Below are 124,402 nucleotides of genomic sequence, written 5' to 3'. Positions count from 1 at the left end.
CCATCTCAGACTTGCAACCATCTGAATGAAGCTCTCTTCCCACTTACATTCTCTGGCTTCAGTCTTTTATTCCTTGCTCTGGCTGCAGCAGGAAGGAAAGTGCTAGTAGAAGTGCCTCAGGTTGACTTTGTTAGCCTAAACAGCTATCCCTACTTTGTAGTAAGTTTTGTTTTGCAGTTAGTTTTTACTTAGTAGTAAGTTTTGCTGAGGTGATTCCTGTATTTTAAAATATAAATATGCTGGTCCAACTTGCCACCATGAAGCATGAAATACTTCAATAGTAGTGTATTATTAATGAGCTGTGGGAAAGAAATTATTTTTGAAGCTCCTTACTTGAAAAAGACATGATGGTTCTTTGAAAATAACTGACATATTTAAAACATTATTAATGGAAGATATTAATTAATATTAACATTATTAATTGGAAGATAAATTGCTGGGTGAAGTGAAGATGAAACTGTACAGAAAGCAAGTAAACAACATTTATAATTTCAGTTATACCTTCTTACCAGTAAGCCGAAGGCTTCACTTAAGATATTCTCCCACATCTTTTCTCTTTTATTTGTTTATTTATTTTTGGACATCTTGTGATTTAGAAACCATCTGATCCTGTTTGTTGCATTAACTGTTGTATGTAGCTGATAATCACTATTTTATTGCATTACTGTTTTAAACATGCAGTTGTGACTGTTCAGAATGCAGCTGCTCTTTTGATTACACCTCAGCAGTGCTCCACAACACCTTCAAACAATGCAAAATAGGTCGCTTTTCTAGTAAAGTTGACTTTTGTTTTCAAAATTAACTAATTAAATAAACTGGCAAATGTATTGAGAAATGTGATGAGGGTTTGTGTCATGACTTTTAAAAATGCATACGTGTAATGATTTAATTAAGGTCTTTAGCATATACTGAATCTTTCAAGCTGCAGAAAACATTACCTTACTGGACTTCAGTTGGTGGTAGGTTATTTGCAATCAGTATTTCCTCTAATCACCTTGTTCAGGGTTTAAGTGGTCATTCTGTGGTATTCTAGGCAGGATGGGAGCCCACCTGAGAGAGCGCAATAAATCATCTCCCTTCATTTTCAGGCTTTGGATTTATGTCCCAGCAGAGATTCCCTGGAGAGCAACGATAGCTTTGGTCGCAGGGAGCCATCAGATTTGCGTTCTTGAGAAATCCCCAGGGAACTTCTTTAATAATAGAGTAGTTGCTTTAGTGTTTAGTGTTTTTCATACACAGGTCCTCTGAGAGTCTCCCAGATTCCTCCTGGGGCTCTAGACACTTTTCTATGATTATATTTGCTCTTCTTTTATGCCCTTTAAGAAGAAAATGCTCATGAGGCTTTTAAGATTTATGTCAGAATGGTTCTTCTCTTTTTCTTCTGAGAGGGCAAATGACTTGTCAGTATTCTCTGTTTTGCTCCCCATTGCCTATCTCACTGACCTGACCTGTGCAGTGCAGCTCCTGAGCAAAGCAGAGCTGCAGTTCAGAGTCTGTGCAAGTGCTCTTTCCACTCAGGCATGTCAAATTGAAAGTCATTTTTGGAGTGGTGAACTTAGGAACTACGGCATTCTCTTTCTCTCTTGTTTTTTCTTTCTTTTCTTTCTTTCTTTTTTTTTTTTTTTTCCTAATCCCAGGGAATCACCTTTTGCCATCCTGTCCCTTGGCAATCACAAAGATTTAAGAAGGTTGTTTTCTTTTAGGGAGCTCTAGTATAGTATGATAATGTGAAAAACATCGTGAACTGAGAGATGGCTTTCAGACTAAAAGCATAGCACTATGCTTAGAAAAATGGTTTTTGCCTGTGGCTGATTGCTGGGGGATTGTGTTACTTTGAAAAGTACAAGAAAGTATCTAAAAGAGTAGATTTACTGTCAATAGGCTTTGCCACATGCAGCAGCATGTGCATCTAGCAGAAACTTTTTAGGAGCCTGTAAATAGAAAAATATTGACAGCTCTGGACCTAGAAGCTTTTATCTGTGTTTTCCTGCTCCATACGTGAAAGGATGTAATCAGGAAGTTTTGCATAACACTTACGTGAGACCCAGTAGTGCTGTGCACAAGCATTGTCACCCAAAAGAGGGGAAACGTGACCTATTAGCTGCACTAACTCATCAGAGTGCTCTGCAGGAAGAAATGACAGAGAAATGAAAAACTGCTTATTCGCAATGGTTGGGAGCTTGCCCCACCTGCCTGGCTCTGCCTGGGGGACACTCCAGTGATGTCTGGTTGGCATGAGGCAAGGCTTAACTCAGGATGTTTTCTGTAATTTAACACTGCTCACAACAGGGTCTCAGCAGCCTCACAACCTGCAGGCACGGAAAAGCAGCAGGTTTCCTGGTACCTCTGATAACAGGTTTCCACTAGACATCAGCTGGTCTTATTGAAGCCCATTAAAATTTCAGTTGCAAAACAAATTCTGGCAGTGCAATAAGATACCCTTGAGTGTGAATTAAGCAAAGAGTTATATAGGGCTGGAGTGACGAGCTTCATGAGCCTTGGACTTCAGAAGAGAGTCTAAGAAATATCAACTCACTGAAGAGTAAATAGTAATTAAAAGCTTTTCCAAAGAGAGGGATAAGGAGATGGTGTCCTCCAGATTTTAATATATCTTGCAACTCTGCTGGAGTGAAAATAGAGATATGCAATAAGGAGACATTTATCTTGTCTGCTGGCAGAACAGACTCATATTTTCTCTATAGCTAGTTTCATATTCACAATAAACTTAGTTTTGGCTTATTTTAATAGAAGTCTTGGGCCAGAGTGCAGCATTCACTATCTTTTACACAGTTCTTCTGAAGTATATGCAGAATGTACTAAGAATGAATTTTACTCTAAAGGACAGAAGAGTGATCCCGGAAATGAGTTGTGTGACATTACACAGTAATAGGATGTGCTTTGGGAATTGAAATCAAGAATTTGTAGGTAAGAAATTGTGGAACTTAACTGATTGCATATTGTAGAACGTCTTTGAAACCGATAGAAAAATATGCTTTTCTCTGACAGCATTAATACATAATACCACAGACTTGGTTCCAGAACCTAGGGTGTTATACCTGGAGCTCCTGAAGCAAATGGAAGGATGTCAGTTTATTCTGGGTGAGGGTGGGCTCGGGGCCTGTGTGTACAGGAGAGCTCTTCGACCCCAAGCGTCCTTAAAAAACTCCAGCCCTGGCACGCTGAGTGCTGGCTTTCCGGGAGTGCGGCACCGCTGTCAGGAGCAGACCCCGGAGTTATGCGTAGTGCCATGCCGATGTCGATGGGCAGGACTTGTGTTGACTTTGTCTCTAGAAAATCAATCAATCAGACGAGCGTCTTCTGCTGCCTCTCTCCTGCCTGAGCTAAGCTGCTTACAAATAGTGCAGCCAGCCCTCCATAGATGGAGCGGGGACGTGATCAATGGCTGGAAGCGCTTGCAGTAACAGAGTTTCAGAATGACCAAATTCATCTTCTGCAGCTATGCACCATTTTTTCTTATCAGCTTGCTATTTTAAAACAGTTTAAAGATATTTCTTTCTCCAACTTTGGGAAGATGATCGGACAAGACTTATATATAATTTCCTGTGGTGATACAAGATGGCAGGGAAATGGTTTCTAAAAAACTTGTTTGTCCAAATACATGTTTATAGGTCTCAATGCCACAAATTCTGACTCCACTAGCTAAAAACATGTCCACACATTCTAACCTACTAGGATAAATATTTTACTTACTTTATTCTTATCTATTTATCATTGTTTTCTCAAATTTATAACAACAATAGAAAATAGATTCTGATAACCTTGAAAGCAATACTAATTTTTCCATTGTCAAATTACTTTGAAAGCTCACCTCTAAGATTATTTATATTTAAAATCAAAACTTGTGTACTGAACAGTTTGATTATCTGCGCTTTTAATGGAAGCAATTAATATCACACTTTAGTGTCCTGTTTTATGTTATGAATCAACATAAAGATCCATGAATAAAAAAATTGAGCCTAAGCAAAGTCTATACTTAATTGAAGAAATCAACCTATGAAAACAATAATTTATATTTATGTTATCTTTTGGGACTAGAAGGATCTGCAAGCATTGCGCAAATTGAGCCAAATGATCTTCAAAGCACGAGACATGCTATTTGTATGTCACCATCAGAGGAAACTATATATGTAGATTGAACATGTGCTATGAATAGCAGTAATAACATCTACACAGCATTTCCAGCCATAGAATAATTACTGATTAAAGCAAATTGAAAAGATTTTAAGAAAAGAGTTTAAAAATTTTTTTTTTTTAGGATTTTAATACCATTTTAGTGAAAAATAAAACTGGGACTAACATATGCAGAGTTACATAGGCACAATAATGGTCAGAGGCTCAACAGAATTTGGAAGATTAATACTATTTTCACCTTCTTGATCTAAAATTTATATATGTAGTCTTGGAAATAAAGCCCTGGTTACATCTGGGACAGTACCTTTGGGTGCGAAAGCGACATAATCCTATCATTCACTTATCTCCATGGTATCCAGGTATTGTTTTTTCTCAGTCTTCCTGCAAACTGTATGCATTTTTTCAGCTGTGCAGTCTGATATTTCTGACACAATGTGATTAAAAGCTTTGGTTCCAGCAACCTTGATCCCTCTGACAAAAGAGACAATGTCAGGAAAGACATTGGGAAAAAGTAATTTAGGTAATTCATGTTATCTTCCCTTTCTCCCCCATATATCATATATTTCTTTTTTTCTTTTTCTTTTTTTTTTTTTTTTTTTTTACATTTAAAGCAGGAAGGTGATCATTAGAGTACAGAGAGTCTAGAGAACAGTTGTACAGGAATTCGGCTGAGGAAGTTTTGGTCGCTGCATGATTGCTGTTGCAAAAAAGCTGCTGCTCGAGTTAACTCATGCTCTTTAAAATCCAGGTGAAACCAAAATATTTTTAATTATTTTGAATAATTTGAAAGAGCTTGCAGATCTGAGGCCAGAACTTTTCTAGCAGTCAGCTTTACCTCAGCTACTTATCGAAGAGCCAGTTTTCAAAAGATGCTAATGGCCCATGCTCACCTCATTGCTTAGCTCATTCCATTTCAAAATCTAACCATTTCTTTTATTGCTCAAATGAATTTCAGGCTCCCTTGAAAAAACTCTTCTTTACTACTATATGAAAAAGGGGAAAAAACACAAAACAAAACAAGAAAATAAGCACTGCAAAATACTTGTGCTAATCTGTGAGCAGCAAAATGAGCACAGTAATTGTGTGCCCAGCATGACAGAGGCACTGGGGAACTGGAGAACTAGAAGAAAACTTTAGATTCCATATAATAATGTAAAAAAAAAGGTATATATTTTTTATTATACATAATATGATTCAGGGTCTGTCCCTAATTTTAGGGATCATTCAGACATTGTAGCAGACAGCAAAGTGCTGTCAGAGTGAAGATTAAATATTCAGCAGCAACTTGGTGAATATGGGCATGAGGGCTTTTTCACCATCCTTTCATATGTGAGGGAGAGTCCTAGGGGCAAAATAATTTTGCTGGCTGGTAGGACCACGCGTAAGGTGCTGGTGTTGCTAGTGCTGCACTGTAGGTGCTACTAGGTCAGCCAGGAGCTTGGGTGCCAGGCACAGCGATGTCTCCTCTGCACCCAGCCATGAGCACTGCTACCGACACTTAAACCTCAGTTAAATTCTCTGCGGCAGGAGTCACTAGCTCTCCTGACCCAAGTGACACTGTACACGCTTTTAAACGGTCCAGGCTACAGCTATAAACCATGTACTACAAGAAGAGGAGCCCTGGCAATGTTTGAGAAGCAGGAGATGACAGCAGCCACCCCAGGCTCATGCAGCTGATGTGGAGAATGAGTTTGATGTGTGAGCCAGCTGGCTGTAGGAAAATCCAAACTGAAGACCCTCAAGAGGAGCTGCCTGAGATGTTTCCTCACCTGCCAGGAATTGGGAGTATTCACTAGTCTTGGAGTCTTATTGAGGTTGTGGCTTAGCTTGAGGATGAGGGAGAGATTTTAAATGGCTGGGAGTGAGGTGTGGGCAATGAACCATGAGCTGGACAGATCTATGCTGCAAGCTGCCCTTTATAATGGTAATAATGGGAAATGATGACAGCACAGAGAGAGAAGGCCCCTTCCATGCCCAGGGTATCCTGCACTGAAGTGGGTACCAGCCCCGACCAGAAGTAACGATTAAATGCGTCAAAAACTTAATTGTTTATCTTCATTAGCTGAGCTGTTCAGAGGGTGTCATGCATTTCATGTGCCACAGGTCACCCTGATACATGCATTCTAAATATTAGAAAGTTGATAGAAATATGCTCTTGAGGGTGATCTTTAAAATGTGCTTTATAGGGTATCTTTCTTCTAAAGTATAAATATTTACAGTGAAGCATTATGTAACTATTGGAAGTAGATGGAGAGCTCTTCCAACTACCTTTGCTAATGAAAGCAACTTTGCAGCAACTATGCAGCATATTCTTATCATGGAGCAGATGTGACATATATTGAAGAGAGTCCAGATTTTCTCTATTTTCAGCATGATATTTGTTGCTTAAGTCTATATTATCATGAATCATTTCAGAAACTTAAACTTGTGCCTATCAAATTGCCAGCAGGCAGCAAGATGCTTTGAAAATTTGTGGTGGGTGGTTGATGATGGAGTTCACACCCTCCTTTACCATATTGCCACTACCATATAAAAGGAGAGCTCACCTGCGGTACCCGATGGTGCAGCCCATGGGACATGGATTGTGCTGTCCCACTAGAGAATATCAACAAAAACTGCTGTTGAGCCAAGAGAATAAAATCATTCAGCGGAAACTTTTTCGTCACCTGGCTTTAAAATATGATGCAGTTGAAATGTGTCTTTAAAATGCTGTAAAGTCTCAGATGTAATTAGACTGTCCAGATTGATATGTTCAGCATTTTAAACCTCAGATTAACATGTTTTCTTGTTTTCTGTAATTTCCAACAATTTCTCCTCCTCACAGTCCAGAGGGGAAGCTGGTGTCTATGGAAAGAGTGTTGCAGTCCAGCGGTTAGCCACACTGGAGGCAGAGCTACCTGGAAGTAATGCTGGAAGAATTGGTGTGGCTATGACTAACTTTTTCCCTGCTGAACTTTAAAATAAATATCAAGGTTAAATAAGCTCTGAACAAGTGAAAAAAAAATGATCACTGCTGCAGCTTGCTCCTGTAAATTAGCAGGAGAGAGGATTTTTCCATGTGAAGTCATGCAAAAAACTCAACAATTATCTGTTGCGTCCTGTCAGTCAGCGAAATTACACTGAGAGGCCTTGATGATAGCGTGAAAGAGGAGAAAGTGATGGGAGGTTCAAGCAGCAGAACACAGGTGATCCCACAGGGAGCACGAAGCAGATGTGTCCGATCCATGGCTCCCGAGCTCCCTGTTGTCTGCTCTCTCCTCACTGGGGCCGTGGGGATTCAGGGACACTACAAAGGAGCAAGGGAGATGGTTTTTGCATCCATGGCTTGCTATGTGCCCTCTGGTTTTTGTGGTGCGATGCTGTCAGCTTTATGCTGCCTTTTAACTTCCTGCCAGCAATGTGCTCCAGAAGTCGAGGCCTGCGAGGCCTGGGCAGTGTCGCACAAGGTAGTCATAGGCCATGGACTTGAAGGAGCTTCACAGCAGCCTTCTAGGGCTGTATCGAAGAAGGATTAGCTCTATCTAAACCACCTGTGTACACATTATTCCTTAGACTAAACCAGAGAGGAACTTTCCCCAGCGTATTCCAGTATTTAGTGCTATAAAGATTTTGAAATTGCTGGCTCTTGTTCTATCCACCATGGACAGAAGCAATAGTTAATTTCCTTTGTGCAGCAATATTTTATGTATCTGGGCCTCCTTAATGTTTTTCTTTCTAAAATATTTTCCCCTTTGAATCCCAGTTCTTTCATTCCTTCCTCCGAGACTGATGTCTGCCACCATCACAAAACCATGTTTTTAAAATATATTTTTGGGGTATGTGATTTGCTTTAACTTTTACCAGTCAGATTGAATGGCATCTCATTATGGATCCTGAGGAGCGATTTACACATGCTGTGGGCCTACAGGCTGATTGAAAAATGTGAAACTTGCGAGTCTCGTAAAGAACATGTGAAACCAAAATATACTGTCTGTATCAATGATGCCTAAGCCAACGGATGAGATCCAAAACAGCGTACTAGTTACTATTGCAAATCTCTCCTTGTGCTTCTGATGAAGAAAGAAGGCACCATGGAAACCTTGCTTAACGTAAGACGCTGCAACTAAAGAAGGGTATGTTCTCAATACATTGGTGTCTTCTCAAAACAGACCTAACTAAGAATATATAACTTCTCCCTCTATATGCATAGTGGTGTCACGGTGTCTCCAAAATGCCCCTGCAGCGCAGGGTGCTACATGTCCTTACATCTTGGGAGCAACAGACTGGACCTATGTTCTTGCCTTCATCATATATTTTTTTTTCCTATGAATGAACATCGTTTTTGAGTATATGTAAAGATATGGGCCTTACTAGATTGATATGGCTCTCTTTCTATTGCCAGTATAAATGGAGCAATACAGAAGAGTGTCACTATTTCAGCATTAACGAGAACATATAAATTTGTGCTTATTCAGGGCTGCTAGTTAAGCTGTGTGAGGATTTCTGATTATGTTTTATATAGGATCGCATTGAAAATAGCTCATGAGGACTCATTTGCAATGTTTTTGAGTTTCTCTAAACTCAACAAGAGCTATGTTTTGAAGCTTATTGCTATTTGGCCCTAATTTTTAACAGCATGGAAGGACATGGACATTGAGTAAGCATGATGATAGTTATTACAAAACCCTTTGCATCAATAACTGGGAACGAATGTGGAAAAATCAAAATCAACAGGGAACTAGAATCCTCTTTGCCTGTTGTGTGCTGTTGCATTTACAGTTCAAGGAATATAACTATTTCAGTGACCAGTTATATAACATTGCCTTTCTAACTAAGGAAAGAAAATCACTCAACTCTCCACAGATATATAAATAGTTTAAATTAAAAAATCTAAGGGCTGATCTAGAAAAGCAAATGAGTTTGTTCAGTTTAATAAAGCTACATTTAATCAAACATGTGCCAGGAGATGAAGATTACTATATTTTATGGGTTACTACAATCTGAGTACAGATTGCCTTTCTTTGCAACCTATATATATGTGTGTGTGTGTATATATAAAGAACAGTGTACTTGATAATACATATTCAATTATGCCCCTGGTTTTCGTACAGTTTCCATGATTGCCTGATTGGCTCTGGCAACTGCACGCATTTATTAGCCTGTCAGACCATTTTTGTGTGCATGCTCTGTTCTGCACACAGGGATCTCTGCCCTTGTAAATTGTCTGGCAGACTAATCACATTGCTGCACTGTTAACTCTGGAGCAAGCCTCTCTGCAAATCTGGCAGGTACAGTCCTTTGTGCAGATCTATTGCTTGAACATATTGTAGAAGCAACATCTGAGAACAGCAGTTATTCTAAAATAACTATTAAAAACAATCTTGCATTCCTGACCACCATCATAACTATGAAAGGCTTTTAAAACTGATGAACATTCATCATGCTGAACTGAATACATATAAGGAAAAACTGCCCAAAATATAAGTCAGTGTTACAGTTTTCACAGTGCAATACATCTGACGCTGCAGAGCTATTAGTCACTATGGTGGCAGAACTGTACTTGCTTCACTAAATAAAAGCAAAGTCTAGCTAGCATTGCACAATAGCAGAGTGGTTGTCAATGCACTATCACACCTGAAGCTAAGTAAACTTTTGACCATTACACATCATGTCTTTTCAAGCAGTAATTTCTCCCGGTGGTAGAAAGGTTTGTGGCTGTTCGTGCTAGCTGCGAAGTTGCTTGGTTTTATAGGTATTGAGGCTACACTCGAGCTCACAGGGCAGCTAGTGGGCCAGAGATGGGCAAGTGAGTAGTGCTATTTCTGTTTCTCCCATTCCCATCACAGTCCTGTTTCTGTCTGTGATGGTGTGGGGTCTGTGCAGCTGAGTGCTGAGCTGCTCTATCCATGATGAGTGTGAGAACGAAGCAACTCTTGAAGTTCATTGATATGAAATTCAAAAGCCATGGAGCCGATGAAGCATTTATCATGTATCATCACCACTGTAAGCTGCAAAGTTTTACCTAACTTCAAGTAGGCGTTAAAGGACTGAACTAAATGTTTGGTTCTTCTGTTAGGCTGGAGATAATGAATGAGTAGCGATGAAGCAGCATCATGACAACATGGAGCAGCTCATGCAACCCAGTCAGTTGTAAGGAGGGCACAGCGAGCATCCAGTTGGGTATGTAGGTCAGGCAAAATATTACAGATAACTGCCCTAGGCAAATCCATTAATTCTACTAATTCCTGTAGAGTCATATCTCAAAATACAAAGTAAATTGTAGTTCTGGTTTTAATGTCACTCTTGGGTATCAATAGTATTGTGATTAGCTGCATATTAAATTTAGAAGACCTCAAAATAGGGGCTGGTGGTGATATCTGCTGTATTGGCTGTTTGCTGAAGAGGACAAATCTGTTGATCGGAATCCTGAAAACTTTTCACCTTCTGACCAGTGCTTATTTACATTGGTAATCAATCATTTTGACACTGCTGGGAACATTTATGTGAATATTCAGTGTTGCATAAAGCTTCTGAGTGAAACCCTGACCTGCAATGGGAGCAAAGGGTCAAATGCCAGCTAGCCTTCTTCAGGATTAATGCCCACATTTATTTCCCCAGTTATTTCAGTTCACATCTACAATACTTAATATTAAAACCGGGAACTCCAGGAACTATAGCCTGGAAGTCCAGCACTGCATCTATTTCATATGGGGCTACTGGCAGTATCTTCTTTCTTTCTTTCTTTTTTTTTTTTTAATCATGAATCATGAAACAGAAACAACTTAAAGAAAGTCTTCCAGCTGCCATCATCCGGGGCTGGAATGAACTTATTACTGGTGGTCTTTTGAATGTGTGTATGGTATAACTGATTCAAAGTGGTATTAAAAAGCAGCCCATAGTCAAATATTGTGTACATGAGAAAGTAATTTAATTTGAAAGAAAAAAAAGGCTTTACTTTCAAAACTCATATTTTAAAAGTAGCCCTGAGTAGCTTAGTGACAGTGAAAGCCAGCATCTATGATGTGTTACAATCTTCTGTTGCTTCTAAATTAAAAAAGAAAAATCTTAAAAAAAAATCGTCTTAGAAGTGTGAGAGATTTTGCATTCCAAAGTGATCATCTCTTCATCACCACCTACGCTCTGCGTGGCAGCATCACCCACTTTATTTGGATTCTGTTGCAAAACTCCATTATTTTTCATTGCAAAGCTGACCCCACTTGGCAACACTTAGTTCTTTTTAAAAGAACCTAATAAAAAGTCCTTAAATTTTCAATAAGCCAAATCAGCTGTCCCCGTTCACAGAAACCACACAAACTTGTCAGATATGCTGAGTCTCCTCCTACTATAACTGTAGAGTTAGCTTTTTTTTCCCCTAACTTATTAACACTCATTTATAATACTTATGAGACAAGGCTATGAACAATGAAAATAGGCTGAAACTTGTATCATTTAATAGCTTTGCAAAATGGGGTCATTAAAATGTAGGAATTCTCTTAAAACAGAACAAAAAAAAAAACAGTACACAGCTTTGTGGTGATAATCACTATGCATCATTTCCAATTTAGATTTGAAAAGCTCCCTTGTAAGGAAAACTTTTTTTTTTTTTGGATACATTAATTGTGAGAATGACTCTTTTTTTTTTAATAGTGCTGGGATTTCTTTGCTTCCACAGAATTCTAGGTCAGCTTGTGGTTCATTGCAACTTGTAAAAAAGACAGCGTATCTGAGCACAGAGCTCACATAGAACAAAATCCTGTCCGATAATTATCTGTACACCTTAGAAGAAGGTGAAAGAATGATGGAATGGCCAATTACAGTCTGCTCAGCTCCTCAGAGAAATTATGTTACTTGTAGCCTTTCTCTTATTTATTTCTCTTGCCTAATTTAAATGTGACTCATCATAAATTTAAACATCTAATCCTATAAAAATTCGTTAATTCCAATTTGTGCCAATGAATTTTTGCTATTAGTTTTAAATTTATTTTGATTGCTCATTGAATAAGACCTGAATCACGTACTGTAAAAACAAGCATCCATCTGTCCTGCATTCTGGTTTGTTTTCCCCTGCCATGTTTCTTCGTACTCTTTTTTTTTTTTTTTTTAACTCTCCCTTGCTGTTAGAAATCTTCAGATAATTGTTCTCCCCTACTTTCTCCTTTGTCCCTTTTCAGAGACGATGCCCAGCCCTTTGTGTCTGCTTAGCATGAATTTAACATGCTACATTAGTATTAGTGATTTGGCCTTTGTGGCCTAAGCAGCAGGTTCGTCATTAGCACAGGGTGATACCTGAGTCTCCTTCCTAAAAGTTTCCTGCTAATTAAATCATCCGCTGCAGGGCCTAAGCCGCTTAGATCATTTGTCTCAGCTATGCACTTGATCTTTCAAACCCAGATTTCACCAGATATTTGGCTTACCTCAGGCTAAACACTAAACTAATATGTCCTGCTCCTTGAGATACTTGTAGGGAAATCCGAAGGTTGTACTCTGCTTGGATAAAAAGTTTGAATGCATCTTTTGATATCTCAAAAGAAAACCCCAAAGTTACCAGGAAGGATCACTTTCCTATTCATAAATTCCTCTCTGAAGCATATATGAGAAGAGGAAAATGCTTTTCTTATTACACCTTTGTAATTATTTTAGCATCAATGTTCAAAAACGGAGCTATTATGAGAAATATTTCTTCTAGGTTTGGGTCAAACTGATTCCTGTTTCTTGCAACAAAAATCTGAAAACTTCTTCTTCCCTGTTATCCAATTAAAAAGATAAGGCCTTCTAGTAGCCAGTGCAGACTATTAATTGCCCAAACTTGGTTTATTAGGGTTTTGCACTAAAGCAGCATATAATTTCTTATACTGACATTTGTCCCACATTTGTTTACAACATATAGGTCCCTGGAATTCGGACCTAAATTTTTTTTCCTTTGAAAAAAGTAAATTATAGTGCTATATATATAATAATAATACAGGAATGCAACCCTCATAGCTAAGCTTGTTAGTGTAGACACTGCAGCACCATAGACACCTAGTTGGCAACTTGGCATAAGATCCAAATGTTCTTCCTTCCTTCCTTTCCTTTCTTTCCTATCCCTCTCTTAATCCCTCCCTCCCTCCCTCCCTTCTTTCCTTTTTTTTTTCTTTTCAAGTACGAGAATTAAAACACCCAAAACTCTTACCATGAGATAATGTAAAAGGAGAAAGAGAGTGTAATATATATATATATACACACATACATATATGTCGTTTGCGGAGTCTGATTCATCGGGAAAGAAAATATATCAAAAGTGAATTTTAGAGAAAAATTCTTCTCTGAACTCATCTTTGCAAATGACAATCTCTATGGAAATTTGTATTTATCACTTTTATAATTTTGGTTTGTGTGCCTTTCCTCTTAGGTAACTTAATTTCCCAATTTCAATTCTGAAGTATAAAAAATACTTATATAATTGGGTAGAATGAATTTGAAACAAAAGATGGAATACATTTCAAGAGGTCAGGATAGCATTTAGCTTGGCTTACTTGTGAACTGAGGTAAACAAGAGAAAATAATAATAATAAAAAAATGTATCTGTGTTGCAACTTCCATAGCAGCAGACAAATTATTCCTTAGTCTTACAAGAGCACACTCTTAATTACTTTGTTTCGGAGGCCTGGCAGAGTTATCCTCTGCTTTTTACCTCTGGGAATTATCTCAGACTCAATCTCATGCTTTGCAATTTTCCCTTCTACTCCCACTTAAAAAAAATAGAGACAGAGAGACAAAGGGGAAAAAAACCCAACACAAATACAGAATAAAAACATCAGATCAGTTCTTTTGCGCCATCTGAATTATTATTTCTTTCTCCTAGGTGGAGAAAGCAAGCCAAGTTTACCATCTAAGAAGGCAAAAATGTGTAGGGCTTCCCAAACCAAGAACAGTCTTTCCTGTGTACAATGCTGCGCTTGGGCTATGTTTGCAGCCAAGCATCTGTACTAATCAATGTACTTTAGAGAAACTCAGACTAGAAAACAGAATAAACTCTTCAGAGCTCAGCAGATGATATTGAGAGAGCTCACAATCCACAGATTTTGTTCTTCCTGCCTATCTCCAAAGAAGACTTCCCACTTCAGTTGGTAAAAGATGCAGGGACTTAAGCTATCTGTATGCAAACATTGTTACACAATTTTTTTTTCCTTGGGTTTTTACCTAATGCAGTTGAAGCCACTGGAGGAGACTTCTGTTGATTGCAATAAGCACTGGATAAGAGACTCCTGGATGCTTTCTTTTCTATTCTTTTTAAAAAGAGAAAGCCACTTTTGAAAGGAGTTTGACTGGAGCACAGGTTTCACAGAAACATCTCAAGAAGGAGCTGAGTCATAACTCATAACTCATGATGGTCGTAAGTCATAAATTCATGGCCATCTACATCCTTTGCTGCTCTCAGATGATGGCAAAGTGAGGTAACAGAGCTGAGCTCGGGTGGAGGAGGCCTGTGGTTGCTCGGGTTGTGTATGATTGCTTAGTGAGCTGTGAGAACCTGGTCGAGTCCAAGCTCTAAGTCTTTGCCATGAAACCTGCCTCTTGGGAAGGCGGCTTGAGTGCTTGGGCCTGCACAGGGTTCACTTAGACACACCATCTTCTGCAGAGAGAATTAAGCATGGACCCAGACTGAGCCTTTTCAATACTTTCCTTAGCAAACCTACTTCATAGTTTGGATCGATATAGTCTGAATTTTTAGATTGTATCCAAAGCCTGTTTCTAGGAGCCAGGCTGACAAAAAAAGGTGGCAAGCATCTCACAAGAATGTTTTATTCAGATTTGTTTTTTCTGCTATGCAAGGTGATGGGAGCTGTAATAGCTTTTTATGACAACTTCTGTAAGGAAAAGCACATAAAAATAATCAAATAAAGGAAACAAAAGAAATTTCAAAGAGATTACTTTTTTATGCTTTTTTTTTCACTTTAAAAATGAAAATTGTCCCACATGTCCCACTTGCATTGACTACCACTAAAAACAGAACCTTTTGGAATGAAAATTGGCTTCAGGATGTGAAGTATGAAATTCAATTTTTTATATATATGTTTCACATCTCAGGCTTTGCATATCTTTGAGGCAAAAATATTCATTTGACTGAATGCATCAGAAAGAAGCATCAGAAAGAAAAGTTTTAGCAACACGAAAGTAGCAAATGGCAACTTTCTACAAACCAGATTCAACAGTTCCCATGCACACTTATTACTACTTTATTGCTGCTACTAGCTATTTTTAATCATTTACCTTGCACTGGCATCTAGATTTTTATTCCTAAAATGCAATATAAGAAAGAAAGAAAGAAGGGTGGAATCTGAGTTGAGGAGCATAATTGAACTAATGCTTCACCAAATATAGAGGTTCAGAAAAGATTTTCTTCCCAAGAACTCCTAAGCAGCCAGACAGCTTGCTACGAAGTTTGAAATGATTTAGGGTTTGTAGAAGGCCATACAAAAACAAAACAAAACAGGAAAATGTTCAGTGAAACTTGGACAGCGGTGTAGATCCATATTTATACAGAACAGATTCTACACCTTTTAAATTTATTTTTAAAGTTTTATTTTGTAATCACTGTGCGTGGTCATAACTAATCAAACACGTTACCCACTTGTGGTACTCATGTACAAAGAAACCCAGTCAAGTCAGGTCTCGTTCTCGGTCACAGAGAGGAAAACCGAATGTGGTACCACGGAAAGTATTCCCACTTTCAAGGGCAGAGGCTGCAGACAACCTGATACATTCAACAAGGAAAGCAAATAATAAATGCTTCATATTTTCCATTTTGTCCTCTCATTGTTGGAGAAGATATAGCAACATAACAATGGGGAAAAAAAGAAATGAAAAAAGAAACAACCAAAAAAAAAAAAAAACCATGTTGCTGGACAAACTTAAGAACACAAAACTCTTTAGGATCAGAGATGAGAAAGTTGTACAATTCCTGCCCATCTGAAATTTCCTCAGAAACTCACAAAACCCAAGGCAGAAGAGTCTGTAGCACCTTCCTCAGACAGTGAGCAAAGCACCTACGCAGATGCACATTCGGAGTCTGGAATTATTTTTCTTCTGTACCGCACAGTCGAGCAAACGGCAGCAGAGGCAGGTGACAGTTTCCCAGGTGGGCTCGGCCTGCAGCGGCTCTCCCGTAGCAGCTCGGAAAGGGAGGATGTGGCGTGTGCCTGTGTCGGGTCTGGCAGGAGCTGGGCAGACAGGGCTGCCGAAAAGAACAACGCAGAGCCCCCGGTCCAGACTGCCCCGGCTGTGATGGGAGGACCTGCTGAACCGCCCCTGTATTAACCTCTTCAGATCTGGCCTCCAAATGCAACTGTTTGAATAACTATAAGATGATTTCATGTTGTTTGTAAGATTCAATATGACTGCCATATGAGGCTGTTAGCAAAGTTATCCAGTGGCAAGATTGCCAATAACTCATGCCTATAACATGCACTGAAGAACAGCACTAAGTATTAAATCATACTAATTGTAGTGATCACAACTGATTCCAGCCCTGCCCCTTGCCTCATGTGGGGTCATATCACATCCCATTAGTGACACCAAATGCAAAGTAAGATGCTTCTCGCTTGGAATGAGGAGGTTTTGCCCAATCATAAATGTCTTAAAGGCAGAAGGGAAAGCCTTCTTTCCTAAAACTGAGTGAAGGGGTGGCATTCAAGCAGATTTTCACACAGACCCCCACTTGGCAAGCCTCTCAAAATCCCAAAGGGTACCTGGAATAGGCAACTAAAGTTACTGAAAGAGGACATTCCCTTTGCTGTGTAGTTCTGCAAGTGGTTACTAGAAGACATTGCTTCCTTTTTCTCTGTAGTATTTGATTAGCTTCTAAATATGATCAACAGTTGGAATAATTCTGATTCACTCAATTTCTTAATAGCACCAATATTATAAATCTGATTCCTCATTCTTAATTCTCTTATTCATATCTTTAGTCATTTTCTTAGTACTGTGCCTCTATCCCAGTAAAAGAGCATAATTCCTGGTTTACAAGATCAGACCACTTTTCTGCTATTATCCAATAGTAGAATTGCCCTATTAGATTATCTACATTGTCAGTTTACAATGTGTGCAGTAAATATGCCACAAATAAATAAATCACAGTATACTGTACACATCATTCAGCAGTAACAGATGAACATTAGGTTCTCTGATTTTAACTTACAATGTAAAACAAAACAATAAACATCTTAAATACAGGAAAATCTGAAAAAAGAAGCATTGGAAAGTTGTTCTCCACTACATGCATACACACACACACACACACACATATGTACAAACACACACACACACACATATATAGGGGTGTATATATGTGTACATATATATTTCTATATACACATATTCAGAACACCCCAAATCTATGGTTTTCTGCATTAGTAGATATGCCTTGTGGAAGCAGTTGGCTCTCCACAAATGCTGCACTTGCTTATTAGACCTTGCTCCTAACAGAGACCAGCCCCAAGACTACTGACTTTTCATTTAAAATAATAGCTATTTAATTTAAAAGTACCTAAAGGATGCTGACCTTCTCAGCATCCAGGTACTTAAAAGGGTCGAGAAATACTATTGCCATTACAAACTAGAAAGATGATCTGCCTAAAGAAGTGGAAGAAAATGGATCATGTAACCCCAGACAGTTCACACAACCCCAGAGAGTCTATATCTTTCTACCATGAAATTAAGCAGATTCTGAAAAAAGTTTTCCAATACATTAAGTAGCTTAGAAACTAAGAAAAATAAATTAGACACAGTGCTTCAGAATCTAATGCCCGAAGGAAAATAAGTGCTTAAATAAATGTTAGGATCTTAATTGAAGATTAAGATCTTCAAATTAATTTGAAGGTCTTTTTGTTAAGAAATGGCATTTCATTGGGTTACAGGGAAATTTTGGCTCATAGGTCTTGTTTCAAGAAGAGCTTGAAAAAAAAGGTAAAAAACCCACTTTCTCCCTTCCCTCTCCCCCAGAAATGTTTTAGCTGCTGTTACAGGCTGGGAAATTTGGTGTTTGATTTTTTTTTTTTTGAATGCTGCACTCTGTTCCCTATTATTACAGTTCTTGCACTTCACCATGAAGTTTAGTTTTCCTTTCACATCAAGGCTTCTATAACTAGTCTTACAAAAATAAGCAAGAAATGCAGTCTCATCAATCCAGGCCAGCCTACTTAAGAGCCAGATGAGGAAAACATTTGGGATTTGGGATCTTCCATTTATAAGAAGCTGGGCAACAAAAAAAAGCAACAAAAATGTCAGAAGAGCTGGAAAAAGAATGGGGGGCAGGGGAGTGCCACAAGTGGTCCTTCAAGTCCTCTAATTTCATGTGCAACTCAAATTACTATTGGGAAACATGGAAAAATGCAAGCTGACATCATTTCAGGTTTGTTTGAATTGATTTTTGGCATCCCTGGTTCCTGCTGCCTCCTCCTTGACAACCACACACACATCCAATCATTGCTGCACTGACGTTGCAGTTTACCTCCCATTCCCTTCCCTGAGTCCAGATTCCCACCTCACTGACTGCAGCATCTGCCTTTCAGGTACCCCAAAAAACTCGGGCTCCAATTTAATTAATTGGCTGCTGCTGTTCCAGCCTCGCGTTTCCTCTAGCATCGCCCTAGCTGCTAGCAAATTCACTCACACTCACTTTAAACATACAGCATGCTCAAGGAGGAAACAGCTTACGCTGTAATGTTAAAAATATAAGTTGTGCACTGCCATAAACATACTGAATTAGAGGAATATGCTTCTCTCCCCCTCCCCAAAGCACATTCACATTTTATACAATTCCGGTCTTGGTCTCCACTTTGTCCACAGCAGAAGTGAAGTTTGATTCCTGTTCTGCACTTGATTTCCTTTCTTCTGGATAGTGGTTCATTTCTTGCATTTCTAAAGATACTTTATTCCTTTTGGCAAATGCCTGGCTGATCTCATTAAATGTCTTGTTTTTGGTTTCAGGCAGGACGAAGAAGAGGTAGGTGGCTCCTGCCAAGCAGATGGCAGCGAACACCAGGAAGCAGTAGGTCTGTAAACCACTCTGTGAATAGAAAACAAAGGACAAAAGTCAGAAAAAAAGGAAACATCAAGAGCTGCTTGAAAGAAAAAAGAGTGTTATGGAGCAATTTTTAAATAAGTACAGTAAGTGCTGTCAATGACTGCAAGCTTGGAGTGTCTAAGAAGGACATAAAAACGCACAAATCCTTGGTTCTTCCAGCAGCCTCTGTGGCCCAGCTGTGCAGACCAAGCTCCTGGCAGGGGAGCACAGATCCACAGTCTGGATGATGCTGGGAGGCTTCAGACTGCAGGTCCCAACTGCAGGAGTGAAAAGAGCAGGTGGAAGGACCATGGTGTCTTCAACGCACAAGACTTAACCGCCTCTTGCAGCTGTTTGGTATTTCTGGAAACGAGGCAGACTTTTTTTTACTGAAATATTCTGAGAAGTAGCTCTCAAAATCTAGGGACAAAAACGTGGCAGTCTGGTAATATTGTGCACCTGTCTTTAACAAATGAGAAAACTGTCATAGCCAGAGGCAACTGCATCACACTAGTTACAAGCTCTGTGATTTACAGATTAAACAATAAACAAGGAAAAAAAATGCCAAAAATCTGAATCATTTCTAAGTTTACAAGGGCTTACAGCAGAAACAAAACTATAAAATATACTTCGTTTATGCTAAAGACAAGCATAAAAAACAACTGAAAACAAAATACAGGCCATATTTGAATGTTTCTGATTTTACTGAGCTGTAAAAACAGAAGAGAGACGGGAAAGACATTAATTTAGAAATTTGTTATAAATGCTCCAGCCAACTTGAAAGAGTTGCACTTCATGAAAACATAAGTACTTCTTTCCTGGTGATTATTAGCTCATTTAAAAGCATTCAGTAACATTTTAATAACAAAATTTTGAAAAAATATTTGATAATTACTTTATTGCCATCTATGCTTTGTTGAACTGAGAAGAGATGTTGTATCTTGGTTCCAGCAAAGAACTGCCAAGCTTTCATTAGGGACACAGGGACCAGCCTCCCTATAAGAGGTTTTGAACACCTCTCTTCTTCTCTGCTTGTTGCCTCAATCTATGCCTATGTCCTTGAAACACATATCCAGAGAACATGCTTTTGACTTGTTCTTATTGAGGAGGCTAAACTGAATAGGAATTAGTATCTCCAGTTGGATACAGCAGGCACCTTTCCATGCTGAAAGCTGAAGGTCTTGCTGAAGAAAATGGAATACGTGGAAAAGTGGACACATCTTACATGCAATCTCAGGTGTCCTAAGACAGGTTATACTAGGGCAAATCACTCAAGACAGAGGAAGCTAAATCTGGAGAAGAGTGAGTGAGCGCTGTGAACCTGAAGCATTGAAACTGCTTTACCGAGTACTTCAATGGAGACACCAGCCTTGGCCCCATCCCACAGACCTGCCTGGCTCATCCACCACGCGGCAATGAAGCAAACCCCAGATCTCTGTGTGACACCCTTCAGCTCCTAGTTAAAAACTCTTAAAACTTACTCTTTCTGTCAGTCTCTGGGAGAAATAGCTTTCTGTATGTGAGTATTTATGATTTCCATTAAAAGTATGTATCTGAAACAATTAAGGCAGTGGCAAATGATGATGCAACCTGACTTTCCACAACTTGAAGAGCATATTCGCATTCTCGTTTGTTCCCAGGTCTAAATGTGAGCTGGTTCAGCTATCTATTTTGGGGGCAGAATAACTCCTAGGAATATTTTTGTGTTTCACTTGCTTAATATTTCCTCATGGCTGGTATAGAAGAACATGATTGCTTTTATGGAAAAAGAAAAAAAAAAACTTTTCTGCAGTCACTTTTTAATATTATGGCTGATTGATAATCTGTATAGTCACAGTGTTTTCCATAGATAACTCGTTAGTTCAGATTTTTGATTCATTCTGTAATAGGAAAAACTGGAAATGTATGCTCTGAAATATTGACTATGGATTCTTGAAATCGCCAACACCTGTTTTGTTAAACTCTAGCAGCCCAAACTCCTGAACAACCTGATAATCACAAGCCAAAGAGCATGAGTGACAAGTAGGAAAAATATTCTGGGAAGGAAATGCATATTATCCAGAGGCAGAAGCAAAGAGATTTAGTAAACAGGAAAAGAGATAGCTTTAACGCGTCTCATAAATCATCCTGCCACATTCAAAAATTGCATCTGGGTTCTCTATATTTGAAATTGTTTCTCAGTCAAATGGCAGGGCTCCAATTTGGAATCATGCACCTGACATGTTACTTTCCCTTTCGATTTGTCATTGAGCTGAATCTTCTCCATGATAATGAAGAACCATTAATGCCTTTTGTGAGTGGGCCTGACAGCCAAATGCCAGAACTTATCTACACCTCTTGGTACAGCTACAACTTCCCACTACTTCTCTTACTCCTGCTTATTTCCTTGCTATGTGTTATGTTAATGAGTGCTTATTGCCTTCTTTGAATAACTTTATGAGTACATAGTTTATTTGCATATATTTTACATAGTATATTTACTTTTATTGGCAACAAACTTTCTTTCTTTTTTTGCAGATCTCTCTCAAAGAAGCCCTCAATTAAGCTCTACAGAGAATAGGCTAAAAGTTAAAATTTGATATAAAACCTACAAATGAATCCTGCAGGAAAGAGACCAAGATTTTGACCTACTTGCATAACATGGTGGAGCCCTGACTCCTGGGCAGGAATAGTCCAGGGCAATCTCCAGACATGCTTTTCTCACCTGCTATTGTTTAGTCACAGTATTTTTTTAACACTAGTTATCATTTGTGAGACACAAAAAAGACCAGCACTTATGAATATCCTTAGAATTCTCTGACTCATTCAGAGTTCAACTATTACCACCTGCACTTGTATTTGCCATAGAAGAATACCACGTGAATTAAATTATCTGTAAGTCTGCCTACATTGCACATCTTGATAAAGGATATAGAACAGAACTACTAGATAAAACAGGTAAAGGAAATGTAAAAACCTGAAACCGTAGTCAATAAAAGCTCTTACATGGCTGGGATATTACTCAGCCTAGACTTTTGTTCAAATCAGTTTTATCTGTTTCTGATGTATTATGAACAGGCTGGTGCCAGAGGGAAGATACTGGGATGGATCAATTAATAGATTGGCCTCTGCATATCTAATGTGACAGCATATCAAGTAAACGTCAGATTATGTCCCAGGAAAAGGGTGAGTTATTGAAAGACAGTTACTGTAAGAACAGTACCAATAGGCAGATCTGTCAGGAAAATGAAGCTGGGACTTTGTTCTGTGAAATTGTTACACTTTTATCCATAATATGAATATGATAGTATTATTATTATCATGCTGATGAAGTCCATACCTATAACTTGGCCTGGTGTCTGTAACCTCCAAAGGTTACACTTTGTGCACTTTGTGACATTGCTTCACTAATTACATGGGACAGAAGAATCAGTCTTCAAAAACTGAATAGCTATAACCATCCAAAGAGTAATTTAACTCTTAGTGAAAGAAACAGAAACAAAACCAAGAACACATCCAAACAGCTGGAGGAAAGGGCAAAAGGAGAAAAGGGGAAAACAAGAGAAGAATCAAAAACAAGCTAGTTCTGAACGAAGATTCTAACTACCTGTGAAACAAAGCCACTGAAAATACACAATTTCCATTACTTCCCAGATATCACACATAAACATGGGATCCTACAGCAGTCTATGCTGCTTAGCTGTTTCCCCAAGGTTTCTTTGGTCCTTCCTGTTGCACGAGCACCCATCGATCAAGAGTTTCAGATACAACCACGAGTGCCTCGGGACGGCCAGCCTTCCTGTGGGCAGCCAAAGGTTCATTAAAGGCAGCAGAGAGAATAAGACGAGAAGGGTACGTGTGCCTACTGGTGCATTCCCTGGGGAAAGCGCTAGGACACTCGCAGCCTGTTCCTAGACAGCCCCCTAACACATCCCTGCCCGGGCAGAGCTCACACTGTTGCTCTCAAGACCTGCAAGGGCTTGAGCATGAGTTTTTTATAAGCTAAGCATAAAGTTTAAACTCATCCCCTCTATTTGACATCGGCTTTCTACAGAGGTTATTTAAAACGTACTATATTTGAATATTTGTATATTTGAATACTGAATTATTCATTTTTCATTTTCCCTTCACTCTTACAGCTGATCAAGGCTGTAACTGCAGAAAAAAAAGGTGGGAAACAGGAAACAATTCACTATAAACAGTTTACACTGATACAACCTTAAGACCTGCATTGAATTGCCACAAATATAGAGTTGAAGACATAAGCAGCTCCCCCCAGATGACATAAGCAGCTCCCCCCACATCTGATCCCAAGTTTGGCAAGCAAGCAGTGCTGATTTGTTCCTGCGTAATTGGGATTTATGAAGGAGGAGGTGCATAAACTTTACAAACATACTCTCATACTCCTGCACACATAATGCACATGGAATAGGCATTTCCCCTTTCTCTCTTTAAAATAGGAATTAAACATTCTTTAAAATTTTAACCATTTTAGACAGACTTCAGAAAGAGCAATGCCAAAACAGATTAGCATGAAAGCCCATTTTTTGAAGTAAACTGAAGCAAACAAAAAAAAATCTGGCATTAAATAGGCAATAATCTTTTTTTTTTTTTTTGATCAAAATTGTTAACGATTTGCCACTTACGAAGTCTGCTAGTAGAGGACAGTTTTATGGCTAACAGCTTGTACTCTGTGAATAACAGAGTCTGTAAAACATAAAAATAGCTGAGTAGAAGATCATCATGTGCTATTTAATACCAGATCAGTTGATCATTGGTTTAATTCATTTTGTAGCTAAGTCTAATTACTAAGTAGAACTGTTGTAACTGACAAGAGAAAGACAGATATTCCAAGGTAGACATGGGAGAATGAACAAGCAAATGAACAAACTCTGAAGCAGATGTAGCAAGTTTAACAAATTAGCATTTTTAAAACAGAACTTTTGGCTCTTTCTAGGAAATAATAAAACAGCATTTCTCATTCTATGCCAAGCTGATGCTTTCTTGTTGAACAGCAGGGCTCTGTGGGCTTTCACTGCTCTCATGGAAATGCAATCCACAAACAAACAAAAGCATATTTATTCCATTTATTTTCATTTCCACTTGATTTGTCATTTAGAGAGCAGCAACATTTTATGAATTCTCTCTGATTTGTCCAGTATTTCTCCCTCAATTCCTGCATGGGGACTTGCTGCTCTTTGCTTTGTTTTCTTATTTGCTTTCAGATTTCTTAGTAGCGAAGTCACTGACACGACCATTTTGAATGGGGGTGAAGGAAATCTAAGCAAACAGACAAAAACAAACCTGCGGCCACGTTTCACAGCAAGACTGAGATAAAGCAGCGTACAGCCCTGCAGCGGATTCTAAGCAGATATCCATCTGCTAAGTGAATCCCTCTTCCTTCCCAACTTCTCATTTCTCAGCTTTCAGCACCACATGCCTTTGGCACAGCCAATGCCTCCTTGCAGTTAGAAGGTTCCATAAAAATTAGAACTATGGATCTTTGAAGTGGTGAGGTCAGATCACAATAGTTAGATGATTTATAAAAAAGATTAGCAACAATATAAATTATTCATGCATTCAGACATGCGATTTTCCTTTTTTTTTTTTTTTTAATTCACACAACTTGCTGAACTGAATGGAATCTCTCTGTGTGTCCTTCCCTCCTCATCCTTCTAGAGTTTTCGCACAATTTTTGGTTCTACAGAGGGCACGGAATGAGGAAGGAAGGAAGGATAAAATACAATGTAAGAAATATATTTCTTAAGTAAAAGCATAGAGAGGAATCTTCAAAAGGATAAATTACAATTTCAGCTTCAACACTCACTCCCTCATAAAAGTTGATTTTTGCATTTTACAACATATTTGTAAAAGCTTAAAATACCTTGCCTGAGGGAATCAAGTTGCATGCTTCTGTGCATACTTTTGTTATTCAAGTTCCTGTATTGCATAGTAGAAAAAGTCAACAGGTGTTACTACTCATTAAGGAAAGAAGTGGGAAAACCAAACACAATCAGGCTGGGTAAATGAAGCTCAGGGAATAACAAGGAAAATCACGAGCCCAGAAATACGGAGGAAGAGAAGTACAAGAGAGCCTCCAATGAGATTTGTAACAGCTCAGAAAAAACCCTTTCAAGGGGTAAAATAAATTAGGATCTGACAGGGCGAAACTAAACACATATGTATGCCTGTGCATTTTGCTAGTATGCAAAAAATAATTGCTAGTCTGCTTCGCTGTCATCTCAGCACCTGCCTCTTGCAAGTGGAAACGGCTGCTGCCAGAGGGCCAACCATAACCCTCTGTGCCAAGACACAGGAGTTAGAGCATCACCCACCACCTGGGAGCAGGGCCTGAAATACTAAACACACATCTACACACCAGCATCTACCGCCATGCGCTCCTTGCAGAGAGGTTCGCTAAACATCAGCACTCTACCCCAGGGATCTCTTCACTGGAAAGGTATTGGGAAGGTGCAAATACAGCAGAGCCCTTCATAATATATATTTGAAATTATTCTTTTGTAATACATTTCCTATTTTCTATAACATCCTTTTAACAGGCTTCTTCATTCATGCCCTTAAACCATTCTTTTTTTTTTTTTTTAATTTTCTGAACTATGGGTCAAAATACTTTTTCTCTGAGTCTCCCTATGAAAAAGTACACCACTGTCAGGCAGAAGTGAGGGGATGGGGAAGAAAAGCCCCAAAATGTTCCATCAATTTCTCAAATATAATTAAAGTCTGTCCCACAGCTATTGATCCATTTGTTCATAGTTAGAAATATATAATTTTCTATTGCCAGTGGACCAGAAAGGTATGAGGCTCTTCTCCGTGGTGGCAAGTGACAGGACGAGGGGTAACGGGTGTAAGTTGAAACACAGGAAGTTCCACCTCCACGTGAGGAAGAACTTTACTGTGAGGGTGACAGAGCCCTGGAACAGGCTGCCCAGAGAGGTTGTGGAGTCTCCTTCTCTGGAGATCTTCCAAACCTGCCTGGATGCCACCCTGTGCCACGTGCTCTAGGTGTCCCTGCTGGAGCAGGGGGGTTGGACTAGATGATCTCTAGAGGTCCCTTCCAACCTCACCCATTCTGTGATTCTGTGATTCAATGAGGGAGGTCAGTTCTGTCAGCCGTTTTGGTTCCCCAGCCATAGGAGTCAGACACCTCTACATAACTAGGACACTAGAAGCAAAAATATAGATGGTGGTTACATGAATGCATGTAACTTATAACACTGCAAAAATCAAGCTGTTTTTTCCATAACTGGCAAAAATGCTTTCAAACTGCACAGTGACATTTAATAGTTCTTGTAAAATTGATATATACCATGCTATTTTTCTCTCAGAGAGCTGGAAAATATCATGTTGTTTATTACTATCACTGTCTCAGTCTTGTTGCAGAAGTGCTGCAAGAGAATGATGCCTGTGACTTCTGCTTAACATGATGCAAGCTCCTATGGCAGAAGAAGAAGGAAAAAAACCCACTGCAGTCCTTGAGGACTGTACACGTGCCTAGCAAGATGCAAAAGAGCTTTTTCACACTTCTGAATGCACCTCATTTAAGTCTCCTTTTTTGTCCAGCTAAGGAATTCTAGTAACTATTCAGTTCTTTGGCATTTAGATGAACATCGTGTTCTAGTACAATCATGGGGAGAAATCTGAAGACCTCCACTAACCACTTCCCCAGCATGACTACTGCTTTCAAAGCTGGGGCAACATTGTGTTCAGAGAGAAAAATTATTATAACAGAAAACTTCTGGAGAAATCTGTTATGTCAGTTGTTTTGCAGTGTAATATTAGTTCACTGTGCAATCTTTAAATGCTCCATAAAAATTTAAGGGAACAAACTGAAATACAAAATAAGAACGCATTAGCACATAATGAAAATAACTAACACATCATGCCATGAAATGAATTGTTAATCATTCATACTTACAAATAGTTTGTATTTACATGATGTAATACAAAATAAACATCATCTTTTTTTAGCTAAAATGCAATTCAAGCTCCAGCTGTTGCATGTGATTACAAGAGCATGCCTTGCAGACTTCATTGAAGAGGAACAGCTTAACGTGCCTATTCTATTGCACCAGTGCTTTTCAAGCCTTCTAGACTGTACTTTTCTGCTCTTGCAGTTTGTTGTGCCCTCCGCCTGCTTCATCTCATCACAACAATTTCCATGTACACAAACACTCTGGTTTCTGATTTACTGAGTGTCCCAGCCTTCCACACTCCAGCCCCTCTGAAGCAGCATGGTTGGGCTATCACCTGCTCTTAAAAATAGATTGCTGAGCAGCAAAGTTCCAGCAAAGTCAGGTAAGGCCCCAAATTTTATTTCCAGCAGCATAAAATGGAGCAGAGAACAGAGCAGATGTGATGCCAAAAAATATCTGCAAGCAATAATTTAGTATGGTCACATTGTGTTTGTACACATTTATAAGATTTGCATTTGGTTCATCTGGCTGGGAAACAGTTTGTGTTTATACACATGCCTGTGAGAACGAGGAAGCATGATGTTGATGGACAAGCAAGTATATTTGTTACATATATTAGGAGGCCATTCATTATTCTTCTATTCAAAAAATTATTCTTTAAATCAAGAGCTGGAAGCAGCATCATGGGCAATGATGAACTTATTATAGTTTTCAAGTGATTTACAAAAACTCCACTGTTTGAAATATTCACATGAGTTCTTCAGCCAAAAATTAAAAATTATAGAAAAAAAAAAGACCGTTCTGTTCAACAGAAAGTTTAAATAAACAAAAATTGGCAACAACTAAGGTATCTGATGGAAGGAAATCAGTGAAATTCAAGCCAGAAATAGATACATATTTTAATCCATCACTGAATACTCTATTGTGCAGCATGAAATCCACTGGAAGTGATGAGACTGTACCTAAGAGTTATACTCAAGTAAAACTAAAGAATTCTGACATAGAAGTATGTACGTTGTATCCGACAGTTTGTACCATAGAGAAGGCAGGAATATATGCATTTCTCTGGTCAGATTTGGTTTTGGACTTTTTTTTTTTTTTTTTCCTCTAGTGAGTCAGTATTGCCAGAGGGGAAATGATGTGTTTCCTCTCATTATCCATAAAAAGATGACTTATAGAAAGATGACTAATATAACCTTGAATGCCTCCAGGTTAAAGATTCCTCCAGTTTTCTTGGCTGTTTGGTTCTTGCCCAAGTTTTTCTTGGGCAAAATTCACCAAGTTTACTCTGACATGTAGAAGAAATTCAACACTTTTTGTTCCTTTGGAACTAAAGAAAATAAGTGCCTTCTGCCTCTTCAGTTATTCAAAGTTATCCTCTCCTTTCTCAGAACTTTTCTCTAGGTGGAATACTTTTAGATTTGCTTTTCTTTCACTTCTAGCTCCTTGTAATTTTTGCTGTCTAAATTCTCAGCATTTCTCAAGATTATTTGGCCCAAGACATCATTACATCATTCCTACTATGACTTTGCTGTTTCTAAAGAGAAGAGTAGTTACAGTAACTAACTGTTGCCATTTTTTTTTTAGACTTTGGATTCTCCTGCTACCCCAGCCAGCTGCAGCCTTTCCTGCGGTGCATATTGAATGTATCACACTAACACAAAGAAACTTAAACCCTGGTGAGCCACATGCTGTGTCTGCAGTTAATGAGAGACACTAGCTGTTCTGAAGGCTTTAAAATGTCAATAAAATCATTGAAAACCAGGAACACAGATGTCACCCATCTATTTGCTCTACTAAGATGCTCTTGGCCCCAGACAGATGCCAGCCTGTCACTCATAGGTCTCCTGTGATAGACACACCACAATTTCTCCTGCACTACTCAGCTACACTATTCCCATGATTAAAAGGTTTGCCTGGCAGACTTCCTGATGCAGTTATCAGGAAATATAAAACGTCTTTTCTCTACATCATCATCCTTCTAGCTACTGAAGGCAGCTGACACACCAGACCTGGACTGAAGATGAATTGAAGATGGAGCAAGGACTGCACATGGGTCTGGTGCGTGTCTCAAAACTCTTTCAGCCAAGCTGGGCATCAAAGTGTCTCTCTGCAAGAGCCATCCAGCAGAGCCTCTCCTCTGTCACTGCAGAGAGCCTTGGCCTGGACCTTGTTGAATGCTTGCTCCACACTGACTGTAGCAATCAATAAAAGAATCAATGGGATTGGATCAGGAAGGATTTATTACGCTTGCTAAGGGTTGTAGAAGCACTAAAAAGCAAGACAGCACTCGTATCTGACAGTAAAGCTGCTCAAGAATGGGCACACTTGCAGCCTGGAGACTTTGATCACCATGACTGTGGTGACTCCATTTTCTTCAACACCACCAGACACTTGTACAGAGCTGAGGGCTTTGGGTTTCATCAGCTGCACGAGAGCTGTACCAATGAATGTATCTGTCAGGCAGAACTTTGTGTTCAGTCTTGCAGGTTTAGGCAGGTTTGCAAGCATCTGGCAGTTCTGTCCTCAATAACATTAACAATATCATGAAGCACTTGCTCGTGGACCACTAAACACCCTGCAGTTGAGTCTAAAAACACTGTTAAAAGGTACACGATGCTTACAAATGAACAGGGAAGCCTACCTGATTTTCTTTCACCTTAGGATTCTCTTTTCAGAATAAACTGAGGTGCAGAGGCAACCCCAATCTAGTTTGGGGCAGAGAGAAATGGGGAAAAATAAAGCATCATCACTTAATATTGTGTAGGGCTAATACTGGAGAACTACCAGCTCTACTATCTTTGGTAACATATCCATACTTAGTAACCAAAGAGTCCTATGCAAGAAAATAGCTTTGGACTAACATTCTTCTCACTGAAAGTAACGAGTATGCTGTTAATTGAGCTTAAGAAATAATTAATCTAATATCTACTATACAAAACAAAAGCAAATGAACAACAACAACAAAAAAAAAGAAAACAACAACAACAACAACAAAAATAACCCCATTCATATTCAGGAAAGAAAGACACACTTGATCACACTGATGACACTGACAGACTGTACATATTGCAACAACAGTCAGCAAACGTAAACCACTAAACTACTATCTATAAAAACAAGCAACCACATAACCACTGCTGTAATTAGTGTGATTTGAAACAGCCTGCAAGTGCTGATTAAAAAGCATATTGGCAAGAAGAAAGCACAGAGAACATAAAGAGACTTTAGGCATTCTCTTTCATTCTGTCTATAAGAAGGCACACTTTTGCTCCCCATGCAAATAGTTTGCTTCTCATTTAAAATCTCTTTGAGAATTCTCATCAAAGACTAATTGATGTCATGCATTAAGCTTTTAAGAAACCTGGAGGGTTCATAAAATACCTACAGTGTAATTACTGAAAAGAACGCTTCAATCTAACAGCACAGATGAACATTTTGCGTACGTTCAAATCCCTGGAAGCATTTGGTAAAATGTACACCCTCACCAAAAAATCTAAAAGTAAATATAAAAAATGCGTGCATTCTTCTTCCCCCTACATGTTCAATTAGCTAAAACAAATTATGGTACTAATTACTCTGCTTATGTTATCCATTCTAGTAGAGGATTGAAACTGAAAATCTGACATATTTGGGAATGTTGTCCTGATCTGCTTTCTAGTAATAAAACATCATTCAATGAGAGGATTACTGAGACATTTAAAGTGGAAACTCCTCACGAAGAAGGTATGTCTGTAGGAATACCTCTGTGAAAGAAAGTTTTTTTGTTCATCCTGTTGAGGGGGGTGTAAGTTCTACTCTTAACATGAAAGGATCTTTACAATAACTTATTTCTACCTGAAATGTCCTTATGTGTACTCATCAAAACACGATGAGAAAAATGACATCTCAACAAGAAACTGAAAAAAAGAAAATCACACTGGTTGCCTCACACTGGTTCCTGCAGGCCATTATTGTCACTGTGTAGAATGTATCAAGGCAGCTTCTTAGAAGAGGGGCTACCAAGGTCCCTACCAAGTGGCAGGGTCTGCCACTAATGCCAAAAATACCCCAGGTCACAGCTGAAGATTTGTGCATTAGGAAGAAGTATTTGGATGCTCCCTTCTTATTCTGAAACATGGAAGAACTTGAAGGCAAACTTTTTGTTCATTATTACAAATATTTGCACTCATCTTGTGCATTCATAAAGTTCACAAAATTCATGATGTACAGGAATTAAAATGATCCTATTTTGATTTCATTTTTCCCCTTATCTAAAAATGCTTCTTGTTCCATAAACTATTTGTGATTAATTTCCTAAATTTAGTTTCATGGAGGGAGACTAGAACAGATGCACCTGTTAACACCAAGAAAGTATCTCTCTACTACTAAGAAAGAGTGGACCACTGTAATGATTTACTCCATAAAATATGCTGATTAGCAGTAGAAATCAATTTCTCTTCTAATTTGTTTAGTCAGTTTTACTCCAAGTCAGGAATGATACTGAATATAATAGGAATTCAGTTCTAAAATCTGAGATGAAAACTATTCTCAGAAATTGCCAAACTCTGGTTGTATTTTAGCCACTGTCAGTTTTGATTACTGAAGCTTTTAAATTTAAAAACAAATTAACATGAGAGTACAAAAAGGAGGGTTTTAAGAGTGTCTCTTAAGACACATCTGGAAAAAGCACCCCCCCAAATTGGTGCAATCCCACTACTTTACCCTTTGAGCAGGAGTTTGGGGTCCCTTCTAGCCTGAACAATTCTATGATTATATTCACAGCTGCCTCAAATGTTTGCTCTAAAAACTGTGTGGTTTTGTTTTGACTCATCACTTAAGAGAAAAGATACGGTCTCTATTCCCAAAAGGTGATGTGAATAAACAATGGCATGGTTTGTTGCCAGTGACTATACCAGTCCATTTTCAGTACGCTTTCTGTGCAAAAAAAAATTAAAGTTGATTACACACTGGTTTGCATAACAAGCATAAACTCAGCAGGAGCACACACTTGATGTTTGCTTTTTGATATTCATTTTGCTCTAGGTATTTCCAGCTAGAAGCATTTACTCAGAAGGAAGCCACAAAGAAAATTTGTCTTATATTTGCAGAACCTGAGTCCTTAAGAAATAGAAGTCACGCTAGGTACACACAGAGATGGAAACTCTGAATTTAAGGTGCCGCTCATACATTTTTAATCAGTTACTCTGTTCATATAGGAAATCTCCTAGAAACCTACTTCTGTCATCATATGCTCTTAAAATGAGTAAGTGAATTTTATTTGTAGAGACAACACCTATCATCCTTTCTCAAGAACACTGACTGTCTATGGACAATCTCAAACGAAAGTCATGCTACCAATGCAAGCTCAACAGTGACATAATTCATGTGCCAGAGAAGTATAACTTGCCCGGTTGATCTGTATGCAAAAAATCTGTGATTTAAATGCTATTTTAGATCTCAAGATACTGTATTATCTGGAAGTCCCAGGAGAAATACTGGTCTTTAGAAGACTTGGTGTGGTCTCCTTTTTTTTTTTTTTTTTTTTTTTTTTTTTTTGTAAAATTATTCCCTATATGAAAGGGTGAGATTTTTAATGACTGATTTGTTATGAGCACATCAAAAAGTACAGTTATGCTCTAAGGTGGCCTCTGTGTGAAAAAGTGCTTAAAAATATTTTTCATAGGACATTGTTCACAAAGGAAATAATGGATCATTTCTATCCTTGAATACCAAAGCTGTAACACAGGGTAGAAGTGAAAATCAATTTTATTTATTATGAATGTGAGCCAAATCCTCATGTTGGCCTGAATTATCTGTAGTGTCTGAATCATCACAAACCAGAAGTTAGAAAGCAATATTTGTTTTTTAAGGCAATTGTGCTAAATTGGGCTTGCCAGATATTAAATAGACTTTTACTGAGCTGCTGACCCCTGCATGTTTCTGCTGACTCCTCAGTGCAGCTGAAAATCAGATGTTTTTTAAAATCTGGATTTAAGTGTTTACTTAAAAAAATCTGTCTTTAAAAATATTTCCCAGGCAGATGGTGTGGGGTCTATTGTAGCAATTCCATTTACACTAAAGACTACATTGCTTGGTTTTGAACTTGGGTCATTTACAGAACCTTTTCTTTTCCTTTTTTTTTTTTTTTTTTTTTTTTTTTTTTTTAAATAAAGGCTTACACAGTCTTTAGGAGTGTGAAATAATTAGACATGCACAAGGAAAAACACTTTCAGTTTTATCTCTACGTATTGAAACTATTAATAACGTAAAGAAAAAAAAAGAAATACAGAAAGGAACTGAATAACAGCTACTGGATATTTTAGGTTCAGATCTTTCATAAGCAGATAAATGTACCTTACTAGCGTTCTGCCAAAAGACAGAATTAAGAGTTTGTATAAGTCTTTACAAGATCAAGAACACAGTTTATCTTCTTGAAGAATACATTCAATAAGATTTTCATCAATCCACACAAATTTTGTATCTTTCTAGTTCATTTTTGGCTGGCTAATAAAATTTGAGATTCAAATCCAATTACAATGCATTTATAGTACATGCATAAAGGCAAAATGCAAGACTGATTGAATTGTAATTATTTCAGGCAAAATATTTCCATATTATTAAGCTTACAAAAGCACTATTATAACTTCAGGCATTTTCTGCAAAATGGACAAATTACTTTTTGCTCTGATGTGTTCAATTCAATGAACATGGTTCACCCCATGGCTACATTTTGAAGAGGAATTTGTGAAGCTCCCACTCCAGGGTATCCAGCAGCACCTCACTTAGGGACCACTGTCACGTTCTGCCATGTATGTTCCACATGGGAAAGGGAAATATGTAAGTCAGAGGAGATAGCAAAAGGATAAAGCGTTTACCAGCTCCTAACCTAAACTAATGGCCATCTGGGGCAAATAAAAATGCAGAGATCTGGCTTCCAAGGTATTAGGATTCTGTTCTATTGCATGGAAGAGCACTGAAGTGCTTTGAAAGGATGGGTCACCATGTCTTCATCAAGTGTTTCATACATCTCCAGTCTACTGGCTTGCTTCCCTTTCCAAAGCTGTTTTTGTCTTTTTGGAGCTCACTGGCTGAGAACACCTCACACTTTCATTCTTCAGTGAAAATGGTGGGAAAGGGATATTGCAGAGCATCACTCAGTGCCCATATTTAGCATTTTATAAGATCAAGCTGGGTTAAACCCGAGTATGAAATGCCTTTAGACATTTTGTAATTTCTGTGCCTAAGATGCCATGAAAGAATGATTCTGAATCATGTTATACTAATAAAACAATTCAATAATTCTACGCTGTTAAAGCCTAGTAGTTACTCAGTATCAAATGCACTTGTTAATACAATATAATTTTGAATGCCACTTAAATTCTATTTAGACTCTCGGCACAAACACACAATATGCAAAATTAAAAAATTATTCAGATATGCTGTGACAAGAACTAGAAAGGCAGTCATGTTTTAAATTTCTTGAAATTTGTCAAAAATGGATTTGTACGCTAGCTTTTCAATGTCATCCATACATTTTAATGCATGAGTCAAGCCAATATTTTATTCTATTACATTTATCTACAGATGGCTGGGGGGAGAAAATCTATATTCACACTAATTAATTGACGACATTTGGAAAACTAACTCATGGTTGATTTTTTGAATAACTCTAGTATTAACATACTTGTTTCCCCTACCCCTATGGTAAGTTTTGTTGAGGTACGTCAATAACACTTCATTCTAAAGACCTTTTAAAGCATTTTAAAGATCTTTTTCTGTTTTAAAAATATATTAAAAAAATGAATTAAGCAAAGGCTATTGCCTTTCTGTAAAGGAACAGGTGACTCATAACTCTAATTTGGAGAATAAGGTTGACTAAAATAGGAAAAAGTAATCTTGTGAAAAAGCTCTGAAAAAACAAAACCTGATGAACTGGCACTGCTTTCATCTTTATGTGCAAACTCCAAGCTTTTTTCTTTGTCTTTTTTTTTAAGAAGAGAAAACCAAAACCCCTGCAATGTGGAAATATAATTATCCTTCACAAAGACTAAGCGGATAATCTTGTAACCACATAATGTGAAATTTTTATGATGAAAAATGAAAAATTCCCCAAGGCAATGCCAAACTTCATACAGTTGCATTCTGAAACACTCAAAAAGCCTTAATATGCACGTAAAAAATGCAGTTTTGCTATTTATTTGTTTGTGGAAATTTATGCCATAGCCTTTTCAAACAGTTCCCAGCAGGTGACTGATCGAGGGGACTCACAGAACAGGAAGGACCATACGTGGTATACTTGTAAAGATAAAAATTAAAGGTTACATTGAAGAGAGAGCCATGAGCTGCATAAATTCAGGCCTGACTGGCAGCTAAAGCACAAGCAACTCCTTGGTTTTGTCCAGGAGTAGAAAATGAAATCTTACCTTACCTCTAAGCTTGGAAGTCCTTAGCTATGAGCTCTATGAGCCATAGCTCATATCAGTCCCTATGCAGTCCCCATAGCTCATAGCAGTCCCTATGAGCTACAAAAATGGTGAAAAACACTCATTGATTTCACTAATTATTAAAACTAGTTTCCAAAATGCATAGCTCTGAGCAAGCTAGTTGATATTAATGTCAGTAGTAGCAGAGTCTGGAAGGATGACAGCCTTTATATTGATGTTATCTCTAGAAGGCGATCCAAGTAATCAAACTGACTAAATACTTTTATCTTATAATGGAAATTTTAGATCAAATGTCAAACTTAGACCAACCGTCAGACCTTTGTAATACTTTTCAGTTCTCCCATAAATTATCTCATAAAGATAATTTTAAACACTGCTACTTGGTAAAAGCAGTTCTATGTGTCAACTGAAAATTACTGCCCAAAGTTTTATAGTACGACATTTTTAGTAGCATATAATTTTCAATTTTAAGAAGGCACAAACAGGGTAATCTGAATTTCTCTCCAACTGAACCATTTGGGAAATAAGATTTGTGAGCACCAGAAATGAAATGCTCCAAAAACATGGGCAGGAACTTAATTCACCTCATTTAAAAGACATTTATTATGATCTGGAAATGACTATTCAAATATGTAAGTTATACCATATCGACTCTATAATGCAATATCAAAAACCAAGCACACCGAGTACCTGAATGAAAGGGAAAAGAAGTCCGACTGCGAAGTTGGAGAGCCAGTTGACTGTCCCAGCTATCATGAAGGCAGCCGGCCTTTGAGACTGCTGAAAAAACTCTCCAGTCAGGACAAAAGGAATCCCACCTGCAGGAGTGACCAGAAAGTTGATGGTTTTGATATGCTTCCTCTGCCAAAAGCTCTTGCAATTACGGGGGTCGTCACACTGAGAATTCATAAGCACCTGCCCTGCATGCCAGCTCTTGGTGATGAGGGCTGCCTCTCTTCGACATCTCTCTTCCCGGCTGCACCCAGGGCAATTTGAACCATAAAATATTTTTTGTCGAAATTGTATTTTATAGAAGTGCTACATTTTGCTATTTGGCAGTGGTGTGACAACTATGTTGCATCTTTTCCGTAGTGGTAAGCAGGTAACAGAACACTTAACTCATGGAACTCCCAGGTTACCACATAATGAGTTGCTTATTAAAAATACAAGTTATTATTTCTGTTAAAATGTTTGATTTTCTGACAATTGAATAACATTCCATAATAATGTTAGGCATTAACATACAGAAGGCTCCAAAGAAGTTAAGCAGTATTTCTGGATAATTATTACCCCTTTTAATTTGCTAATAAAAAGGCAGAACTCTAACAAGCTTGGTTTTTGTTGTTCCTTATTTATTGATTCCCTTCCAGTTTATGCTGTCGACACTTTTTCCCCAGTTTATGCTGTCTCTTTCTCCCACCAGCCAGGGACTACAACCTCCAAAATAACAAACTGGGCTGAACACCACAACTGTCGCCCACGTTTCCTTCCATTCAGACAATAAATTGTTTTGCACAGCACTGTCATATTTCTGGCCAGACAATAACCCTTTGGGAAAAGGTGCCTGGTAGCTGAAAGCCTCAATTTGTGAACTGCGCTTTCTTCAAATTGACAGAGTATTTCAAAAGAAGTATACCTGTTTTATTTTGATAGAATAAAACATAGATTTGCATTTGATTGGCTATATACTTTAGCTAATGTTGCACATTAGATGTTCATCTACTTGCATGACTATTTCACCATTTTCTGGGAACTGCAAGTCTAGCAACATCGGTTAAGTTTTCAGTATTCTGGTACCACCACTTTCTACTTCTAGTACTTTACACGTCTGCCAGCATGATCATGGTCACTCTCTTTCACTTAGCTTCACATGCAAGACCCGTGTCTGCCATGCACTATGTCCTTTCTCTGTTTTAAGTATTTAAACAAGTTAGCCTGAACAACCAAGAATGTATTAATCATCTTCCTCTCAAAACTCTCTGTAACAATCCTACCTGCCCTCATTAAGTAAAAGTACCACTAAACACTTATCCATCCATTGGGTCTTCTCCCTGCGTGTTTCACTTGATCTATGTTCTTATCTTTTGCACTACTCTTTGAATGAGTACTGCTTATTCTCTTACTACTGGATGGTTGTGAACACAGGATAGTGACACAGGCACTTGCATTCAGTGACACTACACTTAAAAACACACGGTCCAGTGTCTGCTCTGCGATAATACTCTACAAACACCTAGCAGGGCATGCAAATGATATACAGCATCAGATACACCTCCATCTCTGATCTTGCACCTGCAGAAAGAGCTTATGTGTAAGCCGGGATGTGTATCAGTAAGTAACAGGACTTCTAGTGAGGGATATCTACAACGGTAGCAAAGGCTTCAGCTGAGCTTTCTGCAGCAAAGACTCCCAGTATAATTTATACAGCACTCCCTACAGTGCAAATAAATTTACTTACTACTATTTTATATATCGGAACATAAAAAGCACTGAAGTCACACACGTTCCAACTCTGTCTTTCCATCTGAATTCTGTGACCTAAAAAAGCATTTATCTGTATGAGCTCAACAACCCTTTGAATGTATAATGAACAGCGGAACAGGTAGAACTGTTACTGAAATTCTTATCAATCCTTGATAGCTTCCTGAGCTGTTTTTTAAATTTTTTTTCTTCGTACACTTGGGATTTGGATTCATATCTTAAGATCTGTCAGGCAAAACAGGAATCACATCTGCTCTGTCAGTATCTGTTTTAGGTCTCACACACCATGTGAGCAAGCTGTTTGCCAGAGCACTTGGTCCTTGGAGAGAGGAACTGAGGGACTGGAAACACAAAAATTGTGCAAGATGATTTATTTATGATCATTTATTCTGTCATGCCTTTGCTGAAGGACGATCTACAGAGGTGTTGCTGCTCTTGTCAGTGTAATAAAAAATGTTTTTCCAGTCCCATACACATTGTACAAGAGAGAAAAGCCAGAGGCAGAAAAGGAAAAAAAGTGCAGAAGAATAGAAACATATCAGAAAGCATAAATGTTATGGAAATAAAAATGCAAGGGCACTTCTTTGAGAAAAGTTCCTTGAAATTCAAATGTAATTTCTAGATATATATTATTCATTGCTAAAACTTAAAAATAGTCACACTCATCACAAAAGCTCTTCAATCTAATTTGAAAAATAATCAATTAATTTAGTGATGATAAAAATAGTGCTTTGCCAAGTCAAAAATAAAAGGCAGCAGCTCCCCTGGGCTTTTTCGGGTGTTTTGCAGGGGAATTAGCAAGGTGGCAGGGAGAGACCTCCAGACTTTCAGGTGGCACAAAGAAGCTTTTCCATAACATCGCAGGAGCACCTGTAGGGGGACAATGCAGGAGATCAAATGGAAGGGCCAAGGTGCCCGAGCAGCAAGGGGAGAGGGTAGATGAAGGACAGGACAGGCTTAGAAACACATGGGAAGCTGAACGAGAGCAGGTTAGACACTGCTGTGCACCCAGAGGAGTGCACACGGGACCTCGCTTGGACCTGGGGCAGAAGGTGCAAATGCCACCATGAGGGACCATCCTCTGAGCAACATCAGAATAATCCACGGTCAAGTAAAGTGAAACCACAACAAAATCAAGCTGAAAGAAAAACTTATAAAAGCCTTAAGACACAGACACTTTTATTTATTTATTTGGGGCAGTGCCTGGGACTGAAGAAAGATGCAGTTTGCCTTGACTAGCTCAGTTTGGACCAGGGCACCCAGGACTGCACAGGTGCTGCTACTCCATCTGCAGACTGCAGGCTCAGTCCTCCCTCAGCATCTCCTCAAAAAGCCTAGGATTTTCTGTTCTGCTTTCTGAGTAGTTAAGTCATTAAAACAGAATGGCGTATCGTCAACCACAGTCCTATCCCAAGGTGTCCCACTAGGGGAAACAGGATCATTCTGGTGTATGTTCATATACAGATACTTGGAAAAAACAGCCAAAAGCAATCTGGCCAATCCACAGTAAATTGTGGAAATGCTCTTCAAGCTCTTTTTCAGGGTTTTGCAGGCTTAATATGTGTTTGAATGTGAGCGACTGCTGTGGTTGCACCAAGCAGTTAATTGATGTTCTTTCTCACGGGGGATGAGTCTAGCATTAGCAGTCCCCATGGAAGGCTATCCACACTTTTTTTCTTCTTCTTCTTCAGTGAAATAGTTTTCTTTTAGCTCTGATCATGAAAAAGAAAATTTATATTAGGAGTTCTTGTAGGAGGTTTCAACGAGGCACTTTCTGAACATGAAATTAAAGAAGTAATACATTGACCACAATTACTGTGATTCATGTCTAATACTTTGTTCTTTTCAGCACTGCAGTGAACATAATAGGAGAAAGAGCTTTTAACATAGTGCAGAGCCATTAAAGAAATGCTTTTATACCTGTTAGCATGCTGCTTCTACTTGAAATTACAAATCTCTATTATAAGGCTTGTATATCCAGTGTATTTAATGAAACTACATTAAGCCCACACAACACAATCTGACAGGCACCAATACTTACATACCTGTTTTGTGAATTTCCTTCCATAATTAGTGCAGCTAAACTTAGAATCAGTATCTTTTGCTGGTAAGCATCCAGAATCTCAACCCCAATTTTTTTATGCAAGACATTGGAATGATGGAAGATAAATTATGTATATAAGTTTATATAAATATGTATTTTATATATACATATATACACACTCAATGTTGGTACAAATTATATAAATTTTCAAATATATGTAATTTTGCACAAATATCAACATGTTGTGTACACATTTACTGTTTTATTCAATGAGCAGTTGCATATAAATGCTGTGCAGCAGAAGTTACACATGGCAGCATAAAAAACTGAATACTGAGAGCATAAAAAATGAGAGGAAATACTGAGATCTCACTCTGCTTTTACCCAGTCCTTAATTGGGTGTTGAAATCATGTGGATATGTATGATTTAAGAGACTGTTAAGAAAAACAAAAGCCTCATATCACCTCATGAAGACTTATCACATAGGTAAAGCACCTCTAAAGGTGACAGAAACTGTCTCCTAGGAATCAACAAGGCAACTCTCCGAGCCAGTTGCTAATACTGCAGCTACTGCCGCCCGAGCTGTGGCTAAGGGCCCAGGGGCTGGCGTGAACATGGGCAGGTCCCAGACAGCTTCCTACTGGTCCTGCACCAGGTTCAGGGCTCCAAATCCTGCCCTTTTCACCAGGCTTCTGGAAACCCTGAAAACCCTGATTACAGCCCCGTAGCTTTGAGAGCTTCCCGGCCCCGTGCTTTGAGAGAATGAGTCTTCAGACTGAGATGTTTTGACAGAACAGGCAAGGACTTTGCAACAGCTAAAATATCTGTGAAGTTTGAGATGATTAAGCAAATCAGCACTCGACCGCAAGACAAGGTATGCAGGGAAAAGTGCTGCATCCCAGTCCTAATAGGACTGGGCAATAAAGCATTAGCTCAATGAAAGGCCTTAGGATTTGCAGTGCAGGTGGCTGTGGGTGAAAGCAATCACACGGAGATAAAGCTCCTGCAAGAAAGCAGCTCATGAAGCCATTCAATATTCTTCAAAATAGACTATTGGTTAGTTCCTAGTTCTTAACCCATATAGTGAAGACATGGTGAAAGTAAAACCAAACTTAAACACGCACACAAAAAAACAGTTAAACTAGGGAGTTTTTACATCTCTGTGGGCCTATAGGTAGAGTTTGAACATTACAAAACATTCAGTTCAATCTTTAAGCAGATATCCTGTAACCAGCCAGATTATTTTCAATTGCACATTCTATTTGGTAGATTAAAACCCAACCAAATAACAGTGTGACACACTGCCCCGTGCCTGTCGGAAGGCTGCGGAGCGCCGCGTGCGATACGGGTGTAGTGAGTCATAGCTTCATGCTACCAGCTCCGTCTCCAGCTCCTTTCTGCAGGAGAACTGTAAACCTCATCTATCACAGAATTAACCTAAACAGGCACTTGGCTTGTACAAAGCACTATGGCTGATTAACCACATTAATTTGTATCCGCTGAAGAGCTGGTCTCTCTGCCTTTGATAAAATGCCATTTGAATAAAAGACATTTAAAGCTAAGTCAGTCTGTGGCAAACCATAGAAACAGATTATAAAACAAACACACACAGATAAGCCTTGAAAAAAAATAGTATATTGGTAGTTTTACTTATTAACTGTCTGTTTTTTAATATGAGCTTGTATGACAAATGCCCTTTGGTTTAGCACCTATAAAACCTGTTATTATAACAGCATATAGGAAAGCCAGTCCTGGGGTTATTCTGAAATCCTTTGGTACAAAGTCACCCATCTCACTTCAGAACTGATGAATATTGATATACTCTGTAGTAACTTCATTAGTTAAAATGTTATTCTTAATTCTCATGCAATTTACTCTAAAATGGTTTAAATATAACAGTAAGGCTATTAGCTGATGAGAAAACCATGGAATATGTCTTTTATATCCTTTTAGGTAACTATGTTTAAAGTAAGTATGCCAATTAACTTTAAAATGCAAAAGATGTAATACCTCTGAGCCACTTGATCCTTTCTTCTCCACTGAAATTCTCTCCCTATTGCACGATAATTAGTGCATTCTCCTGTATTTCCAGTTCCACAAGGCTGTGCTCTGAAGCAGAAATCTAGGAGAAGTCTTTTTCCTGACCAAATCATTTCTCTCTGAAATTTTCCTTAATAAAGGCAAACACCTCACTACATAACAAAAGAATCCCAACAAGTTCAGTACTTGTACATATCATTCTTTCTCTCTTAAATACTTTTAAATACAACTGTTTTCTTGGAAGACTGAATATCTTCTATTTTTCATAGCTCTTCCTTTCCCTCTCCCCAAAATCCTGTGCATCCTTTGAATTCAGTCAGCTCTGACAGCACAAGCTTTCTCATTGCATTTGAGACATGAAACCCAAGAGGGGAATAAAAGAGTCTTCATTTCAATCTCTACCTCATGTTATACTTCAGAGTCACCTCCGAGCTTCGCTGGCTCTTCCAGTGCAAGGTGTCAACCCAAAAATGATTTAGTTGCATGCAAGTTATTATCACACCTTGTTTCAATTATCCTTATTCCTTTCTGCCTGCTGTGCCTTCTTATTGTAGAGAGTAGTAAGTACTCTTGACTACTACCAGCTAACTAACAGTATTTAAGGAGCTCAAATATGACTCCTTTGATCACCTTTCTTGTCAATCACTTGATTTTATCATCTCTTTTTATCGCAGTCCACTAACTCCATCCTCTTGCTTGATCTTGCATTAAGCCTCTCTCTGTCTTCTCATTCTAAGTCTTTTCTTTTCTGTTTTTTTTTTCTGCCCTGTGGTCACCCAGAACCAGAACTAGGTATAGTAGAGTTCAGTAAATCACCATTAAAAACCTGAACTGAACATTAATATTAAATTTCTACTATAGCACTAATAATTAGAGAGGGGTATATTTTTTTCTTCAGCCCTGCCACTCTTATTTTGTATTTTTACTAGGGAACAAAATGCAATTCAAAAATAGCTATGTGTAGCTATATATATTAACCATATCTAGTATATCTTCAGGCTCTCTTTACTATATCAGAAAGCTAATTAAAGCTTGGATTTTCATTTTTCTGTTTGAAAGTGCAGAAAATAATTTCTTTATTGAACTGTGACTAAAAGTCATCATGGTATAATTCATTTTACAATGATTCTCAGTATCATTAAAATAATTATGAGACACTGACTAAAATTATTTCTATTAATATTACCTTATTAAAAATAGCAATCTTAAAAAGAGTGTGTTTACATTAGTAAGAGTACAGAATTGTCACTTACATGTTCAGCCACTATACAGATGACAGTACTATGGAATACCTGAATTAAATATTCACAGGTTAGAATAGAACTGGGGTAAGTGAAAATATTCCTACAGTCACATCAATATGACAGGACTAAGGGGAAAAAAACCTAGCTAACTTAGTCTTATTACTTCTACAATAATGTACTTAAACAAAATATAAAGTCATCAGACATGATTTCCCTGTCACGAATTCAAGATGACAGTCCATTAGCACAAAATGCTGCTGGTTGTGATCTCTATGCAAGCTGAAAAGTCTTGAAAACTCAGTGTGACATGTCAGGCTTTCCTCATGAAATATTTTAACAAACAAATTAATCACCATAGCAGTGCACAATTATGTCATTCTATAGCTGCATTCATCCTGAAGGATCCCAACTGTAAAAATAGTGTGGATCAAGTTTTCGGGGAACTTGGAGTAGATGAGTCTTTCTCCCTGTCCTTTTTCCCTTGATTTTTGGAAAGTATCCAGGGGGCCCAGGGTCTCAAATTCTAGTCACTAAAAATACATCTGCTGCCCCAGCATGATAGATGTTTTATGGTAAGCAGTAGAAATACAGCTACACTGGCCAATAACAAAAATGGGTATAGCAAAAAAGCTATCTATTTGCCACCAAACACAGAGGAATGGAGAAGAATGCGCAGAGAGTCTGCAGGTGCCCTTCACTGAAAATCACTTTTTTTTTTTTTTTTAAAGGGAGTAACAACCTTGCTGCATTGAAAGATTTAAAACTTTCTGATGTAGTAGAAGTAGTTCAGAAAAAAAAAAGACAGTCTAAAGAGTCAAAAACATATGAGAGAACGCAGAGGTTGCGCAAAAACTTCACTGCTAACAACCAATGGCTTGTACTTTCAATCTGTGCATAATATTCATAGAACATTTTAAACTATTGTTTGGAAATTACCTAACAATTAACCGCAGCTTTATAATCGTGACATTAGCAGCACCTTAAAAAGTGAGAAGAGCAACAAAGAGTGCATAGTAAAACAACATAGACAACTTAAACTGTTCTACTATTCACAATGCAGAATAAAAGGAATTAATAAATGCAGAAAAATCCAGATGTTTCCAGATGTAATAAAATAACTAAGCTATAAGTAATACGTGCCTAAACCACGTGGTAAGCATGCAACTGTTTCATTATTCTGTTGAAGCCTTTCCAACAGATGATTCCTATAAAATGCCAATCTATCATTTTTGCCTTGCAGCTTAATTACATCCTTCCTGTCCTTAGTAAACCAAATTTGAACTCTATATTCACCCAAAAGTGAATACCAAGATGGTTACAATATAAGGCAAAGCAATTGCTGACTCCTAAATGAGGTGGCCCAAATTCAAACTCCATTTCAAAAACTCCCCAAGCTGAAGCTGCCTGGGACATGCTCTGGGGAAAGCATGGCCTGTTCTCACGGTTCTCTTGAAACTTCTGCTACTGGTCCTATAAGACAGTAACCCAGGCAGCGCCGTGGTACAAGCCTCCCATAGCAGTTCTTACGAACCGAGGAGTTTTATTGAATTCCCATACTAAGAGCATGACTGATGAGCAGTAGCACAGATGCACTAAAAGCTTTCTCATTAAGCCCTCCACAGGAAAACATAACTTACAGGCAAAATCAAGTTTGGAGCTGGGATTATATAGACAAATAATGCAATATAATTTAATACTACCATATATGCTGAATATTTAGAACACGGTTTGGTGACTGGGTAGAGCGTGTTAGCCAGACACCAAAGCCAGTACAGCTATTTCAGTGAAACAGAGTGTTCCCCCCAAAAAGTGAAGTTTCCAGCAGAGAACAGAGAGCATCTGGAGATTCAAAGGAACCAAATGCTGGCTCTGTCAAACACTTACTGCCATACTCTCCTTGCTCATGCACTTGTACTGCTGACCTATTTTTTCCCCTATGAACTCCTACTGCTGTTAATTTGGCCTTCCATGTAGTAGGAGGCTGCCTCCCAAGAAACACCGTCTAGTCCCTAAAGCAATTATTCGCTGTACATAAACATTAAACATTAGCATTTAAATACTGTCCAACTGGATTAGTCAAAAAGAGATGAGATGATCTTTGAACTTTTATTTGGTGTGTGGTATGCCTACACAAAAGGAAAATTAATTTTTATTGTTCTACAATTATTGCATCTATGGTTCTACATATTTATTAGTTTGAATTTTCTAAGTATGAATATTTTATACTAACTCACAGAAGAAATAGCCTTTTATGATATGTATACAGTCCTCATAAGAACATTTAAAAACACCCAAAATAGCTTTTTACTAGGATCTCTGTACTTCGTCTCCAATAATCTGATCAAAGTATCTAAAACTTTTGAGTGACATTTTAATATATCTCTTTTTTATGGGTACATGATGCTTTAAAACACAGATGCATTTTTTTCCAAGCAGTCAATTTCTTAAGTCTTGGTGTTCTGAACAATTAGCAATTAATTAACTGCCCATCATGAATACAGGTTAGTTCAGGTAAGAGTGCTCTCAAGTGTTACAGTGTTCATATTTTGGAAGGTTCAGTTAGGATAATTTATAAAAATCTATTGTTAGAGGGAGGAAATTCATAAATTTTCCTGCTGCACTTCCAAGGGAAAACTTCCAGGAATTCCTTTATCCCACGGACACCATTATCTTTACAATTCTTTAACATTCTCCCTTCCCTTTGGAACATCCATTCAGAAGTTTGGAAGCTCCATTCAGAAGCTTTGAACCTCCGTTCAGAATTGAAATCTATTCTATAGCAGAACTATTAAAAGCTATTTATTTCCTCTGTACTGCTCTTTAGAGACAGAGGAATTCAAACAAACATAAAACATGCTCATCCCATATATGTATGTGCTGACTGACAGAGTATTTAGTATTTTAGGGATATTTTACCTCACCCCCTCACACCAATTGTGATGAAGATTCACTCACACTGAAAGCAAATCTAGTTTTATTTCTTAAAACAGCCCCAAACTCAGTTTGTTCACTGAAAGGCAACGAAAAGAGAAACTCTCATATGAAGCTTTTAAACTTCCTTTTCTTCTATCCTCTTGATTTAGTAAAAGTAGTTGAAAATACTTCTGTCCCCAAGCATAGGCTGCAGCTTTTCCCATTGCTGGAGATGAATGGAGCAGGAATGGTAAATCAGATCCCCTGCTGCCGGGGCTCATGGCACACTCTATAACATAACTTAAAGAAATGGCTTGCTGCATTAGCATGGCAGGCTGTGATTGCTGGCAGCTGGAGGCCGCAACGCCAGCCCAAACGCTGCCCCTGCTCTACGGATGATGCTCTGCTGAAGACAGACTTCCCCAAGAAATCCTCACCGAGACAAATTTATGGCTTGTCTTGCATAGTAATTATGTATCTTCTGGTTATTATGAACCCTCCCAGATCTGAATTATAACTCACATGCTTGGAATATTTTATCCTTAACTGCTTTTAGGGCAGCATGTTTTTAATCTATTGGTCTGTCTACAAAAGCCTAGCAACTGTTAACCAACCTAACTTTTCTGATTTTTAATAGCAAGGAAAACTAAAGGTTACTTCTGCACAGATACCCTTCTCCTCTGATGCAGGAGCTATTTAACATTGTGAAAGGCTGCTGACCTGCAGGAGAGATTTAAAAGCCCTCTAGCTTGCGGGATAAAAGGCACCACTAGAAAACTGATGTAAGCTTTCAAATGTGTGGCTCTAATTAAATACACAACAGCATGGGTTTGTTTGCTTGCTTAATAAATTTCATACTTTTTGGTTAAAAGGACTAGGTCTCGTATTCTCACCCGTTGCAAGACTCTTGCAAGCACCTTCTCCAAGCAAAGCGGGGAATGCCCATGCGACGGGGTCAGGACGGTGACAAACACTGACACCCCACTCCAAGGGAAGGCATAAAACTGCTTCGACGGAGCTTCTAAGTGCCCGTTTCAAACCCCAGCACTGACACGGGTGCATCTACATGGGCCCTATCACACCCCGGTTTGTGTTTCAGATCCAGGAAAAGATGGATATTATTTATTTTTTTTTCCTGCCCCAGCGGCATTTCAGATTGAGCAAACCTCATGACTTCAAGAGTGACCCTTTTCTCCCAGCTGCTCTGCTGTCAATACTACTGTACATTGGCATCCAAGATAAGAGCACAGCCTGATTTAAACTTTAAATACCAAAATTTCTTTGATGCACCTCATCCTACAGCAGTGGTTTCCTCAGAGTTTTCTGTTATTTACTTCGGGATGCCAATTGAACACGTGCTGAATACAGCACTACTGCATTTCTATTGCATCCATATACAGCTGTACCAGGGAAGAGTTCTCATGTACCTAAGTTGGTCTAGCACTAAATTTTCAAGGAGTCGCACCTTATTTACTCAGGAAAGGCATTCCAAATAATACATTTGCCCATGGCACAGAACCCGAACAGTATGCATGCTTTGCAGAGATATTAAAAATATTTTTCCTAGCTTTTTCTTTGATTTGTTTCCTGTATTGATTTTTTTTTCACTTGTTGTTTCTTTATGAACCAGGACCATCAGTCCTCTCTGCTTACTCTTTTATTAGCTAACATTTTTTTTCTTTTGAAAGTGTCATATATTTCAGGTCCAAGGTATGGTCAAGAAAAACATTCACCTGAAGCTTCTGCTTTTGCCTTTAGGGTGAAAATTCTAAAATTACTTGCTAAATCATTTCCATAATCAAAAATAATATTGGAAAGCAGTAAGCTTCTCTGCAACCAAATTCCTTTATTTGTGTAAAGCCAACCAAACAAGCACAATGAAACAAATATCTGGAACGCACAGGTTCCTCATCTGACAGAGCGATAAGTTATTTTTGAAGGATATTTTTCTTATTCAGGTCATAGATTGCTGTTGAGCCCATGTATATGACTATTTTGAAGATGAGGGTCACTAACTTTTAGTAAATACAGGAAAGCTTTCTGCTGCATGTCTTTTGATACTCATGAGGAAATAACAGATCATATACATGCCTGGGCTGCTACTAAAATTGTTGTTTCAATGCTTAGCAATATGACTGGAAAAACTTCTCCAAGCTGATAATCTTAGTTCAGAAAAAAGAAACAAATTTAAAAAACCTTGGTATATATTAACATCTGATCCTAAATGTCGGGAACAGATGGAGCTAACCCATATGCTATTCTCAAAGTGGTAGACAGCACAATATTGAAGTTATCTGACATATTTCTACAGCATCTTTAATAGAAAAAAAATGCATTTTAAAGGAAAATTTATTAATCTATTATTTATATTTTATAGCAGTATGAGACAACTTCTCCACATTATTTTCTCTTTTCAGATGGTATAATTCTCTTATACCAATAACTGAATTAACGTAAACTGAATTAATTCTAGATGAAGATCTGTATTTGCCGAATCATTACAAACCATGTGGGATTTACTCTGAAAGGATGCTCAAAAGCTTCAAACAACTACAAGAGGAACCTGATGAGATTCTAAGCTCTGGTAATACCATGACAATATTACCCATTTAACCAATATAAACAAGTGACCCACAACCTTCTACAAAATGCTAAAAAAAGGTTGCACCTTGCTGATAACAAACATTGGTTATTTTCACTGGGGAAAAAAAAGCATTTCCTGACCAAAACAGTTGGAAAGTTATCTCAAAGCTTCAGTCTTGTCAGAGTAGAGTACCAGAGTGTTTGCTACAAGAGAATCCTATATCTTTTTAGTGTGAAATTTTCCTGCTGTAAGATTTTGTTTTGTAATAACAAAATAAGTCTGAAAAAAAACAAACAAACCAAAAACATAAGAAACAGCCATTCATTCTGGTAAAATCTGGGCATGATACAGTGAAAGTCTACACAATGACGAGGAACTTGAGAAGGGAGGATCAATTCTTTCAATTTAAGACCAAAGGGCATCGTACCAAGCAAAACGAAGGATGTGGTTATTCAGATGACAGGTACTGGTCATGCACATATCTTGCCCCAAGGATGTCACAGATGCAGAACCATCTGGAGGTCTCTCGCCTAGCTTATACACAAAGCAGGGTCAAGGGTGAGGTAAGGCCAAGCTGCTCAGTGTTTGATTCAGTTGAGTTTTGAAAAACTCCATGGTTGGAGATCACACAGGTCTGTTTGGCAGCCTGCTTGACTGTCTATATACCCATATAGTCACTCTGAAGCTCCCTTGTTTGAGCCTGTTGTCCCTCAAATTCTCACCATGCAACACCAATAAGAGCCCAGTTGTCTCAGACTTTCAGCCTGAAAAGTTTCAGACTCAGAGAAGTTTCAGCATTTCCATTAAAACCAGCTGAAATACTGCTGTTGAGTTACTGTAGAACCAGAATATGATTATTTGCAACTTCTTCACAACCATAGGCAGTATCAATTGCCAAGTTTTCACAAAAAAAGAAATCAGCATTGAGTGCTTCTGAGCTATTTCTACTATCATCGTGTACTGAGAACATCTGAACATACATTGGGAAGGTCGAGAATTCAGCTAGGTACCTAATACAATTTAATGTTTGCCTTTAAAAGTAACGGCCACAGTGAAAAAACACACAAGATGATATAATCTTAAGTTTTTTGTAGAAAACAATTAAGTAAAATTGAGAAACAGCTGTTCCAATCTTGCATATATGTGTGGACACACTGTTTCAAAACAAGAGCAAAATACAATAGAAATCCTGAACAGTGTCAGTAAATGGAATAAAGCTAAGCAAAGAAAATCAGAATCCATTTGGAGGAATAGTGAGACAGAGGGAAAATACAGAGCACTTATTTTTAAATGCTGGTGACGTATTGTAGGAAATATCAAGCTCCAGGTTGTAAAAATTGTGGAACATATTGGAAATACGGAACAAAGTATGGTGCAAATTTATTTCAACAGAGCTTTGTGAAAGAAACAGGTAGGTGCTGAAAGTTCCTGTGCTTGCTTACATTGTTTAGACTACTTATAACATTGAAAGCAGAGCTTGCAAGAGGAATAGAACTGCTTGTGCTTTCTGAATGCATCCTTCTGAAAAAAAACCCCAGTCTAAATGACACATATTGCCAATGCAGAAAACTCAACAAAATTTGTCTTTACAAAGAGAAGGAGGTAAGGAAAAAGAACAGTTTTCATAAGCCATATATGGTCCAAAATTAAGTGCATTAATAATCAAGAATGTGGAGGTTGCATGTCTCTAGTCAAGTCTGTCTGATTCCTTTCATATTCCAGTCAGTTAGCACACACATGCAAAGGAATAGGGATAACAGCTTGTTTTCCCAGGAGCAAGGAGAAATGCTAATATTTTGGTCTTTTCCAGGTCTCTCTAAAGCAGCATAATTTGTAGTCATCAAAAGACGATTCACAGCATTACAGCTATGTTTAGACTTGCACAAAATACCAGCAACTCTTTATTTCTATTAATAAACCACAATCAATTAATTAGATCCCTTCAGTGGTGAAGTTGTATAAAGAGATGATTAATGATCAGTGTCAAACTCATTATAAAGGAAAGAGACAACAAATGGCATGTGATAAATCTGAGAACTCAGGGAAACATAAGTCTAGTTTTCGGGTTTACTGTAGAACACGTGAAAAATCTGCTATAAAAATGCTGATTTTGCTGCTTCTTTTAGGCTTGTAAGGGAATCTTTGAATATTTAGGCACTGTTTGGACATTTTATTCTATACAATTAATTGAATTCAGCTTAAATTTCCCTTTTTACCCAACTGCAAATAATTTCTGTTAACACTTCATCACTTGATAACTGCATGTTCTGAACCTGATCTCAGAAGTATCTGAATGCAAAGCCAATATTGTTTAGGGTAATGCTATATTCAGGTAACCTTTACACATATTATGCAGTATTTATTAATAGGTATTATCCAAAGACATAATTCCAAATCAGAATCATAGGATAATATGGGCAGGAATGGACCTCTGGAGTTCAGCTGATCTAATCCCTGCTCAAAGTGGGGCCAACTTTGAAGTTTAATGAGGCTGCTCATGGACCACTAGGTTTTGAATACCTCCTAGGATGGAGGTTTCATAACCTCTCAGAGCAACATCTTACAGTGCTTAACCATATGCAATGTGATTTTTTTTTTTCTTTTCTATCCACTCCGAATGGCTCTTGCGGAAACTTGTGACTGACACTCTTGTCCTTTCATTGCATGCCTCTAACAAAGGTCTGGCTTTACACACCAATAACACCAATAAATTCCTGACAGCTAAGTGGCAAAGTGCGTTCATGAAGGTTTTAAAGAGAAGGTTACTTTGTGGATAAGCCTTTGTGGTCTTAAAGCCCACATGGTCTTGGGTCGTGTGTAAAATAACATTCCCTCTTGCAAGTTGTTAACATATTGCCAGTGCAAAATTACATGCTTTGATGTACAGAGAAACATGAAAAAAACATAGACATACCTGGTCCAATGCAGAATGATGCAATAATTGCAAGAATGCAAGCTATGCTGAGGTAAGGAAGCCAGTGCACCTTATTCTGGATAGAAAAAAGATGCTCGTTAGATGGGTCATACGTAACACTAGCAGTAAGATGCAACCCTCTGCATAATTCATATAATGAAACACCTGACAACTTCCTGTACCACAAAAGGCACAACACTAAAAGCTTCTGAGATTGTGTGCTAAAATTCAATCCAATCTGTAAAGACTTTTTATTCCCGTTGTGCCAATTTTATGCCTCCATCTTCCTCTTATTTCTGCTATATTTAAAAAACAGCCCTTTAGGGCTTCAGAGGTAACCAGTTAAAGGACAGGCTGAAGACCAAACATTTCTTTCAGTACGATAAATGTATCCAAATGTTAGCATGACATACAGAAGCCACCATTCAGTATTTTGCAGCTATAAACTACTTTTGCAGAAAAGAACAACCATATGTGCAAATAATGGGAATAAGGAAAAGGAGAACAAATTGCAAAGAGTTTAAAAGTTCTCTAAAGGAATTGCAAATGGAACCACCTGTTTCCCTCATGAGGCAAAGTATTCATCCACTTCACAGGAGATTTTCTTTGAATGATGAGAACTTTACTTCAAACACTGCAAATAATTTCTATTGAATTTATAGGATACTGTTTCTTAACTGTGTATGTAAATATTCAATAAGTATAGATTAAGGGAAAAAAAAGTTCCTTTCCCATCATTTCTTTTTATTTTTATCAGGAAAGCATGAATATCACTTTTATGAGTATTTGACTAGGTTTCCAAGTCTGTTAAGATGCATATAACCACATATATCACAAAATAGCATCTTGTGTTACACTTTACATTATATTTGCCAATGCAGGTAATAATATTTCAGTTTAAATAACAATCCACACTTTCTATTTTATTTTCCCCCACAGTCTGGGTGTTCCCTTAGTTATCCCAAAATGTGTCAACGGTCTTCTAGGCATTAACAATTACTAGGAGACTTGCAAATCAGTCATGCACTAAACTGTTACCTGCAAAGTCAGAGACGTCGTCAGTACTGCAAAGAAGACAACCATCAACCCAAAGCCTCCGATGAGTAGAGGTCTACGTCCAAGCCGTTCAATAACTAAGCCCTGAAAAACAAAAAGCGGTACATGAATTTTATTGATAAAGAATTGAAGAACAGTTTGATATATTCTTCTTGTAAATATAAAGACCAAAAATAAAATCAACAGGATTCATTGCATTATTTCTCAGCTATGAGATCATAATGAAACTTCTTGGAGGAAGGACGTTAATTTTGGGACATTGGTCCTGCACCCTTGGTCCTTGTGAGCTTCTAGAAGTGTGTTATAAGGAAAAAAAATTCATTTGGGATAGACTGGAAAAAAAATGCCTTGTATGGCTAGCTCTTCTCCCAAAAAAGCCATTTTATCAGCAGTTGCAAAAAAGGGTTTCTAAACATGCCAACTCCCTCACTTGAGGGAGGGTGGACTTCCAAACCAGCGAGCCCTGTGACACCATAGAAGAGAAGATAGCTACTCTGAAGATAACTTTAGTATTATTTTTTTCTTTAAATGAGAAAATATACTCATTTTGACAGTTTCCCCAGATTCTACAATAGAATTTAAGAGCCATGAATAAATAGAACTGCACTGATATTATTAATATTTCATATCATGCCCACATAGCTCAAATGCTCTAAAACAGCTGCACTGTCAAAAACCTACAAAGTGCCAACTATGATAAATGAATCCATCTTGCATATGCATGTGAACCCAAATAAACTTAATCAAGTGACTTTTGTTTATGATTCAGAGGGACAAAAACTTATCTGACGGGTCCATAGAAAGACTGAGATTCTGCAAAAATGTTCAGCAATAGATGCTGCACAAGTAATTTGACATATCAGTGAATTTATTTTTTGCAGTTTGGACTTGTTGGCTCTGATTAAAAAATCTTGGTATTACACTAGCTGGAGGATTTTGTATTCTAGCAGGGCAATGTATGACTGTTTCAGAGGAGAAAAGGCCTACATGGAGGGCTCATGTGCAGAGTAAAAACTGAGAGAAAAAAAGCATTACACAGTTTCTGCCTATAAAGTTCATAAAATGCAAATTCCTTTAAGGAAGGATAGTTCGGACCAAGTCCTTCAAGGAGATTCAGATATATGCTTGTGCATACGCAGATTGAGAGCAATAGTGTAGACATATTTAGGCAAATCCAGAATAAGTGGTGAGGAAACAACTTAAGAGCAGCTCAAACAATCGAAATTGGTTTGGTGTTTGTTTTACAGATCAGAATAAGAGTTTCTAATCTAATTATTATTATTATTATTATTTTAAGCAGAAACAAATAGGGAAGACAGTAAAACAAATGCACATAAAATCATGAGGTTCATCGTGCTACAGAGACATATACCAGCATTGCAAGCTCCTGGGCAAGCATCTCCTGGGCAAGCTCCAGAAGTGTGGGATAAATGAGTGGACAGTGAGGTGGATTAGGAACTGGCTGGATGGCAGGGCCCAGAGAGTGGTGATCAGCGGTGCAGAGTCTAGTTGGAGGCCTGTAGCTAGCGGGGTCCCCCAGGGGTCAGTCCTTGGTCCAGTCCTGTTCAATTTATTCATCAATGACTTGGATGAAGGCACAGAGTGCTCCCTCAGCAAGTTTGCTGATGACACGAAACTGGGAGGAGTAGCCGATACCCCAGAGGGCTGCGCTGCCATCCAGAGGAATGGGAACAGGCTGGGGACTGACCTTCTGGAGAGCAGCTCTGCGGAGAAAGACCTGGGTGTCATGGTGGATGATGTTGACCAGGAGGCAGCAGTGTGCCCTCGTGGCCAAGAAGACCAATGGGATCCTGGGGTGCATTAAGAAGAGCATCTCCAGCAGGTCGAGGGAGGTGATCCTGCCCCTCTACTCAGCCCTGGTGAGACTGCATCTGGAGTATTGTGTCCAGTTCTGGGCCCCACAGTACAAGAGGGATGTGGAGCTGCTGGAGAGAGTCCAGCGCAGGGCTACAAGGATGATCAGGGGCCTGGAACATCTGCCCTATGAGGAGAGGCTGAGGGAGCTGGGCCTGTTCAGCCTGGAGAAGAGAAGGCTGAGAGGGGATCTGATCAGTGTATATAAATACCTCAAGGGAGGGAGCGCAGAGGATGGTTCTGGTCTCTTTTCAGTAGTGACCACTGACAGAACTAGAGGTAATGGCCACAAACTGAAGCACCAAAAGTTCCACAGGAACTTAAGGAAAAAATTTTTAACAGTGACAATGACAGAGCACTGGAACAGGCTGCCCAGAGAGGTTGTGGAGTCTCCTTCTCTGGAGATCTTCAAAACCCGCTTGGATGCCACCCTGTGCCAGGTGCTCTAGGTGACCCTGCGTGTGCAGGGGGGTTGGACTAGATGACCTCTAGAGGTCCCTTCCAACCTTAAGCATTCTATGATTCTATGATTCTATGATTCTATGATTCTATGATTGCAAGGAATCATTTAATCATTTTCCAAAGTCAACATCAAAGAGAGACCACTGACAACACAAACGAAGCTAGGAAATGCTGACTCAAAAGGCTGCTCAATTAGACACAATTTGCTTGCAGAGCTGTGGTGAGAAAACATTCTATTTCTATTTTAAAGCCATAGACACTTCTAAGCTGGTAAAACACACCTGGTTTCATGTTAACACCTTTACAAAACTCAAGATGTTTATGATTCACAAAAAGTGGAAAATGTTTCAACAATTTTTAATTATTTCAGTTCTGTATACACTCATGTGTACCGGTAAAGGTTATTAAAGACCCATAACAAGTAAAAATATGGTAAAGTAATAGAATAACAAGACTCAACTATAAAGAGAAATAGAATCTTAAAACTGTTTTCTGAGATAGGACATTATTGCCAAATTGCATAGGCTGATACTTGTTTATGTGGGATCATAAATATGCATTCGCAGAAACCTATATCCAGAGTCATGGCAATGAACACAGCTGAAATTACTGAAAATGTGCAAAAAGTTGCAACCGATATTCCCTCACCACAAATGTTCGCTGGTAATGAGGCAACTGATATGCAAACTAAGTGCAACAGATCACACAACTTTCTTTTGTCTGGCAGGAAACACTTGTGAATAAAGATAAAAAAGCACTTGTGAATTAAGTTAAAAAGCTCTCTTCATGAGTCAGCTGCAGTATCTGCAGCTGATATAATGAAAGTCTCAAAAGAGGGCTTGAAAAGAGACCAGACATGCACTCATGCAAAAAAAAGAAACCACAAGCATGTCCTATAGCCCAAAGTGAAGGTCACTGAATATTCTTTCTTACTTATTTCCTGACCCCAAATTATATCAAGAAAACTCAATTCCATTTTCTTGATATCTTTAGTTCTGCAGAGAAGTCTTATCTGTACTTTAACGCTAAGGATAGTTATACCAACTTTTTTCTCATGTATTTTGCATGTGAACCTGAATAGGAACATACATCTAGATCCAGACTTAATGTGACAAGCCAGCTCTGTCTTATTTCCATTTTAAATCTCAGGTTTAAAATTCATTTATACTGCTCTCATGTTTATTCATGCCACAGTGTGCACTGCATCCAGGGAGAGGAGAGTAACAGAAGACTGAGGGTTAGAAATTTACAAATTTTGAGGTTAGAAAGTTGCAAAACAAATATTTAAGCAAGTCAATTTGAATTTAGAAGCCCAACACCAAGTTGAGACACGTATACACAAGCTTTAAATAAATCTGTGTCTTTCCAGCCTCCTCTTTATCAGTCTCTAAGGGTCTCTGCTAGTGGAATGACAGGACTAGACATCATACATCACCTATAGCTAGCAGTCTAAAGACTATTACCAGCAGCTGGTGGAACCGATTTCTAGGTTCACTCTGAACTATCTTGCAGCAAAGCACCCTGAGACAACCTTACGTGGCAGTGAAATCTCCTGTTTGCAAGAGACTGCCCTTACTGAGGGCAATCCCTAATGAGTGATTTGCTCTCACTGCCATTTGCTCAGAAGAAACTCAAGACAGTCATATTTTAGGACACAGTCTGATACTTACTGCTGGGAGCCGACAGTACCACACTATGCACAGGGGCTGTTACTGCCCAGGACAGAGATCCGTATTTCCCTCTCTAGAGCCCAGACCTCCCTAACTAGGAGATGTAGGGGACATTTATGCATCTAACCTATTTTGGGGCATGATCATAGGATCATAGAATCGCTAAGGCTGGAAGGGACCTCTAGAGGTCATCTAGTCCAACCCCCCTGCACACGCAGGGTCACCTAGAGCACCTGGCACAGGACTGTGACCAGGCAGGTTTTGAAGATCTCCAGAGAAGGAGACTCCACAACCTCTCTGGGCAGCCTGTTCCAGTGCTCTGACACCCTCACTGTCGAGAAAGTTTTCCTTAAGTTCCTGTGGAACTTTTGGTGCTTCAGTTTGTGGCCATTACCTCTACCCCTATTGCTGGCCTCCACTGAAAAGAGGCTGGCCTCATCCTCCTCACTGCCTCCCTTGAGGTACTTAGAGACACTGATCAGGTCTCCTCTCAGCCTTCTCTTCTTCAGGCTGAACAGGCCCAGTTCCCTCAGCTTTTCCTCATAGTACAGGCCCCTGATCATCCTCATAGCCCTGCGCTGGATTCTCTCCAGAAGATCCACTTCCCTCTTGTACTGTGGAGCCCAAAACTGGACACAATACTCCAGATGCGGCCTCGCTAGGGCTGAGTAGAGGGGGAGGATCACCTCTCTTGATCTGCTGGAGATGCTCTTCATAATGCATCCCAGGATCCCATTGGCCTTCTTGGCCACGAGGGCACACTGCTGCCTCATGGTCAACTTGTCGTCCACCATGACACCCAGGTCCTTCTCTGCAGAGCTAATGATGCAGCTGTTTGCTTTGGGTTTTGACCTTGATTGAAAAGGCAAAGTATGTGAAAGGCCTGTGGATCACAGAACACAGAAATGGAGCAAGACTATGCTTGTAAAGTTGTAATTCTTGGACTCTCAGTTTTATACTGCTTTCTCTTGCCGACTCTTTCAGACTTTGTATCTTCCAACAGAGACATAAATCTGAGTATTTTTCCAGCCACAAATTTGCTCCATAAAAATAACACAAATTTACATCTGCAGTTGCGAAATGAGGAATTTGTGATTAGAAACTAATTAGTGACTCCCTGCATCCAAACAAATTCAGTATTTTATATTCTAAATGAATCGCTGAATATTTCTTTGGCTTTCACTTATTAGATGTACTTAGCAGTGCTTTCTTAGGATGAAGAAAAGTGTATGTAAATCATCTGAAAACTCATGCCTTTAAAATTTTATATAGGCAAAACAAATTAGGAAGCCAACTGTTTGCTCATGTAAGGCAACTGTTTATGGCTTCTTAAAATTATAGACTAATATAGAATAAATATTGCTCTTGGATAAAATGAACAGGTTCCAGTGCCCCATATGAATGGAGGGAAAACATTTTTTTAAATCTGATTTTTTTTTCCAGATACTTGCTAAATAAATTAATGAATACCAAGTATCTTTGAGTGTTAACACATTGATTAAAGAATATTTTTTCACTTCATAATTTACTGGTGAAAAGATGCTTTGATAATCATCATTAATGAAAATCTCAGAAATCTTCTGAGGCAATTGCAAGTTCTGATAGTCCTGGATCTGGGCAAATACCTCTGTTTTACACAGAGAGAAGGAAGATGCAGTAGGACTTTAATCTTTCCCCACAAAATATGAGGGCAAATTACTTAAAAAAAAAAAAATCAAATAGTCTGACAGCAACTAAAAGATGATAAGGTGATGAGAAACAGTCAAAACAGATTTGTTCAGGGCAGATCATGTCAAAGCATTCCGACTCGCTTCACTGACAGGGAGGAAACTGAATGGATAGAAAGAAAATGAAAAACATGATAGATTTTGACTTCAGTAAGCCTTTTGACATAGGTCCACATGACATTTTGTATTTGTGCATATGATTTTTTCCTTGCAAATGTGCAGTACTTAGCAATATTCAGTGTTGAACTTTATCTTACTGATTTTAAAGCAGACGTCCTATTTGATAAAACATTCCATATTTATTGCAAAAACTTTTGAATTTTGCATTTTGGTGAGTTTGGGTGACACAAGCAATTCCCTCACCCATATAGTTAAAGAATATTTTGAGGTTTAACTGTTCCAGTGCAAACTGCCACATAACTTCATATGAAGAAATATCAAGTGGCATTAAGTGTTGATAAGTGCTTCTGTGAGCAGTTTTTCAAGTTAGCTGAGAATCCACACTGTTATAATTTCATTTGACCTGTGCTTCACTGTATCTTCTCTTCTCTGTTCTCAAAATAGGGACTTTTTCATGCAATATGTTGTTAAACTGTGAAATGCACTACTTGAGGATGTTGCAACTTCTAATAATATACACAAGATACAAATAACTAGACAAATTAAAAGACAAAATATCCATTAAGGCTATTAAAGACCAAGATTTTACCTGGGACGCCCTCAAGGCCAAGCTTGTCAAGGCCAGGGAAGCTCAGAGGAAGGAATAGGGTAAATGCCCTATCTGCATCATTCTTTGCGCCTACCACCCCTGCATGTTGGAAGTGGAATGCTTAATCTGAACAGCACACTTCTTTACTGTCTTTCCTCCACACTGGTATAGTTGGAGGAAAAAATCTTTTCATCCATTTACTTCTGTCTCCTTAACTATCCAATTTATTACTTCACCAAAGACAGACATTGGCAAATTGTTTTTTTTTCCCCATCCGTTAAGAGTAAGACAAGAATAAAAAAAAACAACCACCACCTCTGAAAATTATAGAAAAGCCACAAAAAAAAACCCTCCAAGTTAACTATGCTTTTGAACTCCCCCTTACTGAAAAATTGAAAGAAGAGACTGCATAGACTGCATCCTGCTTCAAAGTGCAGGGTCAAGCTAGGAAACATTCCACTGCAACACATCTGCAAGTTCAAAATCTAAAATATTTTCTTTGCAAAGGCCTCCACACTTCTTCAGAAGCAAACTAAAATTAAGGGACTTCTCATCGAAGCGTAGCTTGTCTAACTGTTTCTCTGAACTGGATCCAGTACAACGGTTCAGTACAAGGGATGGAGAATACTACACACAACCAAGAAAAATGAGGAAAGTTTATATCGGATGAAAATGAAAATAAAATTTTATGCATCTACAGACATCATTTCTACCATTTCATGAAAAATATGTTTTGAGCTTCAATTAGAGGAAACTGCCTACAATGGTAATTACAGTGCATCGATAGACTAAACCGCCTTCCAGCCGTGTTCATTGACGTTGTACCAGCTCAGCAGCATGCTGGTGACCCATGCTGGCACATGACACATGTTAGATACTACTGATACCATGTCTGGTGGCCTGTACAAATTCCTCCTGAACTGACCAGACATCTCCCCTCTACGGGGAAACCAGGAAGCTGAGCACACAACTCTACAGCACAGGTATTTTGTGAAGTCTACTAGAAAGTGATGTTATGAGCAGGAGTTCCAATCAGGGATGTGAATAAAAGAAAAATGGTGATGTGTGTGGTTCATTTTTCAATGTCTTTTATGCAGCCATTGGGATACATAAGGGATTTTTGCTTGAGAGGAAGAATGATGGAGCTGTATGCAAAGCATGCTCTTAGCAGGCCTATCAAGTGAGATGAGGCAACATAATGCTATAAAAAAGATGATATATTATTTGCCTTTCCTCAAGTATTGCATCAGTATTATTACTATTGTTTTCATAAGCCTTTTTCTCCCACAAGACACATTAAAAGGAGATTTTCAAAGTTTTCACAGTTTTAATGACATTTTCTCTCCTAAACATTATTCAGATTCCATATGAAATAAAAATATTTCAATCTTTTCCTTTAGCCTTTACACCAGGCTCATCAGCAGAGGAGGTCCAACTGTTCTTACTGAGATTGAGAGCTGGGGCACAACAACCAAACATGTATAATGATACAAGATGATCCATGAGCACATTGTTGACTTCCCACAGCTATTCCATTTACAAGAAAAAAAAATCTAATATCGATATGTGTATTTACTAAGAACCTGGGATTTATTGTGAGAAAATGCCAGGTTTCTGGTAGCAAGCATGCTAAAAATATCAGGAAAATGATGTTGCCCCATGCTTTCTGCCTGCTTCTTTCTGTCTTCCTGCTGAGTGCAGGAAGACATGCATCTGACTCAATATTTAATGCTGTCAAATACATTAAAAATAAAGGAAAGCAAAAAATGCAGCTGAGAGCTTGGAAGTGGGAGAAAATCTACTATAAGTAGATCTAGGCATTAAAAGAAAACTCAGAAAATGTATTCTAGAAATAAGAAGCTACAAAGTTTTCAACAGAAATGCTGTGTGGTCTTTTTCCGAATAGCAGCAAAAAAAACATTTTTGAAGATTACTGTTAAGGCTACAAAGCAGCATTTCAGCAGAACAGAAACAGCAAGTTTGAAGAGATAGAAATTTCATTACATTAGCATTTCCAGAGGCACATTAAGTAGATTGAATATAGAAAATATTAAAAATACACCTCTCAGTCATAAAAAAGTTACCACTCACAGCAGGAACCAAAGGAGACACAACTACCTCATTATGTATGAGCAATGTGTTCTGTATAAGTCCCACAAACTGATGGCACAGAAGGAACTGAAAAGATGACAGACCCTATTTATAGAATGGTTTAGTGCCATAGAATCTTCTCCATGTAATTGTGTTCTGTTTCCACACACTCACAAAATGTGCATTCTTCACTTAAATTACCAGTTGAATTACCATTATTATTTTTACGTTTATCTTAAAGAAGCATTTCTGGAGCATCACAGAAGATTATAAGAGGTTGGGATTTGACTATGTAGGAATTCACAAAGATCAGCAAATCATCTTCGTGACCTTTAAGATTCCTTATGTCCCACACTATGAGAAAACACACTTGACAGCTAGATTTAGTTTCACATTTCATAGGTCATAAGCAGTTGCTCTGCAACTGGAAAGAATTTTGCCAAATCATTGTTCAGACCTTTAAAATTGCTTGTGTGGTGTGATTGGTACTTTGTAAACACCATTGGTATTGAAAATAGGAAGATGACCAAAAAAAATTGTAGCAAAGTAATAATAATAAAAAAACATTCACAACCTTTCATTCCAGTAACATCTATGCTATTTCTTATTTATGACAGTGCAGACAGAAAGGTATTTCAGCAGCAAATAATATATTAATCTGCTGAACTATTGGTTTTAATTTCTTCAGAAAACCTTTTTTTTTTTTTTCTAATCAACTTTTCCACATTAAAATGCAAAAGAAAAAATATGTGCATGGATGATTTCTTTTTCTTGTTAGCAACTTGCTCTACCCAGAGTGCACAGAGTAAAGGTACTTCATCTATGCAGGAACTCAATACTGTGAAGCTACCTCTGCTCACTGCCCATGAACAGCAGCAACCCTGCCTGATTTCCAACAGGAGCAGAAGAAGATGCTGACATAGAGTAAACTGCTATAACGGCCACTCTAGCAGGTAAAGTCACTTAGGAATTATCATTTGCAGTACTCTGGGCCTTTCTGTTCCTTTCTGTTCCTCCTCTTTATTCATAGAAATAGCTTCAGGACATACCAACCTTTGAAGCAACTGAAATCAGAGAGCAGTTTCTTAAGAATAAATAAATAAATTACAGGCCAAAAAAATGGGTCTAGGATTAATTCGACATTAATATTTTCAATTGTATTATAAACCATTACACTTAATCCTCAGAAAACTATTTTGATTATATAAAATCCTCCCTAAGGAAACAATCAGTAATTTAAATATTAAGTACTTTAATGAACTTTTACAATCATACTTACTGAAAAAACAGCAGCCACAGTCTCAGTAGCACCAGTGCTTAGAGTAACATACGGGATTGTTTCTTGGTTAATCCCCGATTCACTGAAGATGCTGTTTGTGTAGTACCAGATCTGTAACAGTAAGAAGTGAATGTTTTATTAACCATTAGGGTTTAAACCACAAAACACCAGCATTCAGCTTAAGCATCTAGTCTGCAAAGACCAGACTCATTCAAATACTGAATGACTAAGGGCAGGAAGACAAATGAAGGTATGAATTTGGGGGGGATTTGTCCCGACACTAAGTTATACCTCTGCTTGCTCAGAATTACAAGCAGCTTTAACTTTGTTTAGCTTAATTCACTTTGGAAGGAAACTGAAGAAACTCACTTTAAGCTTGAACAACAGGATACAAACACAATTTTCAGGTGGCTTAGCCACACTACTTAAAAGCATGTTTGGGTGGCTTTATGAAATATTTCACTGACAAGTAAGAGTAGATACAAAAGCTGAAGGGAAATGCACATTCTTAGAGGCATTGCAGAAATCATACCTATTGAATCACAAAGTGAGAGATTTATCTCACTTGATGGACATTACATCCAAGTCATCGCCCTAATCTCTCCATTTTCAACAGTGAGAAAAGATCATTTTAGAGCAACAGTGTTTTCATCAAAAGGAAATGAATGTTTTAGGATGCACTGAATCACAGGCAAGAGAACCTGCCAAAGAGCTAGCCAAAAACTTCAGCTGCTAATAGCATGCAACTAGAAGAGGGAGATCTGAAAAGAGAAAAAGATGGTTGATTTTATTGAGAAGGTGCAAAACAATTGGAATAACTAATTATCAGAGAAAAATACAGTACTAAAACACAGCAGATTACTTTTGACAACAAAAATGAAAGTCAGAGATAACACATGACCCTAAACAGGTAAGTAGCAGTGATTTTTTTTCCCTGTATACTGTCCGCACAACAAATCCTAAAAGGACAAGCACTGCTCAAGAAAAGGCTCCTCTGATGACAGAGGGTGTTTTGAACGCGACAGCAAAACCCTGCTATCTGCCAGCAGATTAGGTACTTGCTACATCTGTTCATCAAGCTACTAACACAAGGGCTTTCTTAAAAAACAAACAAACAAAAAAACCCATAAAACCTATTTATCCCAGACCAAAGGAGAAAATCTTACATGAAACAAAAGTAACAAAATACCAAGAATTATAAAGCTACCTATTTCACTTTACAACTAGGGAGAAACTGACTTACGAGTTTTGCACCTATGGCTCACAGTTCAGCACTTGCCTGAAGAGATGCAGAGACAATAAGTGGTAACAGCAATTTTCTCTGTATGAAGCAAATTGTATTTGTGTAATGTGTGGTGGTATTGACTGTGCATTTTATTGGTGTCCTGGCACAGAGTGGAGTGAAAATCAAGAGTCAATTCACTTGGAAATATTTATGAGCAATAATCATATTTTTGGGTCCCAATACTCTGTCATCCTACTCACCAGCCTCCTTCATCCCCAGTAAAGAAAATCAAGGTAACAAAACCACAACAAAAGATTTTTTTCTTTTTCTTTTTAAATTGTACAACTAATTTTCACAAAGACTTTGGAAAAAAAGTCATGTGTTAGAATTTGGAAACCATGCAGCTTTGACATTTCACTCTTGATAATCAGTATTGCATAGCAGGTAGAGATTCTAAAAAATGGGGGGGATATTGTAAATATACTAATCCTGAAAAAGAACAAAATTAAAGAAGCTAAGCAGTCACCCAAGCAGACAACACCTGCTTGAATACATTTGCCAAACCATAGCAACTAGGCCATAAAAAGTGATTTTACAGAAGAGAATGAGGGACCATTAGCATAAGAGCAGTGAAAAAACAGCTAGATTAATAAAAATGTCATATCAAAGGCAGGATGAGATTCAGTGAGTTATTAACCTCTATAACATCATAAAAATAAATTATGGTAAAAATTAACATGCAGGCACACATTTTAAAAGCAATAAAGGTAAAAGTTTTTCAATCTATGCATCCTTTGCCATGGAAATACATTGCACTAGCATATTACTGAGAGAAGCACTACTCACTAGGTTAATAATGACTACTCCATTTTCATTCAAGCAACTTTTCTAACAAGTCCCTTGTTAGGGCCTGGGCTAAAAATTCATGAACTGGAAAAGGAGGGAATATGGGGCAGAAGGTTCAAACCCTCAGAAACAGCCATCGTTTTATCCAAAGCATTATAGGGCCATCAATTTTTTTTCATCCATGGTGGGTTTCTGCGTCTCTACTACAGAAGGAAACAAAATTTTATATCATCATGTTACTCATTTAAGCAGCTGCCAAAGGCAAAGGCTATATCAGCTTGATACAACTCCGATACCATTTTGAACTTTATGAGCTTGAAGACAACATTTTAGCATTTGGGTCCCTAGCTAACTGCATCAAATTTAAGCTTTCTTATCATAAGCTTTTACTTTTATAATCTTTTAACTTAAACTGGCATGTGCTAAATGCCATCAGTCATGTTTCCAAACTTTTCACATCAGGTACACCTCAGAAAATTGGCTCAGTTTTCTGGTCTTTTTATTTCTAATTCAGCTTTTATACACATTCTTTCCCAAAATTTTCAACTTTTTTCCCTTCAGTGGGGAAAGAAGGAAGGCAAGAAAAGAAAAAAAAAGAAAAAAGAAAGATCGAAACCAACACAAATTTACACTGCTGCCCCTTCTGTCCTCATCCGTTCCCATGCAATCTGGGGCCAAGCAAGCCTGAGGAGCACTCTGTGGTAGCACTACCATTCTCTGCTCTACACAGAGCGTACTGCTCTGTGCTTTCCCCTTCCCTAGGGTAATTTCCTTCTATTTGAAATATAGCTCCCTGGCTTAAGCCTACATCCCACAGAAATCAAGGGATCCCACTTTGGAAAGGGCTGTGTTAAAGCAGTGTGCAGTACAGCACATTTCTTTGTATGAACAACATAAAGTGCAACAATAAGGGCTTTGTGCCCTTTCTAGAACTGAAGGTAAATAGAAATAGTGGTGAAAGTAAATCCATCTATTTTGGATAACAGGCATCACAAAAAAAATCTTAGTCTGATACATATTCATTTATGTTAATTAAAGTCAGAATGCTGGGATTTCATCATAATTGAGTATATTAGTGCGTTTTGAAACTTGATGATTTTTATTATAAAGTAAAATCTTAAAAGGAAATAAGTATTCTGAGATACCAGCAGGTTGATTACAGAAGTCCACCATTTGGTGGTTTTCCCTGGGAGTCATTTGAGACTCTTGCCTGACAGAAGTCCAACTTTCCCATATGCCTAGCCCAGATGGCAGCTGTTGAAAAGACCAGACTGACTAACAGGGCACCACAGACAAAGTAAGTAAGAGTTATGAGATATAAATTTGCTGCTAGTTGATGGATGCTTTCTCACACCCAGCAGGTTACCGCAGGTGCAGCCACCAAACCAAGAACTGGATTTGGCACTATCTGAAATATCTGTATTGGCATTGATAGCTTCAGGTAACTTCATCAAGATCAATCAGGGAAGCCAAGGGCAAGAGACAAGCAAGGGACACCTGATCTCTTAAGTGGTCCAGCTATTTCTCTTAACCTCTATAATCGTTTGTTTTTCTGGCTTAAACTATTTAAACTCTCCATTCCATTTATTTTGTGTGAAAATTATTTTCGTATTTAGTATAGTACATAAAAAGTTATAACAATAAAAATTGCATAAAGTAGCAATAATAACAACAATTATTAAGGTAAGGCTTGAAACAGCTAGCACTATTCCTGTGCACTGATGAAGATAGCTTTTCTGAGGTGTGTTTTCAGAGAAGGAATCTCCTAATTGTTCCTTAAAACAGCTTTTGCTTTCAGGTTAGATACATCTGGACATGTCCAAGTACCCCCAGCTATACATGCCCTCAAGTTGTGAGAATGTTTTTACTCTGCCATGGACAATCTCTGCCATTTGTTAAATACCCTGAAAGCTACAATTCTCTTCTTTTACCCCTGAAAATGTACCTGTGTTGTTGTTTTATTTTTCTTTAGGAAATGTACTTCATAATCTTAACAGCCTGTTTCTTGCTATTAGTGTCATTTTATTTCACATATGCATTAATAAATTGTTAGAAAGACTGGATGACAAGATAATTCCATTTCTTTTCTTGAAAAAGTATCCTTAGTGAGGAACAAAATAGCCTATTATTAGCATCAAAATCCTACAATTAGGAGAAAACACTCTACAAGTGTTTTTATAGTTCAACCTACAGTGTGAAAATTCTTTTAGCTCTCTCCTAGTGTGTCAGTTAAAACTTTTTCATACTTGAGTTCTCATCATTTAACCTCTCATGGGGTCTGGGAGCAATTACTCCGCATTGAGTTCTCACACTATATCCACAGATACCCAAGACACATAAGCTAGCTAGTCCCAAGGTATCAGGAACATTTTCACTCATCAGTGCTGATTAGCACTGTGGGAATAAACTGCTTCAAGTATGTGGTAATGCACAAAGCCACTGTGAGAAGCAGCATTGGCCAACATCCTTTCAGCAGCTGTAATAGTGTCCTTTCATATGTCCCAGATATTAACTGGTCTGATACATCAGTAAAAGAGAAATACTGGAAATTATGCCTAGATATTGAACAGAAGAGTCACACTTGAATCCATCACTTCTGGAGTCCATAATTTGTCATGGACTTCAAACTGAAGCTAAACAAATAAATAAAGAGGAAAGTTCTCCATCCTCTCCCGGCTCTTCCTGTGGTCCCTCAGGAACATTGATTGGTCACATCATGAGCCAACTGCAAGTGACCCCCAGTCCAAGCCATCTCTGTCTCACTGCAACTCTCCTTTTCCTACCAATTTATTTAAGCCGAAGACCGAAAAAGGGAAAATAACAGATGCCTTATCCCAGAGTATGCCACGACGTGAAGAGGCACTTACAGCATTTAGCCCGCAGAGCTGGTAGCAGCCCATGGTGACGACCACAGTAAGGACCTGCCAGCGCACGGCCCGGGTTCTCAGCAGCTGAAGCACCGACACCAACTTGGTGTTTCTTTGGACTCGACTCTCTGACAAAACTTCTTCTACTTCACGAGACACGTCCTCTTTCCCAAGGAAGGTCTGAAATGCTGCAAACAGAGGACATGGACTTTAGGTCAGTCACCTATCACTATGTGCATTAATAAGAGGTTTCTATAAAGAAATTGGACTGCGCAAAAATCAGAAATTAGGCCTGGGTTATAACTTAATCATACTGTTGATGTAGAGAAAGAAGAATAATTATAGTCTGAGCATGATCTGGCTTATCCCTGTATTCAATCTCAGAAACTGCAAAAAAAACCCAAATTCTTTAGCACCCCACCAGTCCCTCTCCTTATATTAATTCACATTTAATATAGTCTAGGGTATAGTGTAAGGTTAAAGCACTGTATAAACTGGAAAGAAAAAAAAAAGCAGTTTCTGAACATCACTTGACTTTGGTTGCTACTTTTGCAACCAAATCAATGTATCTGGATTTGTTGCTGAAGAGAGATTGGACAGAAAAGTAAATATATATACATATATATATATATAAAATATACAAGTCTGATAAACATTGGTTTACATTGTTAAGCAGGCATTTGAAAGGGATAGTTATTACTTTTCAAAATATCTCCTGTTTTCACAAGCATAAAATCCAGAACTCACTTCAATATATTTAAACATTATGAAGAATTATATAGAGCAGTTCAAGCCTTCCTACTCGTCAACACTGGAGACATGGTAGTTTCTTTACCTGGCAAAGATCAGCAAACAAACAAAACACTCCACAAAAAACGTAATGTTAGGGATTATGTCATTGCGTGCCAGTGATTTACTGTCCTAGCTTTCCACTGTGAATAATAAATCTTTCCAGCTCACACACTACCCCAAAGGTATCCTAATGGAGGTGGTCTATTCCCATCTACTTCCAGCCTTACAAACTTGTTTTATAGCTGTGGTTAAGCTGAAGATATTTTCATCACAAACTTGTGAACATACCTTGGGAGTTGCTTTTTTCAAGAGATATTTAAAGTGTTCATCTTCTTGGAGTGATTGCAGAGAAACAATTACATTACCCATGCCCCTGCAGCCAGGCTCTCTAACCCAGTAGGATGCTAACTCCAAAAATGATCCCTTACATGGCAGGCTACTTAAAATTACTCCTCATGCTTATTTTTTAAAAAGTGATTAAGCTGATTTAGTTCTTCTAAAACCCACATCCACTTTTAATCTATCTGCAGCTTTACCTAGTACTGCCTATAAATACTTCATATTAATATTTTAGAATACAATAATCACTCTTCTGGATCACAGAAAAGACCTGGATGATAACAAAGCCAGAGACACTGACCAGTCATGATTAAAATGCCAAGACTTCATTTAAGTTTTGAAGTTACTGAATTTTAACTTTACCCAGTATCTAAAAAGGCCAAGTGGTGGCATTTCAATGTCCTGAGGGAGAGGTCACACAAATCAAACGGACGGACTCGCAGGAGCATCTCAATCCTTTCCTCTCGTGAACGTGCAATACGGCACCGTCTGCCTGGCTTCCAGCTCAGGAGCCAGCAAACCTGAGCTCCCAGCCAAGACTTTCAGACACAGTTAGCACCTCTACTGCATTTTAATAATCTTTACATGATCCTCTCTAAAAAGAGGAATGGTTTTTAGGGAAGAACACTCATCACCTCTGGATACTGGAGTCAGTTAATAATATTAATTTCTTCTGAAATTCAGTTTATACCATGCTAGAAGACAGGTCAGAATTTTTAAATCCCTCTGGAAAACATATGAGATCTATCTTTTCCTCTAGGCCTTATAATCAGGAATGGATTAAAAAAATCTAACATTGCAATCCAGAATTTAACCTGCTGAGTTTTGTCCTTGTGCTACAGTCCACTTATTATTAAATAACATACCAAATGCTTGCTAAAATTAGTATGATGTATTTAAAGGCCACGTGATGTAAAATGAGAATCATATAGCTATACAGTGTGTTACAGTATGTCTCACACTTATAATACACTCATTAGTATTATTAGAACATTAATAATGAAAAAATCTCATAAAGATAAGAACATATACTAAAATATTCTACTTTAAAAAGGCTCTCATAGATATTTAAGCATCTGTTTATCAGTGTAAATTAGGTCAGTGCACAATTTTCTTTATTTCCCCTGCCCTTAGAATCCTCAGCAGTCCTGTAGGGCACGCAAGCCAAAAATATAGGTGCAGTCAAGTAAAAAGAAAGCAATCTGTCTTTTCTGCACAAGGGAGCTTGCTACATTTCTAGAGGGACTGGGAAGTGAAAAACAAAACAAAAAAAGAAAACCACACCACACAGAAAAATACAAAAATTTAGCAAGTACAAGGCAAAAAAAAAAGTATCTCTTTTATTCTTTTACTTACCTTCCTTGTATTAGAATCTTGGGTGTAAGTGTCAATATAAAAAATTTGACAGATACTTGAATTATCAACAGGTCAAGAAATGCTATCATGATGTTATGCTATGCATGCATAGTTTTGAGTAGGCAACACTAAGTCTGTTGGAAGTATTTTCCTGCTATTCAACATATCCTCTATGTTTCTTTTACTAACAGTTTTTCCAATGCAGTAAGAACTATAACCTTATACATAACTAATGTGGAAATAAATTCTGCATTAGCAAGGAGATGGAAAAACTAAAATGTGTTTTTAATTTGTGATGTTCGATTCTATTCATTTTAGATTTTAACGTCTGCGTTATTGGCACCCAGCATCACAGAAGTCCTTGCTATCTGTATTGCAATGTCTCTTTTCCCTCTGCAATCAGTTGCCTCTCTTTATAGGAAGGTCTTATTTTCATGCCTCTGTCCTGATGACACATAAAACCAACCAGAGTCCCCATTCTGGCAACTTTTAGATCTTTTCCCAGGTTTCCCTTTGATTCGCTTCAAGCAGAAGGTCCTAGATACTCCACTTTCAAAGGCTCAGATGCTGCCTTTATATAAAGCAAAAGAAGTGGACAGTTTCAGTCAAGGGGAAAGCAGAGAGAGAACCTTTCCATTTAGACTGCTGGCTTTTCCTCATCTTGGCTAAGCGGAGGTGAAACATTTCAAAGTAGTTCAGAGCTCTGGATGAAATCTATCCGTCCTGTCTCTAAAACCAGCCAGGCCTTTAAATTAACTTCAGTTGGACGCAAAACTCAACCATGCGTGGAATTACTAATTCTTTTTATACTGTAGTGCTTCCAGGGCTGTCTAAGAAAGCTTTTTATTTATTTTATTTATTATTTTATTAAAGATTGAATTAGCACGTAAATTTGGAGAAGACATTTAAGGAGACTGTCACTGTGTGGTTTACAGGATAGGATCAGGCCCAGATAAGAAGAGTCAGGTGCAGGAGAACAGTCACAAACAATAGTTTGGATAATGTGATTATGCCTTTAAGCATAAAAATAAAAAAGGGGATATGAGTAGCACTGCTGTCTGCTTCCCATGGATCTGTTGGCTTTCAGTTCACTGATACCAATATATATTCAGCCCAGTGTCTTTAGCAATAAACTTTTTTTAAGTTCTCCCTAAACACTCTTTGGCCGTGAGGAGAATGGTGGTGGCCTCTTTTCACTGGTGGCTACCGACAGAACTAGAGGTAATGACCACAAACTGAAGCACCAAAAGTTCCACAGGAACTTAAGGAAAAATTTCTTTACTGTGAGGGTGACAGAGCACTGGAACAGGCTGCCCAGAGAGGTTGTGGAGTCTCCTTCTCTGGAGATCTTCAAAACCCGCTTGGACGCAGCCTTGTGCCACGTGCTCTAGGTGACCCTGCATGTGCAGGGGGTTGGACTAGATGACCTCTAGAGGTCCCTTCCAACCTTAAGCATTCTACGGTGCTATGATTCCCAAAGACAGACCTCTGGGCCAGATGAACCACTGGTGTGAGGCCGTGCAGCCTCCTTCCTCATTAATGCTGGTTTCTACAGCACACAGGGTGCCTCGCTCTTTGCTTCATCAATTGCAAAATGCTATCCAGCTTCACTGTGTTTTAATCAGATGCATGATAAGTTGTCTGTAATAGATATATCTCTGCATAAGAATATTTGGAAAAAAAAATCCACTGTATCAGTGAATAGCCAGAAGAATAATTTGGCTGAATCTTGACAGAAGAGATTTACAGAGTCATTAAAATATAGCAAAATAAACCTCAAAATTATTGTCATTGAGTAAATACAACAGCAGTTAGCTAAACGAACCATTTAGTCTTTTCCCAAGCTTCAGTCCCTTGGTCCTTATAAAATACACAGATCTGTGAGTGATCATTCAATTTAGGATTGTATCTTTACTTATTTTTATCTCTGATCTCTCAGACCATAAATACAAAAGAAGTCTGTTCAGCCTACTTGAGAATAGATATATTTGTAAAATAAAGTATCCACATCACCCTAGGTTAACCATAATTTAACCCTAAATATTGGTAAACCAAATTAGATCAAGCATCAAGTGGATCAAGCTTCCTTTTGGAAGAAGAGGAGGCTTAGGAAAAGCTTATAAAAAAGGCAAATATCATCATACCGTCATTGCAGCTTCTGGCAGGCAGGAACCATCTGAGCTGGAGGCTCTGCCATAAGCTGGCAGGTTTAGTAGCCATGACTGCACTTCCACTCCACTAACTCTAGCTTATCACACTTACAGACACACAAAAGGCACAAATAAAAAGTGATATACACTCTTGGTATCCACAAGAGCAACTCTATTTACAACAATTGTTCCTGCAGTAAATCTGGTTTAATCTCTCTCCTGTTCACACAGGCCCCATGCAGGATTTCTCTATAATTTAAAAAAAAAAAGAAAAGCAAACACAGAAATGTTTTTTTCTCTAGAAAACTTCTGTATCGTATCAAATGGTAGCAATTGAAATCCATCTTTCTAAAATTAAAAAAACTACACTTCATGCTGTAACTGATGAACTGCTTCTTTCATAGCCACAGGAATTTTAATGAATGGCTGAACACACTAGTTGATAAGATTTTGCACATTAACAGCAGATTCAATTCGGACAATCCAAGTTACTTAACCCTTAAAATCCTTTATTAGTTAAAGCCATTGTGCTCTATGACACCAATGCCAAAAATGAGAATGAGGGCACTTGTTTGTAGGTTGCTAGAGTCTGGTTTACTGATGGGGACAAAGAAAGGGATGAAAGCAAGAGCCGAGCTTTGTGAAAACTCAATGACCTACATTATCCTATTGGATTTTCCTTACTCTAAAATAATTAGGAAGATTACCTTCATCCTCCCCATTTTAAAAGGTTTGAGATACAAGCACATTTCAGAGTAATTTATAAAGACTAATGCAGTCATCTGCCTTAAATGCAGCAGACCTTTTACAGATAACGGTTTTAAACTTCTCCAGCAAGATATAATCCACAGTGAAATGTATGACATTTGCATGAATAGCCTTGATCTCTTTGGGGAAAGAAAAAGCATTTAATCACAAGACTTACATATTTCTGACATTAATATGCAGATCTAACCTAAAGAGGCAAATAATTCAAGACCATTACTGTTGTCATCATTAAAATGGGGAATTGTCAGTGCTGGTTTATGAGCAGTAGGTTTTCTAATAATCCACAAATTCCCCTGGTCTCCCTAATACTCTTGCTTTTCCTGATCCACCTCCCCACATAATATGGGCATTTTTTTAAATTTATTTATTGTTGATCCACAGTTGGCCACTCTCTTCTTGCTTGCTTTCTCTATGTCATGACATTAAATCCCAACCACCTGAGACTTGACTCTTGTATAAGCCTGAATTTCACCATTTGCCCTGACATGCCAGTGCAGGGTTCTGAACTCCCATGACTGGGTTAACGGCACAGTTCTCCTCTCTCTATTTTCTCTCCAGCAGAACACCTACTTCACCAATCACCTCAATTCTTTCTTCAGTTCTTTTCCATGCTGAACAGAGACACAAAGATACTCTCATTTGTAATCTGCTTTTGTAGTCCACTTGCTCATATCTACGTGTAGCAGTAAGAGAATTCCTATACCCTTTGGAATAAGGCATGTAGATAATAATACAGAATATATCAGAATATATAAATTTTTAAGGCAGGTCATGTTTATCACTTGTTTCAAGAAAGATATCAGTAACCTAGTTGCCAGAGCCCCCCCTTTTTTTTTTTTTCAACTATTAAACCACTGGCAGAAGGCGTAAGCACTTTTGCTCTCCTGATATCTAACTATACCAAAATCCACCTCCAATGCTTCCAGATAAGCTTTCAAATCATTTTCAGAACGAGTACACTAAAAACATACCCAACCACTATTGGAGCAGCACCAGATAAAGCAAACAGCATTATAGTCACATTGAGTTATTTAAATGAATCATTTTTACACTAGATTTTAAACTTTTGCTACTCTACCATGTGACTCACTTTTTTTTTTTTTAAACGACTACTTTTCCTTTTAGAAGATTAGATGGATCAAGTTCAAACTACCCGAGAGGCCCAGTTTCACTGTCCTGACACTGAGGTTTCCAGCTAGCATCGCAGTATTTTCAAACAGATCCCTGTCAGTGCTGATGGGTCACCATTCCAGGCACAGGCTCACAGCCAGGCATAGCCCAGGAAACGCAACATCCACAATTCCATCAGGTAGAGCTCAGCCAGTCTAAATGTGGCACCAAAAGGCATTTCTCCCAGCTGTGGTGCTCCAGCTGCTAATGGCTCATCAGGCTGCCTCCAGCTTCTCCAGTCCTTTCCCTTGAGGCCCCTGGAAAGGCTACTTGCTGCTTCACCAAATCTCTGCTGCCTCCGTGAAGCTGAAGAACTTTTCCTTAAGCCTTCATGTTTTTCCTGGCTTCTGATTTATTTGTTTTTAAACATTGAAATGGAATCAATTAAAACATTTGTGGCCAACATATTTACGAAACTTTTCACTCAATGCCAAACTCAGACAGCGCTGGAGACTTTTCATTCAGATTCCATTTCTATTTCAGAGTGTTGACCAATACAAAATGCCAGTTTTTCATATTATTGTAATAGAAACAAGACAGAGTAAATTGGATTAACTTAATGATAAATGAAAATTGCTAATATTATGTTTTGGGGGCTGATCCACACTTTGCAAGTAAATTTGAAAGCAACTCATTAGAGACTGAAAATGTGGAGAATAATTTTTAAAGTTTACACGTGTTGTGCAAACATTTTGGTAAGATAATCAGGCTTTTTCCTTCTCTCTACATTGTTTTTAATGGATGTCTATAATAAGCAAAAGAAGATTTTTAGCATTCTCTCTGTTGTAACGTAGTCATATATTTGAGTTTGTAGTAATTTCACTGAGGCAGGCTACAGCTATGTGCTGTGATCACATGATGTGTGCATAGCACATGTATATGTCCTATGGATAGATCACCCTCATCTTTTAAGCTTATGCCTGTAAAACCTGAGGAAAACAATACAGAAGCACTGAAAATGCCACGGCTGGCAAAACCCAGGAGGCACAACCTGGGTCCACATCAGCCAGACTGCCAAGGCTCCGGCAAGGGACAGCCACAATGGCTGAAAACACTGCTCACCCCCAGGGAAGCCTGCATGGAGTGGCTGAAACGCAACTGCAGAAAGATTTGAGTAGGTTTCTGTCACTATGCATAATGCTACTTTAGATAGTTGAAGAATTTCATAAAATAAAACAGAAAAAAATAATAATAAAAAAATCAAGACAAGTAGAAAAGGTGATGGAAAAAAAATATCAAGAGAATATTTCCTGTTGGAATAGCCTGCTTTCACTGTGATGTCAGAACAACTTTCCAGTCTGTGTTTCTACAAGACAAATCCTTTGCTACAAGAAACCAAGTAACACACCGTACCTTTCTCTGCCCTGTGTGTGTCATGCTTTTCAAGTAGGAGGTAACGGGGACTTTCAGGAAGGAATGGCAAAATCACGACTTGAATCAGCGAAGGAACAATAATCATTCCAAATAAGTACGGCCATCGAGATTCCTACAAAACAGATGCAAACGTGGCATTTAGTAATACTCTCCATAAGGAAATTGAAAAGAAAAATATCTGTGATGGGAAACATTAGCTTTTCCTCATTCAATACACTGCATCTGTGAGAAAAACAATATTTTGTTTCGCAGCTTAGTGAACAGTTTGAAAGTTTCTTCCTCAGACCTCTTCACTCGAGGGCTGAGGAAGGGACAATTTAGGTCATCAGTTGGCTGAGCATCATGAAAGAAAGAAGCAGGAGAACTGAAATCAGCATTGAATTGCACGCTTTCCCTTTCCTTCAGTACCTACATGGAAATCACCCATGAACAGTCAATGCATTTCATGTATATACATCCCACAAGCCATCTCCAAAATTTGTATACAGTTAACTATAGTTCTTAGTCTAAGCTAATAGGGATGAGAATGTTCTAGCTGCTCGTAGGAACAAGTGGCCACAAAACTTAAGGACCAAGCAACACTCAAAAGCGGCGCCAGTCCACACAGCAGCCACTACCTGTGGTGAGCCCAGATAACATTTTTAAGGGATATCAGGCTTCACCCTTTAGTTCCAAAACCAATTTCTATCTTCTTTAGAAACTGGACTGAAAACAGAGATCATCCCACACATACCCATCTCCTCTGGCAGGACTCATGGCTGGCCATGTATTGGGCTGTCCCTGCTCTTTCTGTCTACCCCTCTATAAGGGAAGAAGCGGTTTAGGGTTGTGTGGTAAGTGTGGACACACAATTGAATAAAAGGATAATGTAAGTCAGCAAATGCAGAGAAAAAAGTCTTAAGAACGTAACTTATTAAAACCAGGTTATAGTTAGCAGAACCATGTCTCACAGTATAATCTTTTGAAACAAATATTTTTATTGCTCAGCCACTCTCCATCATCTTTGAGAGGTCATGGAGGGCAGAGGAGGTACTGGAGGACTGGAAGAAAGCTAACGTCACTCCAGTCCTCAAAAAAGGCAAGAGAGAGGACCAGGAAACTATAGGCTGGTCAGCCTCACCTCCATCCCTGGAAAGGTGATGGAGCAGCTTGTCCTAGAGACCATCTCTAGATATGTCAAGGAAAAGATGGTGATCAGGAGTAGTCAGCATGGATTTACCAAGGGGAAGTTGTGTTTGACGAGCCTGATAGCCTTCTACAATGAGGTGACTGGCTGGATGGACGATGAGAGAGCCGTGGATGTTGTCTACCTTGACTTCAGCAAGGCTTTTGACTCCGTCTCCCATAACATCCTCATAGGGAAGCTCAGGAAGCGTGGACTGGACGAGTGGACAGTGAGGTGGATTGAGGACTGGCCGAATGGCAGAGCCCAGAGCGTGGTGATAAATGGGGCCAAGTCTAGTTGGAGGCCTGTGGCAGTGGTGTCCCGCAAGGGTCAGCACTGGGCCCGGTGCTCTTCAACTTGTTCATCAGTGACTTGGACGAGGGCACAGAGTACATCCTCTGCAAGTCTGCAGATGACAGCAAACTGGGAAGAATGGCCAACACTCCCGAGGGCTGTGCTGCCATTCAGAGAGACCTAGACAGGATGGAGAGTTGGGCAGAGAGGAACCTCATGAGGTTCAACAAGGACAAGTGCAGGGTTCTGCACCTGGGGAGGAATAATCCCAGGAACCAGTACAGATTAGGGGTTGACCTGCTGGAAAGCAGCTCCGCAGAGAGCAATTTGGGAGTCCTGGTTGACAAGCTAACCATGAGGCAGCAATGTGCCCTCATGGCCAAGACCACCAATGGGATCCTGGCCTGCATCAGGAGGAGCGTTGCCAGCAGGTTGAGGGAGGTGATCCTGTCCCCCTGCTCAGCTCTTGTAAGGCCGCACCTGGAGTATTCTGGGCTCCCCAGTAAAAGAAGGACATTGAACTTCTAGAGAGGGTGCGGAGCCACAATGATGATTAAGGGACTGCAGGATCTATCTTATGAGGAAAGACTAAGTGAGCTGGGCCTGTTTAGTCTGGAGAAGAGAAGGCTGAGAGGATACTTGATCAACACGTTCACGTACCTGAGGCGTGATTGTAGGGAGGATGGGGCCAGCCTCTTATCCGTGGTGGCTGGTGACAGGATGAGGGGTAACGGGAGTAAGTTGAAACATAGGAAGTTTAATCTCCATATGAGGAAGAACTTCTATACTGTGAGGATGACAGATCCTCTGGAGATCTTCCAAACCCGCCTGGATGCAACCCTGTGCCATGTGCTCTAGGTGTCCCTGCTGGAGCATGGCGGGTTGGACTAGCTGATCTCTAGAGCTCCCTTCCACCCTCAACTGTTCTGTGATTTTGTGAAATACAAAAAATTACCTGAGAGAACAGGGTCTAAAGTGCAGAGAAGGGCTATATTGCCTAGGAAGCACACCAGGTTACCGAGAAACAGGACAGGCCTTGCTCATGCTGCAACCCACTCCAAACCCAGGGAGAGGTCAGGCCTCAGAGAAGTCCTTTGGTTTTATGTCAGTGTAACCATGAAAGGTGTGGTCTCCTCACAGGCTTAGCCAACCTCACCATGAGTTCAAACCACACACTGGCTCCCAAGTCCGAGACATTGAAAGCATTTTCCTAATTTTCCTAAAATGTACTCCCCAAAAAAGGGCCTAAAATATGACAATAAGTTACTATATCCCAAGCAACACAACACACACCATCTTGACAAACCTGTGAACAAAAGCCTGTCTTACACGGACAAAAACCCCACTTCAGTTTACTGAGAAGCATACAGGGCTGAACTCCTCAAGACCCATGATAGGATTCCAAGTGACCACTATCAGTTTTCAGACAGAATCTGCCTTTCACTATTTCCTCTGAATCAACTGAAGCTAAATTGTTAACATCCTCAAATATATTAATTATTTAAAACTAGCAACAGATGAAAACCTGAGGAAAACTATTTCAGGAAAAGACTGGGAAAGACAGTAGAGAGATTTCAGCTGCCACACTAGATTTACTCCGAAAGCAAAATACTTACTGCTGAAAGGGAAAGGAGTCAGCGGTATTATTTGCTCAAGCAAAACAGACCTTGATCTCTCTGGGTCCTTAAGATCCCTTCTGCTCCGATTCCTTAATGCCAGGAAGAACTTCTTCAGTAATTCTGTCCTTCCGTTCATCATTCATCTATTTAATTTAAGACTTCATTCTTAATTGAAAAGCTTGCTGAGACTTCAGTGGCTCTGCCGCTCAGCCACAGCGTCTAGCACATTTTCAGAAGCTTGGCTAGATCAAAAGCAGATTGAAATCTGAAAGGCACAGGGGATTTGGCTCCAATCTCTCCAGCAGAATACATCACTCTCTTTAGATCACATATTTCCCTAAACAAGGCTGGATAATTTTCCATAGTAAATCAATATCAGAACCCTTCAGGACTGCTTCTTGTCAATGGCTTTTATTTTACATGCTCCCACTTTAGTGACGGAATACTTAGAACATACCGCACAATTACATAAGCCAAGCCCAGAATTAGAAGTGGGACCTAAGGTAAGTTAATTCACAGGCAGAATACAAGAGCTATGTTCTAAACAAAACTTTCAGTTGTCCTTTAAGTAATGGGAAAGGGGAAACAGGGAAACGGGAAAGGGGAAAGGGTTTTTTTTTGAGTACTGTTAAAGCAGATGTTACTATGCCAGAAAAGTATTTGCTAAAATGAAGAAAATGAAATTTACTGGAATAATTAAAAAGCTGGAAAAGAAACTGCCCTGGCGGAAAAAGCCAAAAGCCAATACATGGTACTGACAATTGAACTATTGGACTAAAAGGAGTTCAACAATCTATTTAAGCACAGGTCACATTTAATATTTTCACCAATTAGGAAGATTGTATTGATAAAATTTGGAGACAGTTTCCATGTAGAAAGGCTAAAATTATCTTAAGAGAACTGAATCTTGGACAGGGTTGTACGACAGCAGTGGGAGGAAGGGTTGCACTACCTTGTACAAGGGCACTCATTTTACAAAGAACTAGTGAAGCCAATTAAATAGCCCAGTACCAAATGTAGAACAGGATTAAAAAAGAGTGAATAAGGAAAAAAAAACAACTGCCGGTTTCTGCAGGGAGTGCACTATTTTCAATAATATTTTTACAAACATTTTTTTTAAAGCGTAACCTGGAAATGCATCCTTTCCAGTAGGGTACTTCCAGAGCGTTTCTGAGCTCCAAGATGCAAGTGTTGCAGGTGTGGGCAGGCAGAGGGAGTACCCATGACCCAAGTGCTGCACCAGCAGCTCCAGCACTGTCACATAGCCCAGAGTAGCAGCAATGTTGCCTGATGTCAAGGACTCACTTAGCTTTACTGCTCAAAACTTCCAGAAGACTACATTAAAATAATATATAATTTCAGATAGATACCTAGATACCACTATAGATGGATGCCTAGATACCACTAGATAGATGCCTAGATACCACTCCATTCTTTTTCCTCATTCAACACACAGGACAAACCATAATCTCGGAGTGAGCCGATATTCAACACCTATTTATTAGTCACTATTCCACACTCCTTTAAATATTAATTCTGGAATTAATTCTTTGGGGATTTTATGGCAGTGCTTATTACAGCACTGAACAGTACAGGCATCGAGTAGTTTTCTGCACAATACTATTCTCATGTAGAGTGATACATATTCCTCATTTTATATATGGGGAACATGAAGAGATGAAAGTCCCTTTCATCCAGGACAAGAAAGTTATGACCTGAAACATCAGAGAACCAATGATCTAGCAGTCATTTCCTTTACGCATTCCTGTAAGGAGCAGACAGACTTTATAACTTCAGTTTGGAAAATATAATTACACACAAACATTTGTGAAGTGCCATTTCTAGATGCCCTGAAGCATCATTTGCTTCCCTCTGCAGCTCCAGAAAGAAACAGGTCTCTGGGGTTTTCTTTCCCACATTTGTCATTCCCATGAGAACATGTAAGATCCCCTAGGGCATCAAAATGATACTACGCACTTATGTTCACACAATTGAATTTCATCATTCATTTGTAAATGGCACAGAAACATCATATCACAAATACCATCAGCCACATAAATGCTAATGTGAAACCTACTTTGAGCATTTCTTTACATTGCACTTTTGAAACCACAGAAACATTCTTCTAACATGAGTATCAAGTATTGTGAAAACTAAAAGTACATTTTATAATATCTAGAGGGCGCTAGAGCCGAAGTTTTTGAACGTGCACATCCACGACTAAAAGAGAATTCATTTCTTAGGGGCAGAGCGGCCAAGTGCCAACATTCCCTAAAGAGAAGCAGGCAAATGGTGGGGTTAGCACTCATTTTTTAACACTTCTGCTCAAAAAACACCCAGCCAAACAACAACAAAAACACTGCCCTGCTCAAAACAGGTAGATTTGCACGTAAACAGATGAGAATGAGTTAATCTCACACTAAAAACTCTGCTGACAGTACAGGACAGTACTTTGTCAGCTTGCAGCCAAGAACTGAAAAAAACACTGGGACAGAACTAATTTCTTAACAGCAGAATTGTCTTTTTTTCCCCTCAAGTCAAGGGCGAGGCAGCATGGCAATAAGCACACATAGCTGAGAAATGGGTACCCGCTCCAGATTTCAGGCTTAGGACATGCTATTTGCAGAGTTTTCAGTGCAGCCAACTTCCTTGTAGAGTTCGTGCATCACCTACAATGTGGCTCCATGTCCCCCCATAGCTGCAGAGACGACTCCCCTCACCTCCTAACACTTGCATCCCAGCTGGATACAATTTTCTCATTGCATGAGCATCCCCATTATGAACTTCTGTCAAAATATGTTTTAATAATAGATTTATAAATTGCTTGACTTCTCATTTAAAACAGGAGCAATCCAGAGAGCATGCAGCTTTTATCTTCATTCTGCACCCATGTGTGTATAATATAATATTATATGTGTATATATAAAGATTTTATTTATATACTACGGATATAGCTCTCATGACAAGATTACTTGAGCTACAGAAAGGTAGCAACTTAGTTTTGTATTATTCATTAAACAACCTTTGGATCAGAATTTAAAGCAGCCTTGGGAGTGGTTGGTGTCCAGACTCCTTCACCTCCTGTTCATTAAATTGCCTGGTAGATCATTGTGTCAGGGTGCACATATAGGGAGAGCAAGAATTAAATTATCTGGCCCTAGACACTTTCCCAGATGGTTTTTTGGTCCAACCTTTTAGGAGTCAACTTGCTTTTTACTTAACATGTAAATGGCATCATTTCTATTTTCATTGCTTATTCATTTTTGAGAAAAACACTGCCAAGTGGGAAACTCTCAAATGGGGTTCCTTAATAAAATCATCCAGCGTAGATAGTTGAATTTCTTTAGAAAAAGAGTAGTAAAGGTATGTTAGAGTTTAGAACTGTGTAAAATTTCTGGCAAATGTTATTTCAACAAAGCACGCAGACTTGGGTTAACCAAAATATATTAAAATAATGAAATAAAAATTAATGCACATTTAGTATTTAAAAACTGTTTACAGGGAGTACAGTCACATTTCCATGTCTTGTAAACATAGATTCACAAAAGTCAGTCCCAGATCAGAAAGACAGGCAAATACATGCTGAAATCAGTGACAAATAAACATTTTTTTTTCTTATTATTTAGTTGTTTTAAATTTTTATGTAGAAATTTCTTCCTTCACAAGGTTTTTTCTTCTTCTCTCTTGAGCTATTCTTAGAAGATACTATGTCCTTATGTATTTGAATAGACATTTACCAGTACCAATATGTCTCCTGTATCCTTTAATTTTTAAATTACTCTTCTGGAAAGACTCTACCTTTTAAGTAAGTCAGTTCTGCATTTTATTACAAGAATACACAGAGGTTTTGCCCCGTGCTTCTAAAAAAACCCCTCTGTACCAGGTCTGCAGCCTAGGGGAACGCAGAGGCCAGAGTAACTTGAACTCTCTTTTGTAAGTTTGTCACCAGCAACAGAGTGTTTGTAGGAGAACTAGAAAATGCCTTCTCAGCCATTAATGATAAAAGTTTTGGGACCTAAACTGATGAGCCTCATTGCTATTTTATTATTTCTATGTTCTATATTGGATTTTGCTCTCCATATCTCGTTAAGAACTAACAATTAATATTCTACAGCGGAGTCACTAATGCTCCAAGTACTACGTGTTTCTAAGTACCTAAACAGTCCCACTGCAATTAGCAGGGCTACCCATGCACTTAAACTAAACCACATACCCAATTATTTGAGTTTAGGTTTAATTACCTTAGTAATTCTCTTTTTAAAAGTTCAATACAGTAGACTGAGATAGAAATTTATACATAACAGTCTGTCATACATTCTGTGTGCACTCAGTATTTCTAGAATAGAACTACAGAGAACAGCGGTGTTAACAGATTTCTATTCCATGCAACCAGAGGAATTACATCAGAGAGAGTAACATTTTGGAGAATTAAAGCAACTCTGGAAGATGACAAACTATTGCATGATTTTGTTGTCCTACTCTAAGTAAGAAATAAAATGCTTCAGTTTCTGTTTTTTGGGGTTTTTGTTTGTTTGTTTGTTTTATATTCTGTAAACAGCATGCATCTAGAAAGCATAAAGCTGTTTCATGTGGTTGCAAGACACCTCTATAAGTTCTCTTCTATCTCGTACTGCTACAAGGGCTCTCAGCTCTATACTCTGGAATAAATTCTCAACCATAGCTTGTAAGACAAACAACTGTAAAGAGTCAAGGCTCAAGAGAAAGATAAATGTATAGAACAGAGGAGCTCACAGTAAAATATAAGGAAGGTTGATCGATTCACTCTGTGTTATAACACTACCATGTGAGATTTATTCTAACATCACGAATTGGCCATTTTTGTTACTGGTGTCCCTCTGCAGACTGTGGTTTCCTGGAGCAATTTAGCATGGCTTGCTCTTCTCTTCTATATTATTCCATCATTTTCCCATTAGTTTTTCAGGAAACCTTAAATTTTAGTCTAGAAGCCTAGGGAGGATCAGGAAAAAAAAAAAAAAAAGACACATTCACACCTCAGAAATGAAGCTTTGACAAGCAAAATCAAAGCTTAGTTTTCAGAACAGCCTACAACGATGCAGACTTCAACCCTAGCTATTTCATCACTGTCTATTTTTGTGCACGCGAAGGTGTGCTTCTACGGAACTTGTAAAGTAATTGAAGGAACATGAAAGATTCCTATGCAAACTTTCTTAAACACACAACTATCTATCCCTTCAAATACATCATTTTCAAGGCTTAAAAAGAAAATAGAGTTGGATGGGGGTCTATACAGGTTCTTGGAGTTTAATTAAGGAAAACAAAAACACTTATCTATCCTCTATACATTCACAGTGAAACGTCTTCCTTGCTCTCTCATATCTGCATGTGTATGAAAGAGAAATCATAACATATTTAAAGAGAATACAGGAAGACTTGTGAAGACATACTCATAAATCCTTTGTGATTAAAAGAAAGAATAGCACTCACGCTCATTAAAAAAGCTGAAGCAATGGAAACAGACAGCATAGTAGTCTATAACATGTAAAATATGTTAACACACTAAGGAAGACCTTCAGGGTGGAATCCAGGCTTATCTGCAGGACAAACTACATGAGTTAGAGAAATGAGGTTATGAAGATACCTGAAGATCTGATATCTGCTATATGCAAGATAAGGCCATGATAGAAGATAACTGCCAAGAGAACTGAAGTAAACTTGAACTTTCAAACCCAAAGCTATCAATGCACCGGCAAAGCTCTGCTGGGAGCGATCTGTCAAGAAAACAGACTGGGAGAATTTAATTGCAGAATCCCAGAAATTGATAAAAAACATCATCCTTCGGAGTGTTCCAAGAACTGTCGGGTCTTTTTGTCTGATCTTCAATATTTGTTTTCTCCTTCAGCTGCCTATACAAACAGCTGAGTGTGCTATACAACCCTATGTGCCTTCAGTATTCTGATCACTAGCCCCCTTTTACCACAGGGCAATTTCCCAAGCTTTCAGAGAGAGGCAGAGAGTGCATTTTGTCATATAACAGAACCAGAGCTATAAATAAAAGTACTGCTTGCTTGAAATTTGGGTGGAAGAGTATAGGAAAGGGAACAATAATAATAATAATAAAAATTAAAGCATAGCAAGATGGGACAATGTTGTGACTACGGCTTTGTGCCTTTGGAATAACCAGCCTGCTAAAGGAATGCTTTCTACAGGCTCGGTACTCTAAAATTAGTAGCTTTGAAGACAAATAGAATAAAAGTCTACATATTCAGAATCCAAAAGAGTTTCTGTATTTAATTTTTTTTACAATCATTAATGGATTTTTTGTGTGTGTGCACCTGGTTGCTTAGACTACGATTTCAAAATTGGAGGAAGAAGCGTTTGGCCAGTTCATGTCAACAAGGTGAGATGTAGGAAAAAAATAAAGAAGTATTCCCACTTCCTCCAAAATATTTCCAGGACAGTGAGGAAATAAATCTTATATATTACTCTATTAAGAAACAAACAACAACAACAACAAAAACAACTAAATAAAAAGCAGGTCACTGTCCCTCTATTCCTCTACTCCTCAAAAATATCATTGCTTAGATATTATGATTATAACTTTAAAAAATATCTAAGAAGTTATTAAGTAAGAAATGCCTGAGGGAACCCAGAAGATTGTTATGAAACCTGGACAGAAGACAAATACTTGTAATCAGTATTACTTCCAGACAGCTCTGAAAGAAGCAATCAACCAGCCACAAAACAACCAAAAAATGCCTCTATGAGATTTGAAGCCACAATAAAGAAGCTTTCCTTTTCAATCTTATTAGAGTTAAATTGCATTTTATAAATACGTATTTCTCTCCGTTTCCAATTAAAAATCTTTGATAAGATACAATGGATGCTTAGTTTTCTCCAAAATATGGTGGCTGTAGAGCCATAACCGTGACGACTTCAAATGTAACAAAGTTTTCTCCAACATGAGAAAACGGCAAATAGAGCAAGCTGGCAACAATTTGATATGCAGCTTTACATCACTAGTGAATAAAAGACTCAACCTATGAATCAAGGAGAAGCTAACATGAAATATCCTGCAAATGCCTCGAACCTACTTTTGAACTGGATCAAATTGACAGAAATGTGTGCAAGATGTGTGCTAGGTTAAAGCGAATGGAAAGAGGAAGGCACGTTTGCAAGAGCTGAAGAACTCAAAAAGGAGACACCATCATGTTGAACACTTCCCTGCATCAGCAGACGTGAAGCCATCACACTGAAACACAAACTCTCTGCAGCAGTTCCCCCTGGCAGGGACTTCTGTTCCTTGTACAAACACCCACTCAGTGCTAAATGCTATTAATATACAAAAAGGAAAATACATGCAGGAAGCCAACTGGAAAAATCAAGACAGTTCCATTGATTTTGCTGGAAAAATGCCAGTTTACAACAGCCAAAACTTTGCCACTTTTGCACATTTACATCGCTCTCACATCTTGGGAGAAGAAGAAAAAAAAAAACACACACAGAAAAATGGTATCGCATTTTACGTGAATCAACAGTTATCTTTCATAGTCTAATATAAATTAGCTGCCTATTAAAGCAGCATCACAACTTCCATAAGGGAGAATGACAAAAATGGAGAGAGATGAAGAGGAGACCACAAATAAAACGATCAATTTTAACCATAGTGAGCTGGAACCAACGAATAAGCCTCTCCCATTCACACATGGAGGTGCATGCGTGCTTAAAAAGCAATCACTCAGTCCATAAATCACAGTGTACTACCTTAGTGTTGCTAAGTATTCCAAGCAGTTGGATCAGCCTCCTGACATCTAATACCCTTGTTTAGAACAGATTAGCCTCTCAAGAAAGACATGGCTCAAATACACATTGAAAGACAGTGAAAGATGTTTTAATTGGGAGTAGGGGCCTGGAGGGCAGAATATCTGCCCTTTAACAAAAGGGTCAGCTGAATCAAACCTTTGAAGAGCTAAAGCTGGTAAGTGACAACAAGGGTAAAGGGACAGAATAGGAGAGCTGGTCAGACAAAACTAAAAGCACCCGGGCAGCTGGAGTCGCCCCTCTCCAAAGCTGCTGGATGTGGACAACCACAGGAGGACAAGTTCCTCTCACTTCTGGGCTCTTTACCACTTGGATCAGCTGCTGGAAAGAGATTTGGATTTCCCTGAAGGAGGGTGGCTATGTTTATTTCAAAGATTTGCCTCCAGATGAAAAGTGTTTCGAAGTGCCAGCGTGAATAAACAAGAGATCCATTTATTCAGAGTAATGATGACATCCAGTGGTCACCGAGTTAATTTCAGCCTAGGACAGCAGCATAACCTCATTCATGAGAGATTTGCCTCTTTCCATACTTGCCTGTTCTTTTACTCACTGGCCTATTAGAGTGGCTAGATCACAAACAGCACTGTAATCATTGGGCAAGAGTCTTTGTAATTAAGTTCTTGTAAAAATTCTACGCTTTCTGAAGCTCCCTTCAAAGAATTATAAATGAATTATGCAAAAACTCTAGGTGCTTTTGTGGTACCCAAAGAAACCGGAAAGCAGTGCAAATCATAAAAGAAAAGTACATCAAGAAATGGGAGCAGGGTGGGAAAACACCCATATGCACAGAGAAGCCACTCAAGCTGGTAAAACTGCTTGCCACATTTACCCCTCACTCACACACACACACGTATTTTTAGAAGCCTACAAGAAAGCTCTTTTCAAAGTGCTTCCAAACAAAACATAATGGTCCCTTTTTTGTAAAGAACTCATTCAAAATATACGCTTGTATTCTTTCACAGCAGGAAAAAAAATTGCCTTAAATACTTACTCTCCCAAATATTTCCGGCAGCCCCAACACTTGCCCAGTGAAAACACCAATACAAATGAAAATTGCTGTGACTTGACCCAATGAACCACGGATTTCCTTGGGAGATATTTCACTCAGATACATGGGAAGGGCACTCAGAGAGATGCCTGTGAAGGAAGGAAAAAAGAAAATAAATGGAGTCTAACGGCCTTTTTAATATGTCTGTTGAGAGAAGCTGAGTCTGTTGCTGAGGAGCTACAAAGAATAGAACAAAGTCTATCCACAGATAACAAGAATTATTTTCTCTGCATGCCTAACTACTCTTGCACCATTTAATAACCATCAAGCTGATTATCTGTACTGCAGTTCTGTCGAGGTGTGTGTAGACTGCTATTTGAAAAGAAGCAGCAAAGGTTACTCAGAATCACCAGGAGACTGGATCTTACCTTTTAAATTTGTTTATGTCAAAATAAGCAAAATCAAGTTAACATGGTACAAGTAAGAGGGAAAAAAAAGACATTTAGCAATGAGTCAAACACACACAGTATCAAAGAAAGCATTATTGCTGTGTGGAGTATTAGCAGATGTTCTTCTCAATACAGGCTAAGAGCCACAATGAACTTTTAACAGCAGGCATAAAACAAGGAGGATACTGCTGCTCCAAACCAGAAGGCATAAAAAGCCTGACCCTGCTCAGCACACTGACAGTATCTACAGAGATCCAAACTCTGGGCAGCTCGGGGGTAATCCAAGATGAGAGTTTGCAGCCAACACCAGAACTGCCCAGAGGCTGCACACTGTTTGGGAAAGACAATCCCAGGGAGCGCAGACTGTGCCTAGCTGTGACACAGGCTGAGCTTAGTGATGCAGAGGTCGAGGCATGTCCCATGCTTTACATTCACAGAATTATACTGAGAGGCTAAAATCTTCTTAATTCATCTAGAAGTCTGCGCCACATTAGGTAAATATTTCTCACCATGCAGCGATCAGTGGAATTACTGAGTATTTTAGAGCACTCTGCTCGATGCAGGGAGCAATAACAACTCCATAATTGGGAAGATGATGTTGCTAGAAGGGAATGTCAGTCTTCTAATGCCTTCAAGTCAATCCTGCTGGTATTGGCTTGGGATCAAATAACTCCTAAATGCAACAGTTTTAACCAGTAGACTACACACTTCTAACCAAAGGATTCCCGCTGCATGAAGTCCCAGGGGTTCACATATTCTGGGAGCAGTGGGAGGAAATGGAAGGAACAAACAGGATGGACCATTGCAGCTAGTGCCCATCTTCGCTGCAAGTCAGATCCTCTGATCCTTGCTCTGCTGCCTTGTCCCTGCAATAATCAGCGTGGTTGGTCCTTGACATGCTTCATGAACAGGAAGGGGACGGCAGGAAGATTGCACACAGCACACGTCACACACAGGTACATCACGAGAAGAGCTTACCTGCATCAACACCCATTATAATGCGACCCAGAATAAGCATTTCAAAGGAGCCCGCCAACAGAGAGAGGGACATCAGCAGCGCGGCCACAACTGCAAAGATGTTATTGAGCAGCAAGGTACGTTTCCTGAAAGGAGAGCATAGTTTACATCGGGACTGAAGTCACGACAGTTAAACCCTAGTCATATTCAAAGAACTCTAGGCTGTCAAATATTTATAAATAAAATTAAGCACCACCTAACAAATACTGCCTCCTACCTGTTGGATAGGGTTCCAAAACACAACACTACGTTCAAATATCCACCATATCAATATTGTTCCAAACCTATATCAAATATAGGGAGTGAACATACATCACCTCCTTTAAATAAATAATATGATAGTCAAAAGATCTGTACTTCAAAGGCATGACAACTCCACCCCTGAAAAACCATGCGTCATATCCGAGAATTTGTGTATGTGTATCAAATCATATATAGGAAACAATATATTTTAAGTAGTAATAAACTGATGTGATTTTAGGCATATTAATGCTATATCTATAGCTCCTGACATCTGGAGATCTTTCAAGCACTGACATATTTAAGCTATTATAATTTGGCCTTAAACACGTAGTATTAAATATGTACAAAATAAATCTTCCAAAAAGCATTAGTTATGTTAAATTACTTCAAGGAAATTAAAAAAAAAAATCTGTTACAGAAACAACCAATGTGAAAAATCTATCTTATTTTTTTTCTAAACATCTCAGTTTCTCATGAGCCCTATACCACACACTTTATTTCTTATATTTTTCATTTTGCAGAGATCATTTCTGCTCAAGTTTGAGGGGCTCCTTATTTCAATATGACTCATAAGTCCGGTAACTTGTGCAAAAAGATACTTCATAAAAGAAATTGTACACTGGATTTCACAGACCTATCACTGTGATATACAAAGTCAGATTTTTTCTGGAAAAAAAAAAAAAAAAGATCTAAGACACAAAGCTCTATCACAGTGACTCTGTATGGAGTAATTAAATAGCAAACCTGCCCAGAGCTCAAAGACTTACTCCATAAACTCAGTTCCAGTCAGGTCATCCTATATGCAAGATCGCTACAAAAATAAGTCCCCATGCTTTCCTGGTCACATAGACTCCAAACTGTGTTACTCTAGAGAAAATATCATATTAAAAAACAATCCCAAAAACCCCCAGATGCTGTTTAACTCTGCTGTAAGTAATATAAATACACCACACTTCGCAGAACATGGAAGCAGACACTTTCCTTCGGGAAGCTTCAGACAAACCAATAACTGTGTTTGCTACTCACACCCTACTTCAGCACAAGCCTGAAAGCTAACCTACGTGCTGGACAGCTTAATCATTTCCTCTGCCTCCCAAATCCTAAAGTGATGGCACAGAGTCCAGGTGGTATACAAGACATGCTAAAGCATAAATACTATGCCTATCTCTAACATAGCATATTTCATGTTCCAACCCTGCTGCAGGTTATAGCGCACATCAGCATCTTTATGGGGAACTTTAGTAAACAGAAGATGAGAGAGTAAAGAGGACTCGACCTAAAGCAAAACAGTGTTAGGAGCAGGAACGGGAGCCCGGGCTCAGGCTGCCTCCCTCATTCTGCGCCCTCCTGGCTCCCAGGCATGTGTCAGTCATTAGCCGTGAAGCCTCGGGATGCCCCAAGTGGGACCAAAGAGAAAGAGAATCACTGCTTTCTTTTGATAGCATGTGTATTTTAATCAAACCATTTGTAGCCAGCCACTTCTATCGCAGTTTTTGCACTAAAAACACTACATTACTGTCCATTTAAATGTGAAACTTTTTCTTTCTAATCAAATAATTCAGCATTGTCTCCAGCCGAAAGAAATAAAGCTTTGGGGATGAAACGTTTGCATTCCTTCCAGCAGGAAGTTCCTTCGAAAAACTTCTGATTGTTTGAACACAGAGGAGTTGTCACAAGTGGTTACATCTTAAGCTGAAGCGTAAATTTTGCAACTTGGTACCAAAATCCATCTCTCTCTTGTGGCTAAGTATCTGTGTAGCTGCAGGCATAATTCTGTGAATGCAGTTTCCAATTCTGTACTCAGTGTAAGACAGTCTTAATGGAAGAGCCATTTGCTCAGACAAAAAATAAGTAAATCACTATTTATACTAGCTTCCCAGTCAAGACAGAGAATTGACCCATTAGCTAGACACAAATAGATCTAAACTTTAGGATTTTCTTTTCCTTTTTCTACTTTAGATATTTTGGATATTGTGCACACTTGAAAATCCTTCCCTAAGAATTGTCCTTGACTTTTTGCAAAAAACAGACAATTTAATATCTTGTGATTTCAAAGTTGTCACCTGCTCTCATAGGTTCCTGCCCCAGCTTCCAGAGACCATAACAGTCCTACCAGGTACAGCTGCACAGCTGCACTGGTCTTACTTAGAGACTAGAATTAATAAACTGTGACAAAATGTATTGTTGCCTCAAAATTCAGTAATAAGAAAGAATGTAGAAGTTCAGGGTAGGGAGCAAGTATAATACCTTAATTAAAAAAAAAAAAAAAGACAGTAAAACTAGGAGTTTAAATAGCTATCTGTAAAAGCCAATAACAAGATGAATACTGATCACCATTTTAAGTACAGTGGATCACTTCAGAATAAAAGAAGCTGTAGCATTACAAAAATAATCCAGACAAAGCCCTTTAATCTCTTCAGACTCAAAATGGTTCATGGGGGTAGGCCTTACCCCTCCTTTGCAAGCATCCCTAGCAGCATCCATTGGTACACAGCACTTCATGTTTAGGATCTGTGACCACAGCTGCTCTTCAGCAGTAGAAGACAATTTAAATTACTATTGAAAATGAGAATGTGAATAAAAGTTTTCTTTGAAAAAAAATTACCTTAAACCTCGCTGGAAATATATACAATTTGGTAATGCAAATCATTTTTGATGATTATGTTATTAATCTCACAGCAATATGAGAGCGCCCTTTTCACAGTGATGCATTATTTCTGACTAATGCTGTTGATTCCCTTTCGTTCACTATTCCACATCAGTGTAAGTAGAGCATGTGCCTACAGCTCTTCAACCACCACTTGAACAATCTTACAGTACAAGTATCGTACTGTTCTGTCTGTTTGTTGTCCTGTCAGCACTTGGTGAAATGCTCTTCATTTACTGTACTGACGTGTCTGTCTGTTTCCCAGGCCAGACACAGCAAACTCAAAAATCACACTCTGATAAGTGGCCTTTACCCGGGATCTGTCTGCAAGAAGTGTGATTCCTTCCAACCCCAATCAAATACTCTTACACTGTATCTGTAAGAGCTGTTTTCATGACTTGCAGGTATAAATCAAGTAAATGGGACAGAGCCACCAAGCTTTAAAATTCTGCCTTGGAAATATGACCTGCACACAGCAAAGTGGTATTCATACAGCTGAGTATTCATACAGCCCCACTTGAACAAACTTGCACACAAAGCCATCCCACTCTTTAGCAAAAATTCAGATCTTCTCTGAATTCATTTTAACTTCATTTTTTTTTAAATGAAGCACAGCCCATTCAGTGACACTTTCAGGAATTAATCAGTATGAGTCAGGGATAGTTTCGTATATTCAAGGGATGCATAAAAGCTAAATTGATGAATTGGCAGAAGAAGCTGCCAGACTGAAAGAGAAGTGACTGTGAAAAATATTTAAGAATTGAAACTCAAGTGGTAAAATGATGGAACAGAGTAAATAAATGAAGAGTGGATAACAGATGTACAGATCAGAGAATAAAGATTTGCGCGGAGCATGAAATGGAAGAACCTCGAATCACACAGTTTGAGGTGAAGAAAACAAAACAAAAACAAACAAACAAAACCCACATCCAAACAGGATTCAAGGGAGATGAGAATTAGGCTTGGGAAAGCACAGTGTAAAGATATAAAGTAAATGATGAAAAAAGTCAAGTTATAGAACACAAGTAAGAACAGTGGAGGTGGATGCCTATGTATTTGAACTTCTGATTATCTTACTCAATGATTTAATTGAATGGAAATTATCAACTAGTAAAGAATTTACAATTAAATACAAGCCAAAGATGCAATAGGCTGTTAAGGTGAAAGTTACAGTGGCTTCTCTGCTAAGCACAGTGAAATTACAAATTTTGGAGAATTGGATAAAACAAATTTGATGGAAAATATCTCATTGTCACCTACTGGGGAAATGCCAACACACATGGACACAGACATTCCCAAAGTACCAGGATTTTCTATGGTTGAGATTTACCATTAGTCAAATATGGCTTTGCATTGAGCAGAGAAGGAGACACTAAGAATGTGGAAACAAGAAACAGCAATTTCACCCTAGTCTGCTTTTCTCAAACTGTGTTTTAAGTTGACACAAAGAAGAAAAAAGAAAAACATTTTTTATTACCAAAAGACAACAAATGCTGTTGCGAAGCAAATGAGACATGTTGATTGCTTTATTTGTGTAGGGTGAGAAACTCAGCAGACTGATTGAACAAGAGTCTGCCAATCCTTTATGAAATGCTTCTTGTTTTATAGTATTTTCCTCTTGCACTCCTGACTATTTGACTTCCTTGTTACCTCAACCCACTGCCAATTCAGAACACATGTCTTTTGCAAAGTCAGACAATGCATACTGAGATCAGAAGTATTAATTTTACCCTTATTTAGAACCAAATTTTTATAATCTCAAAATTTTTCAATTTGGATTCTAATAGAGCTCTCCAGAGGTTTCTTTTTCAAGAAATGCCCTCTTCCAGAGTGGGAGGCAGGCAGTGGGGGAGCGGGAATAAAGGGGGTTATCAAAAGAAATAACAAATTCTGTTTAAAGAGACCAAATAAACAACAACTTTAGATAGGAGTTTTCAAACACACTTACCGTCCAAAGAACTTCACAATTGGAGTGACAATGATCGCACCCACAAGGCCACCAATGGCAAAAATAGAGACAGTTATAGACCAGAGGAGCGTCAGCGTGTTTTCCTCCATCGAGGAGCCATATCTTCTTTGCCAAGTTTCATTGTAAAACCTCTTGATATACTGAAAAAAATAATACTTGTAAAAATAAATAAATAAAAATCACTCTTTAAGAACAAAACAAAAATAACACAAGAGACTGTAGCCACTGGCAGAGATGGACCTCCTGAAACTTGCTCCAAAAGGCTGAGCCTCACCTCTAGATGCAACTGCAATACAGATGACCTCTGAATCAAAACACACACTTCTAACCGCAAGCCAGCAAAAAAAAGGTGGACGAGAATCCCACAGGTAGACAGAAATGCAGAAGAAACTTGTAGAACAGAGACTCCTAACAAGCAGTGGCAATACAAGTTATGTTTTCGGCACAACACTCACAACAGCAGTGGGAGCCCTCCTGTGGATACACATCACAGCCCGAGCACGGGCTAAGGCACACGACCAAGTCACTCGTGCTCAACAAATCACTGCACCCTCGCTGCACTTCACTGACCGGCCACACACATGGTTAGACATCCCAGACTAACGCTTTTTGGGGAAAGTTAGAGTTTGCCAGGTAGAGGTAATAACGGCTTAAACTGGATAGCAGGCAGAAATTGGTGGCCCCAGGTAAAGGAGGGAGCTGCCACAAATACTTGCCAGAGGGCAACAAGACTGTCATGAAGAGCGCTAGGCCTGGCTTATAGGACAGAGAACCAAAAGCATAAATTAAGGTATTTGGGGGGAGTTTAAAATGAAGACTATCCCCAGGTATTTGTATAGGCACTTTCTGCAATGCAAGTAATATCCTTTGGTATCATCTCTGTCTTCAACGTGCCCATCCCAGACTCATTCCCTCATGCAAAAGGTCCTTCCAAAATCCATCCTCCTGGGGCTGCTCAACAGGAAGAAGGGAGTCAAGCCCAACAACAGTAATACGACATTGCCCCAAGTCATATTCGAATCCCAAAACTGCAACGACTCACAGATATACACAGGTAATAAAAGTACTTATAATCATTCAGGAAAATAACTTATTGCTATTTTATACTTCAGTCTTATAGTTCAGTCCAGCTCTAAAATCTGTTTGAAAATAAGCATATTTTACTAGTCTGTATTTTTCAAAGGGAAAGGATTTTAAGAGTATAGACAATTCTTTAGTTTAAATATTAAGTGAATTGAAAACAACTGGAGCTCATGTTCTGAAGGAAGAATGGCAGTTATGTCTATACTTGAGTTGTATTTATGATACCGCAGCGCCTGGCTACCATACAAGATCAAGACCCTGCTAAGCCAAGGAATAAAAGATAACATTTGTGCCTCAAAGTACCAGGGGTTGGGGGAAGGTGTGGAAAAAGACCCACAGCATCAGTCCAAAGGAGCTGACTTTGTCACACTGTCAACTCCTGTTGACAGGCTGCTAAACAAGGCAAGCAGTTTTTTTTTTTTTTTTTTTTTTTTTGGGGGGGGGGGGGAGGGTTAGAGAAAGGTGTATTAAACAAGCAATCAGACATCCAACATCCAGATATGAGCTCTACAAAACAAACTGCCTCTCAAGAAATGAAAACTTGATATTAGGCTTTTTTCCCCATCTTCTGATTCTTCAACTATCCCAAGACTTGTGCTCTTCTCCCACGGTGGCTTCATGTCCCTAAAAGCCCTCAAGTAAGTGCTCTTCCCAAACATCTTTGGAAAGTCCAAGAGCCTCCTGAATTTTTGAGGAACTCCAATACATTCCTGAGGCACGAAGATTCTCTGTCACAAAAGTCTTAACAGCTCTTCCCTAACTTCTCATCCTGCTACAATAGCTTCTGTTCATTATTTCAGGTACAGATATCTAATTATTGGCTTCTATCTTACAAAAAAAACTTTTCATACCTTATCCATTTCAATTCCTCTGCAACTGAGACTATTTAAAAGAAGCTGAATTGTGACACATATCCTGTACTGTCAGTTATTTTATCAGTCTTGAACAAACACAAAAGCATTTTGTCCAGAAAGTCCTGTGGAACATACTTTTAAGAGAAAAAAAAATAGTCAACTTGGTGCTTGGTCTATTTAAAAGAGTTCTACAGTAAAGTTCCAAATGAATCTGCCACTAAATCAAGTAACACATCCTCTTTTATGCCAATACTCGGATTAAATTTAGATTGAGATATTTATCTGAAGGTAATTTCTGATAGAAATGAATAGCAAGAGAAGATATTTTTAGAATACTATTAGCATTTCTTGCTAATGACCAAAAATAGTATGCAAATTATTTTCCCATCATGTAATAACTAATTTTCTTGTAAAGTAGCTCTCAACATAGCTTTGTTCACAAGGAAATGTAGAATAACTGAAACTATTCAAGAAAATAAAGTATAGACTAAAATATTCAACAGTTAAACATGCTGATATCACCCACAAATGGGAATTTATTAACACATGCAGGTTTTGAGGTGTTGCACTTGAAAATAAAAATATAAAATCCAACACAGCTACTTGGAGTCAACTGAATACTGTGAAATGGTTTCGGATTTCAATCAGTTGTCTGAATAGTAATAAAATAATAACAAAACGCAATAATAATAAAGGCCAAAATAGTCTTTTTCAAAAATCTTATCCTTTAACCAAAGCCTACAAGGAATTGTAGATGATTGGTATTGGTAACTCATATTCTGTTCATTAACGTAGCAGTGTGAGGGATGGAGACACAAGGGAGCTTTTCTTAGCTCTCAAATTTAGTACAAGTAACTTGTATCAAGGGAGAGGAGAACCCATCTTTAGAGAAGGAAAATGACCTTGACCTTGTTACTAGGCCCACTTGTACGCACTGATGATTGCCCAATTGCCTCCGTCAGCTACCCATCCCTGCAGTCGGTTCCCAGAATCGAGTCTTTAAGGAATGTAGAAATGCAAACTCAAGCAGGAAGAAAGCAGTAACTGTGTAGCAATAAGCACCAGAGATTTCTCTTCCTGCATTAGGAACAAAGCAAATCACTGTGTTGTTGTTCCGCAGACCCTACTGAGAAGAGGCCCATATAAAGAATTTTAAAAATGCAGCTCAGAAAAAGGCAACTTATATGCACTCAAATTCATATTCACTCAAAATATTTTGCTTCTTATTACCAAAAGAACCCGTGTGTGTTTAATAAAGTCTGATAATATTTCACACTTAGCATACCTCACACTCAGGTGTTTGATAGACCCACAGCCTATAAAACCAACCAGCCAAAGGAACCTGCTAATTCTAGATTTCTCATACAATCAAGCACGGTGCGTGCCTGTGTTGGGCCATTACTCTGTCTCTCAGGAAGACAGGGGTCAGAATGGGAACTAATCCCTTTCTCCAGCTCTGTGCCAGTTGGCAGATCCAGGGCAGCTCCACGCAGACCTCGTGTAGTTTATTTCTCCCTGGCAAGCCGGCAGAGGTTTGTCTGACACTCACGCCTGATGAGGTGACTCGCACTAAGGAGAACACTGAGCGCCGCACGGGACTTTCCCTCCTGCTTCAAGAGCTGGCGTAGCCTTGAGCACAGAAAGGAAATGACCTCAGGAATTTCCAAACGTCATTCTTCAGAGTTTCACTCGTAAACATACTTCTCTCCCCACAGCTTTGTGGTAATGCTGAGGTTTTCACTTCCAGTATCCCGGAAAGAGCCCACACTTGAGTCAATGGTCTTTATCAAGCACTTTGTAAATACCTCTCCTAGCCCCATACAGAGCCTCCTCTAAGGCCTCCTCCTCCAAGACACTGGCAGGAACCTAACTGAAGTAACCAGGAGCAGACGACGCCCAGCACCCTACACAGAGATACTCAGCACTACCAATGCAGGCGGCATGTCGCACATGACCAGAACAAGTCAGTTCAAGTTATTTGCCCTGCCAATTTCCTTACTCACTCAGCCTACCACTTTCGGAAAATACTGGAATTTTCAATATAGACAGCACCTTTATAAAAGCTTATCTGCATCTAAAAATCGGCTCCCTTGTGATTTTCTCTACCCCATCACTGTTCCCAAAGGGTTATCTTGTGGCATGCATATGCATGGGACATTAACACAAATAAGGAAGACACTAAATTCTCCATCAAAACCACTGAAACAACTCATTAGAACAGGGCAGACCACACACACCTGTCAAGTATATGACTAAGGCCACCAATATGGTGACCAGCTACAGTCCAAGAAGGATTTCAAGCAAAAATGGATAGTTAGAAATACAACTAACCAGGATACACAGAATTTAGTATTAGATGTTAAATTGCGATATGCCTTCACCTTTGACCTCCTCACCTGCACTTTTATTGCCACTATAATTACTACATGATTCACATCTAACCACCCACATGTTGCCAGGCAGCATTTCCTATCACCCTTTCTCTCTTTTACTCTTGTAGAAAACAGCAGGAGAGCCCTGATTCCCAGGACAATCCATTAAAAAAAATCACTCACTGCTATAATGACAGTACTGACTTGGTGGAGGAAGGACACGTACCACCAGTACCATCAATACTGTTGCTCTCAAAAGTTCACTTCTCTCTAACCTGCATTTACCTCCTGATGACTGCAGGGTGGAGTGATGCATGGGAACTGTCATACTATACTGGATAAACATCCAATCTGTCTGTCCTGTCTTATCATTACCGAAGGAACTGAAAATTCCCAGAACCATCAAGTATGTAATTGTAACTTCCTACAGGGCATGTCCATTCATAATCCTCTTACTTGTCAATTTATCAAACACAATACACATATTAGCGGCAGTAACTTATACTTGGAATAGCAGACGTAAAAGACATCACTTCAGAGAAAGGCTATTAAATGTTTATTATCTTAAAATACCAGAAACACGACAGGAACCTTGCAGGGAAGTGATCAGGCTGTCCCAGGTACCACAGAGCCTGGTAAAGTTCAGAGGAGGAGAGGGTTAAGGCAAATTAATAGGTTGCAATATGAGGTACAGGGTACTGGCACATGTACTACAGATAACAAGGGAATAATTCTTGAGGTATACAGATAACAAGGAAAGGAGTAATTTTCAGGAATACAGAAGTCCAGATGGATGCCTGTATTGCAGAAGTCTAAGAAGTCACAATCTACCTTATGGATTCTGCACACCAAGTATTTGGCAGCTGGAATAATGAACAGTCAACAAGCTCCTGTCTCCCCACCAATCTTCCACTGTCTACCCACTACAACATATGAAACTTTTTTTTTTTTGTAAAATCTTCTTTCCTTATTTGCGTAATTATTGTATCCATTTTTAATATGGCCAAGGTGTTCAGGTGGAAGTCTAGCCACACATTTATTAACTGATGTCAATAAAAGAAAGAGCTAAAAAGAAAGATTTTTTTTATTTGAAAAGAATGTTTTTTGAAATAGAATTTTAAGTGAAATGTCAAAATATAGGAATTACTTCTTTTTTTCTTTAAAAAAGAGTATTGCTTGCAGTTTCACTGCACTGCTTACTGCTGCACTTGACTGAATTATGAGGCTCTCTGGACTGCCGACGTAGTCACAAAACTTTCAGATGTTGAAATATCAGTTATTGCAAATCAAGCAAACCCAAGTAAGGCAGACTGATCAGGCAGCACTGTTCCTCAGACACGTTCCATGTGTTGCACCCGGCAGACACTCAATGCAGCAGCTTCATGCACACAACAAATGAGGCATCCCCATGTAATGCAAAAGGGGAGGCTCACTGCTTAAGAGACGTTATTTATAGTCCCTGGAATTCAGGCATGAAGTGTTGTGCAACCCTCTGGAACAGAGCAGTGTGAACAAGAGTTGCTGAATATGAGCACAGCCACTATCAGCAGTCAGATAGACATAAAAATACCTATGACATAAAAAGCATATAAGAAGATATAGTGTTAGTCTGGGCTTGACAAGAACAAAAAAGAAACCCTGTGCACTCCCTCAGCTCAAAAGCAGCCTTTTAATCTCCCGTCAGATACTGAATTTGTCTTAAAGCCCCATAAGCAGCAGAAAGAACCCTTCCAGTAAACAAAAGTTACAACAGTTTATTTAACCTCTCCTAGCACATCAAGAAGATTATATGGCAGAATGCTGTGCAACATTTGGGCACGGTTGCCCTCTACTGATGTAGAGTTCCTACTCTATCAGAGTCAGCACCGTCACTTACCACCGCAGGAGCATTCACGACGGAGAGGTTGTAACCGTACAGAAAGGATGACCCAAAAGCACCGACTAGGGAGGCTACAATAAGACTGCCAGACCAATCCTGAAAAACATTGAAAAATATAGCAATAGTTAGCATACTCTAAAATTGCATACTGGGTTTTAAATGCTCCTTGTATGAACTTGCATAGCTCCTGCAGACAGATCTCCTCACTGAAGGATAGAGGTCAAAACACTTACTATTTCTGCAAATCAAGGAATAGGAAATTTGAAGTGATAGTCTCTTAATAAATATTAAGAGGACAGAGGCATCGGAGAACATTTAAACTTCTTTTGATGTCACAGATTTCTGCTGCAAGTATCCCACGGCAAAAAGTAAGATGTTACAAAAGCACAGGCTTGGCAAAGAAAACTATTTGGCAACACAATCACTGCTGTGAATCAAGCTGTGGCATGTGTTTGATGCAGCAGGTTTCTGGGTAAAGTTTATTTAGGAGGAAACCTGCAAGATTGAACACTCCCCAGTTTTATAAGAAGCACTGAAATTAAATATTTGTGACAAGCTAGGTTTTGAAACACAGTGTGGTGGAGATGCCTTTTCCCCACACTGACACACCAAAAGGATTGGCCTTTTGAGCTCTCCTCTCCTGCTACCCCCTCCCCTGCTCTCCTCTTTGCTAGGAATTTCTGTTATTGTTGAAAAGAGGGTACGATTGCTTAGATACTGCAATTAGAGGCAGCTGATTTGAAAAATTTTGGATTTCAGGATCATTTCTGTCCTCTCCAAGAAAACTTCCCACAAGCCAGTTCTTCCACAAGATTAGAGGAAGCCACAGAACAGACCAACACCATTCCCCACCCCACGCTCCATTTTTCCCAGGAATTCTGTAGTGTTTTGGTGGTGGTTGGCTGTTGATGCTCTTTTGTAGATTATGGAAGACAATTTGCCTTTCTTGACACCAGGGTGTGTTACAATGGTGACTTTAATGCACACTTCTCTACCATTTTATGCCCTGTTTGATCTCTCACTGAAGCCAGAGGGGAGAACGAGCACTCCCGGGCTTTTGGCACATGCCAACATCCATGCAGGAACACTGGCACTGATGGCTCGTGGGTTCACGGAGAAGCCAAGAGGGCTCACAAATCCCTCCTGCAGAACAGCTTAGGGTTCTTAACTTCTGTGCTTCTTAACTTCATGCTGTGGCCACTTTTTAAGAGATTATACAGTTCATTAGCCACCCTACTCCCAGGCACGTCAAGAGGAAATTATGCAGGGAGTGAAGCTTTGTGTAGGAAATATACCCCATGGAGTTCATTGCTTATGCCAAATATAATTACTTATTACTAGTCAGCTTCTTAAAATGAGCCTGCCACACAGAGAAAGTTCTGCACCATTACATTGCTGATGAAGAATGGGAACATTCTTCATTACCTCTCCCTGAGTAACATCTTGCACTGGGTGCTCAGTGATGATAGCTCATCAGCTTCCACCTACAAAGCTCCCAGCTATGAAGCTCCCATCACCTACAGGATTTACCGCTACTCTGAACTAATGACACTGAGTGACTCTTCCAACACCTGGAGCTCTCCTGCATCATTCCCAAAGACTTCACAGGTGCTGAAAACAAGCTCAGAGGTGCTGTGCAGCAGTCTTGATGCAATATCTCTAAGGGGGTGCTCCCCAAAAGCTAGCACCCTTAGGGGGAAAATAAACAAAACATTTCAGACACATCATATAGTATTTATTAAAAACACCAGTGAACACTTGCATCTTTCAGCATTGGTGCATGGCATGCACGTGGGGTTAACTGGAACACAATGCAGTGCAAATCTGAAAAAGTGCTATCAAATTAGAAGACCCTGCACCTACCTTACCTTCAAGTGCTGCAGGTAGCATGTTTTGGAGTCTACTTGATCTTAAGAACTTTTCAAGTGTAGTCTACTGCAGAAAGCACCACAAAAGCATGTGTTTTCTTGATTCAAAGTTCTACAGTACTTGGAGCACCAACTTCAACTTTTCCATGACCTGTCCTCGCACACCATTTTAAATATTTGCTCAAGTTTCACCACAGCAGATAAGAGACGAAAGCACAATGAAGCCAATGAAGCAAGAACTCGGGGCGGGGGGGGGGGGGGGGGAAGGAAGAGGGGTGGAAGAAAAAAAAAAAAAGAAAGAAAGAAAGAAAGAAAAAGCCCCAAGATACTCTTCTGAAAAATGTTAAGTCTGTGGCAACACTTTAAAACAACATAAAAACAGCCGATTTTATAGTGACTGGGGGGAAAGTAAATAAATAAATAAATAGGATAGCCACACCTCCTGCAAAGGTGCTCCCTTATTTTAATGCCAGTAGTTGGCTCATGTATCACTGCTGGCAGAGCACGGGCAGGCAGGTGTGACTCTCGCCACAGCAATAACTATCCTTTAAGGAAACTTGTAAGCCTTTTCGGGGCAAAGACCTCCAGATACCTGACAACTGCATACCTGTGAAAGTCCACATTTCTTTGCTTTTATGACAGCTCTCAGGGCACAGCACTCTGATAACTTTGAGAAATGCTCTTTCCAGTTTCCCTTTTTCAGTCAGCATGCAACATAACACTTATCTAGCCTGAGTCTTAAATCCTCTCTTTTTAAAAACAATGTGACGAGTTGCATTTCAGCCCTGAGAACATTTTTCAGAGTACCGTACTTTGATTAGTTGTTTAAAGCACAGTGTCAAACTAAGCAAAACTGCAAATCCCCCCGGGTCCGTATCAGGAGCTCTACCTGCTCCAGGGGACGTTGCTGCAGCCACCTCACCTCACGTCGCTCCCGGAGCGCCTCGGTCACCGCGGTGCCGCCCCGGGGCGCGCGGGGCCCCTTCGCGGCGCTGCTGCCGGCGGGCCGCTCCGCGCCGTCCTCCGCGCGCCCTCCGCGCCATTTGCGCTTTTATTTTTAGCCCTGCCGGCGCCCGCGCCCCAGGGGCGAGCGCTGCCCGCCCGCCCGCAGGCCCCGGGGCCGCAGGGACCCCCCCGGCCCGCGTAACTCGCGCGGGCCCCTCGCCTCCCGCCCGGCCGCTACTCACGTTGCTGCCCGCCCGGCGCCCCCCCGGCAGCAGCGGCGGCCCCGGTGCCCGCTCCATGGCGCAGGCGTGCGGGGGGCGGGCATCGGCACCGGGAGCGGGCGGGCGGCGAGCGAGCCGGGACTGAAACGAGCGCCCGTGGCCCCGGGCTGCGGGTGGCGAGCGAGCTGGGACTGAAACCAGCGCCCGTGTCCTCGGGCTGCGGGGAGAGAGCGGGCTGGGACTGAAACCAGCGCCCGTGTCCCCGGGCTGCGGGGAGAGAGCGAGCTGGGACTCAAACGAGTGCCCGTGTCCTCGGGCTGCGGGTGGCGAGCGAGCCGGGACTGAAACGAGCGCCCGTGTCCCCGGGCTGCGGGGAGAGAGCGGGCTGGGACTGAAACGAGCGCCCGTGTCCCCGGGCTGCGGGGAGAGAGCGAGCTGGGACTGAAACGAGCGCCCGTGTCCCCGGGCTGCGGGTGGCGAGCGAGCCGGGACTGAAACGAGCGCCCGTGTCCCCGGGCTGCGGGCGGAGAGCGAGCCGGGACTGAAACCAGCGCCCGTGTCCCCGGGCTGCGGGGAGAGAGCGAGCTGGGACTCAAACGAGCGCCCGGGTCCCTGGGCTGCGGGCGGCGCGAGTGTCAGCCGTGGTGGTCGCCGCAGTCCTGCGGGTGGCCCGAGCGGGACAGGCTGGGTTCCCTCCCTGCGGGTGCCCCTGCGAACCCCTGCTGACCTCCCTGAGGCGGCTGCTAACTAAGGGGCAATGACTCCCCCACCACGTTGCCAAAGCTGGAAGCAGAAGACAGTACAAGACCTCTAAGCAACCCCAAACCCACATCCAATGCACGTGTTAACCACAGGGCATGTAGATGCTTCCGCCGCCTCAGGAGGTTGAGGTTTGACACACTCACTCCACTATAACAGGCTGGGTTTGGCACCTGTGGAAGATAAAGCTTTCAGCTGCTACCTCTGGAGGTGCCTCTTTGTAAACCTGGAAATTCTGAATTGATAAGAGTTAAACTACCCTTTCTAGTCAACAGTGACTCAGGGGAGTATTGAGTACGGCTGGGAACTGTTGCCAAATGTCTGCAGTCCATGCTGGCGTAAATCCGCTCTTTCCGCCTCTGACGTGCTCCATACCTCCCTGCTGCCTGAGCCCTCTGAGAGACACAAAGTGATGCCACCAAGTGCAGCAAGCTCCAGGATGTGAAAAGTTCAAAGTGTCCTAACCCTGGAGCAGGCCAAGCAGTGTGTGAATAGAAAGCCAGATGCTGCTCATTACCATGTGAAATTAGTGTACATAATGAGACACATCAGCATGGATACAGGATCGGGTCATCATTTATAATCTGTTTAAGTGGTCATCAGCAATGGAAGAGTCAAGTTAGAAAAAAAATCAAGCTCTGGGGTGTATTTAAAAGAGAAGAATGAGAGACCTCTGCTTTATGTGGTTCGATTTTTAATAAGCAGAGTGTAAGTAAGTAGTTCACACTCAAACACAAACCGTATGGCTGTGTATGATTAAGGCATACATAATTTCTCACCCATGTTTTTGACCTTTTATGATCACTGACCACAGGAAGAGCTGCAGGAGCTAAAAATGTGCTACTCTATACAGCCCCCAAATTTGAATCCTGGCAGCTCTCCCTTATTCAAGTCTCCCTGTTCCAGAAGAAAGAAGGAGCAGTTTACCCTCCTTTTACGCATCAGAGGAGAAGAAAACTATTCAGCTTTGCAAGTTCTTGTGGAACAATGGCATCAGACACAAAGCTGAGAGAGAAACAAAGCAGGCCTTCCTTTAGAAGGCATAGAAATCCTTGTCTAGAAGGTTGTCCCTGACCTCAGCAATAGACTCTCTCCCATAAAAGGGAGGCTTTAAATCATGTCACAGTCACTCCATCCCAGAATACTTTGGCTGCAGGCAGCTGGTTTTTGGCTAGTTCAAAATCTGACATACGTATAAAGAGAAACGCAGAAGGAGCTTAGAGGACTGTTGTGCAGATATGCAGCAGTTCAGGTACCAGAAGGAGAAAGGAAATAGCAATATTCCTGTGTTTATAGAGCTGGAAATTAAACTGGTGTCTGCCTTTGTTCCTATAGGTTACAAATAGTTATTTTCTATCTCTGAATAGAGAGAAATGGCAAATTTCTCCCCAAATGGCAAATAAACGTGTTGACACAAGATTTGTGGAAATCACTCACCATTTTTTTCTTCACTGTCTTATTTTCTTTCATCTCAGTGTTGCTTTTCTGGTTATTCTCCATTCTGTCACCTTGTTAGTCAATAGCTGAGGAGGAAAAGAGGGAAAGTTGTGGCATTTGGCTGAGACTTTTGTTTTCTTTTAATAAAACTATAAACCTGGCTTAGGAAGAAGTCCTTGAAAAAGTCTGTGAGGAATTAGCTACTTCATTAAAACACAAGAAGCTCCATCTCCATATGAGGAAGAACTTCTTTCCTGTGAGGGTGACAGAGCCCTGGAACAGGCTGCCCAGAGAGGCTGTGGCGTCTCCTTCTCTGGAGATCTTCCAAACCCACCTGGATGCCACCCTGTGCCACGTGCTCTGGGTGTCCCTGCTGGAGCAGGGGGGTTGGACTAGATGATCTCTAGAGGTCTCTTCCAACCTCAACCATTCTGTGATTCTGTGTGATTCAAAAATTTGACTCTCATCCAAGAAGACGTCCTATCCATGGCAGCAGCAAACTGAATATAGTCAAAAGCAACCAAGAAAACACATGCTAAGCATGTTTAAATTGTCTCCTCAGAGGGCTACAGGTCCTTTGGAGCTGGCATAGTATTTCCTAGCACAGTACAAAGTAGCAAATCAAGGGAAAAACAAAACAAAACAAAACAAAAAACTACAAAAAAACTATGGTGTCATAGAATCAGAGAATCATAGAATCCTTTAAAGGACCTTTAGAGATCATCTAGTCCAACGCCCCTGCACGCGCAGGCTCACCTAGAGCATGTGGCACAGGACTGCGTCCAAGCGGGGTTTGAAGATCTCCAGAGGAGATTCCACAACCTCTCTTGGCAACCCATTCCAGTGCTCCATCACCCCCACTGAAGTGTCAGGCCCTTTGGTGAACATGCTTTGTTGCAATGGGATGAAGTGCTGAAATTATTCAGTGAATCTACGCAGAAAGTGACCATTAGACACACTGGATTATCCAGGCTTTATACTGTGTTTTGTTGTATGATCTTGAGTAATTCACCAGTTCAATTCACCTGGAAGGATTACTGCCCTATTCCGTTTAAGCCTCTTGAAGACAGCATGATCTTTCGTTACTTGGACATTATGACAGCATAACAATATAAATGGTAATGATAGATCTGGTCTCAAACACAAGACATCTTGTAGACAAGAGTCTACAAGATAGTTAGCTTTGGCAGATGTGGATCATTTTGCCGACTAGCAAGTTGGGTTGGAAGTCCTGTAGAGGCCAAGATACCTGCAGCAGGTGTTTCTAAGTAGAAATCCTTTTTTTTTTTTTTTTTTTTTTTCACAGAAGATCTGCCATTGGCAGTAACTGGATCACCTCTTCAGACAGTGTCAAGATCTCAAGTTGAACTTTAGAACATCCGAAACTAGAGAGATGACAGCACCCTATAGGCACTAAAAACAGAGAAATATCCATCCTTCCCTTTTGCCTTCCCCTCAGTAAAACCAATACTGAAAACTTGCAAACAATTCCTTTCCCTCTGGTGCAAACGGCTTCAGTGAATTCCTGCTAAATTGCTCTTCAGAAAGGGCCTTGAAGGTAAAAATTCCACTTTATCAGAGATTTCCTTAGTCTTAGCATCCACAGTTCTGCTGTTGCAAGCCACGTTTAACAAGCGTGTCAAAATTAATCAGTCATACTAGGTCACTAGGCAATGAACAAGGAAATATTCAGGCAAATAATTTGATTAGTGAAGTGTTACATATTTGGCAGATCAAACTGCAGTTTAAGAGTTTACAGGATAAACAGTGTATAGTCATAATCTGTTGTTTTTTTTTCTGGGAAGTTTAACAGCTAACAATGCTCACTTGCAAACTATGCCTCCTATGTTTCAGGTCACTGTAGATTTGCAACTTTCAAAATCCACATAACTACCAAAAAGGGAATGTTACCATACGTGGGACAGACATCCAGTGTGTGCAGAAAACAAGAATTTTGGTCCAAGGAGGGAGTATAACTGACTGAAATCTTGCATCAATGTTACTTATGCAATCTAATTTACAAGTGGAGAGAGGAGACATTTAAAAGCTTAGAGCAAGCTTCAAGGTCTCCAAATTGCTTGCCAAAGCATCCAGAAGAAACATTTCACTTAGGGCAGTGGAAGTCTGAGACTGGCACTGTTGCTGCTGGCCTTTTGCTAAAATGGGGATGGGGAAAAAAGTGCGAGAGACTGGAGAGAAAGTGAGGTTCTTGCTGCTGGTAGCAGGGACACTGCTTATGTTGGGGATTCAGAAGTATAAGATTCATTATTTATTCCTTATCATGGCATATCCACTCCCTGACTTACACAATTAATCAAAAGGCAATCACAAAGCAAGCTGGAGGCACCTTCCAATTAAACTTTGTGAACTAAAAGTTTGCTTACCTACTCAAGTTTATCAACTGCACATAGGTTGAGTTTGTTAGTGGGAAACGTCATCCAGCCAGCTCCTACGATTTGTTGGCCATGGCAGAGCAGAATGGGAGCGTTATGCCTTGTAGCACAGACTGGACTAAGCAATGCGGAAATGTGCTGCAGTCTAGTTTGGGTTTTGCATTTTTATTGAACATGTAGCAATTCCTGAATAACTACAAGATGCAGGAGAAACAAATGCTATCAGAAAGTTATCTTGTTTACAAAGAGTAAGTATTCAAAGGAACAGTTTCAGAAGAACTCAGATTTTAAAAGTCATGTTTGTTATATTAAATGTCAAACTTGTCCAGGGGATGACCACAACTATACCCAGAAAGGTATAGTTAAAGGCCACAGTTATTAAGAATCCCCCTAAAACTAAGAAGGGTAAAAAATGGATGAAATTATTGAAATAGCACAGTTATTTTTGTTGACAGACCTGAGCATGAGGCACTGCCTGGCCCTGTAGCCAGTCAGAACCCATTTACCATCTTGTCTGCATGGGTCTGGCCTTGCACTGGGCTGCCAGTCGCTCCTCCAGGAGCGATAGAGGCAACGTAAGCCAGCTTCAGGACATGTATCTGCAATTTGAAAGGTTCTAGGGACAAAAATTCCTCACCATGGGCATACACCTGTCCATCTCCAATGCAGAAATGTACTACCTCTGCAGTAGTACACACAGGGGAAATGACGAATAGTCAGAAGAGCAGCTTCCAGCAGATAAAATTCGTTTGTAATTATAAATCAACACAGTCTCCCAGAGGTTGTAAAGGACAGCTTTGCAGTCCTCAGAGTAAGCCTCTTTGAAGCATAGCATGTAGTGTGATTGGGGGTACGCCTGTTTTAAAAGGCGGAAAAAAAAAAAAAAAAAAAAAAAAAAACCACCAGGGAGACAACACTAGAATGGCATATGAATTGCAAAGTTTTGGAAAAAATGTTGGTGTAAAAATAACCCAACCTGGTAAGTCCCCCTGTGCCATAGTAGATGGATATATAATAATTAAATCTCCCTTGGCAAACATCTCTTCTTGGTAAGTACGCTTTTCCCTCCTCTCTACACCCTGTCTCTGATCTGAAAGGGCAAAATCATCCAGCTTAAGTACTTTAGCTCCTTATGCATTATACAAGAAAGAGGCAGGAATTTCAGATAATTTTATTTTATTTTATTTATTTTAATTCAATCCCAAAACGCTAGTAAAATGGAGTGAATAAGAAAAGTTTTGAATCTTACTCCTGTCCTCAGCTTGTGTGCTTAAAGCTACTGCTGCTGCCTTCTTGCACTCAGGTGATAGCCAAAATCCCCTTGGCTGGGCACTTGTGCCCTTCAGAAGGGGAGAAACTCCCACAAGGAAATGAGCTTGAGCTCAGTACTTCCCCGGGCTTCCAGACAGATGCTGTTGTCAATAGTCTACAGAATGTGCTTAAATGAAGATTTTTCTGTGTCTGGTACTGCAAATCACACCTGCACACTCTCACACAAAAGAATTCTACCCTAGGTTAACGAGAAGATTGAATACTTAGAATACCCATTTTGAAGACTAAATGTAAAGTTTTTATGTTACCCAGATCAGGAACACTTTACATATCAGATCCCCCCAAATGACACAACTATCTGGTTAAAATAGGTCTTCTTGAGTTCCACCATGAACTGAAAGGATTAATTTTTGGCCAAGTAGCTTCGTTAAACTAGATGCATTCTAGTCCAAGGAAGATTCTGCAAGTCAATGCTTCCTACATTGGTGGTATAAAATGTCAAACCATTCCCACACTGAAGTATTATTGTTGGATTCAGGTATGGCAGGATCTTAATTTGACAAATTCCAGTGCCACTTAGTGTCCAGGACTGGCATCCTGCAACACTCCAGCTTCCAGAAATACCTGTTCTTTTAAGTAACCAGTTGATACACTGTTGCAATATTTATACATCTCTTTTTCCATCTGTCTGCAACATTACTCCTAATGTGTTTTTACAAGAAAATCAATATTTTATATTCCAATTTCAGTATTTCATACAGTTCACAGTCTGATCTTTTCTACTGAGAAGCAGAAATATTCTATTTTAAAACCGAAAGTTATTTTTATATAAACAGGAGAAAAGCTGAAACAATTTTCCATTAGAAATCTATAAATAAGGAGAGGAAGACTATCAGAGTTAAAGGCTGTTTAGTAAGAAGCTGAGTATTTATTTGATTAGCATGAGAAATTATTTGCTCACTGGTACAGATTTCACAAAACTGGTTTATATTAGGTTAAATCTTTCCTTCCCTCCCTGATTTGAACCCTTAAGGATGTTGCCAAGTTTGAGGAGCTGGTCCAAACTATCAACTGCAGCTTCTGGGTATTACTCACCAATTACCCAAAGTAGTCTTCGTTTTCAGGGTTCTCTGAAGATCATTACAGTTCAGAAGCAAATTTAGGACAGGCACAACAGCCCTCTTCTCTGAAATAGAAATGGCTAAATTACTGAATTACACTTAGAGCCAGTTTTAACTCTTTTATATGTTTTCAGGAGTAATTAATAATTAACCGTAATAGGTAATTATTGCAAGATGCTTCAACCAGTGTTCATACCAGGTATTTTTTCTACCCAATAGAAACAAATTGGCTTTTATGATAAAAATACCTTAAAATAAGTGTTTGTTTCAGTTGTTGCACAACTTGAAAAAGCTTTCTTTCCCACATTCAAATCAATAGATATTTGAAATGCAAGTGCCTAAGGCTAAGAAGACCAAATGACCAAAAAGACTCATATGGTCTCACCTGAATACAAGTGACCACGCTCAGCAACACCCACAGCATTCCATAATGATGTGTTGGGCTAGCACTTTTAAATATGAGACAAGGCATAGTATTTCTCAGGATTTACAATGTTTTAAAAGGTTGCAAGAAGACATACTGTACAGTGACAAAAATCACAGTAGCTCATAAAAAGATATAACTTGTCTCCTGTTTGGCATTGTGCCACAGAGAGGAACTCCATATCAATATTTACTTAAGTGCCAAAGGAAACATGGGTGTAGGATGAGGGTGTAGCAGTCCTGAACTTTGCATTTACTATCAGTTCCTTATATCCCAAAGCTAAATGGGGATAAGAGCATTTTAAGTATGAAAATATTCACTCCATTTTGTTTTTTCCCCTGCTGGTATACATATTGCTTACTCTGAAAATCCAGCATATATTGTTAGGCTCATCAGCATTTCCTCAAGGACCCTGGTAGTTAGTTTAGTTGGGTTGTCTATATATCTTATATCCAGGATGTGTTAGGTAGATGCGGCTGTACAGAGGTCAGCTGACAGAGGTTTCGAATTTGGGTTTTGGGTGGCACTTGTTTAGCATGAGGTGTTCAGGTTATGATTATTCCAGCAGTTCCCACAAATCACTCTTGAGCCTCAACTAAGCTGACAAAGGTGTGGACTTCTCAAAAGATATTACCATCAAATCTGCTGCAGCTAAACATGAACATTTTCTGCGGTTACAATATACTCATTAATGAAAAGATCATTTGGGAGAACAGGAAAGAAGTTCTTAACAAGATTACCTAGCGTATTTCACCTGAAAATATTGCTAAAAATAATCTGTGACCAAGAGCCTAGAATTAGCAGGATAGAGCCAAGTCTTTGATTTTTGCACCTTAGTCCTTTGCAACACAAGCCTCTCAGTGATTTTGAGCTGTCCAGGAAGAAAGGAATAGGAAGATCTGTCTTCACTCTCTGGAGTGAGAGTGAGGGAACAGATGTGGTTCAAAAGAATCCCGTATCTCAGATTGAAGTGACGAGTGATACCAGGGCTACAGACATTTAATTTACATTCTAACGTAAAGGTAACGTGTAAACGATCTGCTTTTTAACTAAGGTTTTCACAACCTTTAAAATAATCCAAAGTGATTAGGTAGTGCCAGTTTAGCAACCTAAAAAGAAGAGGCAGTGGCTCTTAGTAGCACCCCTCCTTTGTGGTAAGCACTTGTTGCTCAGTGTGTCCCATGATTAACGTAGCAATAGTTAAATAAGCAATACAAGGTCATCAGCTGGTTTTGCTGCACTAGAAAAAAAGTTACAGGTGATTACATAAATATTAGAAGAAATGCCAGTTCAAAAAGTATGATTTTGCCTGTGAGTGGAGAGCAGGAGGTCCCATGCTAGAACTAATCCTTTCAGACTAAACAAAACCACCTCTGCGATCCAAGTTCTCCCAGATTTTAGAGTTGCATTTACAAACTTGGGCTGTATCAAGCTAAGTAAAAAGAAAAAGAAATCATCTCAAGGACAAGTTAAACAATCATGACTGTGAAAGAGGACAAACAAAGAAAGAATAACTTTGGTAGATACCATGTAAGAAAGAAGCAGATCTTTTTTATTGAAATTATGAACAGAATAGAGAGAGAATAAAAGGAGAGAGAGGGAAAAAAAAAAAGCCCAAGCTGAAAGCTTACAAAATCAATATTAAAACATAAGAAAACAAAATTTTAATATTATTTTGGGGATTGTTTTTTTCCTTGGTATGAAGTTAGAACCGAAAGTGCAGGGGTAAATGTGGTAATTGAAGGTGTAAGTGTGTGTGAATGTTCATTTGCACTTATAGATGTGATTGCTTTCTGTGTTTATAGAAACCCTTTCAATCTGAAACGTGAAATTCAGTCTCAAACTGTACATATGGTTACTCTCAGTTTAACAGTTTAGTTGGAGCCTAGTTTGATAGAAAAATAAAAGATGCCTGTAAACACTTTTCTGGTGAAAGTGAGGACATTTAGTTTCTTCTTGAGCCAAACTGCAAAATTGGAGTTATATATTTTTCATGACTACATGTCCTTCATGGGAACATTATATTTTCAAACCACAGATATGAAGGAAAAGCCAGAACACCATTCATTTTTTGCTACTAATTTATTTCTTTGAAAATTAAAAATCAGTCAGAGTTCCCTATACATAGGATTCAGTATAAACACAGTCTGCTCTTTCAGTCTATTTTAACGTATACAGTATGTTCCCATGTATGTTATAAGTAATCTAGCAGAGAAAAAAAAAACAGAACAAAAATATTAAATATTTGAATATCATTTTTTTACTGGTTATTATATAGTACTGCTTTGGATCAGCTACAGCTGGGGGAGTATTTCTCCATTCTTTGGAGGAAAAAAGTAGTTAATAATTAGCCCTTGCTGTGTTGCACTAATGTCTTTTTAACCATTTTTCTCCAATATACACATGCAAGTCTTCTATGTCGTCATCTCGGAAAAATCCTATCAACCATGAATTTAATGTTATAAATACATTAAGATTACTTCCAGGGTTACCTCTCATGTAGATTAAGACTAGTTAAATCTTTGCCAGATTATATCCAGTGAAGTCAGCCCAATATCCATTTGCCATTTAGTAACTGTTGAATTAAATATTAAGCAGGAGCTTTTACCTTGTGAGGTCATGCCCTAAATCGGGACCTGAATTGCTCCTAGTTGTAGGTTCTTTCCAGGTGGAAGAAATAACTCTTAAAGTAACTCTTGTTTTACAGAAGCATTATGCCTCAAAATAAAGCCTTTGCAAGATGGGAATCTATGAGTTCATTCCTGAAGCAGGCAGAGTATCCATTATCTAGGCTTTTTCCTTGACTGAATGTTGGAGAATATTTTCAAAATTCCTATGATTAAAGTGTTAGAGCAGTTTATATCACCTGTATTAATCATAGCGCTGTAAGCAAGGAAATCACTACTCACCAGGACTTGAGGCTTCCTTCTTTGTGCAGGAGCAGTATCTGCTTCCCACAAGCAGCTAATGCATTGACAGATTAATTCTCCACATATCTTTGCCTATAGGTGCATTAAAGGCACCAAGAACATATACAGGAAATTTCTAACAGAGAGGTTTTCAATCCAGTGACGCTATTACGCTTAGAAATTATTTCTTACTCCTCTTCAACTCTCCAGAGAAGAACCAGGGATCAGTCTAGAGCTTCCCTTATGCAGCAGGCTCAAACACAAGTCCTGTGCAGGTGAAGCTCCAAGTGCGACCTTATGCAAGGGATCATCCTGGTTAATATGACAGGAAGGGGAACCAGAGTCTGGTTCACCTCTAGCCTTTAGGTAACTCTCAACATCTGGCAAGGAGGAAGGAGAACAAAATGCCTCTGCATGTGCTGCATTCTCCGTGAGCGCCTAGCTTGCCCGCAGCCTGAGACCGAGCGCTCTGGCCCTCCGGGAGCGCTGGCAGCCTGGTGAGCCCAGAATCCAAGCATTCCACCCAGCACGAATGCGCCTAAAAAGGAGGCAGAGCAAGCATGGAGTAGAAATATCTCCCCACGCCGCTTTCATGTGAAAACCAGTCCTGAAAATGAAGCTACAAAAATAAACTTTGCCCTATCCAACTTGCCTAGTTCTTTTAAATAGCCCTGTATCCCAGCTTGGACTCATGCAGCCAGGCCCTTTCAGCTTATCTAGTCGTAGTTCTCAATGGAACACTGAGTTTTTCTTTATTTATTTAGAAGCAAATAAATAAATAAATAAATAGCAGAATATTTCTGTAACAAATTATTCTCTGCAGATTCATGAAATCTAGTAAGCAGCAGCTCAGTATTTGTTCTCTTGAACAGTGAGAGATATTGCTGAAGTTTTCCCCTCTACAAGCAGGGAAAGATGACATGTTGTGCAAACTGGTTTTAAAGGGTCATTACCTTCATCTGTGCAAGTAAAGCTTCATATGTAAATATGGTAAAATTCAACACATTATGAGCAATGGTGCTTTTCTCCTCATTCAAAGAATGAGAATGGAAGGAGAAAAAGTGAGTTAGGTCATCCCCTCCTTTCCCATATTTTAACTGTGTTTTCCGGAATTGTTTAAATGTTTTTGCTGGTACTTTAAAAACATGACGGTGAACATTTCGTCGCAGAGAGTAAGTTTCAATTACATGAATGCAAAGATATAAAACTCCCTTACATTTTCCCCAAGGTTATGAATTACTAATGACTGAAGTACCTACTTTGCATTTCAAAGGTATCGAGGTCAAAGTCTGTTAGTTACTGCCATTTTCCAGCAGTTCTTGGTGTCAGGACCTTGAGCGCACAAGCCATCCCGGGGGATGGGTGCCTGGGCTCAGGGTCAGCTCAAACTATGGTGCAGGCACCCAGCCTTGAAAAGGGCTGCTCTCGAGCAGTCCATGGGAGCTCAGTCCCACTGGAGTGGCTCCCAGGCTGAGCTTCTCACTCTTGGTCCTCACCTCTAGCTATGCTCATGCCATATCTTGTGCCCTTTTGGTCCAGAACCTAATGCCAGCCCATGGTTTGGACTTCGTGACTGAAAATCAGGCCTTCCTCATGGAGCTGTGAGCTAAACCTGGCCATCACCACCAGATGTCTTCTGCTTGTCTCGCTGAGGTGCCCGGAGTAGTCGACAAGGCCCCTGCCCTGCTGCCTGGCTGCCACATGGCTCCCAGCTCCCAGCCCCAGTGGAGTGGCCCATGTTCACAGCTGCCCCACACTTGGGTCGTCCAACACCCTCCTGGAGGCTGCTGCCCTCTGCCACCTCAGTCCCTAGGACCCTCCGGCCCTAGGTCCAGCACTGCTGGCTGCAGCAGTAGCTTGTAATTAGAAATACAGATGGGCTCAAAGAAAGACTGTCTGAGGGATAACAAAGAGGAAAAATAGATAACATTAAACGTGCATTAAAAGGCACCAGGTATAGTAAATTTGTGTGTGACTTGGAGCCGCAGAACAAAGATATTGCTTCTGACAGCTACTGCATAAGGCTTCTTTGCAACTTTACTGCTCAAGTCATTCTACATGGTCAAGCATTTCCCTTTGCAGAAACCATTTGCTGCAAAATTCTGTTGAGTCTTTTAACTGACTCTATGTTTAGTCAGAAATTCTACAGCTGATCTGTATCTTTTCTTGCTCCTGAAGACTTGCATGTTCAGCAGTTTACATGCAGCAAGTTCATGGTACAAGCAATATGCGAAGAGAAAATCACTGGTGTGATATAAGACAAGTCATTAAGATCATCAAGTTTTATTACTAACAATATCAATGACATGATCATGACTAGATTAAATCCAGGTACAAGATTCATGCCATGTATTTTGAGAAGCCTCAGAAAAATACTAGGTTGCTGCATTTCATTTTGTTATTGGTTCAAGGGTCACTGCTCTCGTGATAAAGTGTACACTATTAATAAAAGAAACCCAGAATAGAAACAGAAGTCTACAGATAAAATATGCTAATCCATAGGGAAGAGTGTATGAAATCATAGGCTTATCCCCCTGATACATACTGATACATGTGCAGTACCACGTACTGAAATGGTCATTGGAGGAGACTTTCATCATGATTTAGAAAGGATTGTATTCCTCTATCAGATTGAGATAATTGCTAAATGCATAGCAAAGTTTTGGGTATAGATGCCCTCAATTCCCACTTTATGACAGTAAGGAAAAACAGCATTCTAGTGCTTCAGATGAGCATGTCTATGATGGGTAATGTACTGTTCCAGTATAAGATGCAAGAATATGCTATCTTAAGCACATGTAAGAGTTACACAAATGCTACAATGCCATGTTAAACTGGTCATTGGTTATACTGCTGAATGCAATTACTCCTGCATAGAATCAATTCCATAAAAGGTTGAAGTTAAAGCAGTGGATAATATTATTTGGGACTTAGATTGCTCATTATATCCTGGAATTTTTTTTAAAAGGAGTCCAGATGTGGGAAGGCAGTGGACTCAGGAGAGTTCAATCTAAAGCTGACTGCAGAGTCATAGAAAGACACTCTGGTTTAAGTGGCAGATGAAAGGAGCATTCATATATTCAGAATAATGCATGCAGAAAAGAAAATGTTAATATATGCGCAATACTGGGCTCCAAGTTAGCTATTCTAAATTAAGATGTCAAAACCATTGTGGATAATCCCAGGGACATACCAATTCAGTGCCCTGTGGCAGACAAATCCAGCAAAGGAGTCCTTATGTCACTAAGGATGCAGATGGCAGCCAGCAATGTGTTCCACTATGGATTTCCCTTCTCAAAGATGTATCCAGGAGCTAGAAAAAGTGTGAGGAATAGAGAAATAGTGATAAATACTGACTGTGAGACTCACTCAGTGAGTCTAAATATTCTAAAGACTCCTTAGTCTAGGAAGAGATGTCTGATGTCTCACAACACAAGAACTAGGGAGAATTGGTTTACATGTATATTTGTGCACAAAAAGTGTGTCTGCTTCTTACAGCATCATTAGATTTTAAAGTTGATGAAAGAATTAACTATTCTAGTGACTAATTTAGCTATATTCATGTATGTTAGGCATAAGCATTTCATGTAGCACAATAGGAGTGTGACCAAGGAACAAAAGAGCTAGTGCTGAAGGCCTGACCAAAAATTAGTCTGCTGAGGTAAGAGAATAGCGGGAAGAGAAGAATATTTGAAGTTAGTAATAGGTTACTCTTGTGGACTGAAGGGCCGTCAGCAATCAGAGTGTATTAGATGGCTTCTTAGAGAACATCTTCCAGATTAGCTTAATCTAAAAGCAGGCAGATTCATATGCTCCAAGACTTCCCCACTTTGCAAGCCACAAAACAGTTTTGGTTTGCCCCAGGCCAAAAAAAAAAACACCACTGTGGTTGCACCATCATTTTCCAGTGTGCCCAAGGAATCTCCCCTCAGCTCATGCTGCAGCAGGCAGTCTAGCCTTAAGTTTATCCTGTACCAACAGGGGTTTGTCGTGTTTATTTTAAAGAGCAAATGCTTCATGAAAGAAATGCCTGTTTTGTTAAAGATTCTCCACCTTTCCCAAAGTGCTGCAGTGCTGCCAGGGACTGGTGCAAGAGAGCTACAGAGGCGGCCTATTGTCAGCACGGTCCTAAAGAAATTCCCCTTCTTCTCTAACAGAAGACAGACCAATTCTCAGACAGTTTGTAGCAGCTGGCAACTAGCCCAATTGTTTCATTAAGCTGCAAAAGCATAACCCAGGGAAGCAGAAGTGGTTAAAAACTGGCTTGTGTAATTACTGTTGCAAGGTAGGCATGCAGCTTCTAGCCAATCCATGAAAAATAGCTATCAAACATGGCAGAAGAGGATGGTCAAACTTTTAATGAAGCTTCTGTTACTCCTTTATGAATATTTATTGTCTGAAAGGATGCGAAACGATGCCATACTGTGTTCTTTCTCACCATGAGAAAGCATTAGTTGCTTATGTATAGGGCAGGCACATGTGCATATGCATTATTTTAACTGAATACTCTGCATACATGTAACTTTTTAAATAGTTCAGCACTCTTGCTTGATACACTATAGGAAGATTTCTTCTGTCCAGTATGTCCTCAGAACTTCTCAGAGTAGTAAGGTAGCATAATCCTGCAAATCTGAAAGTCTTCACATTTCTCTTAAAACAGAAATTTGGAAGGTTTTGTTGCTTTTCTCCATAGAGTCTGCTGCAGCTGTTTTTTTTTTTCTTTTTTCTTTTTTCTTTTTTTTTTGTCCTCCTGCTGTTTGTCATAGTTTTCCCATTCTACCCCTCCACCCCCATATCTAAAGGCACAGAATCTGTTCCTTAGGCTCCTTAAAAGTCTCTCCTTGTCTTATCTAACCTCAGATCTCTACAGTACTAGGACATGATGCTGTCTGAGGCTCAGTTCAGGTTCTTAGCTTAACTACACCCTAAAGTCTCCACATCCTTGTGACCTGGTTTGTCATTTCATCATTCTGATTGGTGTTTGTTTCTTTCTAGGTGCAAATCATTACTACAGCTCACATTTCACCCTGAAATCCACAGCAACACTTAATGATGCTGTTCACCACATCAGACCCTGTGGCGGAGAGACCTCATTAAGTGATGTCTTTTCTGACCTATATTAAGCAGAGCCTAATATCCTTTGTGGGATAGGAAATGCCAAGCAGAAGATAACCAAAGTATGAGGTTCAACTTCTGTACATTTCCATCCTTGTTCTGACTCATGCCTGTACACACAGTTCCAGAGAAGCCACAGCCCTCTCTGGCCAAATGAAGACTTGTCCGTGTTACACAAGTTTCTCTGACCGACCCCAGGTTTTTGACACAGCAGATTATACACAATATTATTCCTCAAAACTATACTTCTCTGTTGGAACTTGTTTTATGTGGAAGGCAATCTGGAGAGGAATCAGACTGCAATTGGACATTGAACAACCACACTGCCCTAATTCACTCTCATGTCTAATCTGAAGTTATCTCAACTCCCAATCCAAACTGCTCTTCTAACCATGTTGCAAAGGAAACATGAGATTAGAGAGGTGATTAGGGAGTCCGCAGTTATGAGCAATGAAAGGGATAAAGTGACAGTTTCAAACAACTGGAGAGACAGAGACCAAGTCCTCAAAACTTTTAGTCACTTATTGCTTAACTTCTTTTCCCCGAAAGTGGGAGGAATCTAGCTGTGACTTTCTTCCTCCTCTCTATGGCACATGTTCTTTCTTGTGTGCACTTACTTGAAAAGCTGACAGTTCTGAAGACAAAACATTTTTTAACTGCAATCCCTCCTTTTCAAGAGTGAGCAAAAACACCTGTTTTTAGCTGTTTTTGCATAAGATGGAGCCATTCCATTCCCATAACAGCCAAAGTATTAGGATGGATACCAGCCCCTTCAAAATGTTCAGGAAACACACAGAACATCTCATACCATCAGCTTCACTTGCTCAAATGCTCCAGTAAATCATGTTAATCCTTTTTAAAAAGGCTTGTTCATTAAAAAGATTCCAAAATATCAATATTAGATTAGCATCTGAACCTGAAGTTTTTCTTGATTGGAATTGAGGTGTCTTCCAATATTCTCTATTTATTATTCCATTTATACTTCAGCAATACATGGTCATCATTGCATCACTACAGAAAACCCTGTACCTTGGGTAAACTCTCCAAACTTCATCATGCAATTGAAGAGCTTTCTGTAATAGTAGTAATCTGTTTTGACAACTCCCTAGTTAAACAGGTCTCTAGTACTTCAACTTCTGCCCATTACCCTTGATATTTGTCCATGAAATTTCTTCCCGGTAGAAGTGCCCGATGAGTTTAAAGCCGCGTTGTCATGTCAAGCGTAACTGCAGGGTTAGGAATGAGGAACAATGTGTGGCTGCTAACACAGAGCTGTGAAAAAGGGTTGTGGCCCTTCATAGATTTCTTTTATTTCAGTGAAGGTGGAGAGAGGCAAAATAAACCCCTTTGCTTCAATGCTTTGTCCCCTTGCTTCTTTCTCATTCATGTGTCAGTTTCATCAGATGTTTGGCTTGCAAGTCAGCAACAGAGAGACTCTTTGCAAGAGGTTTGGATTACAGCCTGACACCGGAGAGTCGTAAGGAATATATTTCTCATATGCCAGTGTTTTCATCACAAAGGAAAGAATACTAATTTTCAGTGATTTGAGCTACATTTTCAAAAACTAGAGTGTGATATTTTATTTCTACACCATGGTATTATACCATATTGCTATATCCATGAGGTACAAAGAAATAACAGGGGTTAGGATCTGGCTTTGAATACAGGAGACCACTTCATGCTTCAGATCAGTGCAATTTGTGATTTTTTTTGTTTAAAGAAATTAATTTGTTTTTTAATTAATTAATTAACAGATTTTTCTGTCTTTTTATTTCTTCTCTGCTTCCCCCTTTTCTCACCTTGACCCTTCACCACTAGAACAGACAGCATGGGGGAAATCTTATCCATAGGCTGAGGACCAAAACTGTACTGTAGGGTGCAAAGGAAAGAAAGGGGTGAATGTGAGGTTGGCCAGAGCAAGCAGGAGCTCACAGGGAGAGACCTAACACTGTCTAGCCTAGGAGACTGGGAGGTTTTCAGCTCTGGTGAGTTGAGGAGAACAGGGCTACATGCAGAAACTGGGAATATCTGTTTCTCTAGTTCTTTGCTATTGGTACTGAGCAAGGTAAATCGATCATCTCAGATACCGGAGATTACTGGAAACATTTGGATTTTCTAGGCATTTCAGTCATCCTCTTATATTACGGAAAAATACTTCCACCGTGGCTGTCTACCTTGTAAGCAGTACTTACAAGACACTTACAAGAGAACTTAGTGCTGAAGTGGAGGTCTCTGTCACACTGACTTCTAGCTTTGCAACCTCAGAATTTGCACTTTATGACTGAGTGTGTGTGGATATTTTAGCGATTCCCCAATAAAGAAGCCTAGGGATTGAGCTCTTATGCAGCGCTCCAAAACACTGGAGACAGATGAGATGATAAACACACAGAAGCAAAGTTCAAAGTGAGCTGAAAAACAACCCTACAATCCACTATCCTGGATTTTGGCAGTTGTTGCTCACCTGTCTTAGAAGAGAGATCCCCAAAAAGCCCTTGAAGAAGGAAGGTTTTCTATAGGCTTTGTGATATTGTTTCTTTTAGAAAACTAAGTGAAAACCTACTTCAAATCAATTAACATCACAGATTCTTGGAAGAGAGAGCTTTGTTTTTCTGATCTGCTTGATGCAGATCAGGGAATTTGTCATTTTTTCTTCCTTTTCACAATGTTGCCTAAGCAAAGAGACACTTTCTGCAGTTTTTTTTTTGTTTTGTGTTTCTTCTATTTTAGAACTCAAAGGAAAATGTATAAAATGAGATACAAGATCAGGACCTCAACTTAAGCCTTCAGTTTGAAAGATTTTCTGTGATTTTCTGGAGAACAGCTTAAATCTAAAAAATCTTTTCCCCTATCATATAATACAGAACTAGACCCCCTGACTGAATAAGAAATCTCTTCATTTATGTAAGATGATATATAATATATATATGCATATATATGTATATATGCTATATGATGCAGAGATTTCCCTACCCTGCTCTCCTGCCTTCCACTTAATAAAACATCCTTTATAACATTTAATTCTTTTTTGTTTTTATCTAAACCATGTGATCAGGTGGAGAGATTTCCTTTAACCTATACAAATTTTTGAACTTCAATACTAACATGTAAGGATACAAGAGTCCCCATCTATCTCTATCTCATCTATCTAACAGATTTCAACACACATCACTGCATACTCCGGGAAACTACCGTATCTACCCCCTTTTTTTCCTTCATCTCTTTGTACTCTAAGATTACTTCCTCATGATTACTTATAGAAGAACCTAAGATTACTCCCAGTCAAAATTTCTGCTAAGGAGCCGAAACTCTCCTTAAGTTTTTTTTTTTTTTTTTTTTTTTCTCCTCATAATAAGTACCTTGCTGCACTTGAAGGCAGAAGCAGTTTGCAATAGAGCCACTTGGCAAGTTAGCACAGGATTAATCTATAGTTACTGTGATTAAAGAAAGCATTAGAGAATGTGCAGCCCCTGGGGAAGATACAGGCTCCAGAACATGCCTACCGAAGGAAAAAGCTGCGGGATTACACACAGAGGCTTCTCCCAGAATCGCAGGATTTCCCTTTAAAAACAAACCTTTGGCGGCTCAGTGGCTGTTGCGCATCCTCCACTGCGCTGGCACACGGGGAAGCGATGAGAAGGTGAGGAGCCGCTGTCCTTGCTGCCGGCGGGCAGAGAGCACTGGGGACAGCGCTATAAACCCTGCCAACCCCTCTGTTTGCCAGCGGTTTGAGCGAGCGCCTCGCGGATGGAGGTGGGGAGGAGAGCCTGCCCGCCCGCCCCATCGGCTGGAAACTGCTGCGTAAGGGCTCCCTGCGGCCCGCCGGAATCGGGCACGCCAGAAGATGTACTTCGCACTTCACCAGGAGAAGCCTTTCTCTGCCCAGCACATCCACTCCCTTCCTTTTGCAGGAGGGATCCTCAGGAAAGCCCAATTTTCTGAACAAGCTGAGTGATACTGAAGAAACAGAGTTAGATGGGGAATGAAGAGGGAAAAGTACATCTAAATCAGCCTGTTGCTTTAATACTGAGCAAATTTAGTGTATTAGAAAAAAGATGAAATAATAAAGCTCTGTGAGGTAAGTCTTTAGAAAAAGTATGCATTTATTCAGTATTCGCATTGTTTCATTAACTTTTTTTTTTCTCCCCTGCAATAAAAGAAAATAACATCTGTCTTAGAGGCAAGAGTGCTTAGGGCAAATGAAAAAAAAAAAAAAAAAAGACAGCTTCCTGTTAATATGAAATTGGTGCTCACTGAAATATCCAGCTCTATATTTTTCTATTTTAGAGAGTTATGAAAAGTAACAAGCTCAGTACTTACAGGATTTCTTAGACATGCTTATTTGTTTTTACAGCTTCAATCACAAGCATGCTATCAATCAAACTTAAAGATAACTACAGAATCTAAACGTTTTTTGTTTTTCAGCTCTTCAGATCATTGTATCTCTCTGAACTTAACTGCAGCTCAACTTTGGACTCACAACTGTTGCAGAGATCAGCAACCTCCATAGACTCGGTGCAATGCAGCCAAAATGACCACAGACTGCTTGAATAGCCACTGGCAGAGAATACACTGCTGTGCATACATTAGTGCTTCGCCTAAGGGTCCAAGTATGCTTCCTCCAACATCTGCAAGACCTTCTGGCTTAAACCCAAGACTATAATAGCAATAGCAGTGCCAGTAACACTTATGGGTGATACAGCCTTTTCCGAAAGAACCATTATGACTGATATTAAATATTTACACAACAGTGACTAGAAGCCTAGGACTAGCATTCTGCTTCACTATCCAATAGACAAATACAATTTCTTGGTAGAGAGTTTAAGCCATTTTGAATGGAGAAAGAAAGTGAATATAAGAAACAAAGGAAGAGGACAAGCACAAGTTAACTACTTGTCACAGTTACTTCTCATCCCAATAGAACCTCTACACCGAGTGGTTATTCTAAAACACATATGGGATTTTTCAGCAAATATTGAACAGTTGTGCAAGTTTTCCAGACTGGCTCAGCCATGAAGATTTTGTTGAGGATTTGGTATCTCAGAATTATGAAGGTATTTCAAGAAGATGTGTATGCAGTATAACATGTGCCACAGACAGTGGCATGATTTGTTTTTTAAAATCACCTCATTCTTACTGCTTTAACAATCTGCAGCTAAGATCCTCCTGCAAGAGCAGGGCCAAGTAACCTTTCTTTGTGGGATAGAAGAATATCGCAGAATGGTTGAGTTTGGAAGGAAATTTTAGAGATCATCTAGCCAAACTCCTCTGCTCAAGCAGGATCAGCTACAGCAGGTTGCCTGCCCTGGCAGCTTGGGAACATCTTCAAGGATGAAGACTCCACATTTTCTCTGAGCAGTCTCCTCCAGTGTTCAGCCATATGCAGTAAAAAAAGCTTTTCCTCATGCTCAGACAGAACTTCCTGTGTTTCAGCTTGTGCCCGTGACCTCTTGTCCTGTCACTGGGCACCAATGAAAAGAATCTCGCCCTGTCCCCTTTAGGACATCCTCCTTTTATACAGGAGCTACTCTACCACATCTGTCTGCTTGGGAAACACCAAGAGGTGGCAGCACCTTTGAAGGCCATTAGAGTGAAGAGGGCATTTGGCCTATTTACCTGTCACAGAAGGTCACTTCTCCAGCTGCATGGACACAACTGTCACCTTTTGGCAAGTCTGCCTCTATTTGCTGCCCTAGGCATGCAGGGAACATACCTGCTGGGAAGAGCCTCTCAGCATGCTCAGAGGAGATTCCTGATCGCCACCATTTCTCCATCTGTCCCATGATGGTCACCATTGGACGGCTTAGTCCAGACTGAGCACTTGGGCTAGTGCAAAAGCAATCAGCATCTAGAGGAAGCTGCCTCCTGAGCTTAGGGCTGTCAGGTTTGGACAACCGAGCTTAAAAACAAAGTTAGCTGGACTTTTATGAGATCAATTTTCAATGTTCCAACTTCACCTAAATCCAGTATGAAAATAAGACTAATATGGCAAATAAAACCCCATTTAATCCTGTTAATCTACAGTCACAGTTTGATCATCATTCCAGCCTGGAGCTGGATTTGCAGGAG

General features: G+C 39.4%; 1 protein-coding gene across 1 annotated transcript; it reads right to left on the bottom strand.

The window, feature by feature from the left end:
* Nucleotides 1–18,858: 18,858 nt before the first annotated feature.
* Nucleotides 18,859–109,914, bottom strand: SLC2A9 (solute carrier family 2 member 9). Its single transcript, XM_010227659.2, has 13 exons — nt 109,863–109,914; nt 105,103–105,188; nt 99,870–99,968; nt 93,664–93,824; nt 88,787–88,911; nt 87,363–87,508; nt 75,473–75,605; nt 67,545–67,732; nt 62,607–62,717; nt 52,776–52,877; nt 51,738–51,813; nt 36,207–36,334; nt 18,859–19,180 (listed from the first exon to the last, which is right to left on the bottom strand). Exons 2-13 carry the CDS (start codon nt 105,163–105,165, stop codon nt 18,923–18,925), a joined length of 1,590 nt encoding a protein of 529 aa, XP_010225961.1. The 5' UTR covers nt 105,166–105,188; nt 109,863–109,914; the 3' UTR covers nt 18,859–18,922.
* Between the last annotated feature and the right edge of the window lie 14,488 nt (nt 109,915–124,402).

The sequence above is a fragment of the Tinamus guttatus genome, unplaced genomic scaffold (genome assembly GCF_059628265.1).
Source record: "Tinamus guttatus ecotype Peru unplaced genomic scaffold, ASM5962826v1 Tinamus_guttatus_pri_ptg000052l, whole genome shotgun sequence".
Taxonomy (NCBI): Eukaryota; Metazoa; Chordata; class Aves; order Tinamiformes; family Tinamidae; genus Tinamus; species Tinamus guttatus.
Note: the sequence above shows the minus strand (reverse complement) of the source record. Positions and strands in the feature narration are given on the sequence as shown.

Bases quoted from the DNA above. Each gene is read 5' to 3' on its own strand.
- SLC2A9 (XM_010227659.2), bottom strand. From the start codon at position 105,165: ATGGAGAATAACCAGAAAAGCAACACTGAGATGAAAGAAAATAAGACA. The intron at 67,733-75,472 runs GTACGGTGTGTT...CTCTGTTTGCAG, and splicing joins CACACACAGGGCAGAGAAAG to CATTTCAGACCTTCCTTGGG. The intron at 19,181-36,206 runs GTACTCGGTGTG...TTCTATTCACAG, and splicing joins TTCTTTTCCCTTTCATTCAG to AGTGGTTTACAGACCTACTG.